The 140,999-nt window shown below is 50.0% G+C and overlaps 4 protein-coding genes and 1 long non-coding RNA gene across 14 annotated transcripts in view; 2 read left to right on the top strand and 3 right to left on the bottom strand.

Moving 5' to 3' along the window:
• Window positions 1-12,888, bottom strand: part of BAG3 (BAG cochaperone 3) — a 23,209-nt gene extending 10,321 nt beyond the window's left edge. The window contains exon 1 of one of the 2 annotated variants that reach the window (XM_079793170.1): window positions 12,355-12,888. In XM_079793170.1, coding sequence (XP_079649296.1) covers window positions 12,355-12,534 — 180 coding nt within the window. In that variant the 5' untranslated portion in view covers window positions 12,535-12,888. The remainder of the gene's footprint in view (window positions 1-12,354) is intronic. The other variant, XM_079793169.1, reaches the window with a different exon arrangement.
• A 27,034-nt stretch (window positions 12,889-39,922) lies between these two features.
• Window positions 39,923-61,319, top strand: TIAL1 (TIA1 cytotoxic granule associated RNA binding protein like 1). Of its 8 annotated transcripts, none has more exons than XM_079793402.1 (14): window positions 39,931-40,550; window positions 42,767-42,834; window positions 43,338-43,399; window positions 47,012-47,108; window positions 52,153-52,302; window positions 52,544-52,598; window positions 52,791-52,878; window positions 54,706-54,781; window positions 55,945-56,053; window positions 56,348-56,443; window positions 56,553-56,637; window positions 56,892-57,015; window positions 57,347-57,486; window positions 58,760-61,319. In XM_079793402.1, exons 4-14 carry the CDS (start codon window positions 47,097-47,099, stop codon window positions 58,884-58,886), a joined length of 1,062 nt encoding a protein of 353 aa, XP_079649528.1. In that variant the 5' UTR covers window positions 39,931-40,550; window positions 42,767-42,834; window positions 43,338-43,399; window positions 47,012-47,096; the 3' UTR covers window positions 58,887-61,319. The 8 variants fall into 8 exon arrangements, with proteins under 8 accessions (XP_079649526.1, XP_079649528.1, XP_079649529.1 ...); XM_079793404.1 differs by having other exon boundaries at window positions 39,937-40,550; window positions 52,204-52,302; XM_079793403.1 differs by lacking the exon at window positions 42,767-42,834.
• Window positions 40,557-76,087, bottom strand: LOC307112620. Its single transcript, XR_013814726.1, has 3 exons — window positions 75,879-76,087; window positions 73,125-73,197; window positions 40,557-41,489 (listed from the first exon to the last, which is right to left on the bottom strand). It is a non-coding gene; the product is annotated as an uncharacterized lncRNA (long non-coding RNA).
• Window positions 76,088-78,565: 2,478 nt separating this feature from the next.
• Window positions 78,566-115,212, top strand: RGS10 (regulator of G protein signaling 10). 2 transcript variants are annotated; one of them, XM_079793408.1, is made up of 5 exons: window positions 78,566-78,690; window positions 90,762-90,883; window positions 91,957-92,043; window positions 103,346-103,489; window positions 114,731-115,212. In XM_079793408.1, exons 1-5 carry the CDS (start codon window positions 78,642-78,644, stop codon window positions 114,875-114,877), a joined length of 549 nt encoding a protein of 182 aa, XP_079649534.1. In that variant the 5' UTR covers window positions 78,566-78,641; the 3' UTR covers window positions 114,878-115,212. The 2 variants fall into 2 exon arrangements, with proteins under 2 accessions (XP_079649534.1, XP_079649535.1); XM_079793409.1 differs by lacking the exon at window positions 78,566-78,690 and adding an exon at window positions 84,856-85,082.
• A 20,343-nt stretch (window positions 115,213-135,555) lies between these two features.
• Window positions 135,556-140,999, bottom strand: part of GRK5 (G protein-coupled receptor kinase 5) — a 181,432-nt gene continuing 175,988 nt past the window's right edge. Inside the window, exons 12-16 of the mRNA XM_079793399.1 lie at window positions 140,695-140,903; window positions 138,612-138,749; window positions 137,517-137,654; window positions 136,867-136,998; window positions 135,556-136,053 (exon numbers count right to left, since the gene is read on the bottom strand). Coding sequence (XP_079649525.1) covers window positions 135,955-136,053; window positions 136,867-136,998; window positions 137,517-137,654; window positions 138,612-138,749; window positions 140,695-140,903 — 716 coding nt within the window. The 3' untranslated portion in view covers window positions 135,556-135,954. The remainder of the gene's footprint in view (window positions 136,054-136,866; window positions 136,999-137,516; window positions 137,655-138,611; window positions 138,750-140,694; window positions 140,904-140,999) is intronic.

Genomic DNA, 140,999 nt, shown 5'->3' with positions numbered 1-140,999 from the left:
CCACTATGGTGGGGTTTTGTTTAGCAAATCCCCGCTTTGGGTAAATTAACAAATCACATCAGTTTTACAGAGCAGACAGCTAAGTACGTCCACATGGATGGGTAATTTAAACCAGGAATGAAACTCCCGCCTATACCAAGGTCAGTACCAGGAATGCGGACCCACCTTCTAATGTGTCTATCACTAGGGCCTGATCAACAGCAAGTGCTTCCGTGTTTACTAACTAAAAAGCACCATCCGAAAGTTCATTAAATTGCCCTTACCTGAGGATATGTTCAGAGAGAGGGAGGGAAGGAGGGAGGGAGGGAGGGGGAGGTAGAGAGGGAAACATTGATGTGAGAGAGAAAGATGGATAGGTTGCCTCCCATATGTGCTCCCGACTGGGGATGGAACCTGCAACCTTCTGGTGAACAGGATGACACTCCAACCAGCTGAGCAGTCCGACCAGGGCAGGAATTGTTTTCCAGTGGAGCTCAGTTCACTCACTATCCTTATCTTTGGCCAAAGACAAGGAATACATACATACAAACCCAACTAGGAGGAGGGGCTCAATGGGGGAAAAAGGAGACTTATGTAATACTTTCAACAATAAAGAATCATTAAAAAAACACACACAATTAGGAAATAGCCAACACCCTGACTTCTCTGCTTCTCTCACTGCATTAACTTATAAAATGAATTATTTAATTCTCCTTCCTCGTTTGCACACACATTAAAATCCTCCGAGGTGTGTCTCAGAGAGCACCAGACAACTCCACGAGGTAGCCAGGACAAAAAGCAGGAAAAACGACCCCAGATGAGCCAGTTTGCCCTATTGGATACAAGATATTATTATTATCAGAGAAGCCTGGGGTTAGGAGCTGAGCTTGGGTGAGCCCTGGAATTTACATAAGCCTCGTTTGCTCAACAGCACGTCTACACTCATTACTTGTTTTTCATCACAATGTGGGTGCTAGGGACAGCCTAGGGGACGTGGAAGGAGATTGCACGAGGTCCTAATCCAGGTTCTGTCCTCAACAGGTGTGCGACGTGAGCAGCTCGCCTCCCCTCTCTGGAGCTCAGATTCCGCAGCTGTAAAGGAAGGGGAGGCCCAGATGTTTTGTAAAGCAGTGTTTCTCAGACTCTGGGGGGGCTTCAGAGCACCCAGGAAATGCAAAAACAAAACAAAACAAACAAAAAAAAAACACACCACAAACCCCGCTAAGCCCAGTCCCAACCAAGTCTGATTCAATAGGTGAGGGACGGCCAACCAGAACTGCACTGAGAAACACTGATCTAAACGAAGTCCCTTCCAGCAGCGACAGGCTCGTGGCCTCTGACTTCCAAGGTCCCGTACCTATGTAGTAAGTATCTGCATAAAGCTCAAAAACAGGGAAAAGTGCTTTCACGGAAATCTAAAAAAGACCACTCCTCCTGCACCCGGTTAAGTCACATCAGAAGGTGCCTCGTCAGTGCAGCAGGTAGCCCATCGGTGTCAGAAATCATCAGAAATCGCTGGAACTCCGGGGCCCCTCAAGTTTCACGTACCAAACGGAGAAGAGGAGGAAACTGAGCCCCCGCAGGACTCCTGCCTTAGAAGCAGGGCAGGAACAGGCCTTGGGCACCTGCAGGCATATGCTAATTACTACTGGGGTGTTGTACATGCACGGCCTTAGCTGCTTTGGGGACAACTGGGGAGCAGGATGTGCCTCGACCCATCCACAATTAGTTCCCTGTAACAGAGTTACCTCTGAACCCTAAAATACTGTCCCACTGCAATCCCCAACCCCAGCTGCACGGTACAGCACCCTGTGGGCTCAACACCTGCCACCACGGCTCCATCAGTGCGGTCTGAACGGAGGGACAGCCACGGGGGACTCGGAGGACTGCCCGGAGGTGGCCTCAGCGCTCAGTCTGAAGTAGGACACAGATGCTAATAACCGGGTTTTCAGGCCGGAAGAGCCTTCACAGTGGCCAGGCGCTGATTTTTTACTAATGACACTTCAAAACGTCTAAAACAAAGAAAAAAGATGCGGGAAACAAGAATCCTGGAACTGCCCATGTATCTAGGACCGAGACCAAAACTAAGTGGCTTGGCTCACCTCTATCCCGCAGGAAACAAAACAAAAGACAAGCTTCCTTCTAAAGCAAATAGAGCCGAGCTTCGACATCCTACCAACCTTCCGTGGGTACTACAGGCCACGGAAACGAGTTAAGTACGGCCGGGCGGAGCGGCTCGGTTATACCATGTGCACGGAAAGGCTGCCAGCTCACTTCCCAGTCAGGCCACATACCTGGGTTATAGATTAGATTTCAGGCTGGGGCACGTACGGAAGGCAACTGATCAATGTTCCTCTCTCTCCCTCTGTCTTCCTCTCTCTCTAAAATAAATAAAAATATACATTAAAAAAAGAAATGAATTAAGTTTTTATTGCTATCCTATATAACCTATATAATAAAAGGCTAATATGCAAATCGAACGGTGGAAAGACCGATCGCATGATGCACACTGACCACCAGGGGGCAGATGCTCAACGCAGGAGCTCCCCCTGGTGGTCAGTGCACTCCCACAGTGGGAGCTCCACTCAGCTACAAGCTGGGCTAACAGCTGGTGAGCGCAGTGGCGGTGGCAGGAGGCACTGCTAAGGACCCCTCGGGGGATGTTCCCAAGGGGTCCCAGACTGGAGAGGGCACAGGCTGGGCTGAGGGACCTGTCTCCAGTGCACAAATGTCGTGCACCGGGCCTCTAGTTTGATACATAAACAGTCATTTGTATGCGCACAGCCAAACTCAAAATTCCTTAAGTTCTCACTGGATTGTGATAAAGGGTCTCTCCCATGCCCCCAGCCCTGTTTTGGGCATACAACAGGCAAAACCTGAATAATAAGTGAAGGCCACATCCACCAGTCTACTTACACCGAAGCCTAATTCCTCAGTGGTCTCATCAGGTTGGAAATGAGCCTGTTAGAGTTAGAAGCCCCTTATCGAAGTCCTAAGAATACTGATGAGCAAAGAGGCCATCTTCTCTGCCGAGAACTGTATCTACAGGTCCATGATCTGGAAGCAAACACAGCCAGAAACAACTGTAGGGGCCGGAGCCCTAAACACCCCTCTCCCTCCAACAGGCCCAGCCAGCTGCTCTGAAGGGACTAACTCACCGCTGAGAACCCCACCCAACTTGCAGTGACTGTGGCTCCTCACACACATGCTGAGACCAAGCCAAGCCAAGCCAGCCAGGGGCAGGGGGACCTGCTTGGGAGCAGAAGATCCGTTGGTGTCCCCCCAAAATCCTCAGTGCCTCCCCACATTTCCAGGCTCGGCACCAGCACCAACACCTCCAGCTGCGTTTTCCCTGCTGGAAGGAGTGCTCGGGGATCCCCCATCCCCGAGCCCCTCTAGTCCTCCTCAAGGATTCCACGTAGATGTGGCCCAAGGTCACAGGGAAGTGACTGCAGAACCAGGCCGAGAATTCCCGTCACCAGACTCCCAGCTCCTGAACTCCCAGCTACAGGAAATCAAAAACCACCGACCTCCTCTTCAGGGGGGAAAAAAAAAGAGTAGGAGCACTTTTTTTAATCACCTAAAGCCTGAATCACAGATGGAAAAGTACCTGAAACGCCCACACCAGGAAACAGACTGTCCGAAGTTAGATAAAAGCGACCTCCTGCTACATTGCCATGGTTTCTCGAGCACTTCTCTCAGACTGTGGTTGAACACTGGTCAATCGATCGGCTCTTCCACCTTCCAGAAAGTGTTTGTTGGTATCAGGGTGCAGGGCTTCAACTGACACACATTTTGCATAAAACACAATTTCCCAAAAGAAAAAATCTCCAGTTCATCAACCGTGGCTTAGAGAACCCCTCTGACTGATGGTGGCAGTCTTGGGGGGGGGGCGGGGAACTCTCCTCCCCACCCTGGACACTGGCTGAAGGAGTCAGGTCCAGTGATCCAAGGGGGATGAGGCGGCCTTGCTTCTGAGAAACAAGACTTCCCATCTACCTGCGAGCCGACAGACCCATATCCAACCAGAACTGTCTACGCGTGGGCAAGTCAAATGCCTACCTGAGCCTTTCTGAGGACTGCACACACGTGGCAGGTCGGGCCCTGACTCATCACCTTCCGTACGCCATCCCCCATGATCCTCACAGCTATGACCCTTACAGGCATCCCCCAGGATCCTTCTGTGTGCCCATTTTACAGAAGGGGAGGCTGAGGCTCTAGGAGGGTAAGTGACTTATCTGAGATCACTAGCACCTGATACCAAGGCCAGGCTGTGTTAACCCTTTCACCGTCACTGCCACACCCGTACGCTGTGGCTAATGTCTTCATATCCATCTTCCCGGGATTAAATGCAGCAAGAGAGAAAATGCTTCATTTTGCCTGGCTGAGCCGGGCCGAGGCTCAGACCTGGAACATTCAGTTCCAGTGTGCTCTGGGCCAGGAAGCCAGCGCTGCTGCTGAGTCATTGCCTGGCTGAGGCAGGGCAGGGAGAGAGCCGAGTGAGGGTGCTGGGCTCCCGGGAAGGAGAGCTGGTCCTGCCCAGACACTCAGGATCACCAGGACTAATCTGAAGATTCAAAAAATGAAGTGGTCGCTTCCCTCCTGCACATGCGTGGGCTTTCATTCATTCAGTGTCTAAGAAGAATCTAAAATACCTGGGAAACTACCCCTCTACATTAATGACCTGAGGAGTTATCTGGTCTGTTCTTCAGCAGGATGCTAAGGGATTTGCAGTGGAAGTCTCAGCTCAATCGCTCTGTACTAAGGGCTCTCGGTAGCCGTGCTGTGTGCAGGCTCCTGACATAGGCAGTGAGCAATCTGCAACCCCGGGCTTTTCTGAATTGACACTGAATAAGCAGCTCACTCTGTGGTGTCTGATCTCACTGTCGGCCTCAGCGGGGTAAGAAACCATCACAGCGCCGGGGCTCTCTGTGCAGCTGTGGGTCTGGCAGTGACTGTCAGCAACCAGCCGCTCCAGCAGGCCTGCTCCAAGATGCTGTGTCACCGGTGGGGACACACCGGAAACGGTCTCTACAGGCCCAGAAGAATGACCCTAGGGAATCAATACTAAAGCCTCTATGGGGAAAAGGCCTTTCAGAAATGTGATGAAGAACAGTAAAAAAAAAAAAAAAGGAGGAGGAGGAGGAAAGAAAGGTGATGAAAAGGAACCAGCTCTCGGGGGACAGCCTGCCTCCTAACCCCAGATGCAGGAAACGCCTGGTGGAGAATGGCAGTGGAGGAGGAAAGTGCCCTCTATAACACAGTGTCTACATGGCTCTGAACACCATGACTGCGGAGAGCAGGCATCAGTGAGTTCAGATGGGATGAATGAGTGAGGACTAGGCCCATCTCCTAAGCTCAGACCCAGGCTCGGGAATGAGCCAACATTTCCCATCCGCTGTACAGAGAGGCCATCAGCTGCTGATGACGGGGCTATGCCTGGCCAGCTGAGTGTGAAGGACTTTCAAGAAGGCCCACTGGGGGCAAGTCTGCCACCCCTGCTGGCTGCCGGGTGGGGGCAGATCTCTGGCCACACCAGCCAGTTCCGTTTGGTCACAGCTGACAGGCCTCAGGCCAGACACCCCCCCTCTCCGAGTCTGTGTTCTCACAGAGGTGCACCTGAATGTTTCTATTTTAGAGAGCTGCTTTGAGGAGTTAGAGATAAGGTTTGTGAAAGCACCCACATGGCACATACGTATAAATATGAACCCCAAAAATATTGGGTTCATGCCTTCCTAAAGAAACTCTGATTAAGCTTTTGCAAGCTGCCTGGCTTCCTGAATACCTGCCAAGCCCCTCCTTGCAAGAAATCTTCCTAGAAATATGCGAAGATTCTATAACCCCAGATATTGCACACAGTTGCACAATGCCAAGGGAGGGGTGGGGGTTAGCTTCCAGGTCTGCCCGAGGAGGGGATCTGGAGCTGAGCCTCAGGAGTCCAGCTGTGAGTCCGGGAGCAGAGGCAGAGGAGGGTGCCAGGGTGCAGACTTGATTCAGGAGCAATGGGGAGGCGGCAGGGGCTGGAGAATTCCAGGCAGGTAGGACAGGTTTCTTCAGGGTCCACCAGCACTAGTGGGTCCTCACCAGATTCCTACCAAGCAGGGCCTTTGTCTTACGCTTCATTTTTCCTCCGTAAAGTGTCTTAAATATATTTGTTGTTGTTGTTGTTAATCCTCACCAATGGACATTTTTTCATTGACTTTTTTTTTAGAGAGAGTAGAAGGGAGGGGGAGAGACAGAGAGAGAGAAACATCGATGTGAGAGAGACACATTGATTAGTTGCCTCCTTCAGGCATGCTGACCAGGACCGGGAATCGAGCCTGCAACTGAGTATGTGCCCTTGACAGGAATCAAACTGGAGAGACCCTTCAGTCCGTGGGCTGATGCTCTATCCACTGAGCCAAACCGGCTGGGGCAAATGTCTTAAATATTTAAGAGCCAGGTTAAGCCAGCAAAAATGTGGAGAAAGAGTAGGTTTGGATTATGCACAGCTTTCTATTTTTGATGATGAATGTCAGATCATTTTAACCCATCAATAGGAAATGATAAACATGTAGAGTGCTTATATAAGGCAACCGTGTGTCATTGCAGGAAGGAGGACAGCGCTAATCAAGCCTCCTAGGAGGTACGAAGCTTTCTGACTCACAACCAGCCCAACAGCATGAAGTAGCATAAGCCTTCCCGGCCCTGGCTAACGTCAAGTGCCGCCACGCCACCGTTGCTGTGTACAGACTCTACCCTCGTAAAGGGCAAATCGACTCGACGAAACGGGGGACAAATTATGCTGTCCTTGCATAAGCTAACACAGACTGTTCTTTAGAGGGGAAACGAGGGCCTTGGCTGAGCTGGACTTCTAAGGCATCTGGCCAGCTCTTTACCCATACTGCTCATCGTAGCAAAGGAATCTGCCCCTTGGTAACTGCAACTCGCTGGAAATTCAAAGGACAGAATGGCCATCACTCCCTGACTGTTCTGATCCCTCTAAGCAGCAAGAGAGCTTGCAATTGGCCTGCAGAGAGCAAAATGACCTCATCTTCAACAAAAACCAGGAGAGGAGGCTCTGCTGAACCTGAAGCAGAATAAATGGGTGTCTCTACTTCAATCGAAACTCAGAACGCTTCCAGTTTCCTATGAAAGGATGTCTCTACCTCTCTCACAGGACCTGAGGATCACCTGTCCAATGATTACGGGCGGGCTTCTGCTGGAGGGAAGACAGGAAGGAAACACTGACTCGCGCTTTCTTGGGGTGCAGGAGGGTCTGGGAACCTCCCTGAGTCTGACCCTTCCCCACACCTGGCAGGCTGTCACCCGGCAGGCTCCATCCCTCCCCACATCACCCCCCTGCCCCCATAGTCACACTCCCAGAAGCCAGGGAGTTTCACTAAGAAGGAAAATGAGGGATTCCAGGGCCTACTGTACTCTAAGTCACAATCTGCCACCTCCTTCCCCCAAATGAGATCAATGCCACTCAGTGGCTCCAAATGCAAGTCTGGCAGATTCAAGAATCATCAGGAAAGCTTTTCTGAGTTTCAGATTTCTGGGCCCTACCCTGAGCAATTCGGATTCAACACGGGGTGAGGATGGAAGGTTGGGGATAGTGGGTGACACTGCTAGCAATCTGTGTTCTTAAAAGGTTTCCCTGAGCGCTGGCCTGTGTTGGTCAGTGGTTAGAGCATCAGCTCTCACACTGAAGGGTCTCAGGTTAAATTCCCGGTCAAGGGCAAGTACCTAGGATGCAGGTTCGATCCCTAGCACCGGTAGGGGTGCATGCAGCAGGCAACTGATTGATGTGTCTCTCTCTCCCATCCTCCCTTCCATTCTAAATATCAATGGTATGTGCTCGATCCCCAGTGTGGGGCATGCAGAAGGTAGCCAATCAATGATTCTCTCTCATCATTGGTGTTTGTATCTCTCCCTCCCTCTCCCTTCCTCCCTGAAATCAATAAAAATATATTTAAAAATCAATGGAAAAAAATATCCTCAGGTGAGGATTAACAAAATAATAATAATCTATATATATAAAAGGCTAAGTGACTGACCATATATGTCCGACTGGCCAGTACATATGATGTGCACTGGCAATTTAAAAATAAACGTTGACTCACGCATGCGCAATACATATAAAGCTCTTGCTGGCACCCATCGCATGCGTGCTTCAATCTGTCATGGTTGATCGTGAATTTGGTTGGTTTTGTTGACATTCTGAAGCTGAAAGGAAGCGGTAGCATAGACAGAGTATGTCTGAAGACCAACTACTGGCACAACGTACCTCTGACACGTCATCTCTGACACTTCTACTATAGAGAAAGGGCGAATAGCGATATTAAAATATTTCTAATTAATTTCCTTCCAATGTGCACGAATCTGTGCACCGGGCCACTAGTAATAACACTAATAATAAAAGCTTCCCTGGAGACTGCCAAGCTTGGAATTGTGCTGGCGGCCTCCGAGATCTGGAGAGCTAGGAAAGCCCTGCTCCTGGAGGGAGGGGGGTTGTGACAGAGCATGCAGTGACATACGCCGAAGGAGTTGGCCACTGTTTATCCAGTGAGAACCCAGAGGAGGGGCAGCAAGGAAATTGTGCATCTCCCGACTCCAACGCCAACGCCAACCTCTCTGCCAGGGAGCGGCTGGACTGGTATGAACTTGCCGGAGATTAGTGGGAAGCCCATGTGTGCAGAAAATCAACATCCAGGAAGACTGCAGGTGGGAGGTGCACTAGAGTGGAGCTGGATAAAGCCCAACGCCTTGGCCTCCAGCTGCCCCCCCTCTGCACTGAAGGGCAACACTTGCATTCACTTTCCCCCTCTGGAAAAATGGGGATAAAGTCACTCTCACCTCAGGGGAATGTGGGAGGATCAACTGCGAGGAGACAGAGGATAAGACTAAATGAAAGCCATTCCTTTACCAACGTGGTTCAACTGTACACACTCAGAAACTGTCTTCCCCAAGAGGGCTTTCCCTGTTATTCCTGCCCAATGCTCTTGATTGACTGACAGCATCTCCAAGATAAGGATGCTTGGAGGGTCCTCTTAGCTCAGCTCCTCCAAAACAGCCCTTCGTTTTGTGCCAGGGCCCTTTTCTCAGTATGCATTAAGAAACCGATGTCTGCCCTGGCGGGTTTGGCTCAGAGGATAGAGCGACGGCCTGTGGACTCAAGGGTCCCAGGTTCCATTCCAGTTAAGGGCACATGCCCTGGTTGCAGGCTTGATGCCCAGTAGGGGGTGTGCAGGAGGCAGCCAATCAATGATTCTCTCTCATCATTGATGTTTCTATCCCTCTCTCTCCCTTCCTCTCTGAAATCAATAAATATAAAAAATATATAAAAAGAAACAGGTTTCTGCCCTGGCAGGTTGCTCAGTGGTTAGAGCACAGGCCCGTGGACTGAAGGGTCCCAGGTTCAATTCCAGTCAAGGGAACATCCTTTGGTTGCAGGCTCCATCCCCAGCCCGGGTCAGGGTGTGTCAGGGAGAAAACCAATCGATGTGTTTCTCTCACATGGATGTTACTCTGCCTCTCCCCCTCTCTTCCACTCTCTCTGAAAATCAATGGGGAAAAATATCCTTGGATGAGAATTAACCAAAAAAAGAAACCGATTTCTCATATAAAGTAATACTGAAGGGCTTTCCATTGTATTCGGTCTGGAGTAGGGTGTAAGTCATATAAGTGAAACTGAATTAATCATCCAATATTCTGTGTATATCAAAGCACAGATTCGAAAGCGATGAAGCCCAAAGAGCTAATGAACTGGATGTTAGTTTTTCACCTTATGTGTTGGTTTCGTGCTGAGAAATCGCAAGTAATTGATTTGGTAAGGAGAACTCTTTTCTTGAGCTGATCACAACCAGCCAACACCATTCAAGTAATCACAGCACAGAAGTCAGCCACCCGATCCTTGGCGATCAGAAAGAAGGACACAAAAATAATCAAGTATTCCAGCCCGCACACTCCAGGGCTTCATACAAATTCAAGATGCTTCTACCTTCTTCCGGATAGATGCACTGCCTCTTCTTAGGACTTTCTGGTGTGGTTCTCTTTGCCATTCGTATTAGCTGAGTGACCTGTGCAAACACACTTCCACTCTCAGAGTTTCTTTTTCAATATAATAAAGAGGCTGAGCTAAAGACCTCTAAGGACCTTTCAACGTTAAAATTCGAACTTGAATTTTCAAGTCAACTTTTCCTGCATCCGACTTCTGATTTAGTGGCTCTTATTTCCTATGTGTTGAGAAGAATAGTAATTCAACCTGCTTTTTTCCACCCTGAGACGCTTTATGAAACCACAGCCTAAGCCATCCAACGGATGGGTGCACAGAGATCTCAACTTGCTGGGTGAGTTTCATGTTGAAAACAAAGTGCCAGCAACCTGGGTCTTACACTGCACTCCAGTGGATATGTTCAAACTTGACCTTCACTCACAACAAAGGTGCCAGCAGATTGACTGTCCCTGCCTCTATAGGAAGGAAACCTCAAAATGATTGTTGTTGTTTTTTTTAACCACACTAAAGATCTAGCCCTAGCCGGTTTGGCTCAGTGGATAGAGTGTCAGCCTGCGGACGGAAGGGTCGTGGGTTCGATTCCGGTCAAGGGCACATGCCTGGGTTGCGGGCTTGATCCCCAATCGGGGGTGTGCAGAAGGCAGCCAATCAATGATTCTCTCTTATCATTGATGTTTCTATTTCTCTCTCCCTCTTCCTTCCTCTCTGAAATCAATAAAAATATGTAAAAAAAAAAAAAATCTACATCCACACAGACTGCAGTAACAGGCTGGTTTGAAATGAGCATGCGTTTCACCCAATAATGGGCTGAACAGACAGACAGACAGACAGATACACACACAAATAAATGTATAATTATGGCTCTTGTACTAATTATAGCCGCTTGTACTAATTTTCAGAAATAAATATACAATTAATTTCTTATAAATATAAGTTGCTGAATGGTTGCTGAATGTACAATATCTCATCATTGGGCACTAGAGTTTTATCAATATTTTAAAGAAAAAAGTTTATAAAATGAAGGTAAATAATATACATCTTTCTTCTAAAATAACTTTTAAAGCATTTTTAACTTGGTGAATTTTTATGTCTTCAAAATAACTTACCAGTTCTTTGGAGCTTTTATTTTCATTTTGTCCAGAACAGCATTTACAGTGACCCTTTAGGTACATTTACTTTTTTTGTTTAATCCTCACTCGAGGATATCTGACTTTTAGGGAGAGTAAGGGAGAGAGAGAGAAACATCGGCTGCTACCCCATCAGCACCCTGACCAGGAATTGGACCCAATCGAACCCATAATCTTTTGGTATACAGGACGACACTCCAACCAACTGAGCCACCCGGCCAGGACTAAGTACTAGTATATTTCCTTCTGAAAAAAAAAAAAAGCTCAAATTTATAAATAATTGCACAATTTTCTGTGCAATTAATTATAATTTTTAAAATTAGACTCCAATTTCTTTATTTTCACATTGCCATGCTCCTAAGGGTTAAGTACTTATCCCTGCATATGTGTAAAGGGAGCATACTTCTGCTGTGTTCACAAAAGCATTCCTGCTCAGCTATTTGTGCATTAAAAACGAGTCCTGGACGTTTTAATACCGTAACAGGGGAGGGAATGAATGCCATTTCTTTCTCGCCAGTGAGGCCATGTCGGAAGGAAGGCGACGGCACAGCCTCCGTTGAGGGGAGAAGCCTGTTTCTAACAAGTCACCCCGGAGCAGATCCCCACGGGGAACGTCTCCAACAACACAATTTTAACTTCAAATCGAAAATGGACAGAAAGAAGGAAAAAAAGGGGAATGTGTTCACAGGAGTCTCCTGAGTCACTGTGTCGGGGACAGGAGTCCAGTCGCGGTCCCCTTGGACCGAGCCGAGGCGCCCCGGGAGGTGGGACCCCCCGCGCCCACCCACCACCCCGGCCCGCGAGCGGCCCCCTGGCGCCGCCGAGTGAAACCACGGCCTCCGCGCGGGCAGCCGGGCGGCCACCGGGCCTGGGGTGCTGACCAGGCCGGCCGGCCCTCGCGGGGCCCGGGCCAGCTCCAGCCCCCGGCCCTCCGCCCCTCGAATCTGAGCCGGCGGACGGGACCTGACGCCACCGCGCGGGTCGCACTTCCCGGCCGACCCCCGGCAACACCCCGCGGCCAGGGAGGGAAGTCCCCGCCGATGCCTCCCCCGCGCCCCGCGCCGGCCAAGGGCGGCCCGGGCCGGGGCTCGTAGGGGCGCAGCAGGCCGCCCCCGGGAGCCGGTGCCGCCCGGAGGTCCCCGCGGCCGACCTCTGGGGCCGGGGCGCGGCGGGCACGGGCGCCTCGCGGCCCCGCCGCCCGGCCCGGCCCGGCCCCGCCGCTCGCCGTCCAGGTGGGGGGCCCTGGCTCACCTTGGGGCCCTCGGGGGGCACGCGCGGGTCGTTCCACGTGGTGGTGCGGCTGTTGTGGTCCACGAAGAAGGGCCAGCCGGTCTGCGGGTCGATCTTGATCTCCCAGCCGGGGGGCAGGGGGTCGCGGTCGCCGTTGCCAGACGCCGCCTGCATCATAGGCGAGTGGGTGGCAGCGCTCATGCTGGGTCGGGGTCGGGGTCGGCCCGGAAGGGAGGCCGCCGGGGTGCGCGGTGCCGAGTCACGGGGTGCGGGGCCTCCGGGCGCCGAGTCGCTCGCGGGCCGCGGCCGGAGCTGGAGCCGTGCGCGCCGCCGACGTGTCCGGGAGGCCGGCGCCGGGCACCTTTATGAATTAAAGGAGCGGGTGACGTGGCCCGGGAGGGGTGGAAGCGTCTGGAAATAGCCGCCTCGCTGCCAGAGGGGAAGGAGGAGATAAAGGGAGGCAGCAACTGGCCGGCTAGAAACTTCTGGTCCCATCCGGAGAAGTTGGCGGCGGCGGCGCGGGCCGGGAGCGGAGCTCCGCCCTGAGTCATCGGCTATAATCGTGCGCGCCGGGCGGGGCGGGGCGGGGCCTCGGGCAGGCCGCCCCTCCCCCACCCCCTCCGCTCCCCACCCCCCGGCCTCGGGGTCCCCCTGCCGCTGGGGGCGTCGTCCGAATGCCCCCGGCCAGTGTCGGGTTTCCGATTCGCTCCCTCTCCTCGGAGCCGCCGGGTATTCCCGGGACTGGAGTCCGCGCTCGGGGTGCGCGTTTCGGCTCCTTCGTTTGAAAACAGAGTCATCGTGAGCCTGGAAAGTCGCTGGTTTTAAGCTAGAGTTTCGCCCCCCGACCCCTTTGGCTCCCTACTATACTGATGGTCCGGACACTGGAGTCTCTCAGTTACGTTTTAATCGCTGTTGTTGTTGTTGTTTTTTCCTATGGGCTCAGGAATGTGGATCTGACTACCGAAGCCAGGGAGAAAATGGATGTGCGAATGGAAATTCACCTGCCTGCCTTTGGAAACCCAAAGAGAATGCAAGATTGCATCAGCAGCGCATAGTTTTATGCTCCTGTATCTCAAATACAGAAACTGTCATTGCAGCAATCAACTGTAAGAAAAATCACATTCTTTGGAGGTTTGGTCCTTTTGATGGTGGAGGTTGGTTTTGCTATCTTAAATCCTGACATACATTTAGGAAGAAAGGACCTCATTGAAATGAAAAAATTTTGTTTGGTTGACTCAATGGTGGTTGCGCTTGTAATCTCAACCAAGCACCCAGTTCCTCTTGGGGGAGAGAAATGCGCCCCAGAGAATGTTTGGGAGGCTCCATTTTAGATCCTCAGGCATGCAGACTCGTTCCCTTCCCCAAAACATTTTGAGAAGTTGCCTTGGACTGATCATTGGGCCCAATTTTCTTTTCTTTTTTAAAAATGTATTTTATTGATTTTTTACAGAGAGGGAGGGAGAGGGATAGAGAGTTAGAAACATCAGTGAGAGAAACATCGATCAGCTGCCTCCTGCACACCCCTTACTGGGGATGTGCCCACAACCAAGGTACATGGCTTTGACCGGAATTGAACCTGGGACCCTTCAGTCCACAGGTCAACGCTCTATCCACTGAGCCAAACCGGTTAGGGCTGGGCCCAATTTTCCAACTCAAGTTCAGAGCCTACCCTGGGACCCTTAGAGACAACACCTCGTCTCTTCCAGCCCTCAAATTACTCCTTTTGGAGCAAATGCTAGAGAGGCCTGCCATTCATTTCCAGTGGCACGATTCCCACTTACATAGGTCTGCTCATCTTCTCTGAAGTCCAAAAACTCAGTTTTGTGAAAACACAGAGGTGATTAAGGGACTGGCTCAGGTCACCAAACACGCAAGAGACTGATGTATGAACCTAAATGGCAGTGTACTAATTTACCGTAAGAAGAATTACCATAGAAGGAGGTGGACCCTCAAGGTCCCTGGTCAGTATCTATCTTGTTTTTCCTTCTATCTAAAGCCCTGAGCACAGGGCTGAGCCCAGAGTCCGTATTCAAGAAATACTGATGTTTACCAAGGATTGAATCCAAAGTGAATTTTTATTTCTATCTTCTTCCATTGCCTAATTTGCTTTCCACTGCAACTACAGTTTAAACAATGAGAGCATTCTTCGCTGGGCTCCCCCTGCCCCCCAGACAAAAGCAGGGAGGAAGCAAGTTCCTCTGGGATCGCTGTAGCTGCTTCTGAGCGTTGTACTCCCGCCGGAGCTTCACAGGGGTTTGTCTGACATGTCGCCGCCGTAGGCCTTGGAGAGCTGGCTGGAAGAGGCTCCGTTGAGCCATGCCGAATAAGGAAGAGCATGTCTGTCCTTGATGGGGGTTTTTTTCACTCCAGCTCTTAGAACACTTGTGCCCCAAGTGCTATAGACTGCCTGTTGGTGTCCCTTCAAAATGCATATGTTGACACTTATTCCCAATGTGATGCTATTTGGACGAGGGGTCTTGAGGGGGCCATTAGGTCATGAGGATAGAGCACTCATGAGAGTAATGCCCTTATAAAATAAAAATAAAAAATAGACTGGCCTGGCCAGCGTGGCTCGGTAGTTGAGTGTCGAACTATGAATGAACTATGATATGAACCGGGAGGTCACGGTTGGATTCCCGGTCGGGGCACATGCCCTGGTTGTGGGCTTGATCCCTAGTGTGAAGCCTGTAGGAGACAGCCGACCAATGATTTTTTTTCTCATCATTGATGTTTCTTTCTCTCTCTCCCTCTCCCTTCCCTCTGAAATCAATACAAATATATTTAAAAATAATAAATTATAAATAAATAAATAAGGAAGGAAGGAGGGAAGGAAAGAAAGAGGAAGAAAGAAAGAAAGAGAAAGAAAAGGAAGAATAGAAAGAAAGACTAGAGCCCAGCCGGCGTGGCTCAGTGGTTGAGAGTCGACCTATGAACCAGGAGGTCATGGTTAGATTCCTGGTCGGGCACATGCACGAGTTGTGGGTTCAGTCCCCAGTGTGGGGCGTGCAGGTGGCAGCCGATTGATAATTCTCTCTCATCATTGATGTTTCTCTCTCCCTATCTCTCTGAAATCAATAAAAATATTTTTTTAAAAGAGAAAGACTGGAGAGCTCCCTCACCCCTTCCATCATGTGAGGACAGAGCGAGAAGACAGCCACCTATGAACTGAGATGAGGGGATCCCAGCAAACATGGAATCCTCTGGTGCCTTGGTCTTGGACTTCCCAGCTTCCAGGGCTGTGAGAAATCATTTCTGTTGTTTCTAACCCGCCCAGTGCATGTGTTCTGTTACAGCAGCCCGACTGGGCTAAGATACCAGGCCGCCTGGAGTTCATTGTCCCAGATCAAAAACCTAAACATGACCCAGGATTTCCCTTTCTCTCTTACCATCCAATCATCACCAAGGCTGTAGATTCCACTTCCTCACTATCCCTTGGCACTGTGCTGTCTCCTCCTTCAGTGCCACCGGCCTTATCCAAGTCCCCCTTATCTCTCATCGGGACCCGGCAAGAGCTTCTTATCTTGTCCAGGTCCAATCCATTGCCGACATGGCAGCTGAGTGACGTTTTCAAGCACAAAGGACAGTCCTTTCTCTGGTTAGATGGCTCCTATCGCCCTGTGTCCAAGTCCACACTCCGTGGCCCTTCCGCCCCGCTCCCTGGTGCACACTGGGGCTGGCCCGGCGGAACTAGGTCGTGAACGCACCATGCTTTCTCTTGCCTGCGTTCACTGCATCCTCCACCTCCTCCCCCCCCCCACCCGTGCCTTCCACTGCCTTGGCCTGGCTCACTCCTCTTCATCTCAGGCACCGCCTTGGGCATCACTGTCCCCTTCACCTCCCTCGTCTGGGTCCAGTATCCCTGCTAGATGCTCCCGTACAAACCCTGGGCCACACTGTCAGGTCCACCGCCTTGCAATTGCTTGTCTGATGGTCTGACGAGCTTATGGGTTGAGTTTCTTGAGGGCCGGAGAAGAATCTTGGTCGCCGCTGTGTCGCCAGCCTCTGGCACGGTGCCTGGTAAATAAGTTGTAACAACAACAGCAACTGTGATAGCTGCCCTTTAGTAAGTCTTTGCTGCGTGCCAGGTCCTGTGTTACGACCTTTATGTGGATTACCTCATCGGATCTTTGTGGTGGAGGCAGGATCCCCTTTCAGCAATGAAGGGCTTATTCTCCCAGATGCTGGAAACACTGCAGGAAGACGAATCCCAGCTGCCACTGGGGACCTGGCTCAGCTGAAGAAAACCGCCTTGGCCACGGCCTCACCCCCCAGGGGAACCTGCATCCAGGGACTGACCTGGGGAGGGGCTTGAGGGCCCTGCCCTGTTGGTCCAACTGAGAACAGGGCTCCTGCGCGTTCCCAGCTCCAGAGCGCCCTCTGGGGTTGGCTGGTACTTCCTTTGGGACTGCGTGGCCGCTCAGCTCCCCCCTCTGCCCAGTCCTGCCTCCTGCCTCCTGCCTCCTGCTCTCCCTTTTACGGGTGTTGCTGTGAAGAGAATTCCCTCATAAAGTCCTGCTTGCTCACTTGTGCCTCACAGTCTGCCTCCCAAGGACCCGAACCTGGAACAGTCCCCTCAGCAAGCAGCCTTCTGGGTATGAGTGTGATTCGCCCTTGACAGATGTAACAGTGAAGGTTTAGAGATGCTAAGGAGCTTGCTCGGTGTCCCAGAGCTCGTGACTGGTAGAGGTGGGGTCTGAATTTAGGCAACTGGATCTGGAACCCATGCCATTAACCAGGCACTCAATCAATATAATAAGTGAGTGGATGGGTGCGCAGTTCCACCAGTCACCATGGAAAACATCTAAAAAGCTACAACTCGGGAACAAAGCTGTGTGCACACGATTTTTCTCGGTGCCTGGGAAACAGGGCAGCTGCGGGCGCCGGCGAAGATGGCAGTCAGCCCCGAGGGCCACGTGGCTGGGCCTGGCTGACTCACAGCGCAGGTCACAGCGGGGCCTCAAGCCCAGCTACAACGGTGAGTGCGCAAAGGAAATGTCACCGCAGAGATGTCAGTGTCTGCCTGGTTTAGTCCCTTTCTAATGGACCACGTAGCTGGTAGAGGAGCATAGCCACGTCTTCCCGGCCTGTGCCAGATGCTGGGCAGCCCCAGGCGTTTTGGTTTGTCTCTGGGATGCTATCCGAGATCAACACACACGGCCACACACAGCTTCACCAGCCAATGCCTCCCACGACAGACCCCTCCACTATGGGCAGCCCAGACAGTGGGAGGCCAGGTCCACGTGGATGGGCGCGCTGGCCTCTCTCTAACGTCCTGATGGTCAAGTGCATGGAGAGAGCAGCCTCAGCAGTGGGAGTTAGAGCAGAGAGGGGAGTAGGAAAGGTCTGGTTTGGTTATGCTCTGTCTGGTCTCAATGATAAACTCTAGAAATACACCATGGTGGCCCACCCGATGTGGCTCAGTGGTTGAGCATTGTCCCATGAACCAAGAGGTTACCGGTTCAACCGCGGCAGCCGATTGATGTTTCTATCTCTCTATCCCTCTCCTTTTCCCTCTCTCTAAAATCAATAAAAACATTTTTTTAAAAAAAAAAAAAAAAGAAGAAGCCGAAACCGGTTTGGCTCAGTGGATAGAGCATCGGCCTGCGGACTCAAGGGTCCCAGGTTCGATTCCGGTCAAGGGCATGTACCTTGGTTGCGGGCACATCCCCAGTAGGGGGTGTGCAAGAGGCAGCTGATCGATGTTTCTCTCTCATCGATGTTTCTAACTCTCTATCCCTCTCTCTTCCTCTCTGTAAAAAATCAATAAAATATATTAAAAATAAAAAATAAGAGAAGAAGAAGAAGAAGAAGAAGAAGAAGAAGAAGAAGAAGAAGAAGAAGAAGGAGAAAAGAAATATACCCTGGTGGAGGGGAAGGGGGAAATTAACAGTGCTTAGGTGCAGCGTTTCAGATTACGGCACTAGCTTTGCATCTGTTTATTATGAAAAGCTAAAGTCCCTCTGTCCTGTCCTGTGCTCTCTGACCTCCCGTGGCAGGGTACATCCTGTACCAGCCTCAGAGCCTTTAATCATAAACTATCCTGTTTTGCTATTTAACTGTCCATGTTCCTCCCTGAAAGAATGCCAGGAGCCATGGAAATGGGGACTCTAGTGTTAAAAGCTAATTAATGGGCTAAGCATGCCAGGACCTGATCTTATTTATTTCAGGCAGGAACCCTATGCGGCATTAAGCCCATTGTGCAGATGAGAAAACAGGCTTAGCCCTAACCGGTTTGGCTCAGTGGATAGAGCTTCAGCTTGTGAACTGAAAGGTCCCAGGTTCAATTCCAGTCAAGGGCACATACCTTGGTTGCGGGCACATCCCCCAGTAGGGGTTGTGCAGGAGGCAGCTGATGGATGTTTCTCTCTCATTGATGTTTTTAACTCTCTATCCCTCTCTCTTCCTCTCTGTACAAAACCAATATATATATAGGAAAGAAAACAGCCTTAGCAATGTGGATTAACTTGCCCAAATTCACATGGCTTGATCCCTAGTGCTTAGGTGCAGGACCAGGATTACAAACCAAGTCTGTTTGAGTCCACAGCCCGTACTCAACTACAAGGTTAAACACCCCCTTGCCCTTGGCAGCTTCTCCGTCCTCAGTGAGTTCTAGCTCAGCAGCTGCAATGGGTTGAATTTACATCCACCCAGAACCTCTGAAGGCGACCTCACTTTGCAGATGTAATCAAGCTAGGATAACGTCATAGTGGGTTAGAGCAGGCCCTAGTCCAGTGGCCGGTGTCCTCATGAGAAGAGGAAGTGTGCACAGAGTCACAGACATAGGGAGGATGCCCTGTGAAGGTGGAGGCAGAAATCAGAGGGACGTATCAACAAGCCAACGTCAGAAGATGGAAGAGGCAAGGAAGGACCCTCCCCTAGAGTCTCCCAGCAGAACACGCTGACACCTGGATTGCCAGGGTCTGGCCTTCAGAACTTGAGACAATAAATTCCTGTTGTTTGAAGACACCCAGTTTGTGGTGCTTGGTTAAAGCAGCTCAGGAAACAAATAGAGGAGCCTATTGATCTTCAGTGCCTAATGCAAATGTCACTTCCATCATCCAAGGACTTCCCTTTGGATTGACAGATTCTTTCGCTTGTCCCTCATCAAACACAGTAGCTCAGAGAGGAAGCCTCTCTTGATTCCTCATCTCCCTACCAGGACAAAAAAATAAAAAAATCCTGTTTAAAGAATTATCTCCCCTGAAAAGTACTAAACCCCCAACTCATTTGAAGTGAAATTCTTAAATGTGTATTTAAATGATGTTGTTTTCCCTCCCACTTATCCTCCAAAGTCTTAAGGTCAGGTTTCAGTCGTGTCACTCTGACTGAACATAAATCATTTGATAGCTTATCAAGCCCCCAAATCAATAAGTAGTGATAGAAATGTAGGCAGGGAGTGAAAAATGCCGTTACCCATACTCATTTGCTCCAGCAAACATTGGAGGGCCGGGCTCTACGATTAGAAGGCTGAAGGAGATGTACATAGGCTTGGCCCCTTTTGTGAAGACCAGAGCCCTGTGAAGAGTCAAATTACATTACAGCCTGGTAAAAGCTGTTGCGGAGATAAAATGTCCTCAGAGTCTGTAAAGTTGGTCCAGCCTGCTGAATCTGGGAAGGCTTATGGGAGGACTGGACATTTGTGTTGGCAAAAGTTTTAATTGGTGACACAGGTACATAATACAGAATTAAAAAGACACCAAAGGATATTGTATTCGTTTGCCAGGGCTGCTGAACCCAAGTACCACAGACTGGTTGGTTTACAAAAATAGAAATTTACTGTCTCGAGACCAAGGCGTCTGCAGGGTTGGTACCTTCTAAGGACTGAAAGGGGGAAATGTACACATTGCCTATCTCCTGGCTTCTCGGGGTTTGCTGAGCATCACTTCAATCTCTGCCTTCATCTTCACCCCGCGTTCTCCGTGTCCAACCCCCCCTTTATATACAGAGGCATGTTGTTCTGGATTAGGGGCCACCTTGCTCCTCTATGAGCTCCTCTTAACTGATTACATCTCCAGCGACCCTACTTCCAAACACGGTTACATTTTGAGATATTGAGGGTTAGGACTCCAACATATGAATACCATGAGTCATGATTCAACCTATAATCTATATAATAAAAGCCTAAGCGACTGTTATGGCAGAACGACCAGAACAACTGGTTGCTATGATGCGCAATGACCACCAGGGGGCAGATCCTCAACGCAATGCTCATGGCCCGCGAGCGCAGCGGTGGAGGCAGGAGCCTCTCCCACCTCTGTGGCAGCACTAAGGAGCAGCAAGCTGAGCGGTAAGGAGTAGCGAGCAGGCAGGTGGTAAGGAGCGCAGGGGTCCCAGACTGCAAGAGGGATGTCCAACTGCCGGCTTAGGCCTGCTACCTGCCAGCAGGTGGACATCCCCCGAGGAGTCCCAGACTGTGACAGAGTGCTGGCCGGGCTGTGGGAACCCCCCCCCCCCCAGTGCACAAATTTCATGCACCGGGCCTCTGGTAGAAAAATAAATCTCTTTCCCTCTGATGTTCCCAAACCTCCTAGTTCCTGCTCAAGAGGTAACCAGTATCCCCAGGTTCTGGGTATTATTCCAGGGTCCTCCATGCATTTACCAAAATATTATGTGCACATTCTTCACTCACAAATATTAGCGCACCATATGCATTGGCATCCTCTTTACCCCTTACACCAAGCATGTCAAACTCGCAGCCCGTGGGCTGCATGTGGCCCACAATGAATATTTTTGTGGTCCCGCCAATATAACCGTATGTAAGAAATGATTGTGTTTTTTTTTTTTTTTTTAATATATTTTATTGATTTTTTACAGAGAGGAAGGGAGAGGGATAGAGAGTTAGAAACATCAATGATAGAGAAACATTGATCAGCTGCCTCCTGCACACCTCCCACCGGGGATGTGCCCGCAACCAAGGTACACGCCCTTGACCCGAATCGAACCTGGGACCCTTCAGTCCACAGGCCGACGCTCTATCCACTGAGCCAAACCGGTTAGGGCCGTATGTAAGAAATGTTTTAATAAAAATTTCGTAACTTAATTTTTACAATATCCTGTAATGCATAATTATTAATAATGAACTACAACGTTTGCTAATGACTGATTACTATAATCGTGTTGCATTCATTTCCCTTAAGCGTCTTTTTTGCAGGCGCACCATTTCTCTCCACTAACACTAGCAGAGAATATTTTAGCAGCCGATTGCCACATCATTAGTCTTGAACTGACTTGTTTGGTGTGCGCAACAGGAAATATTTTGCTTTCGGAGAACAAGAAAAAAATAGGTTTATTTGCATTACGCTTATTAATTTGTTATTCGGTGTCTGGTAAGTTAATGTTCAAGAAAAAAATATTAATTTTTATTAGAATGTTCTATTATTTTATGTTAACGATGATTCATTTATTTCAGCCTTTTGTATTCAGCATGTCTCTATTGAAATAAACCTACGTTTCTATGAAAATTGAAGCTTTTGTTTTTTTGCGGCCCACACCAACTTAAACCTTGTTTATTTGGCCTGTATTGCCCTTTGAGTTTGACATGCTTGCTTTACACTGAACAATAATACCCCGGTGAAATTTTCCATATCAGTTCATACAGACCTTCCTTATTCCTTTATAAGTGGCTGTATAGGAGTCCATAATTTATTTAACAGGTTCCCTATTAATAGACAGCTACTCTTCAGCTATTACAAACAATGCCACAATGTACATCCTTGGCACAAGACATTTTGCACGAATATAGGAGTGCATCTGTTAATCCCTGGACGGGGGAGTGGAAGTGCTTGGTCATCGGACTAGCGCATTTTAAAATTTGGGATGTTTTGCCAAATTGCTCTCCAAGGAGGTCAGAGAAGGTTGGCCTTGCAGCAGCAGCATTCACAGCTCATGAATTAGTTAACCAGACTGTGTTAACTAATGTCTGCTCTTAGCTAACGCGATACTCCCTTTGTACTTTCCATTTGCATTCCTATTGTGACGAGCATAATTGAGCACCTTTTTCATGCGCTGAAGAGACATTTGGAATTCCTTGTCTTTGAACAGTCTGTACCTATCTTTTGCCCATTTTTCTGCTGGCCCTGAGGAGGAATGACAAGGATTTTTAGAGATGCAGAAGAGGGAATAAGAAAGAGCTCACGATAATTGCGGAGACTGACATTGAAAAATGGCTTCAGGACCTACCACCTCTGCAGCTGCTTGAGATTTCTGGCCCAGGCCTGCCTCATCCTCCTGCCTAAGCAACAGCCTGCTCTGGGAAGGAGAAGCCTGGAAATCTGATTCTGGGTTTAGAATTGCAAATTTGAGCTCGGCCTGAGCATTGGCTGAGAAAGCACTAGGCCCCTTTTCTGAGCCGAGGGACTTGATTGGGGGGGGGGGGGGGGGGGGATGGGGCGGATAAGAGGCGGGAGCTGGTTGCATGAATTAGTAATAGACTTGGGAGAAAGAGAGGTTGGAACAGGTATATTTGTCATAAAAAGATGGTCAGCGGCCAGGGGCAGAAATTCCTCCCTGGATCACAACATACTTTTGTGTGGTTCTTTTGTCTTTTCTTCACTGGCGAGGGCTGTGCTGAGTTCAACCTAAATATCTCTGTCTAAACCTGTAATTGCCTTGAAAAGGATGGCTGAGGATGGCCCAAGAGTTGTTTGCAGGACGGAGAAAGAAGCAGGGTCATGCGTTTGGTGTCTCTGCTGCCATGTGCCTGGCACTCTGGGGATTGGGCAGATGGTCACACCCCCTCTGTTGTTTCCAGAAGGTGCAGGAGGTTGCTTCCAGAGGGTCTGTCAAGTCGTGCTGCTCCATTTCTCCACTCTTTGGGGATTTACTAAACACCTCCTGACAATATCCCTTTGCTTGGCCTGTGGGAGGATTCAGACATGGAAGAGCTGACCAATGCCATCCAAGATGGTGCATTCTAGCTAGGGAAATCAGACTCCTGTGAGGCTTAATTTTATGTGTCAACTAGGCCATGGTGCCCAGATATTTGGTCAAACATTATTCCGGATCTTTCTGTAAAGATGTTTTTCGAATAAGATGAAGGTTTAAATTGAAGAACTTTGAGTCAAGCAGATTACCCTCCCTCATGTGGGTGGACCTCGTTTAATCAGTTGAAGGCCTTAATAGAACAAAGACTAGGCTATGTCCCTGGAGTAAGAGGGACTCAGACTGCAACTCTTCCCTGCGTCCCCAACCTGTTGGCTTACCCTGCAGATTCTGCCTCGTCTGTCCACAATTGTGTGAGCCAGTTTCTTAAAGTCTCTCTCTCTCTCTGACTGATACAACTACTAGCGAGGGGCCTGATCCTCAAGGCAGGGTCTGACTGAGCACAAGATGACAGAGATGCTGAGAGGAGGGAGGAAGCGAGGGCCCCAGCAGTCAGAGAGGCCTTGAGCGGGGAAACTGGAGACTCGCGCAGGATTCCGCGGCAAGACCAAGGTTGAAGAGGAGGAAGAAGGAGAAAGGGCCCGCTGGGCGGGGAAATGGCAGGAGGAAACGTGTGGAGCTAGGCCCCAGCGGAGGACTGACCCTGGAGACACAGGTGACCCTCACAGCAAGTGCCTTTCCCTGGTAGCTGTCACAGGTGCAGCTGGACACCTGTTAGCGGGAATACGGGTCTAATTCCTGTTTCCCTCGTAGGCCGTAAACTGGTGACTTTTGAGCATATACATTCCCCATACCTGTACCTAGATCAACAAATAGGTGCTGAATACATATTTGTGGGATGATTAAATCTACTTTGTCCTCCTGTTGAGTTGTAATCTGTGGCAGAATTAAGTCCCCACCTTGTTTCCAAAGAGGCCAAGAAATGGGTGATGATGGTGATGAGAATTACTTTTTCCTGGACGGGAAATAATTTTGTTACATCCCATTTCCAAAAACAATTCAAACAATGCAGAAAAATAGAAAATAGAACATCTGTAGTCTATTGCCCAGAGATAAGATATAAATAAAATAATGTTAGATCACCGTTAACTGTAAAATGTGATGCATTATCAACACCATTATCAGATCTTTTCCTTATTGTTGAACCAAGACCAGCATATGTATTGAGCATCTACTTATTGGGTGTTAGGGACTGAAATGCAAAGGTCAAGTAGACAGACACAGGATTTTCCTGCTTTCTGGGAGTGTCTAGCTCAGTGGTGGGCAAACTCATTAGTCAACAGAGCCAAATATCAACAGTACAACAATTGAAATTTCTTTTGAGAGCCAAATTTTTTAAACTTCAACTTCTTCTAATGCCACTTCTTCAAAATAGACTCGCCCAGGCCGTGGTATTTTGTGGAAGAGCCACACTCAAGGGGCCAAAGAGCCGCATGTGGCTCTCGAGACGCAGTTTGCCGACCACTGGCTGATTAGGAAAAGTCTTCTAAACGCGAAGGTTTTTCTGGTTTTGGTGTTTCTGTGCCATCTCCTGGCTGCTGGAGGCAGGGTCTCTTGTTGTTGCTGTGCTTGAATGCACGTGTTCCTTCCCCTTCCAAGGCTGTAGTGAACACAGCGCTCAGCATTTCTCGGGAGCCATTTGCATGTTATACAAAACGTTGTTCCATGTGCAGGGCCTTTTCATTGCTTTTCTTAGATCCCTCTGGAAACTCAGCCTCCCTAGATGAGTGATTTTTGGGTTGTTACTTGTGTTTAAAGATCACATTTTTCCACTGGGCGACAGCTACTCAGACTACAGGCAAAACTGGTTTAGTTCTTGATCACTTTTCACTAACAAAAAGATGCATTATTCTCAGTAAATAGGGAGGAGGAGTTAGCATCATTTCCTTTGTTCATGTTTAGATTCTTAAATGTTAATAATTTTAAATTACACAAATAATATATAAATTATTACCCTGGTTTGAAAATGTGTTTTAAACTTTAAATTCACGTGTAAATCAAGCATTTCATCCAAAGAGTCTTACTCTGGCCTCTCTTCATATTCTTTAGGGTTGTTCGTACAGGGAATAGGCTAAGTTGAACCCACGTGAATCTGGAAAATACTTATGATTTCCCAAAATTTCTCTGTTTCTCAGATTAATCAACATGCTGGTGATTGGCTACCAAATGCCAAGACCAACTGGTGAACTGGAACAGGTGGCATACTCACAGGTGTGTATAACCTGTGAGGCAGCCTGTAGGCCCTGGGACAGGCCTGGTGGCCCCTGGGAACCCAGACAGTGTTCCAGGCCCACAGCACCAGGCTGGCAAAGGTGCATTCGAAAGTCGGGAAAAGCATGCACCTGCATGATCGCCATCCAACGAGATGCTTGGTGCCATTTATTATGATTGGAACCCCCAACTCAAAATGAAAATTCGCTGCAGGTACAGCTTAGTCAGATAAAAGTTGCAAATCAGTTCATCTATTCTAAATTAATAATAACAATAAAAACAGTGAACACTTCTATGGCGCTTTCTATGCGGATTAATTCACTTAATCATCATAAGAACCCTAAGGTGCTAGCGTTATCCCTGCTATGGTCTGTCTGAATGTTTGTGTTCCCCCACCCCAAATTCCTGTGTTGAAATCCTACCCCCTAAGGTGATGGCATTAGGAGTTGGGGCCTTTGGGAGATATTTAAGTCATGAGGGTGGAGCCTTCATGGATGGGATTAGTGCCCTTATAAAAGAGTCTAGAGAGACCCCCAGACCCCTCCCACCATGGGAGCACACAGTGAGAAGTTACCTGCCATGAGACAGGAAGAGGGCTTCCATTGGAATGTGACCATGGAGGGGCGGGGGGGGGGGGGGGGGCTCGATCTTGGACTTTGACCTCTAGAACGGTGAGAAACAAGTGTCTGTGGATTATAAGCTACTCAGCCTTCACAGATGATAAACTAGTACACAGAGCTCAAGTAACTAACCTAAGGACATGCAGCTGGAAGTGTCAGGGCCTGGGTATGAGCCCAGGCAGGCTGGCTGCAGAGGGCCACGCAGCGTCCAGGGCCTTCTGCAATGTGACGGTCTCCCTCACCAAGGCCAGGCTGCCCCAAAGCTCGGGTGCTGGTTTTGGCCTCCTAAGTCACTCTACAGCGTGGTCTGTGAGACGTGTCATTGGCTCTAGGACTTTTAAGTAATAAAACCTGCAGCTGGCACACCTGGATTTTGCTCACTAATGCAGGAACCTTGAGTCTGCTATGAGCTGCTTACTGGTAGGGCCTGGACTTCTAAAAGCGTTTCTTCTCCAGACATTGTTTTCTGAATTGGTTGTTTGCAGGAGATTAAGTTATTTGAGGAGGCCGCGGGGAAACGTTTCTTAGGTTTCTGATTAAATCCTTTCATTGTACAGATGTGGCCGGCTTGCTGTTGAATAAAGCTTTACTTCATTTAGATGCCCAATGAATTCTATTGGTAGGATTGTTATTAAAGGAAACCTGTGAAGGAGTAGTCATTAGTTCCTCATAAGAATGGATGTCTTTTTGTAATCATATCCGGCCCCTTGTGCACTAGAACCTAAAGGAGAAGGATGCTTGCATGTTTAAGTAAGGCTTCAAAAAAAAAAAAAAGAGATCAACCAAAGGACTTGTACGCGTGCATATGAGCATAACCAATGGACACAGACAGTAGGGGGGTGAGGGCACGTGCTGGGGTTGTGAGCGGCCGGCGAAAGGTCAATGGGGGTAAAAGGAGACTCATGTAATACTTCTAACAATAAAGAATTTAAATTAAAAAACAAAAACAAAAGAAGCCTCGGACCCGGCCCCCTTCCAGGGTTGCTGTTGAGCTGGGTGCTCATTCCTGTTCCAGATCCTCCAAGAACTTCCCACTGCTCTCCGGAGGAGCCCAAGTCCTCCGCTGAGCCTGCCTACACCGTCCCAGTGTCACTCCAGCCGACCTTGCCAGCTTTTCTCCTATCCACCCTGCCCTCCAGTCCCACTATAGCATCTCACCCTCAAAAATAGCCAAAGCAGGTTCCTTCCCGCTGGAAATGCCACTGTCTCTTCTCTTCATCCGGGTCCTTTCTGTCTCATCCTTCAAGACCCTGGTGGAAGTCTCCTTAAGTCGTCTTCTCCATCTGCCCAGATACTTCTAGTATAGACTTAAGAGACACAAATTATTTGGTTTTGGGTGTCTTTCTCTCTAAACGGAGAGGCCAAGGGTCACCTTATTTTCGTCTTCCATTTTTCTTCCTTCTGTCCACCTGTGGCCCCTCAGTCCAGCACAGTGCCTGTTGAGCAACAGCTATGTTGGGTGGGTTACGCTCCCAGAGTCCTGTCCTGGCCCCTATTTCATCTTAGCGAGACTGTCCTGACCACAGCCCTGTGCGAGGGCATCAATGTTTGGACCATGTGAACCTTGCCTCCCCCAAATGTCTGAGCTCAGAGTGGATCCCAGAAAGCCAACCCATAGGCCAGCATGTGACCCGTGATGACCTGGGGGAAAAGATGAACTGAGCCATCAGGCTCTGCTTTTAGGAATATGAGGTAAGAAACGTGGAAAGAACTGGCAGGAGAAGACAGCAGGGATGTGGCTGAGTCACAAGAAGGGGAGAGAACAGGAGTGAAGACTTGAGGTGCCCAGAGCTGCCTTGGCTCTGGGGTGCCCTCTGGGAGGGCTGCCTGGGTGGTGGCCGCTGTTCTTGATTTCTGAGCCCCGGTTCGCCTTTGTGGTAGCCGGCCTCCAAGACCTACGATCATCTCCTCCAGGTACTCGCTCTGTAGGGGTGATGTGGGTCCTCGCCCTCCCACATTGAATAATGCTGACTTGGGTGACTAATGGGATTCACAGAACAGATGGTGCATGACTTCCAAGCTAGAACATAACAGATATTGCAGATTCTGCCTTGGTCTCTTGAATCATTCCCGTGGTGGGGAGCCAATCACCATGCTGTGAAGACACCCAAGTGGCCTGGTGGAGAGGCCCATATGGGGACGAGCTGAGGCCTCCCACCGACAACCAGCACCAACTTGTGAGCGAATCTCCAGGAGGGTGGATCTCCCTGCCTCGGTCAAGCCTTCGGATGACTGAAGGCCTGGCTGACATCTTGACTGTGTGAAACACTGAACCAAAACCACCTAGCTAAGCTGCTCCCAAATTCCTGACCCACAGAAACTGGGTAATAAATGTTTGCTATTGTTTTCAGCTACTAAATTTTGGGGGTAATATGTTACGCAGTAATAGATAACTAATACACCTTCTTGGGATTTCAGAGAGGGAGAGAGACATAGAAACATCAATGATGAGAATCACTGATCAATTGCCTCCTGCATGCTCCCCAGGGATTGAGTCCACAACCCAGGCATGTGCCCTGACTCTCCCCGTAACATGGGCAGTGAGAATGATAATAGTGCCCAGTTACAGTACCTCATGGTGGTATGTCACAGAGTTATCCTGAAGATCATAATTCATGTAAAATACTCAGAACAGTGCCTGACACATGATGAGCACTACAATGTCAACTCTCACTACTGCTGCTACGATGATCCCCATTTTACAGACAAGGAGATGGAGGCATGGAGATGTTCAGTAAGCCACGCCCATGCTTTTAACTATCACACAAATATTTCCCAAAACGGTGGTAAAGGAAGGCAGACCAAGATCCGTGGCAGTGTATTTTCTTGTAAAGGTAAGGAAGAGTTCGTTCACATCTGAAGACGATGATCAAATCAGTGGAGAACCTCCTCTGAAAACAGTCCCCTAAACCGAGTTCAGCTGGATTCTGGCCACAGGTTGCTCCCCTACTTCCTCTCTCAGAGGTTGGTTGTTCCTGGCAGAGACGCCAGCCCTCGGGGGTGGGGGAGAAGGGCTCGCTGTTGGAGCCCTCGGGGGTGGGGGAGAAGGGCTCACTGTTGGAGCCGCCGTTTTGCACGACTCACCAGGCAGTTTATAGTACCGTTTAGCTTCACCGGGGACAGCAGAACTACTAACCACGCTGTCTGCTGATGTAAACTCTATTTGGATACAATAATGTTTTTAAATAACCTCAAATACAATTATCACCCGAGGATGGGGCTGGCTGAGTGACTGGAGAAATATCATTCAGATAGTTCATTAACTAATTACAGAGCTCTGCAAGCAGCACATGCCAGGCAGGGGATGAGTCAGGGAGCTGAGCTCACGGCCAGCCGCCAGCCGGGCTTCAGCGCCCTCTCCTGGCGCCAGCATCAGGAGGTGGCAATCTTGATTGATACAGAGGGACTCTTCCCCTGCTTGCTGTCTCCCTAGCATCGGTGGGCAGGTGCTACCTGAGACCCAGAAATACATCCACGCCAGGGCCACTCACAGGGCCTCAAGGTGCTCGAGTCCTCTCCCTGCACTTACAACCCAAGCGGCCGGTCACTCATTTAGCTAATGCATCTCTTGTCTTCGCTGTCTTGAGCACCATGTGGAAAAGTGTTTACCAGGGGCAACAGGGCCTGGGGAGCCCCTGCTCACCTCCCAGCCGGAGGAACTTGAGTTTTCAATACACAGGACAGAGGGGTCCCCCCGCGGCAGGACTGGCTGCATTGCCCATGTCGGAGTTCCAACATTAAAGTTGTAAACATGTTTGGAAAGTAATGGGAGGCCGGCCACCTTGGGCAAGTCACCCTCTGAGCCCTGGCTTCCTCAGCTGTAAATGGGGCTAATAGTAGTGTCCACTTCACAGAGTGGCTGGAGCGAATGATGGAAGGATGTCAAGTTTTTAGCATAGTGCTTGGCAAGAAGCCAAGGACTCAGGACATGGGAGCCATTCTTCTTGCTGTCATTTGGCCACACGCAGTCTCACTTATATCCTCAGGAGAGAGGATTCCGACCTCTGCTCCCTCCCCTGGGTGCTCCTGTCACAGTCCGGGCCCTCTCGACATTTGGCCCGTCTTGTGACGGTGCTAAAGACTGACTGCTCAAATTCTTTTCCTGAACTTTTTTAAAATTCTCACCTCCTGAAAAATACCTGAGGATATTTTCCCATTGATTTTAGAGAGCGTGGAAGAGAAAGGGAAAGACAGAGAGAAATATCAATGTGAAAGAAACTCATCGATCGGTTGCCTCCTGCACGAGCCCCGACCAGGGCCTGGGCTGGGGAGGAGCTTGAAACTGAGGTATGTGCCCTTGATCAGAATCAAACCCAGGACCCTTGGGTTCGCAGACCAATGCTCTATCACTGAGCCAAACCGGTTTGGCTAGGGCTTTCCCTGAACTTAAAATATATATATATTTAAAAAAATATATATATTTTTCTATTTTCCTCCAAACATATATATATATATGTTTTTGTTGATTTCAGAGAGGAAGGGAGAGGGAGAGACAGGTAGAAACATCAATGATGAAAGAGAATCATTGATTAGCTGCCTCCTGCATGCTCCATACTGGGTTTGGAGCTCGAAACCTGGGCATGTGCTCTGACCCCTGACTGGGAATCAAACCGTGACCTCTTGGTTCATAGGTTGATACTCAACACTGAGCCACATCAGCGGGGCCTGAACTTTTAAAATCAATGGCAGTTGCACCCAGTCTCCTGAACAGCAAAGGTTCCCCCAACAATTCCAGGTTAAAATCGGCAGACCCCCATTCCCCTCGCCGTTGTTTAGGGAAAAAAACAAAAAACTTTCTTTAAGAGAAATAAAATTGAGCCTAGCTGGCTGCACTAGCCTATTTTTCTATTTTCCTCCAAAGTGAATGCCAGACATTTTGGGGGGCCAAAGACAGGATGGACATTTCTCAGCCGGGCAGACACACCCACCTGGGTTCAGCCTGAAGGACCAGGCCACAGACTTCGAGTTCACATTCTGGAAGCGGTTTTTCCATCCAGGAAGCTGCTTCCATTACAGCTTCTTGCGGATGAACCTCAGGTAAGTGGCAGCTTCCCAGCCATGGCACTTTTGTGACGAGCCCGCCCCACGGGAACCTTGTGAAGAGGCCGCCTGGAGGCTGGACAGGGTGACATAGCTGCTCTGAGCGCCTGCACACATGCCGGACCTCAGGTGAGACTCTGAGCAATGCCCGGGGACCCAACTCTGAGCTCCATCGTAAAGACCTGCGGTCCAAGGCGGGGGACGCGTTTCCATGCACTAGGCCAGGAGCCTGGGAGTAGGCGGCAAAGCCCGGTGCTGTGAAGGCTGTGCCCAGCATGGGGTTGAGGAGGTGATCGACATTGGAGTTGAAGAACAGTCAGTCGTGTGAAGAAAGGTGGGAACGGCATTTCAGGTAGAAGCAAGCCGAGACCCAAAGGTCTGAGACGTGTGTGCCTGTGTGTGTGTGCACATGCGTGTGCATTCCAGGCAGCCCAGGATTCAAGTGCAAGACGAGACTAGCCGGGTACACGTTTGCCCATCATTTAGCATCAGGAAGTCCTCTGGGAACGGCCTGGGGGCATTTCTTCACTCCACTAGATTTCCAGGGCATGAGATTCAGGGCATGATGAGCCCTCCCAAGACACGCCCGGGCCAAGCACTCTCATTGCCCAGCTCCACTGTGGAGGGCAATGGGCCTGTGTTAGAATGAGGGTTCAGTGGGGGCAGAGTGGTCTGAGGAGGCTGCGGAGCCAGAGCCCGGAGCAGGAGGGGACTTGTGGACACAGCAATCAATCCAGAAAGGTCTCGGCTCTGGCCACAGGAACAGGATTCAGGGCAGGTGCAGAGGTCCCGGGGCAGGTGGCCACAGGGCGACCTGAGGGCAGATTCCGCTTGCTCAGCGTTCCTTCTGCGAAGACTCGGAGCAGGCAGGGCCTGGCTCGTGAGGCACTACTTCATTTGTTTGTATCCTAAGCAATTTGGGTGAAGGGTGCTTAGAAAGGGAGGGCTGAACGAATAAACCTGCAACACGTGGCTGCCATCAGCTCACCCATGGGAACCCCAGTGCGGGAGTTAACGGGAGCCAGACAGACCTGAGTTCAAGTCCTAACCCTGTAGGTTGCTATGGGACTTAAACTACTGAATTTCACAAAGTGCCAGATTCTCTGTTGTTCAAATGGGGATGATGTTGCTCATGGGCTATTGTGGGCATCAAACCAAGTATGAGTGTGAGGTCTGGAGTCACAATGAGTGTTTAATAATAACGGTTTTTTTCCCCCAGGTGCCCAGATAAAAGGCTGCAGCCAGTGGCTAATCTTGAATTGTTCTGGCCACTTGGGGGACAGTCCTGCCCTTCAGTTTGGAGGCCTCCTTGCATGTCACCACGGTGGGCAGTGGGGTCAGCTCTTCGTCATCACACGCTTAGGAGACCGGAGTTGGCTGATCCTGAAGAGCCTCCCACCGGCTTTCCCTCCTTCCTGCGCTCCTGTTTCTGAGGAACTCTGCTTATGGCTCGAGCAGGTCCTGACCGCCCTCTCCAGACCAGGCTGCCAGGAAAAGGGCACCGGCTAGAAGTGACGCAACAGGGTTTGCATTCACTGTTCTAATGGAACTTGAGACTAAACATTTCCACTGCCCCACTCGGTTTCAAAATCCAAGAGGGAATGATTTTAAATTATTAACGAGTTTGTTTTTTATGATAGAAGCAATGCAGATTCCAGGTTTTAAAAAACACCTCAAGTAATACAGGCCGAGTCCTTTCCCTTCTCCTGGCTTCAGCTTCCTAACCTGTAAAGGAGAGACAGCAATGATACCTCCCTCCAAGGGTGACTGCGGAGATTAAATGCAGGCATTTGAAGCATACTTGGTGCAATGCCTGGCGGAGAGCAAGCATCTGACATGTTATGATTATCATCACAGCCATTCTATTCCCAGAGATGATGTAGGGTCTTTTTCCAGGAACATTTCATGCTTACAAGAAAAAAATATATGCATATACATGCACACAGAGATGTTATACTTAATGCTCTGCAGTGTAATTTTCAGTGAATAATAATCTTGAGTGTCTCCATATTAATGCCTATCGATTGCCCACATTCTTTTTAAATAATGGGGCAGTATTTCATTGACTGATGTCCCACAATTTATATGACCGAAGGAGAGCATTTAAAATATATTATTACATATTTGTTCAGAGGTTTTATATTCTAAAACATATGCATTCATTTGAATAATTCAAACATCCTTTTCAACATTCACAAATCATAAATTTGACCCACATTGCGTGCCAACAGCACTGCCCAGAGGCAAACTGGAACCTCAGATCAGGAGCACTGTGGACCAGACAAGACATAATTACCTGATGGGTTAAAAAACAGAGTATGTTACTATGCTTATTCCAGATTAAACTGGAACAGAACAGAATGTTAAAGGAAGTGTAGTAGTTGTTTGTTCAAGCTTTCAACTACAATATAAAAGGATCGCTGGTTTTACTATTATTTTTCTATTTTGCTTCCTGGCTCCTTGAATTCAATCAGTGTCCCGCTGTTCAGAGGTATTTTGAAGTGTGCGAGTCTTAATTGAAGTGGTAGTGCCTGAGACCAGATTAATACCGTGAGCAACAGGGAGTCCAATTTATGGAGGTAAATTGCTGTTAGCTCTGCATTTCAACTACTTTTGGCTCCTGGGATCCATTTAAATTCTGATGGTAGGCTGGATGGCTGGGAACTGGGTTGGGCCAGAGCTACAGCTCCGTCCGTGCTTCTGCTGAGCTTTGGGCTTCCTTGGAATGTCTGGCAGGAGTTCTGCTTCAGGCCCCAGGGGCCTGGTTAGATAGCACCTGGCATGTGAAGTCTGCTGAGCGCACCAGGCCCTGTGGTGGAAGCTAGAGATAGAATGGACAAGATGAGACAGGGTCCCTGTCCTGTAAGGTTCTCAATGGGGAGACAGACGTACATAAGCAAGCAAAAGAAAGAGCTTGTGATTGCACCCACATGGAATAAGCAGTGATAAATGGAGAGTAACCGGGGACTCCACTTTCCATGTTTGGTTAGGGAGGGGACACATGAGCTGAGACTTGATAGATGAGAAGGGCCCAGCTCCAGGAAGAGTTGAGAAAGACCATTCTAGGCAAAAGGAAGAACACAGGTGAGGCTGTGGGTGAGGAAGAGCTCAGTTTGGTGAACTGAGACAATCCCAGGTGGCGGGGTCATGGTGAGGAAGAGCAGGAGAAACTGTCCCAAGGGGACCCACACTTGCATGGTTGTAGAGACCACATCAAGGAGTCTGGATTTCCTTCTCACTGCTATGGGAGGCCACAGATTCTAGGCCAAACAATGACGTAGTCTGTTTCCTATCTTTTCAAAAAGATCACTTGAGTTCTCTGTGGAGAGTGCACCGAAAGGAAGGAGACCAGAGAAGGTGATGGCTGTTTTCCATGCAAGAGGTGATGGTGGTGGAGGCAGCAGCCACAACAGAAGTTGTAGTTTTAAGTCCTCTCCAGGCCAGAGCCCACTGGAGGCTCCAGAACATCAAGATTCTCCATGGGTTCCCAATCAACTCGCTCACCACTCACTGAGCACTCACCTAGCAGAGACAAATGTCTGGTACCATAGGGTCATAGGACACAGCAAGACAGACATCTGTCTCACTGTGTAGAATAATAACGCGGGCTCCTGAGACTTCGCTTTATTATTCTTATATATTCTTTTGAATGTGTTACATATGACAACATGTTTTAAAGTGGCATTTTGGCTGGGGAAGTCAAGAATACCCAGATTCTACCTTTGGCCTATCACTTCTACCTAGACCTAGTTCCACGGCAGGTACATGTACAAAGGAGGCAATGCCAGGTAACTCCAAACCCCAGGTCTCCCCAAACCCCAGTCCAGGAGGCGGTAGCTGGGCCGGTAGGCACTGCCCCTTTTCCTGGTATTGGTTGAACTACGAGACCTGTTTACAGGTTCTGAGGTCTAGTATTTACTACCCCAGAGCTCACACTTGCATCTCAGATTTTGCGGCTGTGATGGGAGGCAAAGTAGGGATATGCCCAGAGGTCAAGATCAAGGGAGCCCCAGAACCAGGTGCAGGGCTGGTGCAGGTCAAAGAGGAAGGGAGGAGGGAGTAGAGAAGGTGGTCAAGTGTTCAGGGAGCAGGCCTGCCCTTTCTCACTCTTGTTACTGTTTTATAGGAAAGAGAGCCACACCGTACCCCAAGATCCCTTTACTCAGTGACTGTCCACTGGCAAATCTGGCCCACTCCAGAGAAACTTCTGTTAACATCAGGATGGAATCAGGCTCAGGTGGGAGGAGGGCAGGAAGGGACCATGGATCCCTCTTCCTGGGGGAAATCCTCTTCAAACAGAGCAACTCCAGCTTACCATAATTTAAACTGATGCAATCCGTGGGGCTTAATGTTACATTGCTTCCTTCCCCTCTGGCTCAAGGAGCCTACAGTGTGATGAAGGGCTTGCCCAGTCCTTTTATTTTCTTATTTCAGAGAGGAAGGGAGAGAGAAACATCAATTAATGATGAATCACTGATAGGGTGCCCCTACACGTCCCCCACTGGGAATCGAGCCTCCCTCCCCTCCCACAGGAATCTGTGACCTCCTGGTTTATAGGTCGACACTCAGTCACTGAGCCAGTCCTTTTGATCCAAATTGTTATCCTTATTCCCTACTGGGTGAGCGGCTGTCCTGGCCCTTAGGGACAGAGCTCCCTCTGCTGGCTCACTAGCTGGGACTCCAGAATGTTAAACAGAACCCTTCCTATAGAGGTGACATCAACTTCAAATAATCATCATCATAATCTACAAACGCTGTTTATTATACAGTACAATCATCTATTGTTATAGATTAATAATGTTAATATGAAGTATAGCAAGGGCTCTGGAGTCAGCCTGGGGCCCTTATTAGCAGTGACCTTTGGCATATTTCAATCTCACCAGCCTCAGTCTTCTCATCTGTAAAATTGATATAATACTGTATCAGTCAGGGTCCACTTAGGAAAGCAGAATTTACACTAGTTAAACTGTATGTGTTGGAGGACTGAACAAAAAAAATGGGTAGCTACCATCCCTTTGGTGGAAGGAAGAGGTTGGGATGATCAGAACTGTCTCAATAATCTATGGCTACATTACAATGTTATCCTACGCAGAGGCTCAACGTCTCTGGGTTGGCCAACCAGGTCTTCTGCTGGTCTCACCTGGGCTCGTCCATGCTGCAGTCCTCAGCTGGAAGGTCAGCTGGGACATCTGGATGGCTTGGCCTCACTGTCTCTTTCATCCTCAAGCAAGTTAAACTGGGCTCCCTCACACGCTCATATGTGCCCCAACTCAGGAATCAACAGGCAACCCCCTGGTGCATAGGTCAGTGCTCAACCCCTGAGCCACACTGGCTGTGCTCCTATTTATTTTTGAGAATATTTTTATGAAGGTATAATTTGCAGTCATGTAACACAAAATCAAGCTATAAAAGTTCGCAGCCCACAAAATATCCTCACACCATAGTCATCTCTTCCTTCCATCTCTGGCAACTATTGATTTTCCATCCCTACAGTTTTGCCTTTCAGAATTTTATTTAAATGGAGGCATGCAGTATATAGCCACCTGAACCTGGCTCCTTTCATGTAGCATAATGCATTTGAGACTCATTCCTGTGTTGTGTGCCTGTTTCATTCCTTTTCATTGCTAAGTGTTATTCCATTGTATGGGTTATGTACCTGTTTGTTTACCCATTCCGAAGTTTAAGGACCTTTGGGATATGTATCAGTCAGGGTTCTCCAGAGAAACAGATCCAATAGGATATATATACACAGACATCTATATCTTTGTATACCATCTATATCAATTGAAAAAGATAATTTGTCTTAAGGAATTAGCTCATGTGATTGTTGGGGCTGTTAGGCCAGCAGCTGGAGACTCATGAAGAACTTAAGGCAGAATTCCTTCTTTTCCAGGAAACCTGTCTTTGCTCTTTAGACCTTCAACTGATTTGATAAGGCCCACTCATATTATCGAGTGTAATCTCCATTACTTAAAGCCAAGTGATTGTAAATTTTAATCACACCTACAAAATACTCCCACGGCATCTGGACTGTTTGACCAAACAACTGGACACTATAAGATTTCTCCACATCCACACCAATTGTTATTTTCTGTGGGTTTTAGATAGCCTTTCCTTGTGATTATTCCTTATCAACTTTTTTAGGTAGCCCCTCTTCCTCCTTATATGTTCGTGTCCTCTCCTGTTCTTGGCCTCTTAGCTTCTAGACCCTCCTCAGGTGATACTTTCTTTCATATTAAGATTCAATTACACCTACAGATGGACGACTCCTACATGAGCGCCAGACTTCCATATCCACTTGTACATTGACTGGGCAGCTTTAATACACACCTGATCAGCAAGTGCAAAAGCAAACTAACACTCCTAAGACCTGTTCTTTCTCCTGTATTTCCCGACTCAGTGACAGGCCCCGCACCTGGGTGCAGAGCCAAGCCGTAAACCTCGGAGTCACCTCGCGTTTCCCTTTCGCCCACCCGTCTTCCTCCCTGTTACCTTGAATCCATAACTTTGTCTTTTCCCATTGCTACTGGCTAAAATCCACTCAACCTCTATCTCCTTATCTCTTGCTGGACTCTTGTTTTATTTTTGTGGGTTTTTTTTCTTTTAAATATATTCTTATTGATTTCAGAGAGGAAGAGATAGAAACACCAATGATGAGAGAATCATTGATCCGCTGCCACCTGCACCCCCCCTACGGGGAATCGAGCCCACAACCTAGGCTTGTGTCCTGACCGGGAATCAAACCGTGACCTCCTGGTTCAGAGCTCGATGCTCAACCACGGAGCCACGCCAGCCGGGCTCTTTCTTCTTTTGTTCTTCTTGCCTGGGTTATTAAAATTATGTCCCAGAACTCTCTCAGCCTGAAATCATGCATTCCTATAATAATCCATACAACTGCTTGCGTTACCTGCTACAATACAGATCTGGTACACTTCTCTGCTTCATCCATACAGACGAGTAAAGGACCAAGAATAGCCAGGACACTCTAAAGAGCAGGAAGGTGGAGACTAACCTACCAGGATTCGAACTTATGAAGGGAAAGTTTTGCATTTTGCAGGCATAGGGAGGTTGGCCAGCGGAATAGAATAGGGCCCAGAAGCAAAGCTGTGCCTGTACGAAGCTCTGGTATGTGACTCTGGTGACCACGAAGGTCACCAGACCTCCCTGCAAGAGAACCTGCTACAAGGTGCGTAGTTAGTGCACCGCCTCCAGGTCTTCTCCCGGTGAGAAGACAGCAACTTAATATCCAGTGTAGCATTCATGCAGAGACCAGGCCTCCCCCCTGCCTGAGAGAGCAGGGTACTGGGGCAGGGCCAGGTCTGCCGGGACTCCTCACGGGGCCATCTCTGTATGGGCTCCCCAGTGGCCTAGCCAAGGCTTTCTTAGGGCTGCCCCAAGTCTGAGGCAATTCCTCAGAAACCCCCCTTCCTCCCTTCTCTTTCACAAGCGTCCAACCTGTACCGTGGGCCTTCTTGCCTTCCCCCACTTCTCCCCTGGGGTGGAGGTGGGGAGAAACCACAGTGTAGCCCCGGGTCTTGGCCTCTGTGGGCCTTGGCTGTTCCCACTCTCCATGGGGCTCAGCTCCCTTGTCACGGTCTCTTTGAAGCCGTCAAGGTTGAAACACACCCTCCCCCCATATGGACATTAGCCCGCTTTTGCTGCAGCTGACTCCCCTTAGGATTAGGATTCGGGGGCACCAGCAGACAGCCGCCTGCAGAGTAGGCCCTCCCTACCTTCGTAGAACCAACTCTCGAGGCACTGTTTTATTTATTCGTTACTCCTCACCTGAGGACATTTTCCCCCCATTGCTTTTCAGAGACGGGGGGGGGGGGGGGGGGGCAGACAGAGAGAAAAACACACACCATCCTTTCATCCACTGACTGGTGGCCTCTGGCGCGCACGCTGTCCAGGGACCCGGAGCAAACCGGCAGCCCCGGTACGTGCCCTTGAGCAGGAATCCAACCCGAGAACCGCAGGTGCGCGGGCCGACGCTCTAACTCAAGGTACGGTTTTACCTGGGACCGCTAAGCTCGGGCTGAAAAGCCGTCCTGGGCACCGCCCTTCCTGAAGCTCCGAGAGGGGGATGAACTCCACAACGTTCTCCTAAAGGTGGGTGCGGCGGAGGTAGCGGGAAGGAAGAGTACCGTGAACTGGGGAGGAGGGAGGGAGGCGGGGACTACAGGGCGAGAGCCCGTTTGAACGTGGCTTCCCACGTGCCCATCAAGACTCCATTCCCCGGCTACAGGCTGGATCTCTGTAAACACAGCCTCACGTCTCTGCCCAAAGATTTTTTCACTCTAATAAGTAAATAAGGGGGTGGAGGGCATTACCACTGCACCTTACGCGGACTCAATGAGTCATTTTAATGGAGGACGACTCCTCTTACCCTTACCCAGTGAGATCATGGAAACCTTTAAAACCGGTAAAGCTTTCTACAAAGCAGGCCACCTAAGCTAGGAACACCTACTTGCGGAGAAACGCGCCCGAAGGCCTGCCTGGGCTACTCCGGCCCTTCGCGCGGGGCGGCGGTTGGTGTCCGCGGGCCCGCCGTTCCGACTAACACAGGGCCGCAGAGACCTGCCGGCCCGGACACCATGCGGAGCCAGAGAGCTGCCTCAGCCGCAGTTGAAGAAACCGCTCTCGGGCTGGACGGAGGCGGAGCAGCAGCTCAGGCTGAGCCAACAGAAGAGCCTTAAAATGCCTGGAGCAGTCCTCGGACAGCCCCCAGCGCAAGGCACTCTGGGATTTGTAGTTTATGTCTGGGACAGCGTTTCCCCCCACTTCGTTTCCCAGCCTTTTAACGTCGCCTTTATTCTCCCCATCCCGTCCCAGCACCCCGACTTCCTGGTCGCCGCATGGCTTCACGTACTACAGTACCCAGAAGTCTCTTCTTCGCGTCCCAGCGCGTGTCTCCTTTGGACTACAGTTCCCAGAAGCACTTTGAAGTGCTTCCCTCTCTCATTTCCAGGACCACAATTCCCACAGACTTCGGTTTCACGGCGGTTCTCCTCTCACTCTCTTCTTGAGTTGGCCAGGCTTCGGCCGGCCAGGGGGCGCACAGCGACGACGTGATCCCTCGTGACCGGACACACGGTTTCCTCGGCGGCCTGTTTTTCTCCTCACTTAGTTATCCCTTTTACAGGCCGTCGCGGCTGGCCTGAGCTGTGACCTGGCGGGCCGCGCCTGCGCTCTGCCCCGTTTCCTGCCTGGCTGGTGGCGGCGGCCATTTTGTTCATCCTCCTCCTCCTCCTGCTCCTCCTGGTTGGAGCGCAGTGTCCGGAGCGGGCTGGGGGGAGAGAGCCTGTGAGCAGGGTTCGGTGTCCTTTCCTTGTCCCCAGCTGGTGCCCGGAGCCCCCCTCCCCTTCTTCCCCACCCCCTCCCCTCCCCAACCCTGCCCTCCCCCTTGTCCCGGGATCTCTCCGTCGCACCCACCATGATGGAAGACGACGGGCAGCCCCGGACTCTGTGAGTACCCGAGATGAGGGGGTGCCAGGCGCCGCGAGGCCCGGGCACCGCGGGTCGCTGTGGGAGGGAGCAGCCGGAGAGCGGGGCCGGAGCCGAGACTCTCGGCGGCACCCTGGCCGGGGTGGCGCGGGCGCCAAGTGCATTCCTCATTTGTCCCCTTTTCCTTGGGAAGGAAGCCCTCCCTTCCCCCATCAGTCCCTTCCTGGGGCCTGGGGCTTGTTTCGATCTCTTTCTGTCGCGCCCTCCTTTGCACCCCTTTCCCAGGCCGGTCTCGGCTCCGTAGAGGCGGTCGGGCCCGGAGAGCGCCCGCTTTGCCTCTGCCTTAGGGTCCTGGGCTGAGCCCGGCGCTGTCTGTCCCCACGGGGGCAGGGCCTGGTGGGGGTGGGACTGGGGGTGGGGCCGCGGCCGCGTCCCCCGGGGCCGGGAGGAATTAGCACTCGCGCCCTCCGGGTCCCCGGCCGAGCCCTCCGCGGAAGCCGGGCACTTCGGGCGCTCGAGCCCCTGCCCTCGCTCGGCCCCCACGTGCCCCCGCCCCCGCCGTCGGAAACACTCGCCGGGCGCCCGCTACTTTCCGAGCGCGAAGGGACGCCTCTGGCCGCTGGAGCATCTTTCCCTTCTTGGATAACGAAGTTTACTTTGAGCGCTGCCCACGCTACCCTGACAGCCAGTTGTCCAGCTGCTTTTGTCCTCTGGGTGCTACCCCTCCTTCGTCTGTCGAGACCTTCAGAGTTGGATAAAACGATGCCTTTTATCCCCTGCTCGTTGTGTGTCGGTGCACCGCTCCTTCTCCTAGCTTGCTGTTGCTTTTTACCTGCAGCCCGATCTAATGAATGAGTTTCATCTCCCAACCGCTTTGCTGCTGGAGTTTCTTTCCTACGGAAGAGTGATGACTCGGCACTTGCATTCCTTTCTGGATAGTGTGGCACTCCTTCCTTTTTCCTGCATTTAAGAAAAAAAGTCCGAGTGATTTCTAATTACATGTTTAAGTTGGGCACCTTTGGTTTTCCTAGCCTCTCGAAGCTCAACGCCCACCTGCGGTGCAAGGAGTCAGATGGCTGCTCTGTTTTTTCTCTTGCCTCTGCCCGGTGTTGATAGGGTCAGAGTTCACCTGGCCCTGCTGTTTAAAGGGCAGGTTACTTTGGGGGAATAGATGAAGGTGGATGGGTCCTCAGGAAGTTGGACTCGCTTCTCATCGCTTGGGTCTTACCAAAGAGACTTTGGCTCGGGAAGGCAGATGATACCTGTACCATATTGATACAGGTTTGGCGTTTGGTTTGGTTTTGAGGGGGGCCTTGCACTTTTTCATTCCTATTTCTCTGCCTCACTGAAGTATTGGCCATCCTGTTTTGAGAATTTGAGGCCAACGTAAGCACCACATGTTTGAATGAAAAGCCTGCTTAGCGAAACTTTTATATTTGTTTTGTTCCGTCTTCCATTTTGGCCTTCTTTTCCCAGAAAGGGAATTGGGACAAACTTGAAATTTGTCAACATCTGTTGAAGCCAAGGCTTGGTATTTAGTTAGTGTGTATTTTGATGGAAGCATCTGGGAAAGCTGGATTTGGAGCCAGCTAGCATGTATTTAACAAAAAAGTAACATTGTAATGCTCTGGCTGGTGAAAGGTCTCCAGTTCCATTTTTGCAGGCTCCATCCCTGGTTAGGGTGGGCAGCAGACTGACCTGTTTCTTTCTCACATGGATGTTTTCCCCTCTCCCTTTCTTTCTCTCTAAAATAAATAAAAACGGGTTTTTTAAAAAGGTTACATTGTATCTAAAAAACTGAAATGTCATGATTACATCACAATAGCTGCTGAATAATTGGTAAATTCTCATGGCATATTTCTCATTAACTCTATTTAACTTCCTTATGAAGAGAAATTCTTGTTTTTTGCCATGCTAAAAATATGCTGTTTCAATACTTTTAATTCATATATCTCTGCATCTGTCTTGTCTTCATCTCCATCATACCTTCGACTTTCCTCAATTGACTAATAATGGTAAACTAACTTCTTTGTCACTTATTTCTGACCTGTACCTTCTCCAATCTCCTTTTCTTTCTCCAAAACACACTTACTTTATCTGTGTTTACAGCTGTCTAAAAATGTGACATGTATACACATAAGTAAGGAAACGTCTTGAGCCTTGATGTACATGCTTACTATTCTGTCTTCCTTTTTCCTCCTCCCACTATTCTCATGGGAAGGGTTTTTTTTTTTTAGACAAGGACTGCTCCATCTTCCTAGGTCTTACCCCTGCAGCACTTAGTTCACTGCCTGGAAAATAAGAGGTATTCAAATATTTTACAATGATTATACTCTTGTCATTAAATTAGTATTAAGTCCTTTTTTTTTTTTTAAATAAAGTCCGATTGATTTAAAATTATAGGCAGACTTGATTGTCATATGCACATGATGCTGTCTGTTGATTTTATATATATTTTAAAACCTTCAAATGTAAAATTTTGAAGTAAAAGCAGATGTTTCACAACTGGGATTTTTTGGGGGGATCAGATTTTAATTAAAAAACAACAACAATGCATAGTAGTTTTAAGTTTATTTTACATATTACTCCTGAAAGGATTCTTTAGATACAAGTAATGTAATAAAAACTTTTGAATGTGACTGTAGAGATTGATATCTAGTAGGGTTTTATTTTGTTTATTTATGGAGCTCTTTTTATTTTACATTGTGATCTACGGATTAGGTTTTCAAGTGGCCAGTATGTTTTAAAAGAATGTACTCTGTTTCTTTAAAATGCCTGTGTGTTACTAGTGAGGTTTTTTTCCTGCAGACACACACAAGCTAAGACATATGGTTCTATCATCAGAAAACAATATGGTGTTTATAGCCTAGGTAGGTCTTTAAATATTCATTACCTACAGTATTACTAATTTATTCGATGGTATTTAAAGTGGTATAGAATTGCTTTGATGTTGAGCCTAAAGTTTTTCAAATAGTTGCTTTAAAGGTCTGTTTTCTGCTGCTCTCCATTCTCATGTGACATTTATTTCGGGGTAATATGTATTGGGTAACTTGTGATTTAAAAAAGCAAACAAATGGGATTATGCTCTGTAAAACTGACGTTGGAACTGGACTGCCTGATAGCTACCTCGTAGGACCCACATTTCAGACGTGTTGTGGGTAGCTCTAAATGCAGTGATTTGAGCCATGCTATATCTGAATCTGCAATCAACATTAAATTATAATGGTGTTCTATTATAGTTTACTTTCTTCATTCATCTGATGCACCAAAATGAGTAGGAATTGTGGATCTGGGATTATACCTTGTTATGCAATGTCATCCTTTAGGACTGTCCTTCCTGATACTCTGTCGAAAGGAGGAAATAAACCAATGATTTAGAGTATACTCTGAATAAGGGCAACAGCAGAAGGAAATACTATTAAATTCCATTATAATATTGACTAGCTACACCATGGATTTGCTTGTATTATGGCTATAATTAAGCCTTTCAACTTAATCATATTGTCTGCTTACTTAAAATACATTATCAGTGTCCCTGATGTAGTTGGTCAATTCACCTGTACCTTTCCTGCACTTTGCCTCCCACCTTAAATGTAACATTGACAGATTGGTAACTCATTAGATGCCCATTGAAGGGTATTGTTGCAAAATCTCTTGTATAGGAACTTTTCAAGAACAAAAGTAAAAATATTATTACTTTATTAGAGAAATTTGGTTATAATATGTTTTGTAAAAATGCTGGTTATTTCAGCCCTGGTAGGGCTACTCTTTTCAGAGTAAGAAAACATTCAATGGTGAAATGTGTGATTTGTCTTTTCTCTGAAAGGCATGATGTTCTTAACTTAAAATTCTGCCCAGTGGGACATAGGAAATAGTTTGGCAATGTGAACTTTTGCCTACTGTGCAACTGCGAAGTTTCTAGTCTTAAATTGAATTTTAACCCTGATGTTAGGGATAAAGGCATCATTTTCCACTTTTAATGCTTTAGCTCCTACAGTTCCTGTTCTTAGAAGATAAAATAGACCTAAGGTATGCTTTTCTTTTTTCTTGAGTTAAAAATCGTTTACTCTGAGTTGACCTCTCAATACAAAATTTGAGTCATTTGTCTTTTTCTGTTATTTTATATATGATCTTTGAGTCGAAATTTTATATTTAAACACTTGGAACTTTAGAATAAATGGCCTGCTTCATAACCAGAGCAGAAAGAAGTTTGCTGCTTTACCACAGAACTTTTAGTGGAGATATTTGAAAAAACTAGGTTTTTCTCTTAAGTATTTAATGTCATTCTAAACTCTGGTTAACATTTTTGCTCTTTGGCATCAGTGCTTGAGATGTAAGTTAATATATCTAAATGTGCCTCTAGAAATTCTTCAAAATTATAACGTATTGGAATAGACTGGCTTGAAATAAAAATCGTATGAAACAGTAACAGCTTTGATTGTGACTGTTATACTGTATATGGAAGGTAATTAGTGCCTGTGCAACAAATCAAGGTTTTAAGCAGTAATACAAATTTAAAACTATTTAAGATTTGTTATATCACAATGATCATTTTGTTTTAACTTTACTTGTTAGCTTCAATATGTGAAAATTAGTTTTATCCACGTCAAATCTCTTAAAAATGAGCTAACTAGCACTTTAGGTTTTCAAGTGGCCTTAACACTTAGGAGACCAAGGTAACTTGTTCACTTTCTTTATGGAGAGGTCTACCTTGTACAAAAAAGAAATTCCATCTATGATTGCTCACAAACCCCCTGTGAGTTGAAAAGGGACAGGTAGTTGTCTAGCTAACTCCTACGTCTATAACCTTTCGCTACTGCTGGAAGAAGTGTGTCACTGCATGCCTAGCCATGGGTCTGTTCTACTTTCATTGTAAGGAGAAGATGGTATGGGTGGACATAAACACGTCTGTCACTGGGTTAGTCTTCTATTAATTAACATTGGGCTTGTGTTTCAGTTTTAGAGCATATAAATTAAAGGTACTAATTGCAATGAAATTCTTAGCTGAACTGGAAAGTGCCTATTCAGTCCTAATCAGATAATTTTCTTTATTACACGTAACTTTACCTTTCTCAGTCTGTTTTCTCCTTTCAAAGTGTTCCATCTTAAAGCAGTTACGTATTTAATATGTTAATAGATGCAAAGCTTATTTTGGTCTCAGTACTAAGTGTCCATATGTTACATATTGGGAAAATAAAAACGTATGTCCATTTACTTCCCGGAAGAAACTGTTAATTTTTACAAATATTGTTTGCTTGGTGAGGTTCATAACAGGCAAATTATAGGAATTATACACTGAGTACCAGAAAGACTTAAAAGTTTGACAATTAAGTAAGCTAAATTACAATAAATCCATGGTACAAGAAAAACCAAGGTGGTCATCTCTGGGTGATGGTGTTCTTTTTTCCTTTTAAAAATTCATCTGTGTTTTAAACTTCTTTTTAGATAATGTTTTTTAAAATATTGATTTCAGAGAGGAAGGGAGAGGGAGAGGGAGATAGAAACATCTATGATGAGAGAGAATCATTAATCGCCTGCTTCCTGCACACTCCACACTGGGGATCGAGCCCATAACCCAGGCATGTGCCCTGACTGGTATCAAACTGTGACCTCCTGGTTCATAGGTTGACACTCAACCACTAAGCCATGCCGGCCAGGCTGTGTTTTAAACTTCTTATACAAAATATATATATTCAATTTATAAAACAAACAAAAACCAATCCCAACTCTTTAAATAGACATACTCAGAAGTATACCTGTATTGGTCTTAAATTTTCTCAGAGTTTCTAAAGAAGTCTTTATATTTGCTTTATCTAGATCAATATGTATTTTGTTGAGTACGATGTGTTTTAGGCTAGGAAATTTTATTATTTTACTCTGCTATTCTAAAACAAAACAATGAAGACATAATATCAATAACAATTTTATTTAGCAAGACAAAACAGACCCCTCTGATTTCTGTGTGTTTTGCTATAACTTTAACTCTCTTTTTTGTTCATGTAATTGCTTTGGTTGGAGGTCTAAGATAAACTCATGTTATATTCCTTTATATCTAATATAAAAGGATATCCCTTTACGATCAGATGTTTTGATAAGTCAATAATTATGAGTGTGTGTGTGTTATACATTATTTTAAATTGTGTTTCACATTAAAAAATGGTTATCGAGACTGCTTTAAGTTTTCATTATTTTTATTCTAATGAGATGAGAAAACTATGCTTTTGGTATACACGATTATGTTAATTTGTTCTTTATAAAAGTCTTTTGAAGTGGTACATTTAGTGGCCTAAGTACATTTGTTGCTTTCATAAACAAGGATTAATTTTACCTTCATAGAATCAGTCTTAGTTGGAATATCTGTATGAAGACAGGAAGTTAAAATGAACTAAAAGGTGATGAGTTAAATAATAACACGTTAGAGCCAGAGCTGAAAGAAAATTACTGATTTTTTTTCTTTTTTCTTTTTTCTTTTTTCTGTCCAGATACGTAGGTAACCTCTCCAGAGATGTGACGGAAGTTCTTATACTTCAGTTATTTAGTCAGATTGGACCCTGTAAAAGCTGTAAAATGATAACAGAGGTAAGATCTTCCCAGTTCCATGTGCTGGCAGTTAGCATGATGTTTAACATTTTGAGATACGTGAGTTGACTAGTATTTTAAAATAATATTCTAAGTAAACCTCAGGTTATTCTGATGGAGAGATTCATGTTTGTTGTATTGACGTATTACTTTGATCTGGCTGACAAACTAAGTTTGGAATGGAGTTTTATTTGCAAGGACAAAGTTCCTGTGCTGTTATTCTCAAATGGTCATTCTTCATGATGTAGTTACCTTCAAGTGTTCTTGCTTGTAAAGAATTAATACAACTTATCTCAGAGTGTTGAAAAACTAGATGACAGTTCATACAATTCAACAAGAGTGTTACTGATTTAGATAGTATACATTTAAAGTTTAGGAATTGGTGTATATTGGGTTATTTGCATAGTGCGACATTTTGCACCTTGTTTGTTTTTAGTAAATACTAATGACTGAGTAGCCTATTTTAGATAGGAATTGAAATTGTTAGTGTAATGATTTTGTTTCAACACTTTTTTTTATTGTTATTTACTGTGTACCAGGTATTACGGTAAGTCCTAGGGATATAGTGGTGAATAAAATAGTGTAGAGCCCCATAGAGTCTAATGAGGGAGACAGAGGAGTTAGCAGACAATAATGATATAGGTTAATAAATGCTATGGGAGCAGTTTCAAGTGCTGTGGGAGAACATATAAGTTCTAGTACAGCCTTAGGTCTGGAGAGGCTTCTTAGAGGAGTCAGTGTCTAGGCTGAAACTGAAAAAGGTAGTAATGGAAACTGGCTAAAAAGGAATTTGAGGAAGAAGGGATTCCAGGTAGAGAGAGGAATGTTGATCTGGTCTGGTAGACAGCGTAAATGCTTGAAAGAAAAAGATAGAAATCATTGCATGCTTGGAGTTTCCAGTGGGGTTGGTCAGTCATAGAGATGCTAAGAGGTGAGAAGGAGTGTTCAGTAGGGACCAGAAGCTGTACTGAGGAGTTTGTGTTATATCCTGAGACAGAGGGGAAGTGTTAAAAGTCTGTAAAGCAAATTGGTCTTTTGGTCTTTTTTTCCTAACTAATGATAATCATCAGTCTGTTCTGGTATATTATGTTTCCTCTTCTTCCTATTTCTGATTATTTATTCATTTTTTTCACAAAATTTACTTTGTGCTAGGCATTATTCAAAGCTGGAACTATGAAGAGAATAAAGCAGTTCTGTGATGATGATTGGAGGGAATGTGCTTTATGGGCTAGGTGGTGAGGGAAGGTGTCAACTCCAAGCTGAGACAGAAAGAACAAGATGGTGCCATCTACATTAAGAGCTAGAAGCAGAGGGCACAGCAAATACAAAGCCTGAGTTGGTAATGAACTTGGTGTGTTGGGTTCAATGAAAGACCCAGGATAGCTGGAGCCTGGTGAGTGGGGGCAGGGGGAAGTGGTAGGAAGTGAGTCTGAAGAGATAGGCAGGCAGGGTATGGCATCACAGAGGGCAGTACAGGCCATGACAGAGAGAGTGGATTTTACTCGGGTTGCAGTGGGGTTTTAAGTAGGGTAATGTATTCTGATTTGTATTTTTAAGGTACTATATTTGGAGAATGACTGTTACGTGGAGAATGGATTGTAGGGGCAAGAGTGGAAGAAGGGAAACCAGCTGAGTTTATTTCACTAGTCTAGTTTAAGTGGTGATGTGGACTTGTTCTCTAGAGTGGAAGCCATAGAGATAGAAGTATATAAACTTGGTGTATATTTTGGAGATAGAATAACAGTAGTACTCGATTGGCTGTGGGGTGTAATGGGAAAGAAGACTTCAAGAATGACCCTAAGATTCTTTTTCTTTTTAAATATTTTTATTGATTTCAGAGAGGAAGGGAGAGGGAGAGAGAGACAGAAACATCAATGATGAGAGAGGATTATCGAATGGCTGCCTTCTACACGGCTTCTACTGGGGATCAAGCCCACAACTCGGGCATGTGCCCTTGGACCGGAATTGAACCTGTGACCTTTCAGTCCATAGGCCAATGCTCCATCCACTGAGCCAAACCGGCCAGGGCGACCCTAAGATTCTTGTTTGTGCAATTATATGGATGGTAATGCTATTTACTTGCTAAAGAGTGCATGACTAGGGGAGGCACAGGATGGATGGGGGGAGTGGTGGGAGTCAGGAGCTCTGTTTTGGCAATGCTAAATTTAAGATGTGCGCTAGACAGTTAAATGGGCAGGATATGTCGGCAGTTGGATAAACTAGTTGGGTACTTGAGAGAGACCAGTGCTGATGATACCAGCTTGCAGTAGTATTTGAAGCCATGGGACGAGGTGACATCTAGTTCCTGAGAGTGCTGTAGAGAAGAGTAGAGGGACCCCGGAGCATCTCAACACTTAGACATTTAGAGTCTGAGTTAAGGAGGAAGAACTACCTTTTGAAAGAACTACCGCCCCCCCCCCCCCCCCCCCCCCGCCTCCGTGAGGAAACAGAAAAACCAAGAGAGTATAGTGGAAGGTAAAGGAGAATATTTAAAGGGGTGTTTGGGGGGTTGTCACTTATTTTGAATTCTACTTGAAAGTCAAGATGAGGACAGAAAAGGGATCACAGAGCTGGCAGAGGTCATTGGTGAGTGTAACACAAAGTTTCAGTGGCTTAATTGGGTTGGAAGCCATTTGGAGTGGGTTTAGAAGAGGATGGGATGTGAAAAAGGGGAAAGAATCATTAGAAACTTTTGCAAGACATTTAATAATGATTTAAAGTGTTTTTTTAAAAACCTGCATGTACAGCCATTTTAGGGGTAGAGGGATTTGAGTGAATTTTCAAAATTTATCCATAGTCTACAACTCCCACAGTTGAACTTGTAAATAGTTGTAAGACCTCGTATTTCTCTTTCTTGATCTTTATGTCATCCCATAAGAATTGATGACAACAGTCCTGGCCGGGTGGCTTGGTTGGTTGGAGTGTGGGTGTTCCATACACCAAAATGGTTGTGGGTTCAATTCCTGGTCAGGGCATATGTCTAGATTGCAGGTTCCATCCCGGTTGGGGCACATACAGGAGACATACATCTGATGGATGTTTTTCTCTCACATCAATGTTTCTCTCTCTCTCTTCCTTTCTCTCTAAAATCAATAAAGATTATATCCTCGGGTAAGGATTTAAAAAAAAAATTGGTGACAATAGTAATTAAGGACACAATTGATTTTAGTGTCACTTGCCAGTGGTGTAAGTGGGAAGCTTCCAAAGGACATGAACTCTACTATAGACCAGCGGTCGCCAACCTTTCAGACTGTACGGACCACCAGTGGTCTGTGGACCACTGCTATAGACTGCCTAGGCATTTATTTTTCTTTCATGAATTTCATTTCAGCATATTAAAAATCCTTTCTTACCCTTAGTTTTATGATTTTTTTTTTTTACTTTAGATACTGTTTATTTTAGAGTTTAGCTTTCCCTGTATACTATAATAAATGTATATTATCTAGTAAACATTTTTTAACACATCTGACATTTGAGATGTGGCAGAAATCAGTGGGGTCTTAGATAAAATGTAGTGTGGTGTGAATATATAAATGTGCGTGTTTACGTACGTTGAATGGGGTCCGGCCTACTACCGCTTAGATCAACATGCAGACCGTGTGCATGAGTAGACTAGTTTACTAACGTCTGTTGTTAGAGATCTACCACTGGACTTCTCTATGTTTTGCTACAGTTATCAGTGTTTTCCTTAGAGGCCATAGGGCAGAAAAGGTAGGACTAAAAGGAAAAATTGACTAGTTGTTTTAGTTTATTATTTACATTCAAAATCCTTTCTTTAATGAATGTTACTAGTAAATATTAACTTTCTTAAAGGAGGAATTTAAGATTTGGAGTTTTTTCCCCCCGTTTTCTTTCCCTACCTCTAAAGAACAGCGTTCATGTTGCTAGGACAGTAGGATTTTGTATGGGAGCCCATAGTTTTCTTGTCAGTATTAATGATCACACTTTTTTTCCCCTCTCAAGGAAATGCCTCTGGTTGATTCGCCACTATTGTTTTAGACGTCTTATTTTGGATTTTTCTTCTAAAACTTTCCTGGGATGAAAAACAGTGATTGTTGAAAAGATCTTTATTTTATCTGGTATTTTTATCCTTTGTAAGTGCAACTAGAATTCCACATTTTAAATATTTTTTTTTTTAGGGCATTTTACACGGAACAGTGATGAATGTTTTTAACCTTATGTAAATATATTTATACAGTTGTGTAACTCCAATTTAGGTTGCAGGTTTATAAAATTTACTTTCATTTAGGTTGTAAGATGATATAATTAGGTGTACTACTTTCTCATAATCTATAAACACCTATTTGCCAACTACTGTCAGGCATAATGTTGTAGAATATATATAATGAAGATTTTTTATGAGTGTTTTTGTGATATAAAATTGTAGCTTTGTCCTGAAATGTTTACTCAAAGACATTTTTAGAAAATTTTTTCTCAATCACTAGTTTATTTTTCTGGTCTTTGATGACCAAATTCAAAAGTTTATAGAATCTCCAATACATTAGAATATTTTGAAAGGGAATTCACTTTAATAGCAAGTTATAAATTTGAACTTTTTCAATTTTATTCTCATTTCTTATCTATAAAAGAAATATATAATCTCGTCTCATCATATGTAGTGCTAATAGGAGTAAAGTTTGTAAAGTTGGTTCATTTCTGTATTTTTTATGGTCATGGGTTACAGTTAGTGAAGGATTCTGATGCATAGAATTCATCCTTTTGAAAATTCTGTTGGGAAAGGAGAGCAGTGGTAAGGAAGTAGTCCTTATCCATCAAATCTGAACTGAGGTTTTGTTTGGTCTATATAAACTTCTGTTTTATATTTATCATACTTCACTAGAATTCTGTATTTTGATTTAATGCTGATAGTCATACTTCTATATTGCTTTGACAGTTCTGTTGGCGTACAACAGAATCCTGAGGTGCAAAGTCAGGTCTAGCTATAACTCTTACTTTATAAAGTGTTAGGCTTTCATAAGCTTATGCAATCTCACCTGTACATTCCTAGCTATCAGTAATGTTTTTTCCTGGATTTTCTTCTCAGCAACCCGATAGCAGAAGGGTCAACTCTTCTGTTGGATTTTCTGTTTTGCAGCATACAAGCAATGACCCATATTGCTTTGTGGAATTTTATGAACACAGAGATGCAGCTGCTGCATTAGCTGCTATGAATGGGAGAAAAATTTTGGGAAAGGTAAGATAATAGAATAATGGCACCTAATGAACATACGTGTTTGCATGTCAAATTAGTTTGCATTATTGCTTAGCAAGTTTTTAAAAGAATATTCAGCTCTGCTGAGTGATGGTTTTGCTTTATTCAGCCTTAGTACCTTTACAAAAAATATCCTGCTTGATAAATGATTTAATAAGTGGTAAGTGTTATGCTTTTTAATGATATCCCTAATAATTGTATTAAATATAATCTTTATTTTTAGGAGGTCAAAGTAAACTGGGCAACAACACCAAGTAGCCAGAAAAAAGATACTTCCAGTAAGTACTCCTGCTGCATTTTACTGTGGAAGAGTTCTGAAATTATCCTGGCAGCATTACCAGCTTAAGTAGGGTTTTCCCTTCCCTTCGTGTTGCCTATAAAAGGTTTAGTAGCAAAAATAAAAAAATAAACATAAATAAAAGGTTTAGTAGCTGACTTAAGTATTTGATTACCAAATGCTTTGATTTCAGATCACTTCCATGTGTTTGTTGGGGATTTGAGTCCAGAAATTACAACAGAAGATATCAAATCAGCATTTGCCCCCTTTGGTAAAATATCGTAAGTATCATAATCAATACTATACTCAATTGTGATAGGCACAATAGTATATGATTAACTTGTATAAGAATTAAGATTTTCTTTTCCTAGTTAGTGTGATTTTTGTTTTGGTTTTGTTTTTATTAGATGTTGTTGAAAATGTTGTCATTTTAATGTTTTGGGGTCTTGTTTTCATCTAATCCTGTGTATAATGTGTTTAAAAATTTTAAGTGATTGTTTGTTATCTTTGAAGCAAATGTTTGGGTGGTAAAAACTTATGAAGTCCAACTTTTTGTCGAATGTTTTCAATATTTGGTGGTTAAAGATAATGGGTTAAAATAAATGTGATTTATACTGTGTATTAAGCTTTTTGTAAGTGGGGGAAAGTAGATAAATCCTGGGGTATATTGTGGTTAAATTGAAAATGTATATGTTTAATTATAATGATAAATGTTATTATAGTATTAAGAAGTTTCAATGTCTGAGCCATAAATTTGGATTAATTGTTTTTTGTTTTGTTAGTGGTGTTTTATTCTGCTAGTTAGGGCCCAAATGTGGTTTAATTTTTAACAAAGTTCATGCTCAAATTTCACTGTATGTTACTTGATCAAATATATTAGAAAACTAAAAGTGGTTACAATTCTATAAAATGTTTATCGTAATTTATCTTTCTGATTAAGATCTATTTGTCTTATGTATTTCCTGTAGATTTAAATTATACGTTTTAGTATTACTTTACAGGAATATATTTCAACTAAGAACAACAATATTTTTCTGTATACAATTTGTTGTTCTATAGATTTAATTTATTTGAAAGAAATATTTAATTCTTAATTTTCTATTTTGATATTTGCTTTGCTTTTTAATCTCTAAATGTGGTAAGTAGAAAATCAGTATAAAAATAATACAGGTTGCTGTTTTTCAATCTTTATTTATACCTGAGAGCTGCAGTTTTTCTAAAGTCCAAGTCACAATTAAAAGTAATAGCATTCTGGTTATTTTGCAGAATTGCTCATAAGAATGGACAGGATCTTGAAGGCTAACTGCAAGGAACTGTGCACACTGGAACTCAGTTGTAGATTTTTTTCTCATTTCTATTTATTCTTATTATACATTATTTATATATACATATACTTTAGTATTTACATTTTAACATTCTATATTCAGTGGAGTTCTATATTTCCAATCATTTTAACTTACTCACTAAAATTTCTGTGTAAATTTGTTGTTTTCGTACTGGTGTGCTTAGCATTGTTGTTAGTTTTTTATTCTCCTTTCTTAAATTTCTGAAAATGTCAATTTTTCAAAATTTACAGCTGCCCAAACTCCAAAATGATGATAGAGAATTGACCAAGAAAAATAAAGAAATCTGTTAACAGGCCATGTATGCCTTTTTAATTCCTATTTTTTCCTCTTTTTCAATTTTTTAATATTTCATATATTTTGTATCACTAGGCAGAAAACATTTAACTATTTAGAGATTGCATGGTGGTAAAGTAGTTAGCATTGTTACAGTAATTTATAGAATCAGTAAACCTTAGAGGACACTAGCCAATAGAATATTAGAAAAGGAAACCATTGTTCCTGTTAATCTTCAGATTTGAGCATTTAGTTTAGAAAGCACAGGCTATTTGATTAGGTTGCATGTTTATTACATGTTTTTGTCCTACTGCTTTTTTCTAACAGGTAAAGAAGCGTTAGGGAGAGTTCAGGAATGACTGTAGTTAATTAGGGCTAACTGAAATTTTATTTTAAAAAATGCTCACAATACAGTGTGTGTGGTTCCTTTTAGTTTTTATTTTGAGGATGACTCTTACTTCCCTCATTTAGCTGTGCTTCTTTTCACAGGGATGCCCGAGTAGTTAAAGACATGGCAACTGGAAAATCCAAAGGCTATGGTTTTGTATCTTTTTATAACAAACTGGTACGTTCTTTCAATTCAATTTAAGTTTAATACAGAATTTAGTCATTAATTAATCTGAAACTTGAATAGTCTTAGGTGTAAACTACAAACACAGCTTTTATGTAATTTTGTATGTCTTAACAATAGAGTATAATTCATTTTGTCATAAGCTTGGAAATAGCTGGAAAAAGATAGCCTGATTATAAGGAAAAGTAATAAAGTTACGTTTGTGCATTGGTGAAGGTAAGATGTAACTTAGAAGTAAAGCTAAAGGGTAGGACAAATGAGGTAGTCTCAGAATTTGGAGGGAAGTTAAACTATATTTAGTCTTAACTTTGAAAACCTCAGTTTTAGCTTCTAATAATTATTCATACTTTTGTAGCTGGGATATTAAATGAAATTGAAGCAGCTCATCTTGACTTTTGCATGTGTTTTTTAAGAAAGAAGTACTAAAATATCTAAGTATTTGCATTAACTATAACATCAGATAATAAAGTGGGCTTTGGCATCAGCATTTTAGAATAGTTTCAGCAACTTAAATTACCTGCATTTATTGAAGCAGTAAGATAAAGGGCAGGAGTCGTATACTTTCTTTGCTTAGATTCATTGCATTTGTTGCAAATTCGCATTAATTCTGAGAATCCAAACTCATATTTTATTGACAGCCACTTTACAGCATTTTCCAACAATGCAGAAAGTCTTCTGCCTTAAATGAGTTTTTAATCTTGTGTTATAGTTACAATACATTGCTACTAGAATGTACATTTTCAGGGTTAGGTGATTTAGACCATAACATTAGAGTTTTTACATATTATTCAGTAAAAGTTACATTACAAATCAACCATAAAATTAAAATACTAGAAAACAGCTTTGTCTTATGGGATTTCTGCCTTTTTATTTTTTAATCAATGGGATTGTGATATTTTTCTTGCATATTTGAATTATGATAAATTTCTCTAATGCTGTCTTGGTATTTTGAAATTTATAAATAATAGCTTTTATGAATCACTCAATTTAAATAATTTTCTTAGTATATTAGTCCAGTTTTGATTAGGATGCTCAGGGAATTAATTTACTGGTAAGATTTATTGGATCCAGCATTGCCAGCATTTTCTTTCATCTTCTGGGTCTTATATACCACAATTTTCTGTTTGTAATTGCTCTTGCTCTTTTTTTCTCTATAGGATGCAGAAAATGCAATTGTGCATATGGGAGGTCAGTGGCTGGGTGGTCGTCAGATCAGAACCAATTGGGCCACACGCAAACCACCTGCACCTAAAAGCACACAAGAAAGTAAGATACATCTACTATATTAAAATGATGGGTACTTCACAAAGTCATGTATTGGTATAATCTTAATTTCTTAAAAATTTTATTAGCATTGCAAGACTCATTTCATCTTGAATATAACTTTGGGCTTTGAGATAATACTATATTTGGAGCTGTGAACCAGCTGATATAGATCAAATCAGAGCGTGAAGAAAAATATTTTCTTTCACTTTTTCCCCCCCAAATGAGGCATTTCTTAATAAAATATAGTAATCCATTTTATAACACTCAACATTTTTGTTTTCTCTGTGCATATAGATAACACTAAGCAGTTAAGATTTGAAGATGTAGTAAACCAGTCAAGTCCAAAAAATTGTACTGTGTACTGTGGAGGAATTGCTTCTGGGTTAACAGGTATTGTGTTTGGTTTTCTAACCCCCTTCTCTCTGGAGCTTCATCACTATTAGTACCAATTTTATGATAAAAGTGAGCCTTGAATAATCTGTATGTTTTTGTTTTTCAGATCAGCTTATGAGACAGACATTCTCACCATTTGGACAAATCATGGAAATAAGAGTTTTTCCAGAGAAGGGCTATTCATTTGTCAGGTAAAATTCTACCTGTAATATTATTATTCTTAAATTTGATTTGTTCCTTTCAGTTACATTATTTGATCCCCCCCAGGTATCAGAGGTTGTTAATGTTAGTATTATTTTGCAATGTAGAACTTTAAACTACCTATATAATGTACTCTAGGATACCAATGCCAAATTGACACTTATAAACTAACGAGTGTGTATGTAAACTAGTACTGTGTACTGTGTTAAGTTCTTTAAAAAAACTTTTTCTATTTTTCTCTCAGATTTTCAACCCACGAAAGTGCAGCCCATGCCATTGTTTCGGTGAATGGTACTACGATCGAAGGACATGTTGTTAAATGCTATTGGGGTAAAGAATCTCCTGATATGACTAAAAACTTCCAACAGGTAATTGGATTTTTCATAGCACTTTTTAAGGTTTCTATCTTATATATCTACATAAAAACTTTAGAAACTGAAATTAAAAAATGAAGCATATATCTGCTTTCAATTGACTTTTATTAATGCTATTTCAAAAGTGATTATTTTGTGGTATTAACTGAATCTTAATACTTTCTTTTCACAGGTGTCACCACCCCAATAAACTTAGACAATGATAAATAACAGAGTCCTATTCACATAAGGGTGCTTACTTAGTTTTTCTCTTCCTTGTCTCCCACTTTCTTCAAATACTGTATTTCTTACTTGTTTCCTAAAACAGTAATTTGCTTTTTCCTAGGTTGACTATAGTCAGTGGGGTCAGTGGAGCCAAGTTTATGGAAACCCACAACAGTATGGACAGTATATGGCAAATGGGTGGCAAGTACCGCCTTATGGAGTATACGGGCAACCATGGAATCAACAAGGATTTGGAGTAGAGTAAGTTTGGGTTTTTTCAGTATAGAAATATGGTTCTGACAAAAGCAATAAAAAGTGTGTTTTCCTAGGGAGAATCTATTTAAATTAAGTATATTGAACTATTAAAAACCTTACGAAAAGGGGTTTATGGTGCTAAAAATGTTATTACCTAGGTGAAAAGGGTGGCTGGGGTAATGTTTGGTATGTCCTGCTACCTTTATAAGCAGTTGGTAGAGTTTGATTTACATTTCTAATGTACTATTTTATCTACTTGTTTATTTTGGTGTGGAAAAGATCTTTGTCTAGATATGTTCAGAAATGTAATGATTTATACCTGTTGGCTTGTGTGAGGAGTTTCAGAGATTTATCTGATTAAAAAAGTAGCTTGCTTTTTTTTCCTTTGTTGATAGAGTGGGCTGGTCCCTTGCACTTTCAGCCCCATAGGCCAGCCACCTTTATTTTCACTCGTTCCTTCTTCCTTCTTTTTTTAAAAATGAGCTTGTGTTTTTAAAATTTCTTGTAAATTGATATACAGTGTGCAATATACGGTAGGTAGATGATGTGTTGAATCATTTGTCATTTTTTAAAATTAATATATTTTTCTTGATTTCAGAGAGAAAAAGAAGGAGAGACAGACAGAAACATCAGTGATGAAAGAGAACCATTGATTGATCAGCTGCCTCCTGCATACCCCCTACTGGGGATCAAGCCTACAACCCAGGCATATGTCCTGACCAGGAATTGAACCGTCATTCTCCTGGTTCATAGGTCAACGCTCAACCACTGAGCCAAGCCGGGGGGTGGGGGGGTGGGAGGGGCGCTATTTGTGTTTGTTTGTTTGTTTGTTAAGTTGTGGGTATTTTCTTAACAATTTAAGACTAATATTGTGCCCAGCTGGTTTGGCTCAGTGGATAGAGCGTTGGCCTGTGGACTGAAGGGTCTCGGGTTCAATTCCCGTCAAGGGCATATTCCTGGGGGTTGCAGGCTCAGTCCCCATTGCGGGGCATGCAAGAGGCAGCCAATCAATGATTCTCTCTCATCATTGATGTTTCTATCTCTCCCTCTCCCTTCTCTGAAATCAGTACAAATAAATAAATAAATAAATAAAAGACTAATATTGTAATATGTATTCAACATATGTGGCTGGCTATGTATCAATTATTTCTTTGCTCTTTGTTGTAGGTTTGTTGATTCCTTGTGTATTCTGTGATTTAGCTCTGCTTGGTTTTTGTATAAATGTACAGATGATTTTCCCTTGTGTTTGCTGAAGTGTTTGTTTTTCTTCTCTTTCAAGTCAATCACCTTCTGCTGCTTGGATGGGTGGATTTGGTGCTCAGCCTCCCCAAGGACAAGCTCCTCCCCCGGTAATACCTCCTCCTAACCAAGCTGGATATGGTATGGCAAGTTACCAAACACAGTGAGCTGGGACTCTAAACAAAATTGTAATTCACAATAGCTTCAGTTTCCTGTGACACTCTGAAGACATGGAAGTAGACATTGGAAAATGGAAATATTTATTTTAAAAATGGAAATGTTTGGAACCTTTAGCACAGCTTTGCTTTGGTGAAGGACACATGTCTTCTAGTTCTGCCTTTTTAAGTTTTTGTTCATGATGGATATGAACATGATTTTTCTTTGTGTACAAAAACTAAAATAAAGTCAATAAAGACAATTCTGACTACAAATTTTATAGGAGAAATGGGTAATACATTTTGATTACTAGATACTATTCCATTTTTATCTTGCTACTCAGTATTTTAACTCACTGTTTTTAAAAGAGGAAAAAAAAAAGGGAGGATCGTGAAAAACTGGGAATCACATATAAGTTCATCCTGAATCTTGACATTACCTTCCCCTACTCTGAGGTGGACCACATTCGAAGTCAGCAGAAAAAAGTGTGATATTGAGAAGAAATGCATGGTTTTGGAGTCGCTTTGGAGGAAATATTTACTTTATGCTTAAAGAAACCTGAAGCCAGACTGATAAATTTTGCAACCTAAATAAGGAACAGCATTGTCTGAGTTACTTGAGCAAATGTTGGTGATCCACATTAAGACATATTTTTAAGACTTTAAAAAGTGTTGATTATTAAAACTGTAGTAAATTACATTTCACTTTTGGGGGAAAATTCCAAGTATGGTGTTTGTATTAAAGTCAGACAGTCATACTTGTGCTTTTACATGAAGTTTAAATGATATACATTGTAAATATTAACTACAGTGTTTAAAAAGCATGCTTCAACCTAGAAGTAGCAATGTAATTATTTGAAGTAACAACACACTCCACTGCATTGAATGCAATGGATTGATAAGAATGTTTAAGACTGACATTTCCAAGGTTGGCTACTATGTAAAATTAAAATTATACAAATTACTATACAGAAAAAGCCTTAATTTTAATTTCATATAAATCTTTGATGCAGAAATACATTTTAAAATGTCATTGCAGATTAGATTTTTTCTTTGCTTTTTTCCCTTTGCTTTACATCACTTGGTATGTAAACACCTTGATTAAAACCTTGTAAACCATTTCAAGGTTCCTATAAATTGTAAAATACAAGTGTTTTTTAAAAAATCTTTGGGTGTTTTTTAAATTAGATATATTTTGCCCAATAATTTTTTAAACAAGATTGCTAAAACATCTTATTTAGACAGTTCAATGTGCCGATTTATGATTGGCTCTTCGCTTTGACTTTTCTTTTTGGTTCCTTTGTTTTCCTGTGTGGGTAGTGTGCATGGGATGACAAGCCTGAACAGAGGCTGGGCTGTATGAGTGCAGTTTGTAAAGGAATTAGCAGGTGGAGAAGACTGAGGTTTGTTTCTGAGGTATTTTTCAGGCTATGTGGATAAAATCTGCCTCGAACTTTATCATAACAGGAATGTAAAAGGGATAAAATCCTATGTATTTGAGTTTTGACAGCTAGGGGGTGCAAATGTTTAGGCAATATATTTGAAATGTTTTGAGGCCTGGACACCAAAATGAGAAAACCCTTTATAGTTTAGTAAGTTGCAACTACTATCCACAGATTATTATTGAAACTTTTGCAATCTTATAATTAGCTTTGAAATAATGATGGTTTTATAAATTGGTAACCACAATAATTTTGGTATTTCCCTTTTTCCCCTATTTAGAAATATAGCCAAATGTTACTATACCTGAAAAATTAGTCTGAAGTTCATCTTTGAGCCAATTTTTTATGACACTTGAGTTTTAACCTCAGTAGTAGTCATCTGTTACATTCTTCTATTACAAAATTTACCCTTATTTCTTTTGTTCATGGTGTCTTTGGGGGATGTTATGGAAAAGTTATTTTACATTTTATAAGGAGAACACTCAAATACAAATTTTATCAATTATGCCTCCTAATAAAAAATTTCTTGAATATATGTGAAACTTGAACAATTAAAGACTTAAAAATATATTGATAAAAGCCTATTAAATTCTCAGTTTGCCTTTTTTGGTCTGCCAGTAAATCAATTAGCTTATTGCGATAACAGCTAAAATATAGCTGCAGTATTTCCTAGTTGTATATTCTATGAATTAATAAAAGTATAAGGACTAATTATATTGCCATAGTAAACATATGACTGAAGTGTCCTTCATCTTAATATGAAAGAGAACAAGAGTTCATAATCAGTTCAGTTAGTGAAAGTTATTTCATAGTAAATTGTTTTTTAAATATCCAAACAAAATGCACAATCTTAGAATAAAACTGTCAAGCTAACACCGACCATAACAAAGTGAAATCAGTGCTATTTTCATCCAATTTAAGCCTAAGAATCGTTGCCTTTTCCATGTTCATTAGAAACAGCAGCACAGATTCTTTGGCATGCAATAAATGTTTCTTATTTTGAGGTTGATTTTGGTGATGTGTTTTTGACTGCCATCTTCTGTGCTCTAATCCCTACTAGCTATTTCCCCCATGGCATTCCCACTTGATTTTTATGTCTGCTGGCAGTAACAGGCTAAAACGACTGGCCAACTTAAGCCAAAGCTGTAAACCACAGTTGAAGTAAGTCTTTCAATAAAGACTACACTCATTATAATAAGTGGCCTTTTCTTGTTGTTTATTATATAATCCAGGTTGCCATGAAATAAGCAATTTTACTATAATTTGTTAGTAAAGTATGTGGAATGTACATACATTCCACACCTGTTTCTGTGTTCTATGTAAGTGTTAAAAGTCCATTAGCTTTGTTGAATTAAATCTTAATTTCTGGATATGGAGGAGTAGAAATTTGCATCCTTCTAAAAATGTATGCTCTGTTCAGTACTAATATAGTAAAGTCTCATTAATTTAGAGTCCACAAATGATGGAAACCATTATTTTACCATGTCTAGGTGGAACTTTGGTGGTAAAGATTGCATTTAGATAAAAACTAAATTTAGTAAATTATCTAGACACTTTTTAGCTGGTATGCCCAACTTAAATCTTACCTACTGAAAGTCAGCATTTGGGCTTCCACTTAATATATTAAATACTGAATTTTATAAGGAGACTTTGCATTTTTAGTATGCATTGAAAGATAAACAATATTTTTACTAGTTTATGTAAGCCTTAAGTGGTCTAAATGAGCAGGTTTTCTGCTATTGTGTAGTAATAAAATGTCCTACTTAATTGTGTTCAAACAGGTTAATGTGAATTAGAGTGCCATCTATGCTATTTTTAAACAAAAAAAATAAAGTGAATAATTATGACTTAAGAACTGTATTATTCCCAATTATAGTTAGCGTGGTATTTAAATGCTATATTAATATGAAATATGGGCTACTTAAATTGCGTCTGTTTTGAAACTTAAGTGATAGGCTAGAAACTAATTCACAAGGTAATTTGTAAATATTTCTTAGGGGCAAAAATGACTTGGTTTTAGAATTGACTAAATGTGAAGGAAGTTTGATTTATATACAGGAAGTAGAGAGAAGGGGGAATATATATATTTGGATTTTTAAAAATCTAAGGCAAAGGAAAGGGGGCACTAATAGTAATTGACCCTTTTGTCAACTTAGGCTTTTGTTTGAGGGAAGAGAGAGGGTAGTCCACGTAATATTCATAGTTTGGTTTTTAAACAAGAATGTCACTTGGAGTAACAGCTGATTAAAGGTGTGTATATGACTTCCTTAATGTACCAAATCAGCTGTAATACATAAGCTACATTTTTTTAACTTTTCCAAATTGCTGCATAAAAAAAAAAGTTTATATATTACTTTATAAAGTAGTTGCCTTTACCTTAGTTTCTTTTTTTAAAAAAGATTTTTAGAGAGGGAGGGACAGAGAGAGAAACATCGATAGAGCAGAACATCGATTGGCTGCCTCCTATACACCCCGCATTGGGGACCGAGCCTGCAACCCAGGCATGTGCCCTGACCGGGAATCAACCAGGTGCACGGACGACACCGGAGCCACACTGGCCAGGGCTGCTGCGTTTTTTGAAATTTGACTGACTGAGATGTTCCTGTGGAAAAGTGATTCATAGCTTGAAGTCGGCTTGGAACGTTGACCAAACATGAGTAAAACGGAAGTGTGTTGAATAGCTGGTAAAGGAAAGCCAGAATGACTGCATGTTGAAAAGCCATCTCTCTGTGCACATGCTGGTTCTGCAGCTGGGTTTAGCTTTTCTGTTCTGACTCTGCTTCGTTCTTGTGAACTGACGAGTGTGCAGAGCCTGGTTATGGGGTGGTACTGTGGAATTGCATTTCTGAGGTAAACCGGACTTTGCTGGATACCACACTGGCCTGCCCAACTATGATTGTTTTGGTTGGTTGGTTTCCTGTTCCTACATCTTTTTCCCCAAAATATGGTTTATCAATGAAGAGAAGTCCCAACACCTTCTGGGTAAAATGTAGCCCTATACAACTGTGTCTGTTCTGAGAACTGATACTAATATTGTATAAATTTCAGATTTTCATAGTCATGCTACTGGTTGAATTATGAGTTGGGACTATTCAGGTCATGAGTTTAATATGATTACCTTTGCTCATAAAAGTAAATTTATAAGTCTTAACATAGCTAAACAAAATTGAGAATGCCCCTTTAATAAATTTTAGTTTGCTTCTTTTTGAAAAGGACTAAACTTGCAAAAACATTTTTAGTTAGTTTACTTTAGCTGGGTTATATGTTAGCATATGGCCCATCTCCTACTGGGGAGAAGTTCTTGATTCCGAAGAGTGTTAAAATGGAAATAGACGATCCTGGGCAGGTGAAGTAAACCATGCATGACAATCAGGGCTTGGATGTTGATATTTGATATATTAGTTTAAGACCACACACATTTTATCAAGACAACTAGGAGACTTCCTATGCTTTTGAAAATAAAATACTACATTTTTGTCTTATAGGCCCTGATCATTTTTATTTAATTTCCTTAAGGTGTGTTTTTATTAGTCTATCTACGTGTGTATTAGAATGTTGGCCAACTGCTACTGTTTTAAAATACTGCCTTTGAGCATTTTCAGGAAAATAATGGGATTGGGATATCTGTCAAAATCCACATTTAGTTTATTAAAACCAAGCACCTATTTTTAAAAATGGATGACCGTTCCCAGGTTGCTTTGCTACTTCTATGTCTTTGGCTGTGTCAGTCTCCCTCTGGTCGAATGTAAGCTCCATGGGGGCAGGGACTTCTTTTTGCTAACTATGCAAACCCTAGGCCTCACATGAACAGTACTTGGCACATGGTAGATGTTCAGTAAGTGCTGAGTGCATGAATGTAATTGAGGCAGTAAAGGTACCCATGTAGTCTCCCTTGGAAAACAAGAGCACCACTTGGTGTTCTATCTGAGTAGAACTTGATTGGAGTCAACTGGGTGCTTGCTGAAATGCAGATTCTGAGGCTGCACAGTTGTGGTTGAAGGTAATCTGAAATTTCATTAGCAGGGGTTCCTTTTTTCCTCTTCTCGCTCTTGTCGGGCAGAAAATCCTGTTGATCATGGTCACACATTTTCCAGAAAAACTAGTTTTTGGAGTTCATGATCTCTGTGATTGCTACTCAATATAGTTTGTCAAGCATCTTTCAAAGGGTATCTGGGCGCACCACGTGGGAAACGTAGCTGCCCCTGCATAGCACTCTTCAAGAGTGTGGGTGATACTGGACCGTGGTGCTGGCTAGTTTGGGGAGGGTTAATTTTTAGGAAGAGGGGCTACCAGCAAGGCACAATTGGGTTCCTGGACAGGCAGCATCTGAGTATAACAGCTTGGAACTAGCCATGGGAAGTGACAGTTAAGACTCTTGAAGTGGCATTTATACTTACAGCACATAGACATCTCAGGTCTGTGTGTTTCAGCATCTTTGCTAACTGGTTAGAACAGAAGGCAATGTCTTGTTTAAGTGAGAATAAGAATAGAAGGACATTTCTTAAGTGACAGTAAGACAACTTACAAAAGACTTGTAGCAGCAGATAGTTTGAACTGTTGATCTTCCACGGTATGGTACCCCCATGTGGGCGCACAATTTAAATAGTGTGTTATTTCAAGTGTACTTTGCTTTCTGTGAAGAAGGGTAAATGTTTACTGAAGGCCTTATATTTCTATGCTCTTAGTTTGGCTGGATCTTAAGTGTGCCCTGAATCTAGTTGTGCTGTCAAATGCAAAAGTTTTCAATTCACATTAATGTATCTGGAAATTACTTGCATTTACTCTCAAGTATTTATAACCGTATTCAAATCTATTATCTCTTTCCAGCAAATGCTTACTAGTAATTTTGACATTAAGTCTGGTGATGATTTTATTAGACTTACTAGACTGCAAAAGCAGAAACAACAAAATCATGTCACTTTGTAGATCTTGTCTTCACCTGCTCCCTATTCTTACCCAAGTCTGAACTACCACCTTTCATCCGAACGAACTACTGCAGTCGCTTCTACCTGGTCTGTGGAGTTTAGAACATGACCCAGAAAATGACACACGTGCACAGCTCTGAATGTCCACAAAGTGGACGCATTCGTGTCGTGGCACCAAGACTGGGAAACAGGACCTTGCTGGCAAAGACCTTCATGCTCTTTTCTAGTCTAATCTCCGCTCTTTCTCTGAGATAATCACCTTTTGGTGATTTCTATGACCATAGATTAGTTTGCTTATTTTTTAACATATATAAATGTGGAGTTCAGGAGTATACTATATATTTTTATCCAAAAGAGAAAAGATAACCAGAAAATAGTGTTGACGAGGCTATGGAGAAATTAGAACTCTTATGTACTGTTGGTGGGATTGTTAAATGGTGCTACTGTTACGAAAGACAATATGGAAGTTCTTAAAAGAATTAAGAACAGAATCACCATATGATTCAGCAGTTGCACTTCTGGGTGCATACAAAAGAACTGAAGGCAGATATATGAAGAGACCCATACCCATATTTATAGCAGCATTACAATAGCCAAGAGGTAGAAGCAACTCAAATGTCCATTGACAGATAAACTAAATGTATATGCATACAATAGATTATTATTCAGCCTTTAAAGGAAGGAAATTCTGACACGCTACAACTTGGATGAACCTTGAAGACATTAAGCAACGTGAAATAAGCCAGTCACAGACAAAGGCCCGTGCGGTTCCACTTCCACAAGGTACCTACAGCAGTCAAATTTCTAAGAAAGTAGAGTAGAGGTTGTCAGGGGCTGGGGGAGGTGGAAAGAGGATTGTTTAATGGGCACAGTTTTAGATTTGCAAGATGAAAATGTTCTGGAGATCTGTATCACAACAATGTGAATACGTAACCCTACTGAACTGTACACTTAAATACGGCGAAGATGGCCCTGCCAGCGGGGCTCGGTTGGGCTTCATCCCCTGCCTGGAGAGGTTACTGGTGCAATTCTTTCTTTGATTCCCATCAAGGCACATGCCCAGGTTGCAGACTTGGTCCCTAGTAGGGGGCATGCAGGAGGCAGTCTGTTTCTCTCTTCTCCCTCTCTCAAATATAAATTACTTTAAAAAAATTTTAATGGCGAAGATGGTCAATTTTCTGTTGTGTATTTTCAGCACAGTGAAGAATATCATCTTTAACGTATACATCACATTGGAAATGAACAGGAGAATCACTACTGCTTGGGCCTAGATACTATTCCTTTCAGGTGTCACCCCTCTCCAAATTCTTTTCCCTGACAGAGTCTCCATGTAAATGTACTCAGCTTCCCTTTGGTTGGGTGCTGTTCTTAGATACCTTTCCTTCTGAGAAACAACACTCTTCCACATCTTTCTTTGCCTCATCAAGTGTCCAGTTTATGTGATGGGACTTAGTTACTTAAGACAGTAGGTGAGTTACGATCTCAGCTAGTCGTCAGCCTATAAGTGGGTTTCCAGTTGACTCATTGCCTTACGGTGATTTTAATCCAGCATATATATATATATTTTGGTAATAAAGGTTAACCTTTATTTTTATTATTAGTGATGGAAAATGGCAAAGGCCAATTTTGATGACCATATTAATTTGCTTGGGCTGCCACAACAAAATGCCACAGACTGGGTGGCTCAGACACTTCTCCAAAGTGGCAAAGACACTTCGTATGACCAAGAGACATATGAAAAAATGCTCAAAGTCACTCACTGATCACCAGAGAGATGCAAATTAAAACGACAATGAGGTATCACTTCACACTTGTTAGAATGGCTATCATCAACAAATCAATAAATGATAAGTGTTGGTGAGGATGTGGAGAAAAGGGAATCCTAGTATACTGCTGGTGGGAATGCAGACTGGTGCAGCCATTATGGAGCCTGGCTGATGTAGTTCAGTGGTTGAGCATTAACCCAGGAACCAAGAGGTCACAGGTTCAATTCCTGGGCAGGGCACATGCCTGGGTTGCAGGCTCGATCCCCAGTAGGGGGCAGCCGGTTGATGATGTTTCTCATCTCATCGATGTTTCTATCTCTATCTTTCTCCCTTCCTCTCTAAAAATTAACAAAAACATATAAAACAAAACAAAACAGTTTCCTCAAAAAATTAAATATGGAACTGCCTTTTGACTCAGTGATCCCTGGGTCAAACATCTAAATAGAAATAGAAATATATCCTAAGAAACCGGAAATACAAATCAGAAAGAATGTATATGCCCCTATGTTCATGGCAGCACACTTTACAATAGCTAAGATCTGGAAACAGCCCAAGTGCCCATCAGTAGATGAGTGGATAGAAAAGCTGTGGTACAGTTACACCATGGAATACTATGCAGCAGTAAAAAAGAAGGATCTCTTATCCTTTGAGACAGCATGGAGGGACCTGGAGAGTCTCATGCTAAGTGAAATAAGCCAGTCAGAGAAAGACGAGTATCACATGATCTCACTCATATGTGGAATCTAATGAGCAAAATAAACTGATGAACAAAATAGATCCAGAGACACAGAAGCATGGAACAGACTGAGGAATCTTAGAGGGAAGGCAGGGGAGGGTGGGCGGGTGGGAAGCGATCAACCAAAGAACTTGCATGCATATATGCATAACCCATGGACACAGACAATAGGGTGGTGAAGGCCTGGGGTGGGGGTGAGGCGGGCTAGAAGGGGACAAAGGGGGGAAAAGGGACATATGTACTACTTTCAGCAATAAAGATGTAATTTTAAAAAAATGGCTGCCTTCTCACCACATCCTCACAGTCTCCTCTGTGCATGCACAACCCTGGTGTCTCTAATCTGGCATTTTTAATCTAAAGGCCTACAAATATTAGACACGAAGAAAGAAGGCAGATCAGCAACACCAGGAGATTCTACAAGCCTGCGAAATGTAGCAGGTTATAGTCTTTGTTCCTCAACGGTCACATATCCATTTAGCCTATAAAGTTAAGAATTGTAGGTTTGCACTTGGAGCATTTACTGCCATTTATGTTAAGGGTGAAAAAACTTTCTGGTGACCCTGATTGACAAAGGTTGAGGGGAGTGGTGGCTGAGAACAGCTGGAAAGACTGAGGTTGAAGATAGTGCCTGGCAACAGATTTTGCCTGAATCTATAAATCCCTTCAGAATATGGACTGGATCCAAAAGAGCCCTTGATAGCCTATTAGGCAAATGTGTGGGATTGATGTTACTAAGGGAAGTCTCTTGGCATTTATGCCTGGAAGCATATGACAGGAAGTACTGTTAATGGATCCTCCTGTCTTCATCAGCAGAGATCATCTGATGGTCCTGATAACCAGAAATTCCTTTTTAGGGAAACATCTTTGGACTTCAAACTTTGGATCTGACGATGGCCAGGTCTCTGGAATGAATGCCTACTCCTGAGAGATGTAAGTTGTACAGACTGTCTCTCAAATGCATTTGTCCAGCTGCTGTGCCAGCAACCTTCACGGCTTTTCAGCTTGCTTGCAAACTCATTTAAATATGTGTATGTATATATGCATACACATGCCGGCACATAGGTTTATTCATATGTGTATGCACATGTTTTTTACTATAAGTATCTTCAAAATCTGAGTTATGGCTTTGTACATTATTTTAGCTTTTTTTTATTCCTTTACGGTGCAAAACTTTGCATGTAATATTCCTTTAACACCTGAAAAAAATATCAAACTTGTGAGCTGAGCTAAAGTACATTTTCTGAGAATTTGGTCAATGTATATCTAGGACAGTGATGGCGAACCTATGACACGCGTGTCAGCACTGACACGCGTAGCCATTTCTGATGACACGCAGCCGCTGAGGCGGCCACATGCCGAGGATGAAACATTTGCTGCTCCTGAGGATGAAACATTTGCGAAATAATGTTTTTCCCTCAAAGTGACACACTACCCGAGTTATGCTCAGTTTTTTGGCGAAGTTTGACACACCGAGCTCAAAAGGCTGCCCATCACTGAATTCTAGGAAATAGAGACTTAGGAAAGTCTCCATCTGGCTAAAATTCAAGCAAGAATGGAATGCTTTGCAGTCCCTGCATTTTTGTCAGATGATTTTTAAAAATATGTTTACTATCCTTTTTCACATATTTTCTACAACCACATGTAAAAACAGGTATAAAATAGCTTTTAGGTGCGATGTGATGGCTGAGTAGAAGGTAGTTGGAAATCAGAAAAGGGAACATTTTGATAAATGATCTCTCTTTTCAATATTGCTTTCTATTTCTCAGTTGGGTTTTATGATTTTGAGAAGCATTTTAGAGTTTTAGAGGTTAGTTTATAAGCATAGATGAATAACCATTAGACTTTTAATAAAAACCATTAAATTTTTATCATTTTAAATATCAATTAGAAACATGATTTAAATTTTTAATTGAATTCTGTCTTATACAGTTGATTAGTTCACAAAATATCTGTTCTTTTTAATAAATGGTGATGAAAATTTGTAAGTATTATATGATGGTCATAAGTTTTAGTAACGTAACCTATTGCTTTTATAAAGTGAACCTTTTAATCATGCCAATTTTTTTATATTTAAAAAATGTGCAATGTGTGTTTGTCTTAAAAACTAGTCATCTGTAATCCTCTTCCCAAATGCTGGCTCTTCTGAAGTCATTTTTGGGTGGGTTTATAAGCCACACCAGTGAAGGGCCCAGCTGTTTTAGAGCGGTGTCTCAAATCCGCCCCCACCAGCATTTCACACTGTCTCTACCACCCACCTCATTCTGCCAACAGGTTTTGGCAGTTTCCAAAAACCAGGTAGGTCCACAAGACATTGTTCACTATTAGAAATATCCAAGGGACCATGACATTCCACTTGTCCGCTATTACCAATAATGCTGTGAACATTTGTGTAGAACTTTTAGCGTGGACATTCGTTTTCCTTCTCATGGGTACATATGTAGAAGTGGAATTTGAATTGTATGGTAATTCAATGTTTAACTTTTTGAGGAACTACCCAGCTATTTCCAAAGGGGCAGCACCATTTTACATTCCCAATTCACAGGTGATTCTACAAAGAGCCTCATCCAGGTGTAACTGACCGACAGTGAACTGCACGTATATAAAGCACACGATTTAAGTTCTGACCTATGTATTCACCTGTGACCTGTCACCGCAATCAAGATTAATGAACACATCCATCACCCCAAAACTTTCCTCATGCGCCTTTGAGACCCATCTTTCCCATCCCACCACACACCCTTGATCCCTGCTATCCCCAAGCAACGACTTTTACTTTCAGCCGTATATGGGTTAGTTTGCTTTTCTAGAATTTTACACAAATGGAATCATACAGTATGTATCCTTTTTTGTATGGCTCCCCCCCCCCCCCCCCCCACTGAGTGTAATTATTTTTAGATTTTTCCATATTGTTAAATATATCAATCAAACATTACTTTTTAAATTGGTTCGGTGGTACCACAATTTGCTTCTCCATTCAGCTGGGTTGTTTCCTGTTTAGGGATGTCACAAATAAAGATGCTATGAGCATTCATGGAGAAGTCTGTGCATCGGCCTACGCTTTCATTTTTCTTGGGTAAATACCTAGACGTGGAATGTTTGGGTTCTATGGTAGGTATATGCATGACTTCTAAAGAAACTTCCAAACTGCTTTCCAAAGTGGCTGTATCACTTTCTATTCCCACCAGCAGGGTGCTCTTGGTACGTTTCGTGGATATTGTCTACGTTTTGAGATTTCATGCTGGTGTAGGTCTGTCACTGTGCCCACTCGGCAAGCTCTTTCCGTCTGGAGATGTGCTTCTCAATCTGGGCGATTTTCTTGAATTATATCTTTGGTTTCCTCTCCACTGTTTTCTCTGTAATGTCTTTCTGGAACTCCTAATACTTGGACTGAATCTCTATTTCCTCTCTCTCCTATTTTACATTTCTAATTTTTAGAAGATTTTCTTGACTTCTTCTTCCAACTCCTTTTGACATGTTTTGTTCCCACTTTGTTTTCATATTCCAAGCTATGTTTCTTGTTTTATGGATGGGAGAGCTATTCTCTCTCTCTAATTATAGTTTTAAAAAAGATTTATTCTATTCTCTCTCGTCTTTCCCCTGAATTGTTACCATAGGTTTGTCGGGATCTCTCTCGTGTTGGAGGCATTCCTGACATGCCTGTGATCCTTGCATACCTCTCATATTTGAGAGGGAAGTGTCAACAGCTCTCAAAGCTGGAGGTGTGTGAAAAGGGCTGTGGACAGTGTATTTCTCTATGAGTAGGTAGGCGTGCTCACTTTGGGGAACCCTGAATGTTACCTATTGTATTTGGTTTTAATTATGTCACTGGAAAAGATACTAAAATCTTCCAGGACAACTGGCTGCTGGCCTTCTGGGCACAGGGAGGGGAAGAGGCTTTACCATTCCAGAGCAGACCCTCACTGCACTGTCCCAGGATAGCCCAGGGCCTCCCAGCTCAGCCAGTGGCCCCTAATCCACAACCTCTGCGCCTCCACATTTCCCACGAGACTTTCTGGCTTCCTGGGGTGGGTGGGAGGGCCCGTCTCCAGCCCTGGCCTGCCCTGTGCCTTTCAGTCCGAAGGTGAGCTGGCCTCTTCTCCCCAGCCCCCAGCTGCCTGCGTCTGGGTTGCAGCTCCTTCCTCTGACGAAGTCAGTTTGTGCTTTGCCGTCTGTGCTCAGCTTGGCTGAAACCTCTCTTCCATTATCGCCCCCTTTTCCATACCCCTGGTCCTGGTGGGTTTGTACCTTAGTATAAAATAGACCTTATTTTTCATGTCTTTTCTGTCACCTCAGTGTCGTCGCAGGACAGAGGGGGTAAGTATCCTCTTGATCATCAACTCGTTGTTGACTGTGTGTCAGGCACTCTTCAAGGTGCTGGTTCAAGGGGGAAGGAGGGTCACGGCTGACCGTGTGTCAGATAAGATGGCGGCAGAACTGACTCCCCAGGTGGGGGTCACTGTGACCTTGCAAGAGCAGTCCAGTGGGGGGTGGGGCTGGAAGTCAGACCAGAGGGAGTTGAGGAGAGTGGGAGGAGGGAAAGGGGAGACAGTGAGAGGGGACAACTCATCAACTCATTCGAGGCACTTTGCTGAAAAGTGCTTTGTGAAATAGGGCAAGAGAAAAGTCTTTTTAAAATTTTACTTATTGATTGAGAGAGGAAGGAAGCAAGCGAGAGAGAGAGAGAGAGAGAGAGAGAGAGAGAGAGAGAGAGAGAGAAACTTGTTGTTCCACTTATCTACACATTCATTGGTTGATTCTTATATGATCAAACCCACAACCTTGGCATATCAGGACGATGCTCTAACCAACGGAACTTCCAGGCCAGGGCCAGAGGAGCTTTGGTTTTGTTTTGAGATTGGATACATGCAAGTATGACCAAATGCTGATAGAATGGATCTGCCTTGCTTAGCAGGAATCGCCATATAATCTAAAAATACATGAAGGCCTCCCTTTTGGGGTGTATCGTCACGGATGCAGCGTGGCACAGGATGGAGTGCTATACCAGGAAGACCACCTGCCGACGACCCAGGAAACCGAGCACCAGGTCCTGGCCTGTCCTAGCTAACGCTACCTGGGCCCCCGGTTCCTGACCTGCAGCGTAGTAGGCTCACCTCGCAAGATCCCTGCGCTGGGATATGGCCTGAATGCGTGACTTGAAATACAAGGTGGGAACAGCAGTCATCTGCTTGCCTTTCCCAGGGGAAATGCAGAGATTAAAGAAAGCAAAACTGGTGTAGAAACGAGAGCTTAAATATTTATAGATTAAACCCAGCAGAGATTTTGACCAGTTTCCAACTACCGAATCCCCCGCTCCCGATTTAAAGGTATAAACACTGCAGAAATTTTGCCAAACAGGAAAATATAATGAAAATTAAACTCACCTATTATCCCATCATCTAGAGATAAAAATACACGCATGCCTCCTCGGAGATACTGTGGATTGGCTCCAGACCACTGCAATAAAGTGAGTATTGCAATAAAGTGAGTACTGCAATAAAGTGAGTCATAATCTTTTTGCTGGTAGAGGATCTTGCCTTCAATTTGTAAAAAATACAACTTCTGTGAGGCACCATAAAGCATAATAAAATGTATGCCTGTATTAGTAACAATTGGCATAGTTTTCTACTGTATTTAGTAACATTTGGCATAGTTTTTGACTGTATTTTCTCCTCTCCATGACAGAAAATTTTCTCTATATTTGTATCCTGCTTTTTTTCAATGAAAGCTTCATTATAAGTATGTTCCTACATCACCAAATATTCTTTACACAGTTCTTAAAACTGTTCAATATTCCATCTTAGGGATACTAGAGGCCCGGTGCACAAAATTCATGCGGGGGGGGGGGGGGTCCCCTCAGCCCAGCCTGCACCCTCTCCAATCTGGGACTCCTCGGGGGATGTCCAACTGCCAGGGATCGGGCCTAAACCGGCAGTTGGACATCCCTCTCACAATCCTAGACCGCTGGCTCCTAATCACTCACCTGCCTGCCTGCCTGGTCACCCCTAACTGCCCCCCTCCCCTGCAGGCCTGATCGCCCCTCACTGCCCCCCTGACAGCCTGGTTGCCCCTAACTGTCCCCTGCTGCTGGCCTGGTCACCCCCAACTGCACCGCCCCCCCCCCCCCCGCCAGCCTGGTTGCCCCTAACTGCCCCCCCTGCCAGCCTAATCACCCTCAACTGCCCCCCCTGCCGGCCTGGTTGCCCCCAACTGAACCCCCCCCCCCCCCCCACCGCCGGCCTGGTCGCCCCACGCAGCCTGCTTGTTCAGTCATTTGGGTGTCCCTTACTACCCCCCTTGCTGGCCCGGTCATAGGCATCCATCTTGTGAGGCATGAGGGTTAATTTGCATAATACCTCTTTATTATATAGGATACTACTGTAACTTCGTCATTCCATTAATGGGCATTAATAGCTACCATAAATACACTGATAAAAGAAATGTTGCAATGTTCAACTTTGCACATAAGTCTTTGCATCTCTTATTCTCTCCTTGGCATAAATAACCATTTGTAGAACTATTCACTAGTCCAATGGGTATATAAACATTTTGAAGGCTCTTACATATGTTACCAAATCGCATCTTGACACACCAGCCTCTCCTGCCTTCCAGAGAAGTCCTAACAGTTTACTTGCCTCTCTTCATTCTGCTTGGCAATCGCATCACTATTACTAACCCTGCCAACTTTCTATAGTTTCTTTTTAAAAATGTCTCTTTTTACTGCGTATAGACTAAAGTTTATTATTAGTTGAGACAACATTGTGGGCGGGTAATTCAGATTGGAGTACATTTTTGTGTGCCTACATGTGCTGGGCTCTGTACCACATGTTCTCCTGTTGATTGCTTGTGAATGCCACACCCTTGAATGTGGGTGGCAACCTTTTCTTGTCCAATCCCAGGAGGCTGTGTTAAGGGACACATAGCTGGTCTGCTATATGGCCAGGATGGGTACCCAGATCGCTCGACTCAAATACAATTTCCTTACCTATTTTACTATACCTCACCTGCCTCAAATGGCCTAGAATATTCTTTGTAAGAGACTCTAAAATACATGTTCAGAGACTCTGTGGTAGTATTTGCAGCTTACCAATATTTTAAACTTTCTGAGTAGGATAAAAAAACATTAAACTCTAAAGTCCATCAATAATCACTTTGAAATTCTGCTTTACCAAAAGACATCTTGGTCTCTCGCTCCCTGCTTTGTCTGAACGAAGGCCCTTCAACCAAAGGGGCGAACAGGAGGGGTAGGAAGGGGCCAAAGTGCGCTGTTCTCTTTGTGCCCAGACGCACGACCAGGGTTTGTGAAGGGCTGAGATGATCTGCGGAACGTGGGCGATGCTGCTCGGATGGCGGGCACCGTCAGCCACGTGCAAACCACAGGCGGCGCCGAATCACGTGCTGTGAGTGAGTGTGTTTTCTTCGGGCTCCAGGGACAGGGAGGCTGGGTACTTGTCTTCCATCCCGTGCACCTGGGAAACTGGCGCTTAGATCTTCACACACAAAACAAGACACTCTAGCAATTTCAGGACAGTCTTTTCTGTCATTTAAACTGTGTGCTTAAACCTTAACCATGGGTCTTTGTTTTTGTACGTACTGATACACTCACAGGACAGCAAGAGTGACATGAAGCTGTTCTGTTTTCACTTTATTTCAGAAAGTCCTGGCCACCTTCTTAGCTCAGGAGCATTCACAAGCCTGTCCTAGGCCGCACCAGGGGGCGGGGTGTGGTGTGGTGTGGGGGTGTGTGTGTGTGTGTGTTTTCAGGAAGGCAGGGGGTGGACCGGGCAACCTGCATACCATTGGTCGGGGCCTAACTTCTTGCCCGTTGTACCGGCCGCCTCATTTCCTGGGTCAGGGTCACTTGTCACCTTCTAGGGAGGGACGCTGCACAGATGCCTCTGTCACTGCTATGAGGATGCGGGGCCTGACCGCACCTGGATCCGGGGCTGGCCGGGGTTTAAAAGTCTTACTCGTACCAAAGGGGAGACCGCTGCCTGTAGCTGAAGCATCGCCGCTCGCTTCCATTACAACGGAGTGGAAGCTTCATGCCCCACGTCCGGCCGCCAACCACGGGAGACGTTTCTGAAATCGAGCTTTTGGCTCCCGGCCGGTCCCATCCCGCTCCCGCCAACACTCACTCTGTCCCTGGTCTCCGGCTGAGACGCAGGCCGCGCCGCACGCAGCGAGAAAGCGCCGGGGAGATGAGGGAGCGGGCGGAACCCCGCAGGGACCCCCCACCCTGGCCACGAAGCCCCAGCGACCCCGGAGCCCGCGGGAGCACGAGGCTCGGGGCGGCTCGCCCGGCCCGTTCAGCCCCGCACGTCGCCAGCCGGGGCGCGCGCGCGGAGCTCGCAGGAACGTGGGCGGGGCGCGCGCAGCCGGGGGCGGGGCTCGCTGGAACGTGGGCGGGGCGCGCGCGGTCGGGGGCGGGGCTCTCTGGAACGTGGGCGGGGCGCGCGCGGTCGGGGGCGGGGCTCTCTGGAACGTGGGCGGAGCGCGCGCGGTCGGGGGCGGGGCTCGCTGGAACGTGGGCGGGGCCGGGGATCGGGCTGGCTCAGACTCAGACCCCGGCCCGCGCTGCCCCTCGTCCCGGGAAGTATGGGCATGGATTCTAGCACATCCCCATCATTTATCGTTTTCCTCCCAAGAAGGAAACGGGGGGGGGGGGGGTTCCAGCCCCAAGTTTGACAAAATACTCATTCTGCCGGCATTTACGAAGCGTACACAGTACAGAATTAACAACAGTGGCTATGAGTTTTCTGTGCCATCTTATACCAGGCTTGGTGCTAGGAATACAAATAACTACAGTTATTACCAGCCTACTTTGCAGATGCAGAAACGGAAGCTTGGGAAGATCGGGATTTAGCCAGGTCACACAACTAGAGAGTGACAACCCACCGAAACCAGGCTTCCTCCTAAGTACCTCTTGAGCCCACCCTGCCTCAGACCCCTTCACGTCCCCGCTCAGGACGGCTCTAGCCTCCCAACTGCTCTGGTCTCCAGGGGCTGTTCTGTCCTCCTCCCATCTGTTCTCCTCATTATGGGAAGATATACCCCTGGAGACGACGGGTGGTGGGCTTAGGGAGGGTTCGCTTTGTCATGGTTTGACATTTTGCATATATTATTAACTTTTGGGGGTGCATTTAATGTTTAATAAAAATGTTTTAAAGGAAAACGTTGAGCTTTTGAGCTGGATTCTAACCCTTTTCCTAAGCACCGTGGAGTTGCAGCCCCAAACCCCTGTAACCTTCAGGACCCAAAAAGCCTCTCCCAGGAGCAGAGAGGGAACGTGCTGAGAAAGACTCAGAGGAAACTGGCTGTGAGGGGAAGTCTAGCGAGAGAAATGAGACGCAACCCCAGGGCCAGAGATGGGGTGAATCGGGACTGAGAGGGTGGGAGGAAAAATTAGCAGCACGGGAAGCTCAGAATGGAAGATATAAAAGAAAGTGCCAACTAGAGAAAATATTGCGAAAGGGGGGGGGGTAAAAGGGGGGGCAATAACTGGGGATCGGTTTAGAAAAATAGCAATTAGCCCAGCTAAAAATAAAGTCCAATTTAGAGACAAAGCCAGATCACAAGGAGAAAAAAATAAGACTCGCCAGAAAGGCAATTCTTTGCAAAGCAACTGCTCAAGAAAATGGGGCTAATGACATGCCTTCTCGGGATGTTTTGCAGAAGAAACGAGATAATAGATCAGAGTGCGGCGCACGGGCGCTGAGCAGATGACTTGGCGGCTGGAGAGGAAAAAAATCAGAAACGGAGCGCGGGCGAGCGCTGAGCGCAAAGGCTCTACCGGAAGGCGTGCCACGTGTCCCCAAAGTTAGAGCAGTGTCCCCGGCCAGTCTCTGTGCGAAGGAGAGGCATCACTCGGCGATGGAACCCATGGGGTTCCTACAGAATTGCCCCGAGGTCCGCCCCCGGAGCCTCAAGGCCAAGGGCAGAAGGCGCCCAACTTGCAGCATCGGCGCAGTGCGCCCCGGGGAGAGGGCGCCCACCCGCGAAGGCTCGGCTCATTCCTCTTGCGGGAACCGCGGCTCGGACCCTGGCGATGCCCCACCGGCATTTGCGGGTGTGCCCAGCGCCCCCAAAGCCCCCAGGTGGGCACGCGCGGGAGCGCGAGGATCCAGGATCCCGGCGGGGGTGGGGGTGGGGGCGGGAAAGCGAAGGTCACGGACCGCACCCAGGTTTTGAAGAACCGCGAGGCCTCCGCATCCCAGTCTGGAAACCTGGGGGTGACCCCGCTGGCCGCCCCGCGGGGAATTCCTGCAGCACCCCTCCCCGGAGAATACAGTAATCCTAACACAGAAAATAAAGAGGCGGGTCCAATGGGTAAAAAGTTAGGCATCGACACATGTTATGCCGATTGCCAGGCGCACGCCTGCCGGTGCGCCCGCGGCGCCGTGCCGTGTCTGGGGGCTGCAGGAAGAGGGCGCCCCGGGGTGGACGCTGGAGTTGGGAGCCGGACGGGCGGGGCCCGGGGCGGCAGCTCCGCGAGTCCAGGAGCGGCGAAGGGACCCGGGGCGCGCGAACCTCTTGGGCAGGGTTCCTAAATCCCGGGGGCGCGGGCTCTTTCGGGGCGAGCATCTCCATCCGGGGCGCGGGGCCGGGTCCCGGCGTTGGGAGTCAGCGGGGTCCACCCCGGCCCGCCCTGGCACCCCTGGGCGGGACTGCGAGGCCCCTGCCGGGTGGGCGGGCAGGGCACACGGAGCGCGCCACGCGGCGTCTAGTGGGGAGGGCGGCTGGGCGGCGCGGAGCCGGCTCCTCCTCCCCTCGGCCTCCTCCTCCTCCTCCCCTCGGCCTCCTCCTCCTCCTCCTCGGCCTCCTCCTCCTCCTCGCCTTCCTCTCGCTCAGCTGCCGCGCGGCCGGGCCGCTCCCCCTTCCTCACCCGGGCGCCCGCGGAGATGTTTAACCGCGCGGTGAGCCGGCTGAGCAGGAAGCGACCGCCGTCAGGTAAGCTGCTCCCGGGGCCCGCGGGCTGGGGGTCGGGGCGCCCCGGGGGCCGCGAGGAGCCGCCGAGCATCCTTCCCTCCCGCCGGGACTTGGGCGCGGCTGGGCGCTACCGGCCGCCCGCGCCACTTCTCCAGCGCCGTCCCGCGCCCCGCGGTCCCAGCGGCGGCGGGAGCGCAGAGCCCGGAGGCACCCGGGGAGGAAGTTTGGCTGAGAGGAGGAACAAGAGCAGGCTTCTTTTCAGTGATTGGGAGAAAAGGAGATGCAGAAACCCCCAAACTTTGCATTTCGTGTGGGCTCGGGCTTCCGAGAGCTGAACGTCGCGCGGGTTCCCCGGGCTCCGGAGTGGTCTGTCTGCGCAGCGAGCGCTGGTGCGGAGGATGCCCGCAGGGCGCCCGGAGGCGGCGCCACCTGACCTCGGGCATCCGACTGGGCAGCCGGGCCCGGGCTGCCGGGCGCCTTCAGCCCTGAACCTTGCCGTCAAAATGGGGGGCCGCGAGGGAGCGTGAATCTGAGGGTGGGTGGAGAGGACCCCGCTGTCGTTCGCGCCAGGGAAGCGCTGACATTAGGTACAAAGGGCTCGTCTTGGCTGTCACTCTGGACCAGCCTGAGCTACAATTTGAGGCAACCTGATAGGACAAAAAAAAAAAAAACCCACAAAAAAAAACAAAACCCAACCAACCAAACAAAAATAAACAAACACCCACAGTGAAGATGAAACCATGTCCTCGATTCCACCCTTTGGGTTCGTAATAATAGCTACGCCCCTTGGAGAGCTCCATGTGGGTCCAGGCCTGTGCCCACCCTGCGCTGTGAACTGCCCCTTCGCCTTGAGGCCCACCCCGTGAGACACGTATGGTCCCGGCCACTTCCCAGCCCAGGGACCTGAGGCGGGAGCTGTGAGGTCACTTGCCCCAGGCCACACAGTCGGTGAGGAAGGAGCCAGGTTTGCTGGCTCAGGAGTTGGGAGGCGTTTCTGCTGCCTCCCACTTCAAGAATAACTTGAGTCTGTACATGGTCCCTACCCTCTTTCCACCTCCTATCACTTTATGGGGGACATTGTGGTTAGAGGATGGTCTGGATCCGGACTGGCTGGGTCCTGAGTCCTATCTCCACCATTAGGAGCTGGGGAACCGCTCTCTGTCTATGCAGATAAGGATCTACAAAATGGAATAATCATAGCTACTTTTTTTTTTAAACAAACATCTATTTTTTTTCAAATTGATTTCAGAGAGGGAGAGAGAGAAACATCAATGATGAGAGCGAATCATTGATCGGCTGCCTCCTGCTTGCCTCTAACTGGGGATCGAGCCTGCAACCCAGGCATGGGCCTGGGCCAGGAATCCAACCGAGACCTCTTGGTTCATAGGTCGTTCCTCAGCTACTGAGCGACACCAGCCGGGAATTCCCCCTTTTTGAGCACTTAATTGGAGCTGATTTCGTCTGGTTATGCAGATCACTGCATTTAATATTCAGGACAACCCTAATGAAGTGGAACGTCACAGGGTTATTGTAAGGCGCTTGTTTGAGTGTTCGTGGTCATGGAAACATGGTCGTGTGGACTGCGGGCCCAAGCAGTTCCTTGTGTGTGTTCAGTTTAGCCATTCCCTCCAGCAGTCGGAGCCTGCACTCTGGAGTTGAACTCCTGGCTCCCAGGAGTTAAACTCCTGATGATCATTTAGTGACTTTGAGCAAGTTACTTGACCCCTGAGCCAACTGCTAAATTGTTGGGAAATTGGGGAGCTGGTTGCCAAACCATACCTAGCTTGAAATGGGCTATTGTTGGATATTTATATCACGGAAATGGGTAAATGCTAACAATCAAGTCTCTCTCCCTCCACCCTCTGGGAGAGCTGGTTTGCCAATACACCTCTGCATCAGTTTCCCCATCTGTAAAGTGGGCTTCATAGAGTTGTGGGATTAAATGCACTATCACATAAGAAGCCCCTCATGCAATGCCTGGCGCATAATAAGTACTCGAGTGTGGTTGGCTGTTATCGCCCCCTGTTCCTCTTACAACAGAGCTGCTGCGAACATCCCTGCTCAGGTTACTGGTTGCTTTGGATCATTTTGGGTTTGAAGCCTTCCAAACAGAATGACGGAGTTATGGCCCAGACATGGTTTTAGGGTACTGGTGCATGTGGGCAGGTTGCACCCCAGAAAGATTGGGGGCAGTTTCAGGGACACCAGTGGAATGTACCTCTTTCAGGACAACGCATTTGAAGCCTGAAAGAATGTGGTTAGGTTGCTGGTAGCGAGATCAGTAGCTAAAAAATCATGATTTGGTATTGGATGCCTGGCGTCCAAGGGCTGGATTTCCTTACGATGTTTAGGTGTAAAGTCTGCCCCCCTGATGGGAAAAGACAAATCAGGTCCTGCCAGTTGGGTCTCACCCAGCAAAAGAAGGAGCCAGTGAGAAAGGCGGCATGTGGGCCCCGAGGCAAAGGTACTATGAAGCTAAGCCACGTGATCCATGGGACCCTGCATTGATTTTGTGTGTGTGGTTCTTTAAAAAATTAAAAAAAATATTTTTATTGATTTCAGAGAGGAAGGGGAGGGAGTGAGAGATAGAAACATCAATGATGAGAAAGAATCATTGATCAGCTGCCTCCTGCAAGCCCCACACTGACTGGGGATTGAGCCTGTAACCCGGGCATGTGCCCTTGACAGGAATCAAACCCAGGACCCTTCAGTCTGCAGGCCGATGCTCTATCCACTGACCCAAACCAGCTAGGGCTGAATTAATTTTCTTAAAGTGGCCCCACAAAAACAGGACCCACCCTGCAGGACCCCTGGTTTGGACCTGGCTGCAGCCCTGTCTCCCAGCGCCTTTTACTCTGGACCTTTCCTGCTTCTCTTATTGGAGACACTGTTTTTGAGCGGAGGGTTTGGCGTTCCCAGCCCCTGATTCCAAGGTTTCAGTGGAATTCCCTTATTCTCCTCCCTGAGGTTTCTCAAAATGTGCTCAACAACCACATGGGGGTGGAGGGGGAAGGAGCTCTCTCCTGACCCTTCCATTCAGTCCTGGGGACCGAGGCTGCAGGGAGAGTGGCCCCATGTCCACAGCCCCCCAGGTGCTTCTCATGTCCCTGAAAGTGTGAAGACCCCCCGAAGGGTTCTGCCCACCCACCCTGTCCCCCCTGCAGCCACCTGCACTATTGATGGCAACTGTGATGCTGCTTAGTTGAAAAGCAAAGCCAAGGCCAAAGCCACAGGCCTGTGACCTGACCGAGTCTGGGGGACGGGGGGATCCCCGGGAGGGGCGGGGGGATCCCCATCTGCCAGCCAGGCCTCTCAGCCCTCCCCCGGTCCTGTTATGCATTATCCCATTAAACTTTTGGGTCCAGGTTCAGATTTATTGCTGGGCTTAAGTTTTTATTTAAAGATGACAGTTGACATAGCCGTTTTAATGCCTTTGTTTTAACAATCGAGCAGCAGAGCAGTCTTGGCGCCTGGGACACTCTCCCTGCAGAACGGCCTGGCTCTGGTCTTGGGGTTCAGGGAGGCCCTGGTCTTGGGGTTCAGGGAGGCCCTGGCCTTGGTCTTGGGATTCAGGGAGGCCCTGGTCTTGGGATTCAGGGAGGCCCTGGTCTTGGGGTTCAGGGAGGCCCTGGCCCTGGTCTTGGGGTTCAGGGAGGCCCTGGCCCTGGTCTTGGGGTTCAGGGAGCGTGGGGCAGGGGCACCGAGAGGCTGGGCTGGGCTCGGGCGTTGTTTGATTCGGGCGTGGTCAGCGCACAGCCAGCGGTGTCAGCGCTGAGCACCCCCCGGGCGGCCTGTAGACTGGGGGTGGAGGCGCTCGTGGTGCTGTATTTACTTTCACTGACTTTGTAGTTGGACGGCCGTCGCCTTTCCTCGCCGTGAGGAATTCTGGAAGCCTAGACAGGTGCCCACTTCCTGGGCGAACCGAGCCACTTCCCTCCTGCGGTTGAGTCATCCCCAGTCCCCTTCCCCCCGCTGGGCTCTGGGAGCCTGCTGTTTAAATTATACTAAATTTACTCTCACCGGCCTCTTCTGCTTCCCCCAGATAGCTCTCCCCGACGGCTGCCCCAGCGGTGGCTGCGGGGCGAGGGGCCCAGGCAGGGGACAGCAGCAGCTCCTCGATAAGCACTGTCAGGAGGCGCCCGCTGGGCTGAAACAGTCCCTTGCAGACTTCCGGGGGCAAAGCGCCCTTCCAAGCGAGTTCCCATCTCTCGAGGGCCCTGCGTGTGGGTCAGCTTTTCTCTCTCCTCTGCGGGGTGCTCAGGGACCCCTCATCTGGCCTGCCCAGTTCCATTCCCCCTCCCAGCTTTGCCCCTGGGTGGCTAGACATCCCCCCACCTCTGTGCCTTGGCTCCTGAGGGCGTCCTCTGTCTGACAAACCTGCTCTTCCAGGCTGCCTGCCGCCCCCTCTGTCTCCCCGAAACACAGCCTGTCCATTGCACCTTCCCTGGGCAGCTGCAGAGCCCCCCCCCCCCCCGCCCCGCCCCGGGCAGGGACGTGTCCGGAGCTGCCCATTTCTAAAGGGACAGAGCAGAGAACTCAGACCTCTGCCCCAAGTCCAGAGCTACCTCACACCGTGTCTATTTGGTCATCTCATTACAATATATTTAGCCCGGCCGGCGTGGCTCAGTGGTTGGGCGTGGACCTATGAACCAGGAGGTCACACTTCGATTCCTGGTCAGGGCACAGGCCCGGGGTGTGGGCTGGATCCCCAGGGCGGGACGTGCAGGAGGCAGCCCATCAATGATTCTCTCTCATCATTGATGTTTCTATGTCTCTCTCCCTCTCCCTTCCTCTCTGAAATCAATAAGGATATTAAAAAATAGATACATATTTAGAGAATGAATATGGAGATGACTTTTCTCTTTCCTTTCCTGCCTGCCTGCTTCCTTCCTTCCTTTCTTTCTTTTTTATTTCCTTTCTTTCTTTTTTTCCTTTCTTCCTTTCTCCAGATGGGACGTTAAAAGCAACGCCATCATCAACCATCTTTATCATCCCACAAATGCCAGGATGCCTTAACTCCCCAGATAGTAGGAAAGATATAATCTCATGTGGAGAACTATGTGCTACACAAGATCTGCTACCAGGGAAAGGCCCTGGTGGAGGGGAGAGGAAGACCTGCCCTCCCGTCCTCCCTTCTGCAGCCCTGGAATTTTGCACCATGTACATAACTGTAATCGTCTATTCAAAAAGGAAAAACCCCACCAGAATCCCAGACTGTCTTTCCTCTGTCCACACAGCTTACTTGGTTCTTTCCATTGGGTATTCTTTCCATTGATTTTTAGAGAGAGGGAAAGGGGGAGGGGGAGGAGAGAGAAACAGCAGTATGCGAGAGAGATATCGATTGGTTGCCTCCTGCACGATCCCTGACCAGGGCCGGGGATTGAACCTGCAAACCAAGGCATGTGCCCTTGATTTGGAATCGAACCCACGACCCATCATGAGACCACTGAGCCAAACCGGCCAGGGCTCTCTTGGTTCTTCTTCTTCTCATTTCTTCATGGACCAGGGAGGAAAACTTCACGCCTGCCTGCGGCACTGCAGGCGGATAGATGGCCGTTGGGGAACTCCTGGTCTCAGCTTCTCAGTGAATTTGAAGTTCTGTGAGGAAAGTGGCCCCGCCCCTCTCATTTTTTTACATCTTTCACAGCCCCTTCCTTTCCAGGCTCTCCAGCCAGACGGCCTCAGGTTGAACCCTAACTCGTCTGCTTCCTGGCCTGCTCCTTTGGAGCGAGTTATTTCACTCCTTTGGGCCTCAGTTTCCTCATCTGTAAAATGGACCAACAGTGCACCTGACCCCCAAGGGTTGTTGGGAAGTTGAGATGGGGATCTAGTAAGTGCTCAGGAAATGCCGGCTAATTTTACAGCTGTCCTTCTCCTCTCTGCTTGCCCCCAAATGGCAGAAAGACGCAGCTCTTACTCTCAACAAATGCACAGTCTACCCGGCTGATACTGGAGGGAAGTCACTTATGCGCCTCGAGGTAGCGGGCAAGGGAGAGTGACACAGCGGGAGAGCGAGGGCCCCTTTAGGAATACATATGAGGCTCCGGTGGAAGCACGGGGGCTTCTGGAAAGTGGAAACCGTCATAACAGGGTCTTCGCTTTCACCCCTAAGACGGGGCTCCTGGGGGGTAGGTTTATTTTTTCTGGGCCTTTGCCTAGAGAGTGAGGATTCCAGGGAGGCTACAAATAACAGCCCGGCCGTCTTATTTCCTTCCCTCTGGTAGAAACTGAAAACCAGTGGCCATCTGTTGTTTAGTCCACTCAAAAGAGGATGTTGAGGTTTGTTTTTCCTTCGGACCCAAGGGTGCTTGGGAGGCCTGCAGCCCCCGGCCTGTCTCACATGAAGCGTCTCTGAGAAGGCAGTGGGGTTTGGGGCTGCCCGGACCTCCCTGGCGGACCCCAGAGCATGGAACGTAAGCACGGCCCCACCCTCTGTGGCAGGTGTCCTCGGTTCACCCCCCCACCCCGGGCGCTGGCAGGGCGGGCAGGGGCCGGGCCGTGTGGGGTGCAGGCAGGTGCCCAGGTGGCCTTCGGAGGCACAGCCTGAGCACGAGGCTCTCTCGGTGGCCTCCGGCCTCCTGGGAAACGGCCGCGATGCCGCTTCTGGGCCGAGCCAACCCTCTGCACGCTGCCCGCTCCGCTCTTGGACGCTGGCTATTGTTATGATTACTTGCACACTTTTTTTATTGTTATTCTTTTCGGCTAATTGCAGTTCACGCAGACCTCCCCGCCCAGGGAATTGCGTGCCTGCTGGGTAATTATTCTCAGAAGCTAGAGACCGGAGCTGACCAGCGCCTGAGTGGTATTTAGAAGACAGAGTGTTTCCGTGACCCAGTTTCTCCGGACCTTGCAGTAGATCACGGGTCCTAACGAACGCACTCGCTGCTTCTGAGTCGGGGTGACTTTTTAAAAAATGTAGCATGTTTGATGTGGTGGGGGTGATGTGGGGTTGAAATACGTGTTGTGGGGTGTGTACTTTCCTTGAGTATCTGAAAGGAGTATGGTGTATTGCGCACGTGTGTGTGTGTGTGTGTGTGTGTGTGTGTGTGTGTGTGTGTTGTACCAAACCGCTTTAGAATTTAGGATGAACACGCCTGTCTTTTCCTGGGCTTGAATGTTTAATATGCTGGGGGCCCTGGGGGTAATTGGGACAGACCCTTGGAGGTTGTAAGTTGACTCTGCTGTTGAAGGCGCTGGATTTTGAGATTTTCACTAAGATATTATGTGACTTGGGGAAATTGCCAGTGCAGGATCCCTGCCCAGACCTTCCTGCAGACTAGCGGCAGGAATCCCTACTGTAAGCATTCAGCTCTGAGGAGCGTTGCAGATGCCTTTGGAATATGGATTTCCAGGGAGGTGGTGTGTGGAGAAGGTCTCTGGCAGCGATGACATCACGGCAGCTGTAAATAATGCATGGCACCACATGCTGCAGGCACCCGGCCTCAGCCACCTGCACCGGAGGCTACGCCGTCTGTGACACAATGGCTTTTACTGAAGCCAGAAGCCACACAGAGCAGCATAGATGTAGGTGGAAAGTGCACGTACATGTGTTTGCATGTTAGACGGTTCTGGCACAGTCTTCGGGGAGTTTTGGTCTGCGCAGAATTGGACTCTTACCCAGTTTTCTCAGTCCTCTCCCTGCAGTGTAATTGTTGTAATCTCTTCAAGGCCGTCAGGTTCTGGCCTCTGTGAGTGTGGAGATCAGCAGATATCAAGAGTAAAAATGACAGGACAGCCTGGTGCTAAAGGGCAGGCACTCTGGAGCAGGACTGTCTGGGCTTGACCATGATCCCCATTTCCTAGCTGGGACACCTTGTATGTTACTGTGCCTCAGTTTCCTCACCTGGGAAGTGGGAATAATATGAACCACATCAGAGAGTCATCATGAGGAGAGAATATTGTAAACAACTTGTTTATTATTAGCTACTGACAGATTAATCTGAAAATAAAGTTATTGAAAAATAAGTATTGTGTCTGCAAAAACCTGAAGATCTAAAATGCTTTCAAGAGCCCAAGAGGTACAGAAACCATTCTTTTTTCATTACAAAAATGTTTTACAGTTGAACTAAAGAACAACGAAAAGCAAACAGAGCTGGACAAACTTGAAACAGATGTTGTCACCAACAACTCCTTCCCAGCTTGAGGTTCTTGAAAAAACAGGTGTAACTTCTCTCCCACCTGTGCATTCAAGCCCACCTTCTTGTGGAATCCATCTCCAATGGACACTTCAATCGACGAAGAAGGAGAGAGGAGTCTCGGGCCTTTGTGGCTCTAAGGGCCAGCAGTTGGGAAGCCGGGTTTTGCTTTATTATTATTTTTTTTAAGTTGGCTTTATTTTTTTAAAATATATTTTATTGATTTTTTACAGAGAGAAAGAGAGAGGGATAGAGAGTTAGAAACATCGATGAAAGAGAAACATCGATCAGCTGCCTCTTGCACACTCCCTACTGGGGATGTGTCCGCAACCAAGGTACATGCCCTTGACCGGAATCGAACCTGCCCTTGAGTCCGCAGGCCGACGCTCTATCCACTGAGCCAAACCGGTTTCGGCTGCTTTATTCTTAAGTCCAGAGAGTAAACCAGCTTGCTATGGAGAAAGGTTATTTCTATCTCCTATGCATTATTGGGCTGATTATAACATTTAGAGTGAACTGAGATGGCTTAGGAAACCTTTATTTACCTACACCGGAAAGTAGCGGATGTCTGCTGAGCAGGGGACAGACCCTGAGAAACAGAAATGCTGAGTTAGGGGGCCGTCTCTAGGGCAGCGCCCCATGGAGTGGACCTCTGCTCAGTCTCATCGGAGGTCAGGGATAATGACTTGGAAAAGAGAGACACTGTTAAGGAAATGGAGTTTGCAAATGCTGATCTGTCCAGACCGATCGATCTATATTAATACCAATCAAGAAGGATTGTAGGAAAGAAGGCATAACCAAGAGCCTGAATCAAATCGAAAGACAATCGGGTTCCATCCAGCCGTTCCTTAGCTGGGTCACCTCGCATAGGACAGGTGCCCTGTGCACCTGTTATTTCGCAGGCTCCATAAAATGAGGCGACTGGATTCCATTAGTGGGTTTTGAATTGTAAAACCTTTCGTTCAAATGAAAGCTGTTGCGGAAACCTGGCATGCAATAGGGTTAGAGTATGAAATAAAGGTAGCAGCTGTCCAGGGGTGCGGACAGCTGCCTTACCTCTCCGTCAACCAGGGCACTCTTAGCTGAATGGGAATCCGTCGAGTGTGTGTATGTGCATGATAGCACGTCAGTGAAAACCCAAATGGTGGTTTGGTTTATGATTGAAAAGAATGTCAAGAGTTTTGGGATCCTTGGAGGCCAAGGGTGAAAACGTAGGGCCCAACCGGTGGTTCTGCAACAGCGGGAGACGTGCGCAGCCGCCTAAGGTTGTTCCTGGAGCCGCGATCTTGTGTCTCTACATTTATTTACTTAAGAGGGGCTCTGCCGGGGAAATGGGGTCAGCTGACCAGCTGCGCCCTGGGGGTCAAGAACAGAAGAGTAAATTAGTGAGATGCCTGGCAGAGCGAACGCTGTTGCGGACATGTCTTCTCATAACGATCTTTTAATTTGATTTACACTTCGCTGGGGAGAAGCCCAGTGCTCCTCGGCCTGCCATTCCAGCTAGCATTTGCAGAGAGTGCAGGAACCGAATGTAGCAGCCACGAGCTGAAGGTTCACTTTACAGAGGCGGCAGATCCATTTGTGATGTGCTCCAGCGAGTTCGCTTCTCAATTAAAGGAATGGATTTGTCCCAAACCATTCCCTCCCGCGCTCCATCACCAGTGCGCATCGAAACACAGCCTTCCGTGGGGGTCCTGGCTTCCGCCTAATTTAACCCAGGTCAGCCCGAGACGGTCTCAAATCCAAGTAGTTTTCCCCGCTGCTGGGAGAAAGTAAAGCGTGTGTTAACCCCCCCCGTAGAACATGAGAGGTCACGGAAGCTGAATTACTACTAAGTCCAATGTATTCTGATACAACTTTCCTCCCCAAACACCCTGGTTATCACAGGTGAACATCTATAAGGCCTTTTCATGTATCCTTTTCAAGTCATTTGCTTGGCTGATTTATTATTTATTTTTCAATTACAGTTTACATTCAACATTATTCTGTACTAGAGGCCCGTTGCACGATATTCGTGCAAGAATAGGCCCCTGGCTTCACTCCCAGCTGCCGGGGAGCCAGCAAGTCCCCGCTCCCCACCCCAGCCACCTGGGAGCTGGCAAGTCCCTGCTCCCCGGCCTCCTGGGAGCCGGCACATCCCCGCTCCCGGGCCGCCTGGGAGCCCAGAGCCGGCAAGTCCTCACTTCTGTCTGGAGCACCACCCCAGTAGCTGCCTCCGCTGCCCCCCCTTCCCCTCATAGCAGGCTTCACACCGCTCTGCGCCTGCATATGCAAATTAACCTCCATCTTTGTTGGGTTAATTTGCATACTCACTCTGATTGGCTGTGGGTGTAGCAGAGTGATGGTTAATTTGCATGTTTCTCTTTTATTAGGTAAGATTAGTTTCAGGTGTACAGCATAGTGGTTAGACCAGTGGTCGGCAAACTCATTAGTCAACAGAGCCAAATATCAACAGTACAACGATTGAAATTTCTTTTGAGAGCCAAATTTTTTAAACTTAAACTATATAGGTAGGTACATTGTTATTAACTTAATTAGGGTACTCCTAAGCTGGCCTTGGCTAAAAACTCAAGGGGCCAAAGAGCCACATGTGGCTCGCAAGCCGCGGTTTGCCGACCACTGGGTTAGACAATCCTGTACTTTACAAAGTGTTCCCCCCAGTTTGGCCGATTTCTTCATGAAAAGCTTATTTCCTCCTAGATTCAAACTTTTCCTTATAGAAACGTCTCTACTTTGAAAGAAAGAAAGAAAAAAGGCAATGGAGAAAAAAGTATTAGCTACAAAAATAGTTCACTGGATACAGTCTTTTAAGGAAGGGGAGAGAGGAACTAACATTTGTTGGGAGTCCACTGTGAGCGTCCAGGTGCCCGATGCTTCCTCTTTTAATCCCGTGGGGAACCTGAGCTGTAGGGGGTGGGGGGTGTCTTTATTCCATGGTCACACAGTTTGAATCGGCCAAACTGGGTGTGAAACCTGGGCTCATCCCAAGTACATTCCATGGTTTCCCTGGACTCCAGGACGGGGCCAGATCCTGTAGACTGAGCCGTGTTTGTGGTGTGTTTCCTCCTTCAGGCAAGTAGCTAACGTATGCGCGCTGGAGATCCCCTGTTCCTTATCCCTTAGTCAAGGGGCTTTTGAGGTGTCTGGAGTGAGCGAGGGCAGCAGATGGGCGGGTACAAAGAGTCATTCAATCCTTCGGTCCACGCACATAGTTCACAGCGTGATGCCGAGCCATGCTGGAGCCCGGGGGAAAAGGAAAAATCAGTAATAACGATCCTGCCTTTACTTTCAGTGTTGGTATTTTGCTCATTATGGGATGTTTTGCATTCATTTTTATTTTTTTTCAAAATATCGCATGAAGATATCACTTATCTCGATGCCCGCGTGTTTTTGGCAGCTTCTTTAAATTTTGCACCTGTGGCCAGGGCCTCCTTTGCCCCAGCCTGGTCCCGGCCCTGGTACATACTTTTCTCTGTGTGCCGGGCAATGAGCTACATGCTGGAGACACAAGATGAAGACGCACAGGAGCTTTCAGACGAGAAAGAGTCAGTCATGCCTATAGTCACAGCTCAACATGATAATTATAAGACAGAAAGTGTAATGGGGAAGGAGTCTCTGTTGAGCCCAGGTGCCTGGGAGGGTGAGACTTGCGGGCTGCCTGCACTTGGCCGGTGGACACATGGGTGGGGGAAGGATGTAAGGGGAGTGTCAGGAAATGACAAGTCTCTTCATCGCTCGGAGCCTCAGTTTTCCTCATCTGTACAATGGAGGGAATGGTAGCACCTACTTCATAAGGTTGTTTATTGTCAGGGCTAGAGTGAGCTCACTGGGTTAAGTGCCTAGAGTAGATTCTGGCACCTAACTTAATATCTGTTAGCCACAATGGTGATTATATGCAGATGTTTTTAAATGATAGTATCTATGGGTCACACACACAGTCTAAACTTTGCTTTGCAGACATCCACGATGGTGATGGGAGTTCCAGCAGCAGCCACCAGAACCCCAAGAGCAGCACAGCCAAGTGGGCGGCCTCTCTGGAGAATCTGCTCGAAGACCCGGAAGGCGTGAAAAGATTTCGGGTTTGCCTTTTTCATTGAGGTTTAGATGGGTGTGTGGGGAAGCACAGGCCATTTTTTAACACTGTCCCAACTCAAGAATAAGAACTTCTCACCTGTCGATGCCAAGATGGAAAGTCATGGGTAGTCATGGACCAGCAGCGAGGGCCATGCACAGAGCATGTCTGGGTTTCATGTAGCTGAATGAGAGGGGGTGGGACAATGGGGAAGACATACCATGTTCATTGACAGGATCTACAAAGAATGTCCAGCTCTGTGATACCTGGGAGGGGGTAGGCTGCATCTCTCTGAGGAGAAGGGTTGTTCTTTTGTGTGTTGGGATTATTAACAGGGTGAGACAGGCAAGACAACAGCTGGCAGAGTGAAGTTGAACTTCAAGAGGAAGCTGATGGATGGAGAAGCATCAGTGCTGCCTAGAAATAACTTTTTTGGCCAGCAGTAACCCCAGGTGTCAGAAGAAGATTGTGTGAATTTGAAGAGTACCCTGTATCTGCCCGAGTTCCACCGAAGTCTGTCCTTAAGTCTGGGGTCTTAGGAGGGGGGAGGCAGGCAGGACTACTAATATTCCTGGACACCAGGCCACTGTGAACTTGGTCTAGATCTCACGGAGGACACTTTTCTGTGCCACTAATCCCTAATATCTGCCAAAAGAGAAATATATACACCTCCAACTTAAAATAGTTTTCACCATGACGTTTTTGGACATGCTTAATATATTTTCTTTTGTTTTGTTTAAAAAATGGGCCTGATTTTAGAGGAATGTACTTTGTTTAAACATTGTCTGGAAGGAACCAATATATCTTCCACATTAATTTACTTTCTGGTAATTTATTGTTAGTTTAGAATTGTGAAGAGATGCTTGCTTCATTTTTACTCTTCCTTACAATGTCAAAGCCATTACGTTCAAATGCATATGAAATTCTAGCTTTAACATTAAACAAAAGCTTTGTTTTTCAGGGTGGAATTTTCATGCTCATGTTTTGGATTTTACCAAGTCAATCCTTGAAGGGAAATGTTCTTTTGTTTTTTTAAAGTAGAATACTGTTTTATGCATTTTTTTTTCTCTGTATCCATAGGAATTTTTAAAAAAGGAATTCAGTGAAGAAAATGTTTTATTTTGGTTAGCATGTGAAGATTTTAAGAAAACACAAGATAAGAAGCAGGTATTTCTTCCACTTTGTAATTATGTTCTCCATAATGCTTTTTTCTGTCCTTATAAACTTACAGCTGCCTTTCCCAATATATTGTGAAATTGCCTCAAGACATCTGATCCATATTGGATTTAGGGGGAAGATTTAAGCTTCAGATTAGGTATCCTGTGTTGCTCAAATATTCATAAATTGAAAAAGAGGGCGTCAATCCTTGTTTAAATGTGCAAATGGACAAATATTTAAAGTAAAAATAACGATTTGTCACTTAGAGTTCATCAGCGCGTACGGTTTTTTTCTTCGTGAATAAGTTATGTGGATGCTCCCCTGTGTTTGACATGTCGGCGTTTTGTACAGACGTGGTAAAATGACAAGCAGATGGGGCGATGAAAGCAGGGTGCCTCGGATGGATTGTCAATTATTCACTACATCTTTATGAAATATCCTGTCGTTGGCAGGCATCCCACATAAAACGTGTCTGACTGTCCTCCTGGGTAGATATGTGCTCTTTGCAGGCCGTAGCCTTTCATTCTAACGTCAGCCAGTATTTTTACCAGTGAAGGTTGGGTTAAGGGGAGGTGGAGGAGATCATGGGGAAGGAGGTCTGTGGATTGGGGGTGTTGATGAGGCCTGTGGACTGTGAATTTCTTTTTCTTTTTCTTTTTGACTGTGTATTTCTAAGAGGCTACCCGCTAAATGCTTACAGGGTCCAGGAAGTAATGTCCATGAGTGAGGCTTTTGGTGTGAGGCTGTAGGGAGTGGTGGGGACTGGGGCCCTCAGGGGGCAGCTGCCCTGGCTCCAGGAGCTGCAGCTGGCTGCTGAGCTGACTTGGGGATCGGTGGCTCCTGGGCTTTCCCTGCTTCAAGTTCTGCCCTCTTGGGTCTTCACGTGCCCACCCTTGCTCCTAGGAACCTGAGGGGCCTTTCTTCCTAAGGCATTTCTCTCGTCTTCAGCCCAGTGCTGCCTATTTCTCCAGAGAAGCTAAACATTTGGAATTTGATGTGAACCATCCAATATTGTAGAATTAAAAAAAAAAAAAAAAGTAAAACCTTGCCTGCCAAACACAACACATCCGTGGGCAGATGTGGCCTGTGGGCTGCCAGCTACTCACATCTGTCTCCAAAAGCTGGGATCCAGCAGCCATCACGTGTTTGCAGGCAACAGCTTGGAAAATGTCCATTGGTTTATCCCAAGGCTCTTCTGGACTCAGACACGCTTTCCCCAAGATGGAGCGGGTGGCCTTCCTCTCTGTAGGGGCAAGGATGGATTCTGAGGTAGGGTCCCTGGAGCTTGAATTTCCTGAGTCGGCCTACAAAGCCGTCCAGGACATGGCCATTGGCATGCACTCTTGTCGGCTTCTTCTGTTCCCTGGATGCCTTTGCCTGAGCCTCCTGGGTGGTGAATGGCCTCGGAGAGCAGGAGAGAGGGCCTGCTTCGGAAAGCTAGGGTGCTGGCTGCAGCCTTTCAGGCAGGAGTGCCCTTGGCACCCAGGACAGGGCCCAGGGACAAGCTCCCATGAATGCTGGATTGTGCCGTTGATTTGTCCAGCACCACCTGAAACCCTAGCTCAGAGTCAAGCAGGGGAGCAGATGTCCACCCCTCCGCCTGCTCTTTCTGTATTGGAAGTGAGAGGGGCCTAGAGGTTGGCCAGCCCTCCCATCACTGGACAAACCGAGAAGCTAGGTTCCTCCTTGGCCAAGCTGGGACTTGGACCAGCGCCCCAAGGCCCCCCCATCATTTTCCCTGCAGACCATACTGGTGTGTCCTTCAGTTCGGCCCTCAGCCATCTGGTCTACCTTCACGATGTTTGTGGAATGCCTGCTCAGGGCCAGGCCTTGTGAAAAGCACGAGGGACCAGACAGATGAGCTTCACTGGGGAACAGGCGCTGGGAAGGGAAGCCGCTGGTTAAGCCTCTGCGAGTGAGGCTGGAAAGGGAAGTGCAGGTTCTGGGAGCACAGGCCGCGGGCAGTCTGGAAAGCCCCCAGGGGAAGTGACTTTTAAGCCAACACGACATGGAAGTGGAGTTTGGGGGTGGGGCCCTGTGCCTGGAGGAGGGGGCAGCATGTGGGGAGGAATTCCTGGAGAGGAGCGTGAAGGTAGACCAGATGGCTGAGGGTCATGCTCTGCTGTGCTCTTCGGCCTGGCTCTACCGTACTGGAGGCTGGCAGGTGGTGGGGCCACACCTGGAGAACCTGGGCACCAGGGTGAACACTGGAAAGCCATGTGATAGGTTGCATTAGCTCATCCACATCTTACAGACAGAGCTTCCAGAACCCGGCAGCCCCTCTCTGCCCCCCTGCTCCTCCCCCCAGACTGTGACTTCTTGAAGGTTTGTGTCCTTCCGCCTGGAATGTGCCTGTGGTTGCTCCTGTGCAGGGATTGCTGCCTCGCTGTCGGTGCCTGAGGAGGCGGGGGTCCCGGAAGGGGACGCTTCCAGGCGCCCATACCTGTCTGCAGGAGCCTCAGGATGATGCCCATCCTCCCAGGGGCTGTGGCTGGAAGGTGACAGCAGCTTGCCCATGGCCGCCAGTGCGGTGGGACAGAGCCAGGATGCAGACTCCAGGGCCTGGGAAGTCGCTGGTGGGTCTGGCCGCAGGGGAAGTAAAACCTCGAGTAAGTTCGAAGTCACTAATTTAGAAAAGCGGAGGAGGACACCAGCACGGGGGGAAGTCGGCCCAACTGAGTTTCACAATCAGACTCACGGCATCTGGAGTTTGGTGAGGGTTCATCTCCACAGCGGACGAAGGCAGTTGTGGGAACATGGGAACCTCACTGTTGCCTCCATTACTTAATGGGACCTGTACTGGTTTGCTTTCCGTTTTCTTAGGTTCATCCAGCGGCTCTCTCCTGAGCACTTACTGATTTATCTGGTCTCTTGTATAATTTCTTTATTCATCTTCTGATTGTTGGCTTTCCCCTCTGCCATGCAGGCTCCATAAGGTTTGAGATCTTTGTCTTCTCCCCAGTGTATCCACGTGTCTGGGCCAGTGCCAGGCACACGGGACTTACAACTCTTTTTTTTTTAAAAAAATATTTTATTGATTTTTTATAGAGAGGGAGAGGGATAGAGAGCTAGAAACATCGATGAGAGAGAAACATTGATCAGCCGCCTCCTGCACACCCCCCCACTGGGGATGTGCCCGCAACCAATGTACGTGCCCTTGACCGGAATCGAACCTGGGACCCTTCAGTCCACAGGCTGACGCTCTATCCACTGAGCCAAACCGGTTTCGGCGGGACTTCCAGCCCTTTCCACTCAGGTCAGACGGCACCTGAGGACCCACCGTGGCTGGGGAACTAGCCTCCCTCTCTCCGTGCTGCTGTTGCAGCCTTGGACTTGAGAGTTGAACGTGAGCCCATCCTGCTGGGGCTCGTTCGCTCAGAGGCTCCAAACAGCGGGAGCTGTGTCTTCACCGTCCTCCCGGGCCTGGGATTCGCCCCCTGACCGGCAGGAAGCAGCCCCTTGGTCTGGGAGGGTCTTGATCTCTGCATTTATGGTGGGGGTGCTGGGACTGAGAGGGTGATGCCCCTTACCCTACCCCCCACTTGGGGCTCCTGGGGTGGTAGTCCCTTCTAGGTGTTCAGCAAGCAGCATGTAAAACAGCTCCCTCCCTTTGCACTTTCTTTGTGGTTTAACATTTTTCTGTCAGGTGCCTCTTCCCTGTGAATTAGCATGTGAGCTGTGTCTATCTTCTACAACAAGGCAGCATTTATATTTTACAAAACCTCAGGGGAAAAAAAAACACCTCCCAACAAGGTGTTCATTCTTTGGCTACTCCTGAATTCATTCATTCATTCACTCACTCACTCATTCCTCAGCACATGTCTTCATTGCTGTTAGGAACCAGTATTTTCTATGGGAGCTAATTTGTTTTCTTTTGGGCCAGTTTAGAGGGTGGAAATGGATATGGCAGCCTGTACAGATTTGGAAAAACCAAACTGAGAGTGGGGGTGGGGGGTGGGGGGGCAACGTGGTGGGGTGGGACAAGGTTTCTCATAATCCAAGCTCTGAGAGCGGCTTGCGCTGGCATTGAAATATGATCTCTTTATTTATTGTAAGATGTCTTCATCAACAATTAGGTTGTTCATTCCTCTTTGCCCTCTTCTTCACTGGCTTCCTGGACACAGTTCACCTGATCCCTGATACTTCCTCTGTCTTGCAAGTTTTGGCTTTCTCTCTTGGTTGGCTTATGCTTTGACATCTTGAGAACAATTATCCACTTCAGGCGAATGAGCACTCCAACATCAGCCAACATCAATCACACGTACAATTTTAGCATATGGGTTGCCGAAGGCGAGCACTGATAATATCTTTTAGAGTTAACAGAGTTATGGGGGGAGTCTATCGTATCTATTGTTTTCATTGTATCTTACTTAACACTAAAACTTGATCCAGGATTTTGGAGTGCTTGATATTCTTTTTTTTTTTTAATTTCTTTATTGATTAAGGTATCACATATTTGTCCTCATCCCCCCATTCCCATCCCATACCCCTCCCCACACATGCCCCCACCCCCCTGTTGTCCTTAACCGCTGGTTAGGCTCATATGCTTGCACACAAGTCCTTTGGTTGATCTCCCCCTTTACCCCTACCCTTCCCTACCCTCCCCCTGAGGCCCGACAGTCCGATCGATGCCTCCTTGTTTCTGGGTCTGTTCTTGTTCATCAGTCTATGTTGTTCATTATTTTCCCTAGATGAGTGAGATCATGTGCTATTAGAAATACACTTATAAGAACCGAAAATGAGACAAGCAATAATGGTTATGGTGACAGGCAAATGAATCAGTGTGTAGTGAGTTTCTTTCTGGGCCAACAATTCTTTTGAGACCCAATTTCAATGTCCAACAGTTCCTTATGTGTACATGTCAGCACTGATATTTCAGTTCTGGATGGTGGACAAATGGTGGTAATGCAGGTCCGACTCTGTCTGGTTTGGTCCTGGGCAACCTGCAGTGACGCACAGCTGCTGACTGCTAGTATGGGAAGGCCACATCAGCGTCTTCCGTCTCTGGACTGCTTCTCTTCTAGTGCTTGATATTCTTATTTAAAGTCATGGTAAAGGCTTTCCTAAAAGGCCGAAGCACCACCTTCTTTATTTAGGAAATAAAAGTATTTAAAAATTCCGAAAGTGACACGTGCACGCCTCAGATGAAATCCATTCCTTCACAGGTGGATGCCATGGACAGGGCCGCTCAGCACCCTCCAGAGCTCACTCTCCCTCTGGCTTGGGCTGGGTCTTTCCAACCTTTTTCTTTCGACGCGGACTTGGCCGGGTCCAGGCGGAACTGATCGGAGCTCAGAGGCTCTCCGTGTGGCCTTGGGCCTGCCCAGGGCCTCCATCCCTTCCTTCCCTGCTCACGTATCATTTTCAGATGTTATCTGCCACTTCCTCTTCCTATCACCGAGGTTTCACTTACTTACATCCTGTCTACTGCGTTTTCATTACGGAAATATTTATTTGTCGTTTGCTGCTGAGCCCAAGAGGACGCTACAGTTACATCTTTCTCCTTGCACCGTTTTTTCGCTTCTTTTCTTCTTTTCAGGGTCCTTTAAAATGCTTCTCGATACGATGTTGCATGGGCTCAGGCCTCTTAGCTCATCGCTGCGGTCCGGGTTCACCTGGGGACAGTCCTCCGGGGCCCTCCGACCACAGCTCCCTGGGTCTTCCTCGGCCACCGCTGGCCATGCCCTTTGCCCCTCTCCTGCTTCCTGGCCCCAGGTCCTCTGTCCTGAGTCACTCGCTCATTGCCTTGGAGCACGGACGGCAATCGCCTCCTGGGGAAGGGGTCACGGCAGGCAGACCTTGAAAGATCTTGTTGAATGCAAATGTGATCCCCTCCTCCCCCCGACTCTCCCACTTCATTAATAATCTGACCGAGCATAGAACTGAATGAAGTCGAGGCTGAAACGCACTCAGAAATGTAAAGCCATTGTTCCATTGTCTTCATTGGTGTTGAGCATCAGGCTTTTATATGGAAACTGACTTGTTTTCTTTGCTTTTTTTTTCTCCCCGAAATAGTACAGGCTCTTCTTTTCACCACCAGTGTTCTAGAACTGTACCGTTAGAGGCTTCGGAAGGGGTGGGCTTCATTCCCTGTGGGGGCATTTTCTGGAGACATTTCATCAGGACACGATAGTTCTGGACAGTGTCCTTAGGTTATTGTCCTTATTTTTTCATCTCTTTGGCTTTTGAGTCCTGCTTTTCTTTGGAGGTTTCCACTTTATCTTCAAATCCTTCTGTTGAAATTTTTCATGCTTTTTTGTTTATTTTCTCTATACCCTCTGGTCTCTTTCTGGTGGCCACAAGCCTGAGATTATGTTTCTAAACGAAACACATCTCCAATCAGCGGGGTTGGGAGGCATTTGCTAGGGGGTTCGTATGCAGAATTTCCCTCACCCCCTCCGTCCGGTGGGCTTCTCCTCCTTGCCCTCCTTCATGCCTCTGTCTGCAGCTTCCCCCGGTCAGCTCTTTAGAGAAGAACACTCCAGGCTGGGTGGAGGGAGAAGGGGAGAGCGAGGGGGAGATGATCACTGGGGTGCTCAGAGTTGGGGGTCTGGGCCTGGGGGTCTAATGGCCTCTTCCTGCTGCCCTCCTCATCCCTTCCGTCTGGGTTACCCGCTGCCCGCGTTTGGACGTTTCTTGCTGGCACCTCCCCTTCCCCCCTCTTGCAGGTGCTGAGGTTTGTTCTTCCCTCTGCAAGGGAGCCATCCGCTGCCCCTCCACTGCTCTCCATCTCCTGAGCCCGTTCTCGGAAAGCCTCTCCAATCACTTACTTGATATGTTCCTTGCCTCAGTCTCTGTCTGAAGTCGATATTAATGAAGGTAGCGGCTTGCTCCTTTAGTTTTCTGACGTGGCCTCTCCCCTTGTCCTCCTCTGGAGAGTGGCAGGATGGAGAGGGACAGCCGGGGGAGAGAGGCAGGAAGTGGCCGGCAGGGTGTCCGGGAGGGAGGTGTCGGGGGATCTGGGTCCCCAGCTTCCTGGACTAGAGGCTGCAGGATCCCCTGGCGGAGGGACCACCCTGTCCTTGATGTCCAAGGCCGCATTTCTAGAGATCAGTTGGCAGCTTGGCCGAGGGCGGGGCTGAGATCTCGGGAGAGCACGTGGTTGGAAAGCAGTTGGCCCAGGGCAGAACTCTGGGAAACCCAGAATTTATGGGGGGCGGGGGGTGAGGGATGGAGGGACAGGAGCTGACAAAGGAGACGGGGGTGTTGGAGAATCCTAAGAGGGCCGGGGCGCGGGGCCAGGGCCCGGGGAGCGTTCCAGAGGCGCATCTGAGGGGCTTGGCCCCGTGGCCCTCCGGGAGCCGGTGGGAGGCGGTGGGAGGGAGGCCGGGCTGGCCGTGCACGCTTAGCTGTTGCAGTGCTTCCATTAGAAAGCTGGGGGAGGGGGGGGGGGCGGGGAGGCCATTAGCTAAAGGAGGATGTGAGTGAAAGGAGGTGGGGTTTTATTTCCCAGAGGGAAACGTTTCTGTTTCGGCTCGCTTCCTGGGTGAGGGCGAGGACCCAGACACACAAAGCCCTGCTCTTCTGGGCTTGGGGGGGAGGGGGAGGGGTTGGGGGGGGGCGGAGGGTCGCAGGGGCTGTGCCTTGGCGCTCCTGGAGGGGGGACTGCTCGGCTGATGGAGGGAACTCGCTTCTCCTGCGCGCTGTGGGGGCAGAGGCTGCCTGGGCGCCTGGGCTGATGCCGGGAGTCCTGGCGTGGCCCGGCAGGGTCCTTTTCCAGCACCTTCTGGGGCAGGTGGGATGCCCTCCACAGGGGGCAGGAGAGGAGAAGGGCCACCCTCCAGTCACACCCAGGACCTCAGGCCTGCGACCCCGCCAGTGGGCGGCCGTTTCAGCTCCTGTCCCCACAGAAGCCAGAAGGGGGCTCGCAGACTCTGGGACCCGCCGCCGGGATATCTCGGGGGAGCAGGTCCTCTTTCCGGGCGCTGCGGGGCAGCGGCCTCCCGTGACGGGCTGCGGTCGCCGCGTCAGGGTTTCCCTCCCCGGTCAGCTGCCTCCCTGGCCAGATAAGCTCAGCGCTGACGTGTGTTCGGTCCCAGACGGGGCCCGCGGGGACCCACAGACACTCAGGAAGGGGCTGGGGAGGTGCAGGTGGGGTGAAAGCAGGCCCCCCGAGCTGCTTCCTCTCCTCCGGGCCCCCCACCCCCTCCTTTAGGCCTCAAGCTTCTGATTCATTCCACGTCTTTTCAGAGCCACCCCGGTCAGCCTGGGCTCATCTGGACACGTGTGTGTGTGTGTGTGTGTGTGTGTGTGTGTGTGTGTGTGTGAGAGACGGGGGGCGGGGACTGTTCAAGGGGAGGGGGCTGAAGTGGTTCCTGCCCCCAGCGCTTTGCAGGGAGCCTGTTCCTCTGACCGGCTGGCACTTTTAGGAAGTATGAAACAGCAGTGTTTCCCCAAAATGTCCGTTCCTGGGAGAAGGGGGGCAGCGGGAGGGAGGCTCGCGGCTTCACGGAGGGGGTGGGTCTTGGAGAGGCAAACAGCCCCGAGGTGCTGCCCGACCCGGACCTGGATCGTGGGCCCCACGTGTCCGCTGGACCAGCCTCATTGACCTGAAGAGGCCCGTGTCGTGGAGCCTGGTGTTGACGAGTGGCTCGCGATGACCGTCGACCGAGGACCGACACGGCGCCCCGGGGGCGGCCTCCGCCTGGGCCGTCTCTCTGGGGGCGGGAGGCGGCCAGGCCTCGGCCTCCGCGGCCGTTTGCCCACTTGTCCTTGGCCCCAAACTAAGTGAAAGGACTGCTTTTCTCCTCCTTTCAGACGCCAGGTGTGGAGCCTTCTGGTGTTTTCCATGAGGCCCAGGGTGTCACAGGCCGGGGTTTCTTTGGGGAGAAGGGCAGTTGGCCGGCCCCTCAAGCCCCTCGCACCCCCCACAGAGCACAGCTCCGGGCGTTTCTGAGACGTTTACGGTCTGGTCCCCTCCCCGGGTGAGGTGGTACTTCAGGCTTTAATGTTTGAAGACACAGCCCCCCCTCCCCCCCACAGCGTGTGCTGCCCTGAGGTTGCGTACAGGCTCTTTGCTTTTTCTAAGAGCGTAGAACCCTCAGGGGACGGACGCCCCGAAGGCCAGGCTCCCTTCTGCAGCCCAGCAAGGAGGCAGGCTGGGTTTCTGTTTGTTAGTTTTTAAAAAATATATTTGTATTGATTTCAGAGAGAGGAAGAAAGAGATAGAAACATCAATGATGAGAGAGAATCATTGACCCTCTGCCTCCTGCAGGCCCCCCACTGGGGATCCAGTCTGAAACCTGGGCACGGGCCCTTGACCAGGAATCGAACCCTGACCTCCTGGTTCATGGGTCCACGCTCCATCACTCAGCCACGCTCGCCGCCGGGCAAGGCTGTTTGTAAGACAAAGCACTTAGGGCGAGCGTGTCCCTGCGCCAGCCAGGGTTGGCTCCCAGTGCATTAGACACCAGGGTTGGCTCCCAGTGCGTTAGACACCAGGGCTGGCTCCCAGTGCATTAGACACCAGGGCTGGCTCCCAGTGCGTTAGACGCCAGGGTTGGCTCCCAGTGCATTAGACACCAGGGCTGGCTCCCAGTGCATTAGACACCAGGGTTGGCTCCCAGTGCGTTAGACACCAGGGTTGGCTCCCAGTGCGTTAGACACCAGGGCTGGCTCCCAGTGCATTAGACACCAGGGTTGGCTCCCAGTGCGTTAGACGCCAGGGTTGGCTCCCAGTGCGTTAGACACCAGGGCTGGCTCGCAGTGCGTTAGACACCAGGGTTTGCTCCCAGTGCGTTAGACACCAGGGCTGGCTCCCAGTGCGTTAGACACCAGGGTTTGCTCCCAGTGCGTTAGACACCAGGGCTGGCTCCCAGTGCGTTAGACACCAGGGCTGGCTCCCAGTGCGTTAGACACCAGGGCTGGCTCCCAGTGCGTTAGACGCCAGGGCTGGCTCCCAGTGCGTTAGACACCAGGGCTGGCTCCCAGTGCGTTAGACACCAAGGCTGGCTCCCAGTGCGTTAGACACCAGGGCTGGCTCCCAGTGCGTTAGATGCCAGGGCTGGCTCCCAGTGCGTTAGACGCGCACCTTGCCCCAGTCGGCTTCCAGGCCTTTCAGGGGCCATGCGTTCCAGAAGGACTGCCCCTCATTACCTGGAAACAGCACCCTGCAGGGGAGGAGGACACACTGAGCACCCTGGAGGGGATGATGCATCCCACAGGCATGGGGCTGAGCCGAAATGCAAGGCTTTGGAGCGCGGGTCCTAAGGCTGGCTCCCTGCGGCTCCCGGGATCACCTGGGGCACTCTCCTGGCCACTGATTTTTTTTTTTTTATTGTGGTAAAATGCTTGTAAAAATTTTACTATTTTAGCCATTTTTTAGGGCTCTCGTTTTTATCCTTTTAACCGTTTTAAAGTGTACAGTTCAGCCTGGCCAGCGTGGCTCTGTGGTTGAGCATTGACCTATGACCCAGGAGATCACAGTTTGATTCCTGATCAGGGCACATGCCCGGGCTGCAGGCTCAATCCCCATTGGGCGGCGTGCAGAGGCAGGCGATCAACGATTTTCTGTCATCATTGATGTTTCTATCCCTCTTTTCCTCTCCCTTCCTCTCGGAAATCAATAAAAATACATTGAAAATAAAATAAAGTGTATAGTTCATTGGCCTTAAGTGCATTCATAGACATATACAGCCGTCACCACTCTCATCAACCCAACCAATTGCCTATTGAGCAGTTACTCCCCTCTCCCCTGCCCCCAGCCCTGGGAAACCCCTCATTTTCTGTCTCTATGGATTCGCTTGTTCTGGGTGTTTCCGATGAATGGAATCACACCATAGGTGGCCTTTCGTGTCTGGTTTCTTGCAGTTAACGTAATGTTTCAAGGTCACCGACGCTGTGCACGTGCCAGGACTTCATTCCTTGTTGTGCCTGAACAAGGTTCCCAGAAGTCCTTTATTTTTTTCTCCTCTTTTTAAATTAAATTGATTGGGGTGGCATTGGTTAATATGACCATATAGGTTTCAGGTGTGGGTTTCTGTGTTCCAAGATCTGTAGATGGCACTGTGTGCCCACCATCCCAAGCCAGATCTTCCCCCGCCACCGTATCTCAGGACCCCCTTCACCCATCCCCTCCCTCCCCTGCCTTGAGTCCTTAAGTCGGAGAATTCACAGGAGTCCCTGAATGGTACCAATGGCACCACTGTGGGCCCGGATTCGTCCTGTCATCGTTTCCAAGTGGGTGTGGAGCTGTGTTGTGACAGGAGATGGAGCAGCAGGCAGAGCCCCCAGGCCAGGCCGGAGGGGAGAGCTGGGCTCAGGCCGGGAAGGGCTGAGCTCACCAAGAACAGGCTCTGTGTGTCTCCCGCAGATGCAGGAAAAGGCAAAGGAGATCTACATGACCTTCCTGTCCAGCAAGGCCTCGTCACAAGTCAACGTCGAGGGGCAGTCCCGGCTCAACGAGAAGATCCTGGAAGAACCGCACCCCCTGATGTTCCAGAAGCTCCAGGACCAGGTAACCTGACCTCCTTGCCTGCGCCGGGACTTGAAGCCGACGTGTCCCCCCAGCCGGGCACGTGGAGGAGGGAGCCGTGGCTGGCAAAGCAGAGAGGCCTGGAATGCCAGGCTCCGGACTTAACCCACAGGCGGCTCCCCCACACCGGTGTGCTCTCGGTCTACGCACAGCGTGAACGGGCAGGGTTATCTGTCTTCTCAACGCAGATCAGAGGGAGGCTGGGGCTGTTGGAGGCGTCCACACTGAGGAAGCACCCTGTGATACCCGCGGAAGGTAGGAGCAGACAGAAAATTCTAGAAAGCGAGCACAAAGACTCAAAATGCCCGGGAACCTGGGGCTGTTTTTGTGTGCAATTGTCCAAACATCATCGCCTACATCTGGTGGCCCACTACCGTCAGCTAGTTCATAGTGAGGCCCCTGAGTTAGAATGAAGTGTTACTATCTGGCAGCCTGCATGTTCCACGTAAAGCAGGAATAATTAGGTTTAAAATGGACCTAGAAGGGGTAAGTTGGTTTTCTGGAAAATTCTCCTGTGAGGAATGGCCATGGTCATGGGCAAAGGGGTGAAAGTGCACCCCAGGGGTTTTCACAGACGTGGGCTTGCAGAGGTGGCTGTCCATAGCGCGCCCCGTTCTCGTGAAACGTTACACACACCTGTAGACGGTGGGCACAGGTTTCTGACTTCTCCTGGCCCTGTAAGTGAAGGCCTGACGTGGCAACAGGGGGAGGCTAGCTTTTAGCTTAACTCAGCAGTCCTCCATCTGAGCGCGCCCAGAGCCACCTGGAGGGCTTGTGAAAGCAGACGCCGGGCCCCATCACCCGCGCGAACTGTTCCAAATGCGATGGTCCCGGGCGGGAGGAGGCGCTGCCCTCCCAACAAGGTCCCAGTGATGCGGATGCTGCCCGCCCTGGGTCTGCACTTTGAGGACCCCTGGTCCACTCCATGGGCCGGCCTTTTCATACGTGTGCACAGAGCCCATAACATGCATGCCCCAGCATCCATCCGATAGGAAACCAACGCACGGGTCGAAAACACAAACACGAGAGGTAGCTGGAGGGTGTTTTCCCATCGGCACAATGGCAAGTGCACACCCCTCTGAATTCTGAATCAGATGTGGGTGTTGAAGGAACCCAGTTAGCCCGGGAGACGTGCTGAGGGCCTCCTGGAGGTGGTGATGTTGAGGCAGTGGAAAGGACGCCATGCAGATGGGCTTGTGGAGGGAAAGGAAGTGGAATGTATGACCCGAAGGCAATTATTTTGTGGCTCTAGCTGCACGAGGATGTCTGCCCCACTGGGACCTCAGTCTTTTCAAGGTTTCCTGTTGTATTTCCACAAATAACAACATCTGCGATTCAGATACTGTGCCTGATGCCCTGGGCATGCTGCATCCAGGGCATCGCCAGGGAGTATGACTCCACTGTGATGAGGAAGAAGCAGGGTTCAGGGATGCTGAATGGTGTCTTGGCACAAAGTCACACCTGCTTCCCCTCTGCTACATTCAGGGGCAGCCGGTCGCTGCTGCTCAAAGCCCAGGAGACCAGCTGGAGCAGGGGGCTGGGAAGGCCTTGTCAGGACAGGCCCCCTTCCTGGCTGCGGACCCCAAGGTAGGAACAGGGAGTGAGACGGGTTGATGCCCCTCTATGCAGTGGGAACTCTGCTATGGGGAACCCAGCCACACCCACTAGAGTCATACGTGGGGAGCTTTGCTGGCACAGAAAGGAGGAGCACAAGGGACAGAGGAAGATCTTTCTAAGTGACAAGAGGAAAATATTTAAAAAATAACGTTTATCTACCTAACCATAAAAGTCATACGTGCTCAACAACCACAACAAAGAACCATTATTCCACACCTGGACAGGACCCCTAACTAGCATCGGATCGCTAGACTTCTGTCCTGCTTCCTACAAATGCATGCATGCACACATATCACAAATACGGCTCAACTCTTTTAGTTCAAGCTGTCCTATATAATAAAAGCCTAGGTGGCACGACACCCTTGCGTGACGCCATCACAAGATGGCTGCCACAAGATGGCCATGCGCACAGCGGAGGTGGGGCCTGGTGGCCGCTCTGCACAGTGATACCTGGGAATCCCATGGCTCTGCATAGCACAGAGGAGTCCGGTCCCGGCAGAGGAGGCGGGTCGTGGCAGGGGAGGGCAGTTGTGGGTGATCAGGCCGGCAGGGGAGCAGTTAGGCGTCAATCTAGGTGGCAGGGGAGGGCAGTTGTGGGTGATCAGGCCGGCAGGGGAGCAGTTAGGCGTCAATCTGGCTGGCAGGGGAGCAGTTAGGAGCGAGGGGTCCCAGATTGGAGAACGTGTAGGCCGGGTTGAGGGATATCCTCCCCCATAACCTCTGTGCACAAATTTTGTGCACTGGGCCTCTAGTTTTACATAAAGAAAGTACTTTGAATCCACTATATATTGTTAACAAATCCTACCTTTTGTTGCCTGCCTGCCAAGGGACAGGCTAGGGCTTAAAGAAAAAAAAAAGGGAGAGAGAGAAAAGGAAGTACTTTTATACCCTGTTGTTAGAAGTCAGTCTCTGAGAGGGATGGAGAGCCCTCACTATCTTTCGAAGGCGCACTTGGCTGACGACAAGGTGTGGGCATCTGAGCTGGTGCCACAGCGAGTCCCTCTGAAGGGCCTCTGGGTCCTGTTTTGCTTCAGAAAACTCTGCCTGTCGGGGGCCTGCTGGTACCCGTCAAAGCGTGTGCTCAGCGCGCTCTGTGGGTCTCTGCTCCCTCAAGGCCCCCACGAGAGCCCGGGCTTCCTAAGCGAGGGAGTTTGGAGCTGAGGGCAGCCGGCTGGGCACCGCAGGAAAACCAGCTCCGTGGCTGTGGCTGCGTGCTGCCCCGCTGGCTGCCGCTGTCTCGGAGCTGTCTGAGCAGGCAGCTTGGTGCCCAGGGGTCCCCGGCTCCTGGTGGCCTCAGCCCCCGCCCCCTTCTGTTACAGTGGGGCCGTGCTCTGCGCTCTGGAGGTGGCTGGTAGGGCAGCGTGGACTTTGGGGCACAGCCGGGACCGAGAAGGATGGGAAAATCCTCCCTGAGTACCGGATGAGACAGCCCACATCCGTGCATCTTATGTAAAGCAGAGCCCCTCTCGGGGGTCCCCACTCGGGTCCTGTTTGTTCTTGGCTTACACACAGTTCTTCTGTCAGGCTCTGGGGTGTCCGTCTGCAATAGATTGGAAACGCTGGTAGAGGCTGTGGGGAGACAGGCGGCAAAATCAGAAACAGCTGTGGGGTGGGGTGGAGGGGGTCAGAAACATGGATATTAAACAAACCACAGCACAGCGGTCTGGAACCACCGAGCTCGGGGACCCCGGCCCACACGCCGCACGGGGGGCATTCCCTGGACTGAGGGGCGGTGACACGGTCAGTGATCTTAATGACCCCAAAGCATCAGGCAAATCTTCAACTGTGGCCAGTGCATCTGTGAAGAATGTGTTAGACATTTTATAATAAGCACTTCATCAAAATGATGTACTTTTAAAAATTATTTTATATTTAGTTAGGTTTATTGGGGTGATGTTGGTTAATACAATTATATAGGTTTCAAGTGTACAATTCCATAATAGATTACCTTTATGTTGCATTGTGTGTTCAGCACCCCAAGTCAGGTCTCCTTCCGTCACCATATACTAGTAGGTGGCCCCTCAGACCCTTTACTATCCCCCCTCCCAACCCTTTTTCTCTGGTAACCACCGTACTGTGGTCTGTGTCTGAGTTTTTGTCAAGATGCTAACTGAAGAGACGTTTATAGTTCTGTTATTTGGAAAACGCGTGTGAGTGCAGTGAGTGTTTAATATAAGTCGGCCCTGCAAACGTTTAAAAACGAAGCCCTTGGACAGCTGCGCGGTGACCTGGATTGTGCCCCACGAAAGATTTACAACAAAGTCCTGCTCCTGCAAGCTTCCCAGCCCCGTTCACACACCTCTCTTGCTCTGAAGCCTCTGGTTTGAATGGAACAGGAAGGAGATTGGAGAGGATGGAAGGTCAAGGTCACTGCAAACGGCCACCCGAGATCTTCGCTTTGTGGGGCGAAAGAGAAGGCACAGGCTTGGGGGGGAGCAGGGTGCTCATTCTCCCTTAAATCCTAGGGACCCCAGGGCTGCAGGGAAGGCGGAGTCTGCGTGCTGCCAGGCTGCCCGCCCCGGCTTCGGGGTGGGTGCTAGGTCTGCTCTGGGGAAGGCGGGGCGGAGGTGCCTTCTCCACGGAAAAGGAAGCCTCAGCCTCTGATGCGTAAAAAAGAAAATTAAAAACACGATTAGAAAGACTTTGGGGGGATGTGAGTGCCCGGCCACATCCTGGGCAGGGGAAGGGCCGTGTGCCCGGCGGCCCCTTTCAGCAGCCATTTCTGTGAATTTCCCCGGAACCCGGCCGTCCAGACGTGAGCAGGAAGGGTTGGACCTGCTGGTGAGGACCCGGAGCTGGGGACGGGGCTGCCATGCCTCGGGGTGGGGTGGGGGGCATGGGGTGGGGGGTCCTCTCCCACCCTCTGCTTCTCTAAGTCTGCGTGGCGGCTGGAGCTGGGGATTCTGGCACCCTCCGTCTGGGGGGTCCAGCTGACATTCGCTCCCCAAGGTCCGGTCCGGCCCAGAAGCCGCGCTTTCCGACGTGCAGAGCCGGAAAGGGCAGCTCGTGGGGTTTCGTTCAAATGCAGGGAACGCTGGCGCCCCACGCCTTCCACAGCTGGTCGCCTTCGGAGGGGTGGGCGGAAGGACATATCTCGAAGACTTGGAGATTTTGGTTTTTTTAAACTTTGAAATGGTGTTTAGGGGAAGAAGAGGGGGGTAGGCATCAGAATAGCATTGAACTCTCCTCCTCGTGGCAAAAAGCAAACACAAAACACCTTTGCCTGTGCACTGAGAACGTCCTTTGGGCTTTGGATTGGAGTATTATGGGCTCCGGACAAGTGAACAAATTGTCACCCCCCCTCCTCCATCCCCCCTCCCACCGCAGGACCCACGGGCCGGTGAGGGGATTCTGCCCCAGGAGGGGTCTCTCTTCACCCACGTCCAGCCTCTTTCTGGATTTCTGGTCCCCCCACACCTAGCCGTCTCCGGTGAGACGGCCTGGGAGCGGGAGCACCACCATGGCTTCCGGACAGGCCTGGCCGGAGCTGTTTTGTCTTCTCACCTGCTCTCTGCCAGCTGCCCCCAGACCTCCTCCCGGAGGCACCCCAACCCACTGCAGAAGAGGGGGAGGCGGTTTTCCACTCACGGCTGGAGGGCCGGTAGGAGAGGGGCTTTCTTTGCACGTTCTGTCTGTCCGTGTGCATTTGAAGCACGTCTGTCGTCTGGTGTGTGTGTGTGTGTGTGGGGGGGAGGGAATCCGGAGATGGGGGCGCTTGCCGCCTTCTTTCAGCAATTCTTTTTGTTGTTGTTAATCCTCACCCGAGGTTATTTTCCATTGATTTTTAGGGAGAGGGGAAGAGAGAGGGAAAGACAGAGAGAAACATCGATGTGAGAGAAACACATCCATTGGTTGCCTCCTGCACGAGCCCTGACCAAGGCCCAGGCCAGGGAGGAGCCTGCAACCCAGGTACCTGCCCCTTGACCAGAATCGAACCCGGGACCCTTTGGTCCGCAGACCGACGCTCTATCCACTGAGCCAGACTGGCTAGGGCCGTTCAGCCATTTTTTAACATAAAAACTAAACTCAGTCCTTGCAGCCGATATGAAGTCCCATCAATAAAACGTGCACGCACAGACTGATTGTCCCCTCCCTGTACCCCGTGTCCTTGTCTGCTGAGCAGCGGTAGGAGATTTATTAGCTTGGAATGTGCTTAATTGGGACAGCGTTGAAATCTTCTCCGAGGGGCCTTCAGGGCTGGGAAAGCTCGCGCTCTGCGTGGATGCGGAGGGTTCAGGGAGGGAGCCCCCGTCGGCACCAGCAGATCCGGGACACTCTCAAGTTGGGGCGCCCACGGAAAGACAGATCCCAGCCAGTGCCCCCTGGGAGGGGCCCGGGGAGGGAGGGGCGCCTGGCGGTGCAATGACCTTGTGCTGTGGGGCCTGTGCAGAGCTGCACGTGGGCGGAAGGCTCCCCCCTCCAGCCGCCTGCAGGATTGCATCCCCAGGCAACCACGCCACACAGTTCACAGCCTGGGCATGCAGCTCACAGATGTGGGGCTGCCAGAACCCGAAACCTGCTGAGCCACAGCTGTCTTGGGGGAGAGGAAAAAAAGAGGTTCGGAATGCAATTTAGCTGCCAACTTGCGTTTTCTGCCTCATCGGCTGCCTGTGTCTGGGCAGGACTGCCTGCTCCCTCGCTCTGCCGGCCGCTCTGCCCACCTGGAGCCTCGCCCCCGTCCCAGATGTGGTGCCACCGTTTTCTGTGCCCCACAGACGCGTGTTGGTCAGGTGATGGTCCCAGCCCAGCCCCAGGGAGGCCAGTTCTCCCCATCAGAGTGTCCTGGTTTTATAGAACCTTCTAGAGGCCTGAGGGCGATCTCATTTTCTGTGCTCACTTAGGAGTGAGGGGAAATCAATAATTCAGTTTCCAAGGGCTGTCATAACAAATGGTCACAAACTGAGTTGCTTAAAACAGAAATTTATTCTCGCAGTTCATGAGGCCAGAAGTACGAAATCAAGTTGTCAGGAGGTCTGCACTCCTTCGAAAGGCTCTAGGGCGGTGGTCGGCAAACTGTGGCTCGCGAGCCGCGGTTTGCTGCTCTGTTGACTAATGAGTTTGCCGACCACTGCTCTAGGGAAAACTCCTTTTAAAAATAAATAAATAAATAAATAAATATATATATATATATATATATATATATACACACACACACATATTTTTATTTATTTTTATTTTTAAAAATATTTTTTTATTGATTTCAGAGAGGAAGGGAGAGGGAGGGAGAGAGAGAGAAAAACATCAATAATGAGAGTCATTGATTGGCTGCCTCCTGCACACCCCCCACTGGGGATCGAGCCCACAACCCAGCATGTGCACTGACTGGGAATTGAACCGGGACCTCCTGGTTCACAGGACGATGCTCAACCACTGAGCACACCAGCCGGGCGGGAAGTCTTCCCTCTGTGTGTCTCTGTGTCCTCTCCTAAGGATACCACCCCAAATCCACGATGCCATCTCGACATCCTCAACTTAGCCTGTTTCCAAGCAAGGTCGCATTCTGAAGTTCCAGGTGGACATGAATTTGGGGGGACACTGCTTAATCCACGACACTGACCTTTGAAGATATTTATTCCCTTGGTACACAAACACACTCCCTTTTTAAAAAAGTTACTTTTCCACTTCAGTTTGCATTCCGTGTTCTTTTACATTAGTTTCAGGTGTACAGCAGTGGTTAGACTATCATGTGCTTGACAAAGTATTCACGAACACTCTGAAAGAGCATATTTGGGGGTCGCTGTTTTTATTTTTCGTGCATTGTAAACATTTAGTGTCTAGTTGTTGAACGTTCACATCTACTTTTCCATGCTAAACTCTTTACAGACTTCGCTTTTAAAGACTGCCTGTTGGTCTGCCATGTCGAGGAGGGGGCGGGGGGAGGGGACAGTGCAGCCTAGTGGTGAGGATGGTGGCCTCCAGGGCTGGACTGCCAGTGTTGCATCCACTGGTCTCTTGCTCACTGTTGTAGGATGAATTATGCTCCCCTCGCCCCCCCTCCCCCCCACCCCCGGTTCATATGTTGAAGTCCTAAGCCCGGGTACCTCAGAATGTGCCCGTGTTTGGAGCGAGGGTCTAACGAGGAGGTTATTTAAGGTTAAATGAGGTCATTGGGGGTGGGCTCCAACCCGTGCAACTGGTCACCTGGTGCCCTTACGAGTAGAGGAGATTAGGACGGACACACACCGAGGAGAGGCCCTGTGCAGACACCGGGGGTGGGGGGGTGGGGGGGGAGGGGAGACAGTTATCTACAAGCCAAAGAGAAGAACCCACCCGGCTGACACCTTGACCTTGGACTTGCAGCCTCCAGAACTCTGAGGAAAGACTTCCCTGTTGTTTAACACGCACCCCCCGCCCCCGCCCCGCCCCCGCCGTCTGTGGGACTTGTTACGGCCGCCCAAGCAGACGAGTACACCAGCCACTGGGCAAAGCATCGAACCGCTCAGGCCCCGTTCCTTCCTGTGTGATCGGGGTTCTCACGGGGTTTGGTGAGATCACATGAGCATCAGGTGCTGCCTGGTGCCCGGCTGGAAGGCGCTCTCGGCGCGTCGGCACGACCCGAGTCACTTCGCCAGCCTCGGTGGGTGTTGGACGGTGTCTGTTCGTTCGCCGGGTGGATATTTACCGGGCCGCGCTCACGGCCCTCTGCCCTGGGGTCAAAAGGCTGTGGGCCGCAGCTGGCTACACTTTCCTGGGAGAGACTTTCGGTGCGTTCTCTCTCCTCTAAGCCGTCTTTGCTGAGCACCACCCTCCATGGCCCTGAGCTCCGAGGCCGGGGCCAGGAGGGCCTGTGGCAGTGCCACGGAAGGCCCTGTGCAGAGACGCCAGGCAGGTCACAGGCCATTGGGAATGACATCTCTTCCTTTTCACATCTGTCCGGCCTCCTGGCTGTAGCTGCCCCCCAGTGACCGCAGCAGCGCCAGGAGCTACGCCAGGAGGAGGCCAGGGTCCTGGAGTGGAAGCCCCAGCCCGTGGGACTTCCTGGGCATTCACCCCTGCCCACGGTGGTGTGGCCCTTATTACAGAGCTCCCGGGCCCTGCCCGGCAGCTTGCTGAGGGAGCCTGGGTCTCTTGGGCTCTCCTGGAGGCGGAAGGCGTCTGTCTGCCAGCCACTGAGCAGCGCCTGAGCCCTCCCCTCTGCTGAAGCGCCCCCTCGCCCGCCCTCCCGCCTCCCCGGCCCTGGGTGCCTCCAGCCCCTGCCTTCTCTCTTCTCCTCTTTGAAGTGTGAGCCTCGGAGCCACTACAGGCAAACAGGATGCTCCACTCCCACACGCACAGACTTCAGACGGACGCTGGTCGGAACCGCATCCTGCTGGCAGTGGGGGGGGGGTCCCATCTGCCGCAGACCTGGTGTGGGAGGGGGCGCAGGGCTGGGTGCCGGGAGGGGTCTCGGGGAGCTGGCTTCCTGAGTCACTCTCCGAGCACCCGGTTCAGACGTGGAACTAGGTGGGCATCTCAAAGTTCCCGTGGGGCTCTCAGGCCTGAAGGGCTGGGCCAGGCAGGTGGTCGGGGATGGTGACGTCTGCTTGGCTCGTTCGTGGGAGGCCACGGAGTGATCACTCCTCATCCCCTGTTTTTTACCCCTGGTGCGATTTTAGTATTTTCTGGGAATTATTATTTTAAATATATTTTTATTGATTTCAGAGAGGAAGGGAGAGGGAGAGAGAGATAGAAACATCAATGATGAGAAAAAATCATTGATTGGCTGCCTCCCGCACGCCCCCTACTGGGGATCAAGCCCACAACCTGGGCCTGTGCCCTTGACCGGAATCGAACCTGGGACCCTTCAGTTCCCAGGCCAACCCTCTATCCACTGAGCCAAACTGGCTAGGCATTATTATTATTATTCTTTTTTGGGGGGGGCATTATTTTTTTTTAATGAATACTTTCTCTAAACCTCAGCAAGTGGATCTAGGATGACAAGATTGCTACACAACAGGTTTGGGGGGGGGAGTAGGGGAGGGGGCTTAGGGAGGCGTGACCTTTTGGAGCCGCTGGAGACATGGACAGCCGGGAAGGATGCTCAGGGAACGGGGGGGGGGGGGGGGGGGCAGTGATTTAAGAGTCGAAAGAAAACCCAAAGTCCTAAGTCTTCCCGGGTGGGTTGGCTTTGCTGATAGCACATGGTTTAGGCCCGTGGTCGGCAAACTGCAGCTCTCGAGCCACATGCGGCTCTTTGGCCCCTTGAGTGTGGCTCTTCCACAAAATACCACGGCCTGGCGAGTCTATTTTGAAGAAGTGGCGTTAGAAGTTTAAGAAATGTGGCTCTCAACAGAAATTTCAATTGTTGTACTGTTGATATTTGGCTCTGTTGACGAATGAGTTTGCCCACCACTGGCTTAGGCGGACCCCCTGTGGTTGAAGCGGGGCGGGGGGGGGTGGTGTAAAGGAGGGAAATGAGGAATGAAGGTGCAAAGGCCGAAGGTTCCAGGCCTCCCATCCCCAGCAGACCCCAGCCGACCTTTAATTTACAAAACAGCTCCTGTGCCTGGAGGGAAAGGGCAGATGTCAAAGGTGTCAGGGTGTCACCACCGCTTGACAACCCCACCTGGCAGCGAGCGACGTTCTAGATCCTCTGGGACTCTCCGCCTAGCGAGCCCATGGCAGTGCGGCGGGGGGAGGCCGCGGGTGGGCGGGGGGAGGCCGCGGGTGGGCGGGTGAAGGCCGCGGGTGGATTTGCCGTCTGCAGGACGTCCTGAAGGTGCAGTCAGAAGGTCTGAGAAATAAGGGAGAGATGTCTCAAAAGAGACTGTGCCCCCGGACAGCGGAAAACGCTTTCCTTTTTTTGCTTCTCCTCTCGCTCCCTCTCTTGAAGGGCAAGGCAGGAGGGTGGGAGTGGGCAGAGGGGGTTCTGGGAACAGGGACCACGGCTAAGAAGAGAGGGGACACCTCGGTGTGGCCGAGGGCCGTCCTCGGGCCAGAGGACGTAGGCCCCATCGGGTGCTCTCGTACCTGCCCAGCACACCGAGAGTCACGGCGTTCCCGGGGACCTGCTCCCGGGCCCGCGAGGGTGCTAGCCCCGTGCAGCCCCCCGCCGGCCCTTCCATCAGGCCTGTCCCAAAGCCTCTCTCCCCCCGTAGGCTGTGCCCCTGCTCCTCTGGCCGGACTGAATGAGCCCCTGCTGCTTCCTGGCACGAGGAGGGGTTTGTCTGAGCTCTTAGATGCCAGGCTTCTGCGCCTCTTACGAGGTTGGCATCAGCGGATGTGACAGCGCCCTGCACCCCAGCCCCGTCTCTGCAGGGACAGTTCCTGCTCCTCCGTCTCGTTCCTGGGGAAGCGCGTCCCTGTGTCATTTCCCCACACAAAGCGGACCTTCCTGAAGGGCCTCTCGCCACAAGGCTGTGAGTCAGGGCTGCGTGCACCTCGACTTCCGTGGAAAACAGAGAGGGGCTTGTCCATGTGACCCCCCCCCCCCGCAGCTGTTCTGTTCTGCTGAGGTTGTTTCACGACGACCAGGCACGGCCAGCCCGTGACCGGCTGGAGCTGCCTGCGGTGTCTCGCACAGAGTTGCGTTCCCTGGCGCGTGAGCGGTGTTTAATAAATATTTGCTGGGGTGAGTCAGGGCCTGGCCCGCCTCAGCCTTCAGCCGTCTTTCTCCTCTCCCCCCAGATCTTCAACCTCATGAAGTACGACAGCTACAGCCGCTTCTTGAAGTCTGACTTGTTTCTAAAGCACAAGCGGACCGAGGAAGAGGAGGAGGAGCCGCCCGACACCCAGACGGCGGCCAAAAGAGCGTCGAGAACTTACAACACATGAGCCCCCCCCCCCCCCAGCCCTCCCCACCCCAGCGGCCGGCACTGGCAGCTCCCCGCGCCAAGGAACTCACTCAGGACCAGGCAGGGTGTAGAATTGCTTTGTTGTCTGCAAGGACTGAAATGTACCAAGCCCGTCAGTGGGATCTGTGTATTGTATTAACTGCTTGACCAGTACGTTTTGCATGATGGCTCATCTTACGTAGAAAACACACACACACGTTGCTTTGAAGTTTAAGTTCACAAACTCACAGTGGTGGACGGAGTCCTTAAACACTGGACACTGAGCATTTCACAGCTTGATTAAACGTCATGCGAGGCCGCCAGGTGACACGTCGAGCCACCTCTGACCTTTCGAGTCTTTGCCCTGCCTCTGGGGGCGGGGCCCTCCCTGTCCACAGGTCCCCGGAGTGGGCCTCACAGACTCAGGCCACGGGGGGGGGGGCGGGGGGGGGCGGTGCTGTCTGTCCGGCGCCTTTTGGGTTAAATGCTTCTCTCAGGCGAGCTCAGTGCTGGGAAAAGGAACCCTCCACCCCCCGTGCCCCGACAGCCCCTGCAGGTTTGGGGAGCTGTGTGTGAGCATCACCAGAGGGCTTTTTTCTTGTGCCCGGGTCTGTCCTGGTTTCGCCCACAGTCTGTGACATTTCATGCAACACAGATAAATAGTTCATCCTGACAGAAATAAGATCTCAAGGAAGAAAGACGAACGGGAAGTCGCTCCGGGTCCCCACGGCAACGGGGGGTGGCGTTGAGGGGGGCCGTGTGGCACGGCCTGTGCACGCTCCCTGTCTCCCATCGCCCGTCTGGGACGCACCGGCCGTCCTTCCTGCTCTGCCCCCCCCCCCCCCCCCCCCGCCTTTGCTGGGCTCTGGGCTCGAGTCTTCAGCCGGGAGACGGAGATGCCGTCTTGGAAAGTCTTCTTTCGAGGAAGCCCAGCTTGGCCCAGGCTGACCCTGCCAGCCCGGGGCACCCCCCCCTTTGGAGCTAAGCCCACGAGCCCGCGGTCAGCGCAGGTCCCTTCTGCTAACTCCCTGCCGCCCGCGCCTGCAGACCTTCTCCAGCAGGTGTGCCAAGCCTCCCCCGCCCGTTGGTGCAGACGAGGCAGGCAGACCTGTTGCTGTGAGCCTTTCCACGTCCCGTTTACTTACAAGCTGCCCGGTGCTGAGGGCGACTGGATCGCTCTCCAGGCAAACCAGGATGCTTTGGAGAGGGAAGGGGCGCGTTTACTAATTCCCCGGGGGCAATGGCGTGAGCTGGTCCTGTTCTGGGCGAAGCAGTTCGCAGTGACCCGACTGACGACCCTCCCGCAGGGTGGCCTGTGGGACAGTCCCTTGAGTGTCCAGCCTGGGGAAGGATGGCCGGGGAGCCATTCACTGCTGAGAACTCGGCCACCAGTCCTTCAAGCAGAGTGGATTGATGCATTTTATTAAAAAAACAAACAAACACTACTTTCTCAGGAACGCTAGCTAAATTTCTTTTTCTACAAAATATTTCTATTGATTTTTAGGGAGAAGGACAGAGAGAGAGAGAAACATCGATGTTAGACTCTGCTCAGCTGCCCCCATGCACGCCGCCTACCGGGGATTGAGTCTGAAGCCCCCGCATGTGCCCTGCCCGGGAATCGAACCCAACCTTTCAGTGCCTGGGGCGACGCCCAACCAACTGAGCCACGCCGGCCGGGGCAGACTGATGCATTTTATTTTATTATATATATTTTATTGATTTGAGAGAGAGGGAGGGAGAGAGAGAAACATCAATGATGAGAGAGAATCACTGGTTGGCTGCCTCCTGCACGCCCCTCACTGGGGACTGAGCCCGCAACCCGGGCATGTGCCCTGACTGGGAATCGAACCGTGACCTCCTGGTTCATAGGTCGACGCTCAACCACTGAGCCGCACTGGCCAGGGCAGCTGATGCATTTGTAGGAACAAAGGTTCTCGAGTTCGACGTTGAGTTCACCAGCCGGGACGTGCAGAGCCACCCGCTGCCTGTGCAGACCGAGGGTCACTTCGGGGTCCCCGGAGCTGAGCAACCTGCCTGGTGCTGCCTTTGGAGAGTCTGTACCCACAGGGGGGCGGGGACCTCTTTCTGGCTTCACCCTTTCCCCCCGGGGGCCAGAGCCCCTGGGAGGTGGCGGTCGAGGTGAAGGACACCGAGTTAGCCCGCAGACTGTCCACCGAGGGCAAAGCCTCTCAGTCAGGCGCGGCCTGGAAAGCCCAGGGCCGGCAGGACGGGGAGCCGCCTCATGTACCCACAGCTGCCTCCTGCCCGCCTGAGGCGGCCACGTCCCCGCCGGCGCCTGCCTGGCCACCTCCCAGTGCGCCCATCAGACGGAGGCCGGCCCAGAACCCCGCTTCCTGAGGCCCCTGCGGATGGGAGGCTGAAGCGTAGGGACCCCGTGCAGCAGACACATGGTCTCCCCAGTTTTCACACTCCCCAGACCCGTCCGCCCGTCCCTTTATTGGTTAGCCCTGTGGTCAGCAAACTCATGAGCCAACGGAGCCAAATGTCAACAGCACAACGATGGAAATTTCTTTTGAGAGCCACATTTTTTAAACTTAAACTTCTTCTAACGCCACTTCTTCAAAATAGACTCGCCCAGGCCGTGGTATTTTGTGGAAGAGCCACACTCAAGGGGCCAAAGAGCCGCATGTGGCTCGTGAGCCGCAGTTTGCCAACCACGGGGTTAGGGTAAAGCTGTCAGGTGCCGGGAGTCAAGGGCGCAAAGGGCCCTGATGCTTGATGCTCCCGTGCAGCCTACAGGGGATTCAAATGGAGGTCTGATTGGTGGTCAGGCTCGGGGAGGCCAATGGGTCAGGGGCGACGGCCATTGGGAAGGGAGTTTGTTACAGTTCTCAGAGGAGGGGGCCACGCCGGGCCCCGTGGGGAAGCCCCAGGCCCATCGGGAGGCGGAGGGAGCGGGCGGATGTGGGCAAGAGGCTTTGCTGTGGTTTCCACAGGAAGGCACGCCAGGTGAGCAGGCTTAGGATAGGCCGGTCTGAATAATTTCCGTGGGCTCTGGGCACAGGGCTGTCCCTAGTTGTCTGGCACCTGTTCCTGGGTCCATGGCCCCGGGTACCTGGCCCTGGGTGCCAAGGGCAGGCAGCCCAGGGGGCGCGGGCCTGAGGAGGGAGGCGCTGGGGAGCTGAGCCCTGCAGTGGCTCCTTTGCTGTGGAAGATGGGGCTCCAGCTGTGGACTGTCTGGAGGAATTAGGGGGGCCTGGGAGGCGTGGTGCCTCCATGGTCAGCGAGGCCCAGGTGCCAAGGCATCAGGAAAATGAGACCTGCCTAGTGCATGCCTAGTGAGTACCACAGTCCGCAGGGTCTCCAACTCTCCCCCTGCAGGTCACGGGTGCCTGTGATGGGGCCTGTGGTTTCAATCTTCAGTGCAGGTGCCTGAGGCAGAGCGTGAGTGTCATCTCCAGTTAGCCACAGGCCCCAACATTCCCTAATGCCTTATTCCAGGCCACTGGCATTTTTATGTTATCTGCTAGCTCCGTAGTGTGCACCCTGCGCTCTTGTTTCCATACACGGAGAGCATGGCCTGGGTGACATTTTCCTCTGTGACTTTAATTATACCTCCCAGTCTATTCTGCTGACCTGCCTGGCTTTCTTTCTTCCTTTCTTTTTAATATATTTGTAATGATTTCAGAGAGGAAGCGAGAGGGCGAGAGAGACGGAAACATCAACGATGAGAGAGAACCATTGATTAACTGCCTCCTGCAGGCCCCCCACTGGGAACCGAGCCCACAAACCAGGCCTGTGTCCTTGACCAGGATGGAACCTGGGACCCTGCAGTCCGCAGGCCGACGCTCTATCCACTGAGCCAAACCAGCTAGGGCACCTGCCAGGCTTTCTAAGTGTAAGTTGTGGTCTGCGTCCTCCCCTCGGCCCTGCACCATCCCACCCGCTCGGCGGCAGGAGGCGTGGTGGGATCACCTCACCCACACACAGCGCCTTCCAAGTGCTTCGTTCCCATCACCTCACCCACACACAAACCCCTGAAAGTACGAGGACAGTGGTTTCTCCCACTTCAGAGACCCGAAGACCAAAACCGGTGACGTGACTCACACAGACTCATGCTGGTGAGAGGCAGAGCCTGAGGCTGGAACCAGAGTTGCTGTCCCCCCTCCCTTTTCCGCCCCTCCCTTGTCTGGACAGGGGCCCCGGGAAGCCCAGGGCTAGGGTGAATGGGGAGTGGTCTTCTGGCAAAGGTCCTCATTGGCTCACAAAACAGCTATTTCATGAGCATCTACTACATCCCAGGCCAAATACTGAAGACAGGACTGGGCGATGAAAGGAGGCAGAAACCTTGCCTCCAGGAGCAGCTAGCTGGTCAGGAGGCGAGAGCCAGTCTTGACCAGAACTCTGCTCCAAGAAAGTGCGTGGGCCCTGGGGGAGGGGCTGCTTGTGGGGAGCTGGCACGGCCATGGCATACTCAGCACCAGGGCACCTTATGTGCCGCGCCAGCTCAGCCAGGTTCGGGGACCCTGAGAGGGGGCGGGGAAGGATTGAGAAAAGACAGACAAGAGAAGAAAGCTGGGTCTGGGTGGGACGCTGCCTCTCTGATGGAGAGACAGCAACAGCGCCACGGACTACAAGCCGTGTCTTTATTTTATAGCCGATGCCACGAGGCAAAGTAAGGGCGTGGTCAAGATGTTTACACCATTCTCGTGGGTTTCGATCCTCCTCAACTACATGCACCTGATCCAGCTTTGTTTACTTGCAGCCTATATCACTCAGGCACGTGGGGCCACGTGTTCGGACCATAGGTTCAAGCTCACAACTCCAGCTGTTGGCTATCATTGTGCTGGGAGGGCTCTGCCCTCCACGCTGGGACTTGCATGTGGCCACGAGAGGACTGTGCCCTCTCATCAGTCCGGGGCTTGAACCTGTCCACACACTGTAGCCGCGCCCCACAGCTGCTGGGACAGGCTGGATGGCTGTGATCACCTCTTAAGTTTACAAGCTCAGGCGCTTCGCCTCTCCCCCGAGTATCAGGATGTTAAGCTTCATAGTGAGACTGGTGGGGAAGTGATTTCTTTAAAAACAACAACTCGAGAACGAGTGCTCTGTTCTTGTGGGGATAGCTTTTTACTCCAGTCTTCGTAAGCTCCAGAGGATGGAGACTTCAGTGAAGTAGTTTCCCCTTAACGATGGTCTGTGAACCAGGACATAGGTCTCCCATGTGTTAGAGCCGACGAATTGGGATCCAACCCCCAGGTCCCGCTCTGTCTTGGAGCACGCTTTGTTTACAAGCTTTGCAAACTGCAAGGCCAGCGCCATCCTGACCTGACCGGCACTCTGTCCTTGTTTACGCGCATCAGCTGTGGATGTTCTAGAACTTGCATTTACTTAAGTGCTAAATGGTCTTGTGGAACCATCAGCTGCCAGGGTTTTTACGTTTGCATTTCTTCCCAAGGGTAGTTGCAGACAAAGCAGTGAGCTCTGTATAGGGCTGGTGCCTGGGCAGGAAGGTGGGGTGCGGGGGGACCTCATGCACAGCTGGGGGCAGGGGTAGCAAACCTTGGGCAGAGCAGGTGGGCTCTCCTTGGCTTCCCACAGGCATTGCAAGCTTTGCAAGTCCAAGTTGCTCCCACAGAGACTGGGGGGTCCCTCTCCTCCTGAATGAGGGCCTTGTAGGCCGTGCCCTCTCTGAGCGCTTAGAATGCTGATGGTGTGGTAAGCATCTGGAAAGAAGGGTCTTCTCCCATTTCCCACAAAGCCACGGGGCGGGGCGTCTGGGGGTGGCCCAAGAGTCTCTCCTTTCCTGCACTTCTAAGTCTGATCCATGAGTTAAGTCCTCTAGATTCTTCTCCAGATTCCAGCTCGAATGTATCCCGCTTCCCCATTTCCACGGCCCTGGGCCCTGACCAGGCTGCCTCCCTCATCTCTTCCCCGGATGGCGTGACGGCCTCCTCGCTGGTCATTCCTCTCACCCCACACCCCCTCCCCATCTTCATCCAGCACCATCTTTTATTTATTTATTTATTTTATTAAAAAAAATATATATATATATATTTGTTGATTTCAGAGAGAAAGGGAGAGGGAGAGAGAGAGAGAGAAACATCAATGATGAGAGAATCATTGATCAGCTGCCTCCTGCCCGCCCCACACTAGGGATGGAGCCCGCAACCCGAGCACGTGCCCTGACTGGGAATCAAACCCTGACCTCCTGGTTCATAGGTCGACGCTCAACCCCTGAGCCACACAGACCAGGGCCAGCGCCCATCTGTTAAAAGCACAGACCTGGCCGTGCTGCTCACCTGCGTAAGCCCCTCCTGTGCCGTTGTCTGTTCTCAGAATAAAAATTCAGGTCATGACTATGGCCTCATGTCGACAAGGTCAGGAGAGCAGAGCCCTGCTCCAGCTTGCCTTCTGCCAGTCCGTGGCTCGTGTCTGCCCTTGGGTCTTTCCTGAGGACTCCATGAACTAGCCCCCCCCCCCCATACACCCCTTCCCAGCCCCTCCGGAGCCCTGGCACGTGGCTGTCTATCTGTTAGCAGTCTGTGACCTCTCTCCCAAGGACAGACCTGAGCCATTGTGTGCTTGGCCCGAGCAGCCACACAGCAGGCCCTCCATCACGGCTCCCGAGTGAGGGAATGAGTGCCCGATCTCAAGGTGGGGCGGCTGTCATTCACAGCCTGGCGTCTCAGTGTTGTCCCTGCTAGTGGCTAACCCTGTGACTGTCATGAAAAGGCAGAATGGGAGGGCTGGAGAGGCCCACCGCCCCCTGAGCTCCTCCCAGGTCCCGGGCACCTGCCGGTGGCATCAAGCTTGTGCGCTGGGCGTGGCTTCCGCTGTATCCGTGGGGGCCTGACCTTCAGAGGCAGGGAACCTGCTCCAGGTCATCAAGGCTCGAGGTTGGTGGCGCCGGATTGGAAGCCAGCCCACAGTCTTCTATTTATTTTTTAAATTCAATTAAAAAAAAAATCTTCAATAATTTCAGAGAGGAAGGGAGAGGGAGAGAGAGATAGAAACATCAACGATGAGAGAGAATCATTGATCAGCTGCCTCCTGCACGCCCCCTACTGGGGATCGAGACTGCAACCCGGGCATATGCCCTTGGCCGGAATTGAACCTGGGACCCTGCCAGCACTCTATCCACTGAGCCACACCGGCTAGGGGCAGCCCACAGTCTTTTAGGCCCCACCCCCCACCATCTTTTACTCTACCAGGCTGGGCCAGATTTCTGCTCAGGCAAATCTTTCGCCATTCCAGCTAAAACATGGGCTTCCTTCTCTATCCTCTCAGGGAGAAGGCGCCCCCCACTCCTCCCCGCCCCCCAGCCAATCTTCACCCACGCCTCCTTTTCTTCTGCAGAAGGGACCTCGCCCCAGCCAGGGAGCTGGAGTCAAATATTCCTTTAAAAAAGTCTGGCTTTCTATTCGCAACCAGTTTTTTTCCCTCCCTCCTTCAGTAATATATCATGACCATCTTTCATGCCAATAAACATAATTACACACCATCAAAAAAGGCCAGTTTCAAGATTATCGAGGGAAGATAAATGTTTCCCTTGTGCTAATTTCAGCACAGTTTATATGCTATTTTGCAACGAGGGCAAACTGTTTTCTTCTTATTTAGGCATTTAAACTCCGTTTTTTAAACTGTTATGGCATACGGATCGCCTAAGAGCAACAGATGTCTGCTTGACAGAGATGTTCCCAGGAGAAGAATTTACTGCTCCTTGGTCTCCAGAGGAAGGCTGGCTTTGCAAGTATGTGGCTTTTGGTCCACATGTCGCCGCTCTTACCGCTTTAAGAAGAGCGGGGGGGGGGGGGGGGGGGCAGAAATACAGGCTGCCCTGCAAATACCTGGAGGTGCAGATCCTGGGGGGTGCAGAGGTGGGTGTGGGGGTCCACTTTTCCTCATTGGCAGCTTTCCCCAGAATCTTAGCAGTAAAAGAATTTCTTTGTTACCTCCCCCTACCCCCCCACATTTCAAATTATTTCTTTTTTTTTTTTTTTTTTTTTTTTTTAAATATATATTTTATTGATTTTTTACAGAGAGGAAGGGAGAGGGATAGAGAGTCAAATTATTTCTTACAATTGAAATTACTGAGTATGCAGATTTTTTAGAGCTCTCTTTTTTTTTTTTATTGAATTTATTGGGGTGACATTGGTTTATAGGTTTCGGGTGCACAATTCTATAATACATCCATCACCTGTATATTGTGCTGTGTCAGCTACCTTTATGATTCTCTTGGCTTACTATTGGTTACCATGAGAAGGTTGGTTAAGAGCAGTCACCAAGTTAGAAATTCTCACTCCCTTTTTAGCTGTGTCGTCCTGGGTGAGGCACGTACCTTTCCAAGCCCGTTTCCTTGGTGGTTAGATGGGGAGAACATTGATCCCAGCATAAGATTCAACGGGATAATATATGTCATGTGTGTAGCTCGGTGCCTGGTCAGAGGGGATCAATACATACCAGTGACCCAGAGGGGCGGTGTGGTCTCCCCCAGGTGACGCGGAGAAGGCTAGCAGATTTGGACCCATTTCGGACCCCTTGCCTGGGGCTCTTGACCCCATGACCTCTGAGTGGTGGAAGGCAGAGAGCCCCAAGGTTAGGGAGCTGGATCTGAATGCCAATCAAACGCTTGAAGGGGGAGGTGGGAGCAGGAGAGGGTGAGGCTCGGAGTTGGAGGATGTGCAGCGGGCAGACAGGGGGTGCGGGGGACACCCGGTGGGCTTGGGGTTGGGCAGCAAGGCCAGGAGAAGGCTCCCTCGCCAACCGGAAGCTAGGTGGCCCAAGTTAAAGGGAAGGGTGTCTGAGAGAAGGTCGCCGACGGAGGGGGTTGGCCAGCGGAAAAGCGGGGAACCCATTGTCACCTCTGGAGGTATTTTGCATCCAAAGGGAGGAGCAGGGGGTACAGGAAATGTCCTTTGGGGAGCCTCTCGCATCCTCGGTGACGTCTCCGTGGCGAGCGAGCGTGATGGTTTCCCAGGGGGAGCTGCCCCTGATGTTCTCCCCAGACACCACCCCTCCGAGGGGAACAGCCTTCCTGAAGTTCCCGGCTCGGGCTCACGGGGGCGCTGGTGAGCCGTGGAGGCCACTGACAGAGGCGGCCTTGCACGCTCTCCTCCCCACTCCACACCAAAGGAGCCCACTTCCCCCCAATCTCAGGAGGCAGGGGGAGCGGGAGCCTCTTTGTCAGCTCCGAGAGGCTGTGGGCTTGTGTTCTGGAAGATGCTTCTCAGGAAAGACAGGACGCACGTTTTCACCCCGAGGGAAGGAAAGCAGGAAGTGAGCTTGAAAGGGAGATTTGGGAGAGAAAAAACCACCCCCAAAGGCGTTGTTTCAACGTTTGCACAAGCTCTGCAGTGTGGGCCCCGGAGAGCTTTGAGGACACCATCAGTCAACACCGTTTCCAAGGAAAGAAAAGTATTAATTCCAGAGCTCCCCCTGCACCCAGCCGTCCTCGGGAGCCCCTCGCTGCCAGCCGGGCCCTGTCCCCACGGGAGGAAGGTTCCACTGAGCCTCAGGACCCGGGAAGATGGAGAGGGGAGAAGCTGGGGGCGGGGCCAGCCACCCGGCGGTGAGGGACGTGGGTGGGAAACGGGGATCTTCAGTTCCAGAACTCGGTGTTTGGTCTCCTTCAGGGGACACACTGGAGCAGGGGTCCTCAAACTTTTTAAACAGGGGGCCAGTTCACTGTCCCTCAGACCGTTGGAGGGCCGGACTATAGTTTAAAAAAAACTATGAACAAATTCCTAGGCACACTGCACATATCTTATTTTGAAGTAAAAAAACAAAACGGCAAAAACACCCGCATGTGGCCCGCGGGCCGTAGTTTGAGGACGCCTGCACTGGACGGTGTATCTGCAATGGCACAGTCCCCTGCGGCTGGACCGCGGGGTGCTGGGCTGTGTCGGGGTCACTGAGTAACCCCCGGGCTGCGTAAGGGTGGCCCCTGTGGGGAGATGATGCTCAGGGGGGTCGGGTGTGGTCAGAGCGGCCTCCAGTCCCTTGATTTGCCTTAGGGCTGGGACCGCTTTCTCGCTCCCTAAAACACCACCCCCACCCCTTAGACTGCAAAGCACCCCCTCCTCCTAACCCTCTCCATGGAGCCTCACGACAAGCTGAGAGAGAGAACACGCAGGTTATCAATCCGCCCATTAAGCAGATGGGAAAAGCGAGACTCAGAGGCATATGCAGCCGCTGCCTAGGGAACACGGAGCATTAAGCGTCCTTTTTCTGACTGCGTTTCCCGGCCTGCCCCGTGGACAGCGGGCTCTCGCTCCATCTGAACTCGGCTTGAAGGGGCATCAAGTGTGGCCTCCCTGACCCCAGAGCAACTCTCAAGTCACTTTAGAACTGAAGGCTGGATTGTCATTCTGGGTTTTTTTGTGTGTTTCTCTCCCCCCCCCCCCCGCCCCCCCGGGCCTTTCTTTGCTTGTTGGAGGCGCTTTTTAAAAACCCACTGAAATGCCCTGGCCAGTTTGGCTCAGTGGATAGAGCGTCAGCCTGGGGACTGAGGGGTCCCAGGTTCGATTCCAGTCAAGGGCACATGCCTGGGTTGCAGGCTCGATCCCCAGTGGGAGGCGAGCAGGAGGTAGCCAATCAATGGTTCTCTCTCATCATTGATGTTTCTATCTCTCGCTCTTCCTTCCTCTCTGAAATCAATAAAAATATATTTTAAAAGAAACCCACTGAATTGTTTGCAAAAATGAGTGGCAGGACACCTTCCAAAGGCTCTCGCGGGGGTGGCTCTGGTGTCTGTTCTGCTCGCACAAAGGAATGAGGCTGCTGCTGACAGCCGAGCGCCGGCTGAGGCTGCCGTGGCCCCCGTCGCGGGGACTGCTTATGGCGCTTTATTCTCCGCCGTGTTCACAGGGCGCCGCTGTCCCAGCTCCCGTCTCCATGTTGTCGTGTTGGGAGGCCGTGTTGGGAGGCGGTGGGGAAGGAGGAACAGGGTGTTTCTTGGGAGCAGACGGGGTGGGGGAGGCAGTGTGCGCGTCACAACTAAAAACGAAGCCGCCTGGGTTCCGCTTGCAGCCACTTCAAAGGACACGTCGGGGAAACTGCAGGTGCTGGTCCTGCGGTTTTCGGCGTTTAGACGAGAAAGCAAAGCAAACAAACGACTTGGCAGCTCCTGGCACAGAGGGGCTGGTGGGCAGGTCCCTCCTCCCGAGAAGAACCGCGGTACCCGAGGAGCAGAGGGGGCCGCGGGAGGGGAAAGAGGGGCGATGAAACGCGTGATTGAGTCAACCTCGTTCACCCAGCTTCCATCTGGGGACAGCGGGGGCGTTGATCAGCCTGGCATCGGAAGATTCTCAGACGCAACCGAACTTGATGCCACTCAGGTGCAGGCTGTGGAAACCGCAGCTTCTTTGGGGGCGGAGCCAGGGACTGACAGCTGTCTTCTGTAATGTGGGAAAACAGGTTCCAAGACGCCTCACTGTGAAACTCTGCTAGTGACCCACAGGCCCGGAGTGGGCAGGGGCTGGCCACTGTTCCTTCCGTTCAGATGCCCGGAAGCAGAAACCGGGTGACCTCTGTGGGTGTCCTGCCCAGTGCGCCCCCCTCCCCAGTGGCTGCCCCAGTAGGATCTGATGAAACTGCTCCCTCATCCATGGTTCTCTCGGCCCCTCACTCCCCAGCGAGAGCCCATTTGTGCAGAGCTCGATGGGAAGTGCTCTCAGGATGCTGGCTTTGAAGCATAGAAATCCCTCCTTTGGAAAAACTGCTGCTTGAATTACTCTGTTATTCTTAGTCTCTTATTCTGTATGTCAACTCTGTTATTTTTAGACTGTAAAATAACTTTGATTTTGCTTGAATAGAAAAGATAAACTTAATTGTCTGACCTTGCAAGCTAGCCATCTAACTGATACGCTGATATTGATGCCAGGTGCCTGTATAGATATGATACTCAAGGTTACAGGTGTTTGTTAGATATATGTACTCAAGGTTACAGGTGCCTGTATAGATATGACAGGTGTCTGTATAGATATGATATGTACTCAAGGTTGCAAATTGTCTGTAAAAATAACTTACACAAGGACCCAAAAAGATATAAAAAGAGAATGCTTCCCTTTGGGTGTTCAGAATGTGACAGAGGTAATCTGCTCTGAGCCTGCGCGCAATAGAGATGACTCCTAACTAACTGGCTCATTAGGCGTCTTGTCCAGCTCGCTGATTTGCGATGCAACAGCTTCTAGGTGTCTCTTTAAGAAATAAAGGCGCACTCCCGGGATTCCGTTGTTGCAGAGGCTGCTCCGCGATTCTTTTCACGGTCTCGATCGCTCCCTAGTGGCCGGCCTCTTCGGAGGCCCAGGCTGGGGGGCAGGTAGGCATCTTTGAACCCTAGAACCACGTGCAACGAGGTGTTCTCGCCACGTGGGACAACGAGGCCCGCCCATCAGACACGTAGTGTGAGGAAGTAAGTGCCTCAACTATCGAAATGCCACTTCTCTCTCTCTCTCTCTCTCTCTCTCTCTCTCTCTCTCTCTCTCTCTCTCTCTCTCTCGGACAGAGTTCCATCTCCACGTTAAATGAGCTGATGGAACTTCCTTGTACTCAGAGACTCTCAGCCCCAGGCCCCCGCGCCCCCCTGCCCCAGATCCTGTGGCTGAGCTTCACTGAACAGCCCCAGGCAGAGGTGGGCGCTCTCGGAGGGAGTGTGATGTCCATCAGCTGTAGGCAGTGAGACAGACATGAGCAGGGCAAGGACGACGGGCCGGGTCCAGAAGGTCACAGGGTGGGAAGCCCCAGGTGCCTACAATGGACAATCGGTTTAGGGTAGGATCCTGCCCCCAGGGTGACTTTTTCTTACCTAGAATATCGCAGGTCACGAGGTTTGGACCCCCTGACCTTTCCCCCAGAGATGAACATCTAGGTCTTAGCTCTTTCAGCTCCAGCTCCAGGCCCAGATAAGCAACAACACCAGTCCCTGCGGACGCCAGGACCAGCTGCGTCGGATAATGACCCCCTGCCCTGGTGCCGCCAATCAGTCAGTGGAAGCCACAACCCTGAGTGGACACACCTGGAAAGCTGCCGAATCTTCTATTGAGATCTTCCCCTGGGGTTGCAGGTTTGATCCCCAGTCCGGGCACGTGCGGGAGGTAACCAGTTGATGTGTCTCTCACATCAACGTTCCTCTAGTTTCTTCTCTCTTTCCCCCTCCCTTCCACTCTCTCTAAAAATCAATGGGAAGACTATCCTCGGGTGAGGCTTAACAAAAAAATAAATAAAGATTCAGAAACACGTCCTCTGTCGAGCGATAGGGAAAAACATGGTCGAACGATGAGCTCAGACCTGGGCGGTGGGGATGTGAAGAATGGGGGCGAAAAAGAACAGAGAAGCAACTATTCAGTAGATTCAGGAGGACAGAGATAAAGTTTACCTCTATTTTCCTTTAGGAATAAAGAGATTATTTAAAAAAAGCCATTCCTGCTCCAGCTTTTTAGAATTTCTAGGAACGATGTTGCAGCGGTGTGACGGCACGCACCCCGCCCAGCGCCTGGAACGGACCCGGCCCCCGGCTGCCCGTCCAGCCACGAAAAGACGGCTTTTCCCACCGCCTCGCCGGAGGACGTGTCTATCGTCGACGAAAACATGAACAAAACCCCCGAACGACACTCTCCAACCTCAAACCCTCTGTTGTCTTTGGGATCTTTGGCGGGTCCGGGGCCCGAGGAAGAGGAGGCCCTTGTAGCTGGGCCGGCGGCTCAGCCCCGGTGCTCGGTCCTTGGCCGGGACAAGACCGGGCACCACAGGAGGGCCTCCCTGGATCGACGAGGACTGGTGCGAAGACCCACCGAATCCGCCTCGTGGTTATTGGGTTTCTCCCCTCCTGGTTGTGCGGCCTGGGTTCCCTCTGTGGGCCTGGCACACTGAGGGCTTTAGCAGCAACAGTGGCAGCGAGGACATTGGCCGGGAGCCTGTCAGCTCCGCGCCAACCTGCTCCCCGTTCAAACGGGGCTGGGCCGCTGGGCAACCGGCAACTGCAAAGGGGTGAGCGTGGAAGGTCTTGGCCGCTGCTGAGAGGTGCCGGGGGCACCGGTCCACTGGGCCAGGGGGTGCCGGACCCACAGGGCGGTGCAGAGGGAACCACCCAACCCTGCCCCCGAACCGGAGCCGCGGAGCTGCCGGGGCCAAGGCCGGGCAGCCCGTCCTGCTGGGGGCCACACTTCGCTCCCAGGCCCGGCAAAGCCAGGTGCCAAATACATTCCTGCAGATAAAGAGGGGGTTCCTGGCACACAGACCGCCCTCCGCACGGCCCCTGGGCGTTCCAGCACACCCCCCGCCATTCCTGCCCGGTGCGGGCCAAACACGGCCAACGCCAAGCCCAGGTGGCTGGAGGCGTTTCGGGAAAACCCTCAGACCTGCCCAGGAAGCGGCTCAGCTGCCTCAGACCGGCCACGGGCCTCACGCGGTCCAGACCCGCCCTGTCCTGGAGCTAGGACTCTCCGGCTCTCGGGGGACAAAGTCTGGGAAGGAAGGGGCCCGAGAGGACGACGGGGTCTTTGTTGTTCCACGAGGGACTCGCTGGAAACGAAGGAGCTAAAGAGACCAAATGGGGGGAGGCCAACGCCGCTGGAGCTGTGGTGGCTTCAGGGTGCAGTTCCCGGGGCCTGGCCTCCGGGTCCTCAAACCACACCTCCGAGGGCTCAGGCACATGGGGAACGGACTCCCCAGGAAGACCTGGGGCTGCGGGGAGAGGGAGGGAAGGGGGCGGGAGGAGCGGCTCTGAGACTTGAGACCAGGAATGCCCGAGCCGGGCAGCAAGACGGACGGACAGACGGCGATGAGCAGAGACAGACAGGGAGAGACACCCCTCCCCAGTGAGGAGAGGAGAAGCCGGCCCCTGCGCGTGCTGCGTGTCGGGGCTCATTCCGGCCTCAGTGCCGCCCCTGCCCTCGGGGAGCTCAGCCCGAATCCCTCCCCCACATCCTGCCCTCCTCTCCTTCCTTTAGTGTCCATTTGCTGACGTCTTCAAGAAAAACGTTTAATCTTGACATAACTACAGGGTCACAGCAAGTGGCAGTCAGTGAGAGCGGTCCCTGCACCCTTCACCCAGGTCTCCCCCCGCCTGCAGCTCACGTGGCCACAGAGCAGCACCGAAGCTGGACACTGACGTGGGCCCCATGCGTGTGGGCGGCTTTGTGTGATTTTTAAAATATATATATTTTTCATTGATTTCAGAGAGGAAGGGAGAGAGAGAAATATCAATGAAAAGAGAATCACTGCCCTAACTGGTTTGGCTCAGTGGACTGAAGGGTCCCAGGTTTGATTCCGGCCAAGGGCATGTACCTTGGTTGCGGGCACGTCCCCAGTAGGGGGTGTGCAGGAGGCAGCTGATCGATGCTTCTCTCTCATCGATGTTTCTAACTCTCTCTCCCTCTCCCTTCCTCTCTGTAAAAAATCAATAAAATATATATTTTTTTTTAAAAAGAAAAGAGAATCACCGATCAACTGCCTCCTGCATGCCCCACCTTGGGGACCAAGCCCGCCACCCGGGCCTGTGCCCTGACCGGGAATCACACGGCGGCCTCCCGGCCCATAGGTGGACGCTCCCCCACCCACCACGCCGGCTGGATTTGGTGCCACTTTTATCCGTGTGCACATCTGTGTAGCCACCACGGCAGCCAAGACACACACGACTCCGCCATCACAAAGACTCTCCCGTGCTGGGCTTTGTCCCCCAGCCCCGGCCACCTCTCTGTTGCCGGTCTGTCACGTGGCATTCTGAGAAAGATGCCCGATTCCCTTCCCACCCAAACAGGTGGTTGCCTGTGTCCATACCCCCCACCCCTTTGCCGGGTTGAACTCCAGGACACTGGATGCACCTCGGTCACTAACCTCTCCCCCGTGTTCCTGTCTCCGCCTTGGCCTTCCCAATGGCCATCCTGTGCACGTGGCGTCTCCCACGCCTTTCTGCCCCGTGAGCCCCGCAGGGCAGACCCTGCGCTCTGCTCCCCCCTGGGGGCCGGGACAGGCCTGGCGCGGGGGAAGAGCTCAGCAAACCCGTGTGGAGAGAGCGGTTTCGCAGAGGAAGAGATCTGGGTTTGGGGAAGTCGGTGGCGGAGTCTGGTCCCGCCCCGGCTCCCTTGGCCCCCGGCCCACCTCGCCCCCGCCGCCCGCTTTCTCCTCTCCCGCCAAGCGTGGGCAAAGCGCGCTCGTGTCTGTGTTTCCCTTGGCTGGAGGGACGCCGGCCGGGGTTTTCAAATGAAACTTTACTGACAGCCCGCAAAGCCCAGAGGGAAATAAACAAGAGAAACGCGAGGACTTGTAAAAGGTTGAGCTTGGGAAATAGATTTTTTTCCCCCTTTTCTTTCTCAACACGGGGTGTCAGGCACGACTGGGGTCCCAGAGAGGACCAAAAGGGAGACGGCCACGCAGAAGGCTTGGTGCCCAGGGAAGCACGAGAGGGGGGCATGGCGCTGTTTTTAATTTGTAAGAAAATATATTTCTATTGATTTCAGAGAGGACGGGAGAGGGAGAGAGAGGAAAACATTAGTGGTCATCCTGGCCAGTGCGGCTCAGTGGTTGGGCACCGACGGATGAACCCGGAGGTCACGGTTTGATCCCCAGGTTTCAGGCTCAACCTCCAGTAGAGGGCGTGCAGGAGGCGGCCCATCAACGATTCTCTCGTCGTTGATGTTCCTTCTCTCTCCCCCTCTCCCTTCTTCTCTCTGAGATCAATAAAAACGTATTTTAAAACACCATCTCTCTCCCTAACTCTCTCTTTAAAAAGAATCAATAAATGACGTTTAAAAATGAAGTGGGCTGGCAGGGCTGTGGATGAGGCAGGCAGGTGGGGTCTGGGAACGTGAGCAGGACTCGGGGGCCTATAGTATATTGGCCTATATCACACCGATGAGAGATTAAAAAATAAAATAAAAACGATACATGAAAATAAGGTTCATGTTAGGAAACCTCCCGGCCTCCCAGCAGCGAGTAGGAGCTGTGGGCGGGGGGCGGGGGGGGGGGAGGTGTGGGGAGTCAAGGGGCCACGTGGGGGACCAGCCACAGCGCCGCTGGAGGGGACAGCCTGGGGTGATACTAGGGACTCCACATGACGCCTGCTCCCTTGCGCCCCGTGGACTCTGCAACCCTTTGCTAACCAGCCCCCCTTCCTCTCCCCCACTCCAGTCTCCCAGTAAGTAGAAGCCTCATTTCTCCCCTGTAACCAGGACAGGCACCTGCCTCTGGGAGGCGAGGGGAGGAAACCGCGGCCAGTCCTACGCTCCGGGTGGGGCGTCTGTGCCAGGAGGCGGGCAGGAGCAGGCCTCCAGCCCTGGCCCCCAGCTCAGGGCGCCCCTCACCCAGTGCCTGCTGGGAAGGCCTCCCGCTCTGGGGCTGGGCTGAGGGTGAGACGCGTGTGGGTCTAGGACCCCCCCCTCCACCCTGTCCTGAGGTCAAGGATCAAAAGGGTCCAGAGACCACCAGGTGACTGTCCTCCGGGGACGCCCCCTGAAGCCTCCGGCAGCCCGCTGGGCAGGTGATCCCCATCTTACAGACACCGGGGCTCCGGGCTGGGGGCCGCCAGGGTTCTGGTCACAAAGGGGTTGTCCGAGCCGGAGCCTGGCTCATCCTAGCGCTGAGCCGCGCAGGTGGGAGGGGCTGCGGGCTCTCAGGTCCTGGGTGGGTGCCTGGGTTCCGCGGCACTCGGGGTCCTGCCTGCTGGTGACCCAGCTCCGGGGTGGGACAGGCTGACAGCCTCCCCGCGGAGCCCACTCGGAGCTCGGGCGTCTGCCACGGAAAACACGCCAGGTCAGGGTGCGCACGCCCGGCTGGCCTCTGCCTCTCACCTGGCCCCACTTGTGCCATCCATGCCACGCACGTCCCCAGAACTCAGGCCACGTGTCCCAGCGGGCTGCTTGCCGCGTGTGCCTAGAACCGGGCCACGCCACTTCCTTCCACGCAGCGCTGCCCCCCTCCCACCCCTTCCCGAGGCCGGGAGCCCCCCTTTTGAGAGCAGCTCGTTGGGGAGACAAGCAAACCTGTCTGGCTGCTGGGGACACGGCCCCCCTGAGCCCCGGGGCCAGGGAGCTGCCCCAAAGCTCGTGGCTTCAGAAGTGACGCTCGGGCCTCGGAAGAGGAGCTGATGGGGGCTGTGGGGCCTCCTCCGTGAAGGGGGCGGGTCTCCGTGACACTCCGATGCCACGCGAGCTGGGGGAGGGGGGTGAGTACTTGTCACCCATCCCGTTGGGGACGCAGCTGGTCTCCTGAAAAGTGGAAGCAGAGATGCTTCTGCAAAGACCCCGCGTCTCTCCTCAAAGGCACGACGTCCGCGAACGTCCGGTGAGAGAACGTCACGCTGGGAGGAAGGCTGGCTCTTCGGAGGGAGCTCAGGGGCTGGAGAAAGATCAAATCCACTCGCTGTCCAACTGCGCCTCGTCCCGGGCAGGTGGGTGGGTGGGAAGGTGTGTGTGTGTGTGTGTGTGTGTGTGTGTGTGTGTGTGTGTGTTAATTTAAACCTTAAATTAAATTAAAGGTTTTAATTTAAAATACCTTTTTAAGAATGCCGCTATAGGGAACAAGTTGGGGGAGAAGGGGTGGCGGAGGGGGGAGGCTCAGGGACAGGACAGGCCGCGGGGACTGGGGGCTCGGTGGGAGGGGGCCGGTTGTCAGGCCCTGAATTCGCTTCCCTTCTCTGGGGGCGCCATGGGCCCAGAGGAGAGGAGCCGAAGGCCGGCGGCCCGACCGTGTCCCGTGGGCGCTCGCGGGCCCGGCTCCCGCTGCCCGAGCCACGCAGGGACCTGCGCTCCCGTGGTCCGAGCTCTGGCCACGCAGACCTGTGCTCGCGCCCCTGGGGGACTCCCTACGATGGACGGACGGACAGCGCGTGGGCTCTGAGGTATGAAACGAGGCTGCCTTCTCAGCACGAGGCCTGTGGTAAGGGCTGGCTTCTGGGAATTGGGGGAAGAAATGAAACGCTGTGGCTGGGTATTGTCCTCATCATGAAGGGACGGCCAGCAAGAGCTCGGGGACCGTGACGTTCGGGCCAAAGAGTCTCCACCTCCTGGCGAAACGGAATGTAGCTCCTTGCATTTGCCTTGTCTCCGGCCCACGGAGAGGAGTGGGCCAGCCTCCGGGGACAAGCCAGGTCTTGCCCATGAAAGGGATGGGGGTGGGGGGAAGCCCCCTGTTTCTTCTCTCCCATTTGTTTGTAAAATGACCTCCAAATGCCCGTTCCAAGGTCAGGCCCCTCTCGAGCAGCGGCCCCAGGACAATCGGCAAGGCTTCGGGAAAGAGCCTGGAGACTGGCCGACATGCTCGCCACTTCCCCGCTAAAGCTCCTGCCCCAAGGCTGCCTGGGCCCCCGAGCGATGTTCACATGGTCACCCCTGACACCCACCGACGGGTCAGCAGGCCCCACAGAGTCTGGGACGCCGCACATCTCCAGGTTTGGGGTGGAGCCTGAACCTGCATTTTACAGGAGATGCCGGGGCGGGGCCCAGACCAGGAGAAGCCCTGCAGCTGCCCAGGGCCGAGGCCGGCTGGGTCCCCGGGGACTCGGCTGCCCAGGGCTGAGGCCAGGCCCCACTGAGGCCGGCTGGTCCCCGGGGACTCAGCCAGGCGGGGAGCCGGGGCGCAGGGGAGGTGCAGAGCTCACCCTGTGCAGGGCGTGGCGAGGGCCGATTGGCTCCTGTCACCTTCTGGAGACAGCAGGGGGGCCAGCGGCTCCCTGGGACCGACGGCCATGCTCTAATGGGAGCCAGGGACTGCCTCCTGGGGCCACATGTGCCTGCAACTTTGAGATTCCAGGTGAGAGCTGGCCCCTGCCCGCCCTCTCCCAGGAGGTGACAGACAGTGAGCTTGTCTTGAGCTTCTTCGGTGGCCTGGCCTCTCCGTGGGCAGCCATTCGCTTGGAGAGCCAACACTGTCCGTACCACCTGGACCAGCGAATCTGGGGGGTCCTGGGCAGCTCTCGAGACCTGATGACCCCTTTGACTTAAGGATCACGCCCGGAGTCCCTGGCAAGCCCCTCCCCTCTACAGACTCATTCAGGGCAACCCACTGACCCCACTCCGATGCCCCCATGGGCCATAAAGGTTGGGGACACTGGGGGCTCCATGATTACTCCTTATCATCGCTATGCTTCTCGTGAAATAGAATAAAACAAAAATCCCCGGACACACGCTTGTTGAAGACACACTGGCTGTAGCAGCCAGAACCTGCTTAGGAAGAAGGGGGCCAGACAAGATGCCGGAGATGCCGGCGCGGCACACGGCCGTCTCGCAGAAGGAAGGGAGGGCCGGGGCCAAAGCACCGAGAGGAAGTGTGCGTCCCCCGGAGCTGGCCCCAGGCCCCTCCTCGGGCCCAGACCAGGGCGTCCTGGCCGGGGTGAAGTCCCAGGTGCGTCTCTGAGCATCTAATTCCGATTCTTCCAAGTGACCAGAGGGTGATGGCCATGCCCGGCACAGGTTAGAGAGATGATGGTGATGGCCATGCCCGGCACAGGTTAGAGAAATGATGGTGATGGCCATGCCCGGCACAGGTCAGAGAGATGATGGTGATGGCCATACCCGGCACAGGTTAGAGAGATGATGCAACCAACCCTTTCAAGGTGAAATGTGAGTCGTTTTCTACGTTTAATAAAAACGGTTTCTCATTTGAGGCTGTGGAAGTCTTGAGTCACATTTTTTTTGGTAAATCCCGCCCCCCCCACCCCGCCCCCTCTAAAATGTCTGAAAACACATGGCTTAACAGTGGCTGCACAGAAAATATACACCCTCAAAGTCTGACTTTCATTTAAATACAAATATACAAAATGTAAACTGAGGCGATAGAGAAATTTACAAAACTTTTCTTTAAAAATAATAAAGACAAAATTCAGTTCTAGTTATGATGCTATTAAAATACGTGCAAGTCGTCGTATCCAATTGGATTTCTATTGCGATATTCGACAGAGACAAAGCCAGTCCACCCGGCCCGAGGGCCGCGTCTGCACAGACCTGAGTGGAATCTGAGGAGCCTGGGGGCTCCGTGCCGAGGGGGGCGCCTCCTTCCTTCGCCGGCTCCGGGCGGGCCGCCCCGTCCACCCATCCAGAGTGGACGCTCCGCCGGTCACAAGTCCTGCTCCTGAGGACAGGGTCTAGCCTGTCCCACCTGGACTTCCAGGCCAAGCGGCAACTAGCTGCTTCCGGTGGAGTTGGAGCTGACGTGGTTCGAATTTATGTGGTGGTTGAAGTTGGCCTTGGAGTTGGGCGAACTCTTGGAATTGTTCTGATGCTGGCAGAGCGGGCAGGGGGAGAGGGAGAGAGAAAGCAGGTCAGTCCCGCGGGGGCCAGCGCTGTGGCCCGGGCGCCACGGGGGCCTCTGAACCTGAGGACAGGGCCGCGGGGCGGGGCTGCTGGCCCGTCACCTTGCCTCACGCTGCCTTTTGCATCCTCCCCTGCAGACCCGGCCGGACCCAGCAGCTGTTCTCCTCAGGATCAGTGTGCCCGGGGGACCCTGTCTGGAGGGAGACCTTCTACAACAGGAGTGGGTAGGGGGTGCTGCTGGCATCTGGTGGGTGGAGGGCAGACAGGCTGCTGAGTATCACCCGGTGCCTAGAGGACAGCCCCCATGACGAAGAACTAACCCAGCCTGGCCGGTGTGGCTCAGGGGTTGGGCCTTGACCTAGGAACCAAGAGGTCCCGGTTCGATTCCTGGTCAGGACACATGCTCGGGTTGTGGGCTGGATTCCCAGCAGGGGGCATGCAGGAGGCAGCCGATCAATGATTCTCTCTCATCAATGTTTCTATCTCTCTCTCTCCCCCTTCTCCTCTCAAAAAAAAAAAAAAAAAAAAATAACCCCAAAGGTCAGTATGCCGAGGTGGAGAAACCTTGCTAAAGGTCAACTTGGGGCTGGCCCTGCCCCTTCCACCCTGGGGCCCCCTCAGCCAGTGGGTTTCAGGGGCTGCAGACAGCTGCCTGCCCCCCCAGTCCCCGGGCCCCACACCCAGGTGGTCTCTGCATTCTGGTCTCAACCCTGAGGACGTTCTGAGCCCAGGGTCCCCGGGCCGAGGCCAGGACCTGGGGGTGCGGGTCAGGGGCTCTCACCTGACGCTTGAAGATTCTCTGGAACAGCCCTTTCTTTGGTGGCTCCGGAGGGTGACTCCGGTCCAGGTCTGGTGAGAGGGTACCGTTAGGTCCAAACACGTTCAGCTCCTTGAAGCATTCCGTTTCTATCATCTGGAGGAACGCAGAAGAACGCGGGCGGCGTGAGGGCTGCGGCGTCATCTGGGTGGACAGTCCCAGCGCCGAGCCCTGGCCCCCACCGCCCGAGCCGGGCCCCACCAGGTTGTCTGCCGCCCTCCGTCTTACCGGGGCCGGGCCGAGACCAGACGGCGCCCGCCCGCCCGCCCACTGCCTCTCCCCTGAGAAAGCAGAAGTCGGCACCCCAAACCCACAGCCATCTCCTGCTCACCCCACCCGAGCCCAGGCCACCCCACATGCTCCGACCCTCCCCCTTCCAGGGCTCCAGCCCCTCCCCCGCCCCATCATTTCAATTTCATTTGATCCAACTCTGCCTCCAGCTCAGTCCCACTTGTGCCTCCGTCCCAGCTCCATTTCCTCCCTTCCCAGCCCAACTAGACTGGCTCCTCGTCCCTCTGACCTGCCCACGATGCCCAGCAGACCGTGGGACCCGACCCGCCATCCCTGCGTCCTCCCCGCACCTTCCCCCGGCGAGGCGGCCGCCCCGCGCTGACCTCGTTTTGCCACGGGATGGGCACGGAGCCCGTGGAGAACTTGGAGTAGAAGTCGTCGTCCGTGTGGTCCAGGTTGACGCCCTTCACGGTGGAGAACTGCTCAATGTCCAGCACGTCCTTACAGTACACGGCCCGGGGCTGGGGCAGAGGGAGCGGTCACACGGGCCCTGCCCCCGCGCCACGTCCCCGCCCGGCCCGGGGCTTCGATGGGGGAGACGGGGGCGTCTGCCTGAGCCCCCCGCCCCCACCCGGGAACCTGGGCTGCCCTCTCTCAGATCTGCCAACGGGACCCTGGCCGGGGGAACAGGAGCTCGGGGCGTCCAGGGCCGGTCACCCCATCCCTGAGCTCACCCCCCTCAGCGCCCCTCCATCAGAGTCTTTGTTCCCCAAAGGCCCCCGGGACTGGGACGGGGAAACTGTTCCCAAAGTCCGCTCTGTTTGGGGCTCTGGGCCACCCTCCATGGAGAGAGCGAATGCTGCTGGTTCCCAGGGTCAGGCTAGGGGGACACGCAGCCACGGATGACTCTGGCGGGGGGGGGGGGGGCTCCCCAACCCCTTCTCACATTACGGGGCACCAAGGGGCTCGGCACCCAGGCTCTGCAGCCAGACGGGCCGGGCTGGGTCCCAGCTCTGGTGCATAGGAATTTTGGGAAAGTCCCACGTCCCACAGGCCTGTCTCCCCACCTGCAGGCCGGGCTATGGAAGCACCTGTGCCTGGGCTGTAAGTGCCGTGTGAGCTGGCGGTAATATCTTTATCTCACTCCCCCGACACGCACTGGGGGCTACTCTCTGCCGAGACCCACAGAGACGACCCAGGCAGGCCTTCCCCTCCAGAAACTCAAAGTTGGGGGGCGGGGGAGCCTCCCAGGGGCTCTGGGGCCTGTAGGTCTGAGGATGAGGACTTCATGGAGGAGGCGGCTCCAGGATGGATGCAGGACCCCCAGCCCTGGTGACACGTCTGTCACTGGAGGGCAGAGGCCGCCATCCGCCCACGGGTCTCCTCGGCCCCTGGATCGAGGCCCAGAACCGACAATGGGTGAGTGCAAGGCTGAGAACAGGCCACAGGCTCCGTCTGGGCTGGGGGAGGCTACTCACATCTGGAATGAAGGGAGGGTCCAACATCCCGGCTTCCAAGCGCTTGAAGTTCATGTTCCTGAAGAAGGGGTGCCTCTTGACCTCCGCGGCCCCCTCCTCCTGACAGCCCAGCCTCTGCTTCGCGTCTTTGGTGAGCAGCTGTGATCACAGAGCCCCGTGAGGCCATGCCTGGGGACGTGCCGCTCCAGCAGGGCAGACCTGTGGTCACCTCCCTCTCACAGGTGCGGCCCTGGGGCTCCCCGGTGTCCCTCCTCCAGCCTGTGCCACCCAGGTGCCCACAGACACGGCCCGACCCTGCTCAGGCCTGGCTTCAGTGCCTCCTGAGCCGCTGTGAGCTCTGTGGTCCCGCCGGGATGCCTGGAGCCCCCGGGGGAGCAAGACTCCCGTTTGTGTCTCCCCGTGACCATATGCCCAGTACCCGTGAATTCGGGGCATCCCTGCTTGCTGAATTGGTGTGACCTTCTGCCACAGGGAACTTACAAAGGGCAAGAACTTGGTCTGTAGGTCTCTGGTTCATTTACTCAACTCACAAGTGCAAACCCCTGGGGGTGAGTGAGGGAGAAAAGAAGGGAAGGAGGATAGAGAGGGAGGGATGGAGGGAGAGAGGGAGGGATGGAGGGAGAGAGGGAGAGATGGAGGGAGAGAGGGCACTGAGGGTTTGGCCTCAGCAAGATCATGTTTAGAGGACCCATCAAGGCACCACGGATGTAACACATGGGGTTAGTGCCATGGTCGGCAAACTGCGGCTCGCGAGCCACATGCGGCTCTTTGGCCCCTTGAGTGTGGCTCTTCCACAAAATACCACGGCCTGGGCGAGTCTATTTTGAAGAAGTGGCGTTAGAAGAAGTTTAAGTTTAAAAAATTTGGCTCTCAAAAGAAATTTCAATCGTTGTCCGTTGATGTTTGGCTCTGTTGACTAATGAGTTTGCCGACCACTGGAGAGGAATGCAAGTTGGCTGCTCGCTTGGGGGTCAGGGAGGCCGAGGGGCCAGAGGAGCCGGAGGGGTGGGGAGGGGCCAGTGCTGGGACTAAGGACCAGCAGGGGCCTAAGGAAGGTGGGCTGAGGATGGTCCTAGAGATGGGACCCGGGGTGGGTGTTTGTATGTGGGCGGGCGGGGGGGGCAGTGAGATGCATGAATGTCTGGACCCCAGGAGCAGGGAAAGGTCTTGTGGCAGCCAAGACCGAACGAGGGACAATCTGGGTCGGGGACCAGCTTCCTGGCTGTGTGTGGAGAGGCCTTCTCAGGCAGGCGGGCCTCCGTGGTCTCCTTATAGTCAGGCCCTACTGTGTCCTGAGCTGGTGGCTGGAGGGGCCAGGGCCGGCCTGGCTGCCAGACCAAAGAGACCGCAGTTAAGGACACAGAAGCACAGGCTCATTTGTCAGAAGACGGAGCAAGGCCTCTGGTCATGCCTCCAGTTAAAGAAGATGAGGGACATTGGTTTGACACCTGGATCCCCAGGCGTGGCCGCTGCCTTTCCCTCAGTGCACACCAGGGGGCAGCAGAGAAACAGCAGCGCCTAGTCCTGGTGCCCCGAAGCCATGTGCCAAAGCCCATGATAGGGGCAGGGAGGGGCCCTCTGTGCCTCTGCCCTCTCAGCACATCCCATGTCCCTGTTGGGGGGGGGGGGGTCTCTCAAGACCTGCTTCTCTGAACCCCGACCCCGACCCGGGACACATGGTGCTGCCCTCCTCTATCCCTCACCCAGTGGGTGCCACTGCCTACAGACCTCGCCCGACAGAACCAAGTCTTGTCAGCACACCCACCGGGTTTTCAAGCACCCCTGGGAGCCACGTCCCCGTTGACCGCCTTGTGCCGCCTTGCTCCTCCGGTCCCCCCACCCACCTCCACGGCCATGACCACCTGTTTCCTTGGAGGCCCGGGCAGGTGGGCAGTGGCCCAGGCACAGGTGGTTCCGGTGTGTGTTTGCATGTGTGCATGCTGCCCCTCCCTCAGCGTCTCACATGCAAATGACAGGTGGCAGGCCCCGCCCCTTCCTTCTTCCCAAGGGCTCTGACGTCAGACTGGGGCTGGGGAGGAGGCGGCCCGGCCCGGGGCGCGGACAGCGGGCCCCGGGAGCTCACCATTTTGCAGATGGACTTGGCCTCCTCGGAGAACTTGTGGGAGTACACCTCCTCGGTCTCCAGGACCCGGCGGTCCACCTCCTCCCGCTTCACCTTCTCCTTGCGGCCCCGGAACGGCGACTGGCCCTCGATCATCTCGTAGATGAGGCAGCCCAGACCCCAGTAGTCGGGGCTCAGGCCGTACCTCTGGTTGTTCAGGACCTCGGGAGCTGGGTGAGGAGGGAGCGAGGGAGCGAGGTGAGAGGCCGCTGCGGGCAGCACAGAGCCCAGGCGCCCGGCTTGGGCGGTGACTCATGCCAGCCGGG

This window comes from Cnephaeus nilssonii (genome assembly GCF_951640355.1).
Source record: "Cnephaeus nilssonii genome assembly, chromosome: 16".
Taxonomy (NCBI): domain Eukaryota; kingdom Metazoa; phylum Chordata; class Mammalia; order Chiroptera; family Vespertilionidae; genus Cnephaeus; species Cnephaeus nilssonii.
The sequence above is the reverse complement of the archived record's forward strand: the minus strand, read 5'-3'. Positions and strand labels throughout refer to the sequence as shown.

Coding starts and splice junctions, on each gene's coding strand:
- RGS10 (XM_079793408.1), top strand. CDS start 78,642: ATGTTTAACCGCGCGGTGAGCCGGCTGAGCAGGAAGCGACCGCCGTCA. Junction 78,691..90,761: donor CAGGAAGCGACCGCCGTCAG/GTAAGCTGCTCC, acceptor TTTGCTTTGCAG/ACATCCACGATGGTGATGGG. Junction 103,490..114,730: donor TCCAGAAGCTCCAGGACCAG/GTAACCTGACCT, acceptor CTCTCCCCCCAG/ATCTTCAACCTCATGAAGTA.
- TIAL1 (XM_079793400.1), top strand. CDS start 40,519: ATGATGGAAGACGACGGGCAGCCCCGGACTCT. Junction 52,303..52,543: donor GGAGAAAAATTTTGGGAAAG/GTAAGATAATAG, acceptor CTTTATTTTTAG/GAGGTCAAAGTAAACTGGGC. Junction 56,444..56,552: donor AATTGCTTCTGGGTTAACAG/GTATTGTGTTTG, acceptor TTTGTTTTTCAG/ATCAGCTTATGAGACAGACA.